The sequence below is a fragment of the Syngnathus acus genome, chromosome 17 (genome assembly GCF_901709675.1).
Source record: "Syngnathus acus chromosome 17, fSynAcu1.2, whole genome shotgun sequence".
NCBI classification, from domain to species: domain Eukaryota; kingdom Metazoa; phylum Chordata; class Actinopteri; order Syngnathiformes; family Syngnathidae; genus Syngnathus; species Syngnathus acus.
Genome location: NC_051102.1, coordinates 10,605,994 through 10,714,594, shown reverse-complemented (window position 1 = coordinate 10,714,594; position 108,601 = coordinate 10,605,994). Strand labels below are relative to the sequence as shown.

Sequence of the window (108,601 nt, the reverse complement as noted above, 5' to 3'; positions counted from 1 at the left end):
TACATGAAGTCATTATATTCAGTACTTTTTTGCTTGGAATTTAGATCGGATCACTCATGTCCACGATACAATTTGGGAAGAAGAAGAGGTTCAAGCTGATGATGACAACAATGTATGATTCATCCACTCAATCAGAATGAGCACTTGTCAATGGCGCCATGCCTTATGTAACTCAATTGGGCTCTTTTTCTATAGACACGGACGGGTTCAATGAAGACAGATTTTCAGCCATGGCGTCATTCTATGACAAGCACGCTCTTCAAAATGCAGATGAATGTGTGCTCATCATGAGGAGGCCCAGCTGCGTCATGCTATCGGTTTGTCCTTTGAGCAGAAAACAGTGCAATGTGCGCGACATGATTCCATATGTGTCTGTGTCTCACGGGTACTTTACGCAGATGAAAAAAAAACAGTGGGGGGTGTGGGGACATTATACTCCAGGCAATGAATGTTTTGAGGTATTAACGGAGAGAGGGCCAAGAAGGCAAGAATAGGACGTTTGTATTCGGGGGAATGATAGCCCCCTCTGGGTTGCATGGGGTTAAAAACTTCAGCAATGTTCAAAGATGCACTTGAAAGGATGAAGCATTATTTATTCATCAGTGCAGCATTTCACAGATGGGAACTGCGATATTCAATAGGCCCTCGATTACATGTCTGTCTATGCGCTAGTATATGGGAATGAATGTGAATAGTGTCAGAGATGAATGTCCTTGCTGCGAGTTCTGCAAGTAAACAATTTGTTTAAAGCAGAAAAAAAAAAAAAAAAAAGTCTTATTGCGACGGGAAAGCCTGCACAAATACATGACACCAAATAGGACAGCAGTTTCTTTCTGGCCCACCCAGAGTCAACGGCTCATTTGCATCTCAATGAAGTTGTGAAAATATTGATGTGAGAATACTTTTCAACCTATATATGCAAATGAATACACGACAAAGACAAGATCATGTTCAAACTGATAAGCTTCACTCATTTTGAAATGCCTGCAACACATTGGGGACTGTTACATCATCCCAATTTTGTTGTACAATGACAAAAAAGGCATTTGATTTGATTTGATCAACTTGTATGTATCTTCCAGCATGAATGGTGCCTGCAGGTTACCTAGCATGGGCAATAGCACACCTTCATACGACAACTGATGCTGGCTTTTGAACTTTGCTTTGATGAAACTCCGGATGGACTTTTTCCTCTTTGGCCCGGAGGACACAAAAGGCCATGGTTTGTGAAACCCATCTGAGAGGAGCCAGTGGCGTTTCCAGGTGTCGCTGAGATATGGCTTGAACTTTGCAAGGTAAAAGTGACAACTTGCATTTAGATATAACCACACATTTTGTAAAATGACGGTGGTTTTCTGAAGTGGTAATATCCCTCACACAATGATTCTGTTTTTGATTTGTTACATTGAATGCAATGCTGCAAAGTCATGAACCTGCCGGTTGAGCAGAAGCACGTGGCTAAAGCCAAAGCGCGGCAGGCTTTTTAATGACTGATCCCGGATTTGTTTGTTACATCTGCCTGGATGACTGACAGACAATATAAACAAATGCATCAGTCCATTGATTGTGTCAAAGCTGGTATATACTGCTCTCTACTGGCTAAACGGAGAAATTATTTGAGTATGTCCCAGAATGACATGTACCTGTCTTGCACTTGACTGGTGACCATAGAAAACAATTATTTCAAAATGTGAAAATTCAGATGGAGAGAAGCAGACACTCCCTTACATTGAATAAATCTTTTTTAGCCACACATAATTTAGGGGTCCCCTGAAAGAAGCTGTGCAAAATCTTAGCTATTGGTGGAGCTTTTATAAACCACTGAACTTTCATTACAATGCTGCATATTATAAGAATTATTGCTATGGAATTATGACAGGGCATTTTTAGCGTTTTTCATCATAGGCTCACAGAAATTTTGCCTAGAGTAGGTAGTGACTTTCAAAGGTTATGTTGTTTTGTCTGATATCTGTGCAACAGACTCCTGCCATGATCTGCCCTCAGGTTGCTCTCATTTTTTTGGGGGGGGGGGCTGGCAGGGCTGTATTTTCTCAGACTGACAGCCAACCCCATCATGGAAAATGTGTTTAGTATCATTTTATTCCTAGTGAGAACATTTAATTAGATCTAAGTGGGAGTTGTCCGATATTTTATCCACTGCTGAAAGTGACATTTTAGCATATGCTGGTTTCATTAAACTTTTATGGATAGCATCAATGATATTGCAAATGCAATGAAATGTTTTATACCAGAAGTGATAGCTGATTTAGAAGTCCATATACGTTTAACACAAACCTTTTTTTTTTTTTTTTTTTAGGGGGGTGGTTTAAAAAAAAAAGTTAAAAGTTATAAAGTTGTATTTTTCTGCAATTAAACACATTGCCATTTGATGTAAAAATAGAATCTGATGGCTTTGTTTTCTCAGAATAAGCAGATGTTTATTACTTTTACGATACTACAAAATACTACTTGATTACATGCAGATTTATTCCAAACATATTCAAATATTCTCATTCACGCATATGTTTGAAAAATTGGAGTTCTTTTGAAGCTTTTGGGGTCCAAATGATTCTCCCTCATTTGTAAGGCAAGATTTTAAATGATGTCAGTTGAGAATGTGAGTCATTGCCCTAATGAGATCGTTAGCTGTGTAATGAACCGCTTCACTGCATAGAATAACGAACAAATCTCAAATATTTGTAACCTTTCAAGCTTGTTTTTCTACTTCGGTATTGAAATTCATCGTGATTTTTTACTGGTTACGAGTTTGGCTCCAAATACTCAATCCCATAAATCTATAGATGGAGGAAGGGTAAACACACTGGTTCAAGACTAGTTTTTTGTATTGAGTTTTTCTTATAAATCCTTCCAAGTCATTTTCATCAATAATTTGCTCCAACAAACTTTTATACTGCTGATCATTACTTTTGGTTGCCCCTTGTTTTTATCCCATTTCCTGCTGATAAATGCAGTTCTTGCTATCACCAGCAGGCGACAGCAGATACACAAATACAGCACAGCACATACATTGAGCAGAGAGATGATTTCGTATCAGCTATTGAAAAGAAACAGAGCGGAACAGTGTCACTGATTGTCCCAGATTACAGAATGACACAGTTTCTCCACATGGATGGATTAAATCATTTGCAGTGAAACTTGAGTAACCTCTTTAAAAATAAAATGGCCATAGTAGAAATGTGAAGTCACATGAACTTCTTGCCATTTGAAGCTGATACATGCTAAATGGTTCTGGAAGACGTTGATGGCATTTTTTAAAATAAATCAGTGCTGAGTAAACGCAAAGCGCACAGCGGCAAAATAAATGAATTGTCCAACTTGCCAAAAATGTGGCTTATCGTTATGCAAGCATTGCTTCGTGAAACCGAAAGGCCTTGTGGATGTCCTCCAAGGTTTAGTCTAGCGACCACAATCTCATTCTTTCGGCCATTACCCCTAGGTCGTAACCAGCAGTATTGGAATGTTAATTGCGTGGTAAATTGAAAGCTCTATCTTCCTCCTCCGCTCTTTCATCTCCACGACAGATTTGTGCAGGAATGTCAATATCATTGACACTGCCCCGACTTGTCTATCTTTTAACTGGGGAAACAAAAAAGGACTGTTGTTGCATCCATGGTTTCTCTAGTCTCCGTCAACTTTTTAGCTCATCTCTCGAAATAAAATTTGGTGTAAATTCGAAGGACATATTTTTCACACACACACACACGCACGATTCCCAAGTCTTCAGCTGCCACAACATTAGCTCAGATATGATCACCCAGCTCGAAGCAATGGACCAGCTTGGCTCCATGGGAGCTACGCAAAGCAGATAAATAAAACTAAGGTCCAGACACTATCTCCTGCCCTCACCCCTTGGCCATTATGTATCTTTCCTCTTTTACTGTGAAGAAAGCGGGAGGTTGACAGCTTAAAAAAATCATGCTCACTATGAGGAAAAAAAACTAATATTTGGGGGGGATTTGTGAACTGCAGGAGCTGAGCTTCTGGGCTCCCGACCTCGTTCCTGATGTGAAGCCTTTGGGATTTGGATGTTTTCTAATCAGAAGAGCAATACCGCTGAAACTACTGGCAGCAATGGCTAAAGAAAAATGAGAAGTAAACGACTGTACTGCTGCTTGTATGTCAGTCATACTAATTTCATACAATTTAATTTGGCATGTGAATCAAAATGATTATTCAAAGAGTAATGGTGCTTTTCAAGTTACTGAAAACTGAACTGAGGCTGTCTCCTTTATCATCAACCGGGTCCACTTCCATGATTGACCTCTTCAATACATTTGTCATACTTGGAAGGTTTAAACAATTTACTCTGAAGTTCCCTTTCACTAATGACCCCTCTAATCCTCCCCCACCAAACCAAAACCAACTCCAGGTTTCCCCCTGTTACCCTATGGATCTCCCTGTCGGCTTTCTACGGAGAGATCGAAGTCTAATTAAGATTGTTAATGAAGATTTAATTTTCCACTTCTAATGAGCCCGTGAACTCTATAAGAGCTAAACGCTTGAGCGAGAGAGTATGGGGAAGCAGGACTAAGTGGAGGTGAGAGAGGATAGAACAGCGGGGATGACCAGGTGACCATCCCTGGAGCAATATTACACCAGAGGTCATTTACTGAAACGCAGTGACTCATTTAGGTCCGTCGTGTTTTGTGACTGTCACTGAAGAAACTTTATTGAGGAATTTGATTGTTCTCAGTTATAATACAAGAAAAAATATATCCATACTATATATATTGTATACCGTATTTTCCGCACTATAAGGCGCACCTAAAAACCTCCAATTTTCTCAAAAGCCGACAGTGCGCCTTATAATCCGGTGCGCCTTATATATGGACAAAGTTTTAAAATGGGCCATTCATTGAAGGTGCGCCTTATAATCCGGTGCGCCTTATAGTGCGGCAAATACTATAAACATATATACATTTCTATTTACATGACATTTATTTGCAAGTGTGCTTCAACGTTCTCTTTTCGAGTACTACCTTGGCTATATTGTGTCTTTATAAAATAAACATTCAACCTTGTACCTGCCAGGTGTTCAGTTCACTGTCAAATGTGTCACTTTGATGGCTTGAAAGCCACCTGGAAAGCTAAGAATGATCAGAGAAATCCCCAAAATGAATGGCTACATCATGTGTACAGGCACACAGGAACACACAAGCACACACACGCGTGCATTTCCCCGGTGTAGAATTGCCAGAGGGATTGAGCGTAAGGTTCAAACAGAATGAAGAATGGCTATGAACTCAGTGCACACACCAACCTGAGACTCCTGTGATGCAATCAAGCAGAACCATGAAAGTGTGCGTGTGTATTTGAGTCACAACTACAGTGTCATTCCCAGCTGTACGCAGAGTACATGCACGTTATCTATCTCCAGTGGTGCCATTATGCTATGCTCAATTATGCATGCAGTAATTATTGACAATGCCATGGATGACAGCATATCTTCACCTCGAATGCTGCATTGCAATGTTGATGCTTGAGGGAGACTGATAGATAAACATACCTATAGGAGTTGTAAATCGATAAGAATGTTGTTTGGGTCCATGTTTTTATCAGTTTGCTTGCAAGGTTTGCTTGCAATGTAGCCAAAAGCCGGGCAGAGAAGGCAAAGCTCTGTTTGGCTTCTAAATGACTTTTTTGGACACGCCGTCTCTCTATTCAGGAGATTTCCCTCTCTCTGTCACAATATAATAATGACTGTTTCTTTTGCCTCATGCAGTATCATTTCAAACCTAATCACCAATACAGTTTCTAGCGATGTGATATTCTTGCATATTAACTGTTAATATGCTTCTGTGTATCTGCCTCTTGTTTCTGACTCGAGGCGGGTATTATCATTGTAATCAAGCGGAGACCCAGCTAACACGATCATTTTCTAAACCATCATGTAGAAATAATCCCCCCTTCAAATGTGATTATTTTAATAAATCTTTTTAACCAGCCATTCAGTCACACAGCGATGGTACACATCCCCCCCCAAGCCATCATTTGGAATGAAAGCTTCCTTTCTACACGTTTGCTGTATTTGCTGCCTGTGGAGTTGAAAAACTTCAACTCTTTTTTTCCCCATTGTGCCATTGAACAAACGAACAACCTCAACCTTGATCCTAACGCCTCAATGATGTGTAGAAGTCTGCCTTCTATCACAGCATTCGCACCCCCTGAATCTGGGTGGATCAAAACAGCTATGTTTCTCGTTTAACTTGCAAAACCACACACACTCCAAATTTAAGCAGCAGAACTTTGATTATCCAGAAATGCATGAGACAGCAGAAGAATCACAAGGTGGGGCTGATTCATCTCTTTGAAATACTTTCTTTTTTATTCAAATTTACAAAAAAGAAAAAGTACAACGGAAATAAATACACTTTGTACAGCACGCAATTGTAGAACTCGATCAACATTGTGTGGGAATCATGACAATAGGGCAACTGGATCTCGATATTAAGGTTGCATTAAAAGGCTCTACTTTAAGACCTTCAAATAGCAACTTCCAAATTAAGATGGAATCCTGACTTTGTTCCGTTTTCAAGACTTTAGGACAATCTAATAAACTGGAGTTGTGGGGAGCTGCAGTGACTGTTCTTTCATTTAATTCAGTGGAACTCAAATCACACCTTTGATGGAATCAATTCATCTTGATCACGAGGTTAAATAATCACTTCTGTCAAGTGGTTTTATTGTTTGTAGTGCTGCATGACTCCAGAGGCTCATTGCTTTGATTCGGACCAATCAGACAGTGGCGACTTTGGAATTAGACCAATTAACATGTGTGGTCTGATTTATGCGTAAAACAGCAATTCAAGTCATTGAGTGCTATACTCAGTTGAGCTAATTGCCTTGTGATTGGTGTTCCTCAATTATTGTTGTTTGTGTCAGTGTCAAATGGAGATCGACTAATTGTGGATGAATGTTTAGAACCTGTATTTATTTATTGTAAATCCATGAGAAATGATAAAACCCAAGTCATTATTCACGATCATGCAGTGTTTGGCTTCACAGTGATTGAAATGATGTTGCTTTTCAGTCCACACTAAAACTTGCTATCGACATGAGGAAGGTGAGGAAGCAGCCTCATGCCAGTAGAAATCCAACGGAAGCCAAGCTCGGCATTGACTCAGCAAGCTGCATGTAGGCGGAATGAGGCCTGGAACAATGCACAAGCCAATTTCACCATGGCAAGAAATGAGCTGTAAATACATACATATGTGTATATATTTCTAATTTGGGGGGATTATTTGGACATTTTTAACCTTGGAGGCTTTCACTCTATCATTCTTGTGCTTGCTCCCTTTTTAAACCAGCATTCCAAATATTAGATACAGCACTCAATTTAAATGACTCATTATGCAAGTAATTATAGTGTGGATACCCATTGATAGATTAAAATGACAACAGATTGTGCAAGTTGTCATAAATATTAGTCCTTTATGACGTTGAAAAGCACTCATGTCCAAATTTAGATTGTCAGGTAGAATCCCAAAGGAGTGTTTACATTTCAGTGTCTCCTTTCAAAATAAATTGCTTTCAATATTACTGCCCTGGTGAACATCAAACTGCATTCAAGATGTGAACTATGAACGATTCCAAACCAATTCTTAATTCCATATCAGAGCGTTATGCACTTTTAGAAAAACTCTTTAAACTGGACTTTTGTTTTAGCATTTTAATAGACTTTCGATCCACTTCACTGCCTTTTCATCAAAAAAGGTTTCTCAGTGGGATCAGACCGTGCTGAAGCATCCAGTGACTAATATTTTGCACAATAAACTTCAGTGGCCACAAGTACCAGCGAGTGGCTCAGAGTTGCCACAAAACAAAATCCAGTCCTGTCCACACATTGCACAAACAAAGAATACACTGTGTTCAGTCCACACGGCTGTTGAATCCAGTTTAGTTGATTCTAATCTACAGTTCCAACAGTGATCCATTTGGACACCAATAATAAGCTAAGATAAAGGTCATCTGTCATTGTCTCTTTCTTCAATAATATCCAGCACTATTTACATTGTTTTTACATACAGTCAAATATGGTATCAATTCTTGAATCCACATCGTATAAAGACAACGGTGATCTTGAACATAAATCATTATCCGACACAATATGAAAGTGCATTGGAGCTGAGAAAAAAAAACAGTTGCATCCTGACCTTTTACAAGAAAATAAAAAAAGAGCCATCATGGTGTTTTTTAAACGACAAGGATGTTTATTTGGGCAGTATGAGATTTAAAGTTGGATTTTTTGACAAGGTGTTTTGTTTGAAATCTTTGATCAAAAAAATCATGCAGTCATTGTAATCGAGCTGTTGGTTAGACATAAAAAATAGTTTTTCTATAAAACATTGACGATATTAGCAATGGGATCATCACTACTCCATACAGTAGATGTGTTTGCTTTTTAGAACTGACTTTCGTACAATCAAAGAGTGTAAATGAGTTCTATTCAGAGATGGGAAATGAAAGGGAGTTGTGGTGATGGTGGGGGGCGAGCACATCCGAAAATCATTTCAATGTTTTCCTTGAGGGCTGAAAGGAGTCTTTCATAGTATGTGAATGATTCATCATTTTCATTTAGAGTCAAGCAGCAAGCTGAAAATTTGACCCTTCTGCCACTGGAAACTGAATATAACGTTTTTTTTGTGTGTGTTTTTTCTTTTCCAGTGGTCTCATTCCCCAACCGCTTCATCTCTTGTTACCTTATCCACTTTATATTTCATGATATATTCAAATATATCTAGTGCTCTGTTCAGCACATCATATCTCATAGTAGCCCAGGAACAAATCGGAAAGAAAAAGAGGATGTAATGCAGGTACATTGTAGTGAATAAAGTATGCACTGCTTTGTTAAAAGCATTTTTGCAAAGTATCGTTCTCACCTCGTGGCGAGGCAGACCAACTTGTTTGATATTTCATCTACCTGCCACAATAGGGATGTTAAATTTACTTTCTTTCATTTTGAGGGCAAAAACTGGATTATTTTGATTCTTATGTCGAAAAGATTGGGGGGAAAAAAAAATCATATTTTGCAATGTATCTACATTACAATATACAGTGATACCTTGACTTACAAGTGCTCCAACTCGAGTTTTTGAATTACAAGACAGCGGTAAGAACAATTTTCTTTCTTTCTTTTATAGACCAGGGAGCATCAGGCACTCCATTTTGAAATGATTGTGGCAAACCTCGTAACAAAATGCCAAAGCTCAGGTAACTGTTTGGTTTGTTGCCACTGTTAGTCGAAGTCTACTGTCAAACTAAATCTAAAACAACAAAGAATTACAAGGCGTATATTTAACCAAAGTATCGCAATCTTGATGTAAAGACATAATGGGAAATGCTGGATCCAAGCTAATGAAATTGGCATCAATCATGGTAGTTAGAAACATTTAAAGAAACGAGCTTTGAACACAAATGGCGCAGCAACACATGCAGACAGGGTATATCACACCAACCACAGACATATATTCTTCATATATATTACTGAAGCGTAGTTACAGCCGTTTTCTTTGCGTTTCATCATCGGTGTTTTAATCATATATTGCGCCTGGCACACACACGCTGGAAGAAACAACACAATGTCCACTGAATTGAAGCATGACATGATGAAAACAAGTTGACTTAGTGTATTTGATTGTATTTATGTAGTACAATACTCTAGTGGAGGGGTGTTTCAGGCACATTGTGATTCTCTAGGACTGTTGTATCATTTGAAAATGCAAATACCAGCAGAGATGTATCAAAATGACGTCATTATCATCTTCCTAATCACTGTGAAAAATCATTAACGTGATCAGTGTGTTCAGAAAAATGTATATAACAGATATAATTGGTGTAGTCCTTCATACTAATCAGGAGCCAAGTGTTAGTTTCCAAAAGATTGGTGACCCCTGCTCTCCAGTACTATTTTTCCAATGGAAATATTTTGATGGAAGTTTCTGGGGTAGCGGAACAAATGATTGGCCTTTCCGTTGATTCGCGGTCACAGAACGTAAACGTTTGAAGTCAAGGTATCACTGTATATTATTTTTCTTTCATCATCATCTTCCAGTTATTTTGTAGAATCACACATAGGTATGCTCAGAAGACCATCACAAGGTTATTCCTACTTTGTCACCGACCTAAACACACATTTAAACGACAATCCGTGTTTCCTCTTGTTTGTCCGGATTCAATTGTGTATTGTTTATCCGGGTTGCTTTTCTTTGTCCTAAATTTGAAGAAATAGTTGGCGCCGCCAGCCCGCCAGCCAGCCAGCCAGCAGAAGCATCCTCTGCATTGTCTGTGCTGGACCATATCAGTGCTTCACAACACTTATTGCTTTAAATTACATCAATCACTCGCTCTCCTTGCCTGGCTTTCTTCACCCTCCCTGGGCTCATTTTTCTCTGTCTCTTTTTATTACTTTGCCTCTTCATCTTTCTCCCCTTTAACTTCTCTTCACATGAGTCTAGTCGTGGTAGTCTTTTCATCATTCTCTTCCCTCCCTTGTACCCCTCTTTTTTATCACTCCTCGGTTTTCCCCTTCATATCGATCCCTCTCTTCTTCCTTTCCCCCTCTCTTTTATCTGGCTCCTCCTTGGGACTGTCTTCAACTCTTTCCTTTTCTTCGCTCTCTTTCTCTCGGTCTCGGAAGAGTTGAGCTAACTTGTGGAACTGGGGCCCCCACTCCTCCATTCCGGCACCCCAGTCCTCCTTATCCGCATCCTTCTCTCCTTCGCTCTCAAGCGAGCTCAGGGATCCAGCTCGGGACCCGGTACCCTCCAGGCCGTAGATCTGCACGGAGTCATACGGTGGTTGCGAAGGGTCGAAGGTGACCTGGGCGAGACGCAGGCGTAAGAATTCACCCACTCTCAGAGCCAAAGGGGGACCTCCAGTCCCTGGTGTTGCTCTGGCCGCCTCAATACCTGGAACCCAACCAGGGCCAATGCCCAGCACTCCTCCATAAGCTCCTCGAGGCTGACCAGGGAAGGGCAATAGCTGCGGGGTCATATCCATTCTTGCCACAACATAGCCACCCAAAGTCACCCGATCTCGCCAGTCTCCAATCAGACCAGGCGATTCTGGGTAGACAGGTGGACTGCCAGTCAGTGATATGCCACCAGCTTCTCTTTCGGGCCTTGCCACGACAAAGTTGCTCCCCATCTCTCGTCCTCCTCGCTCCAGACCGCCGGGGGACTCCTTCTGCCTGCGTACCTCCGCCTGCAAAACGCTGGCGTAATTGCGAACATTGGTAGCTTTCTGTTGTCCGTCAGCGGAGGGTGGACCACTTCCATTTCCGTTCCCTCCGTTGCATTCAAACTCAGGACCTTTTGAAGACAGACCGGCACGGGAAGCCTTGCGCCCCGCCGCGGGGAGGGTGGCCGAATCGCACACCCAGCCTCCTACCCCATGACCCTGGCCAATCATGGAGCCGGATCGTGTCAGGACCAGGTTATGCTCCCTCGGTAGTGTCTCCGACTGCACCTGGATGGGATGTAGGTGAGCACGAGAAGTTTCAGTCCGGGTTTGGAGTAGGGTGAAGAACTACAAGGATGGATGGACCATGGATGGAGGGTCATTTGGTAAGACAAGACAAAAACATGGCCAAAGAAGAGTGATGGCAATATCGATTGAGACCAAATGAGAGGCAGACATTGAGCAAAACAGAAAAAGAAAGTGGATAGATTCATTGATCACTGCCCTGTGAGTTGGAATGATTAAGAGATCAAATATTTGAAAATGAAATGACGACAGAGCATGTGCTTTGGCCTAAGAAATAAATACGGCACACAAAAGAGAATGAATGGCAGGAAATAAATGTGCTGACATGCCTGACTCATCACCAGCTTTGTCCTGAATGTACAAGATTAAATGACAATGAGTTCAACCCCAACCTGATGATTATTTCATATCTCACTCATTATTCAGTAGATTTGATTCATTCATAAAATAAAAATGCAAGTAATTATAGTCCGTGATTGAAATAATGGCAGGTATCGCGACGGAAAGTCTGAGCTCGATGAAAAGATGCTTACCCAGTCCATGTCATGACCGTGGTTGACTTTGTCTTCACTGCTGTCCTCAGTGCAGTTGCTGGATGTTCCCATCCCTCGCCGTTTCTCCTGGCTGTCACTAGTCCGTGGTGTTCCTTCATCCGATGTGCTCACCCCGCTTTGGGTTGCGGTGCCATCGCGGCTGCCCGCATGACTTCCTGTTCGGCTTCCCGTGCTGACATCTGTGGGGGTTATGTACACGGCACCTGACTCTATTGGGCCAACCATGGCACCTTGGTTTTGGATGACCAATGAGTGGTCCGGTTGGCCTCCGGGAAAGCGGTATCCGAGCTCTGCCAGACCCGGTTCAAATGTTTCGCCCGGTGTGCGGCGTAGAACTGGCAAGGTGTGGCTGCTGTAGCAGAGGCGACCGTAAAAGGGTCCTCCCGGACCGGAGTAGTTGTGTTCAACAACTGGATTCTGAGCCCAGCTGCAGGTGCGACTTTTATCCTGGCCACGTTGGCTGTAACGTCTGGAAGACACAAAACTACAGGCTGGAAATGACTTTTTTTTTTTTTAAACCTAGGAGCAATTATGCTAATCATTTGAGGAACAAATACGTTTTTATTTTGTGATAATCCTAGGGACCTGAAGCAAGGGTTTTTCCAAATAATAAACATACAAGGAGGAGGTTGATTGTAGCTAGAACATATTTTCGAATTCTATAGAACAATCATGTATTTGCGTAACTGATGACTTAATTCAGCTCACTTAGTAACAAACAACCAAGTCATCTTTTTTTTTTTTCTCTCTTAAATTTGCACTGCAAACTGATTTTTGTTTCTAGGCACATTTTCAGAACTTCTATTTGGAGGTTTAAGGCAGGCAATTAAGAGCAGGAGAAGTCAAATTAATGACGTCATCTTTTAATCAACATCGACTTGACCATCATCACGTAAGCGGTGACGATAAAAAATGCAACGTTTTTCAAGCCTTACACAGACTAACTGAATACATTTGTTTGGCAAGTGGAATCCATTGCAGGCAATTGCATTCTATTGGCGAGGGCGTTTCATGTACCTGTGTCTACCTCCATAAATTGCAAAAGAATAAATAATTAAAGTTTGATCAACTAAAGCCAGCCAGCCTTCCTTCTTTTTATGGGCTCTCAATAGGACTTGCATGAATTCACTGAAACTCATTATTAGACCAAAGGCAATAAAATGTTTCAAGCAACATCAAAGTGGGTCATTGATGTAGCAGGGCATAAACAAGCTCGAACAAAACAAGAACAACATTGTGGTCCACCAGGACTGCCGGCCGGGCTTGATAGCACTACACATCAGCCGTTTGATGGCGCCTGATTATGACCTGGGAGTTGTGGCTTGATTGCTTCCAAAAGTGGTTCAATTATTGTACCGGCCAAGATTAAAGCTTCCACTCTGAAGCAGTAAATTGTTCCTTTTAGTGTGCGGTAAGCAGCTAGTCACGAGCGAGGGGTGTCGCAATGAACTGAACCCATAAGTGTCACCGCACAAAGGTGTGTTGATGATGCATGAGCATCCGACTGCAGAACAAACAAATAGTTCCACTGACTCATTGCCTTCGATATCCATTTGTCATCATGATAATCAATCCACTGTTGAAATGTAAACTATACTCAGTCTACCTGCAGGCAGAATTTGGCTCCGCCTCTACAATCCTAACACATTTGAAGAAGAACAACATGAACCATATCAACTTACACGTTCCTGCTGTCCAGTGTGCGATAGCCTCGTGAGCGTGAACTGTGGGGGGCGCTCTGGAGCGCGGCAATATCAAAGGCGGCCGTGTCAGCCTCGCCGCCGCCCTCGTCGTCATAGGTGATGATGTTCTCACGGACGTCATCATCCTCCAGTGGTGACAGCGAGTCATGCTTCTGACGCCTCAATGACAATGACAGGGCACTCACTGCTGCGGTGGTGGGAAAATTGAGGGATGAAATTGAAAAGAAGAAGGATGAAAAAGGGTCAAAGGGGGTCACAGGGGAAATAAGGAGGAAGATGGAGGAAAATGAAGGAAGACAAAGGGGTGAGACAAAACAAATTCAGAGGCGGCCTTGGGTTAGAGGGCAGGTGTATCATATCAGCAGGCTGCAAGCCACCACTTTGTAATTGACTTTGAGCTCCAGCCAGGCAAATGGAACCTTGACGGTATTCTCCCATGACTGTGCAGTTCCAAAATGCACAACAGCGTTTGATGGGGAAGAAAACACACTGCGGCAATTTTGATGGATTTTCATTGATGTTAGTACATTTGGCTGGGGAGCTACGGTGGAACACAGCCAGTCGAGATGAGATTTGAAGGAATTGGAAGGAATCGGCCCAAATTCAAAAGCATTTTTATTCCATTTAATCTCAGACTGGATTTTGGATCAGTGCAGAAAGCAGGTGCGAGAGTGAAACGCTCCCTCCGATGCGCCCCCCAAAAAAAGAAATAAATGCCGAGAAAGTCGTGAGCAATCAAGTTTGGTTTCCAAAATCACACCGTAAAAGCGTCAATCCACACTCTGATCAAAAGTCACAAAATCAAAATCATTCTTGCCATTAAATGCGCAATTGCAATCTTTATTTAGATATTGATTGTCCTTGCTAGTGTGGACGAAGTCAGTTGACTTTATTGCTCAAACATTTTCCGTACTTGAATTTGGTCGACTTGTTTATCCGCTCAAAGGCTCTCTGCATCACCTTCACACATTAATGCCTCCCTCCCTCCCTCCCTCCCTCCTTTGTGATTGAACAGGTCCCATCCAGAATGATAATGTCCCTATCAACAAGGAATGAGCAGGGATTCAACGGAGTGAATAGAAACGACAAGCACGCTGGCCATGAACCAACACTTTCTCAGAAGCCAGACATTATTCAATGGAGTAGTTGTGAATTCCTGCTCAGGTGGAAGTGACATTTCATTGTGTGGCTACCCACAACACCAGCCAAGAAAATCAAGGACAATAGTTATTTTACAAGTGATTGGCAAAAAAAACCAAAAACCCTTCTATTCAAGCAGCTATGAAATATTCACACAACCGCTTTGATACTTTCATATGGAGATTTGGCACGTGAGCATGTGGTGAAGGATAAATGGCTGGAAAGTCTTTGTCTTTTGATATGTAGATTTGCGTCAAAGAGCTTTGTGGCATTTCTATAACTAAAGTATAAATTCATTTGTTTAAGAAAGAAAAGCATTCACTCTCTGTGACTTTGATACTTACCCAATAGCGTTGCAACGCATGCCAATATGGCCAGCAGAGCTGCAGTGCTGAGGCCAGGCGAAGGCGACGTGGAGTGCTGGGGGAGACAAACGGTTTCTTTTTCCCAGTCCCATTCACCTTCAGCCTGTTTGTCCTTTTCCCTCTCTCGAGTCTTTGCCCCTCCTCTCAGGCAGGGACAGACAGACACCGTGACAGTGCCGGTGCTGGTGAGACCTGATGTCCCATCTCTTAGAACCAGTGGCACATAAAGTGTTATGGTGGAAGACGGGGAACGGGACAGTGGCTGCAGCTGAGACAGCAGGACCAAACTTGCTGTGGTACCTGCAGAGGAGAAAATAAATAAAATCCCAATTTTCCAAATATTGACAGAATAACATTTGGATTTTTCTTGGTTCAAAAGATCCCAATCCTGATGTATACAGCAAAAAACAATTTGCTCCATTCTTGCAGGTTTGCACCATGTGATTAGGATTTGAGATGTTTTCATAAAAAAAGGCTTCAGAAATGTTAACGGCGCCAAATGAACTGTGCAGCCTGATCATTAGCATAACTATTAATCAAAACAACCCCGAGTCAAAAATGAAAGCAATTAAGTAAATGTCCAAAGAAAAACAAATTGGAATAACTATGCCGTTTTGTTGTTTGTTTTCCCTATTTGTTTTTTCTCCGTCTAGGAAGGGCTAGACATAAAAACGTGTCATTAAGAGAAATGAAGAAAAGAACATGTGAGGAAACAATGAAGGAATTGAGACAAATATCGTGACTTATAATTGAGTGCGTACCACCACTGTCCCTGACACTGAAGTTGAGGGCTGCGCTGGACTCCGGAGGGATGCTGAAATACACAGTGCTGTCATTCCCGCCTTCATCTCTATCAATCGCCCGCAACACCTGCACCACCTGAAACCCAGAGATAGAGGGGCCAGCAGAAATGGGGGGGGTGTGTGCGAGTGTGTAAGGGCAGGGTTGGAAAAGCAGCAAGATGAGAAAGAAAGAGTAATGAGAGAAACACACACACACATTGCTTTTTAGCAAGCAATAAGCCATTAGCCGGCGTCAGCAGAAATCAAAACAAGCCAAACAATTAGTATAGCAATACACGCCAACCGAGTGTAACACACACCAAATGAATAACTGGCTGACATGAATGGCCTTGCACAAATATGCTGCTATATGGCTTTCAATTTGGTAAGAGCATCGCTGCATTTGCACATAGTGGCAGCGGTAAGAAAATGAATGGGAAAGGATGTCTTACATCAGCCAAAGCTGATGGCTAATTTCTTTTTAATGAAAAACACCAGTCATTACTATGCAAGACATCCTTTTAGAGATGATTTGAGCGCACGTTTGGGGAATGCAGAGCCCAAGAGGTTTTGCATGCCTCGTGAGTGACTATGCATGGCCACATTATGGTATCGGTTGCTGTGTGTGAATATTGGATTGTGTTGTGACTAATGACTTGTCACACAGAGATACGTATGTGTACACACTGCAACCCATTTGAGGATACCGTACTTTTTTTTTTAATGTACTGTCGTCTCACTAATACCCAGTCATGTAACTGCTTAAAGACAAAAGTGGAAATTAAGGAGCGAGCACGGAGATGCTATGGATAGTTTTGGTAGGACTTGAATCAATCGGACAAATGCAAAAGAACGTTTTCGAGCAAATTCCTGTTTAACAAAGAGAAGCATTCCTAACAATGCTAATTTTGTGCTCAGTCTTTAGCAAACAAGGAACAGGCGTTTGTGAATTCTATCTTATAATATCGGATTGGTTGTTGTTTTACAATACACTGTGAACATTTGATTATTAATCATTGTAATTGACGACATAGAGCAAGAAAATATGAATACCTTTCCAATGGTCGATGAGTCACACATGGCCGTCGTGTACTGTCTGTCCAGCTCCGGAGCATTGTCATTCAGGTCCAATGTCTCGATTGCAACCGGAACCCGGGACACCTGGCTGGGGTTGTCTGAAAAAGCAATTAAGACACAGATTGTTTACAACACAAAGTCCACACAAAGCGCTCCAAATATAAAATTCGATGAAGAAAATTCCCAGAAGCAATAAACATCCCTTTGAATGCACACAAAGGTGCAATACGCACCCCATTAAATCGGCTCAATTGTACTTGTGGGTAAACGCAAGCATTTTGGTGTTAATCCAAACCTTAGCACTCAGATCCCATTTGTGGCTTTGCTGAATATAAAGTCTGATTTGGCTGCTGCTGCTGCTGCTGCAGCTGCAGCACTCAGGTCCTCAGCTGGAAAATATTGGATGTTTCCACTGCGCAAGACACACAAGCGCTCCATTCTGAGGAAGCACAACAGCCTGAAGTGTGTGAGAGCCACGATGCGGAGAACAGTCAATATGCATGGAGTTGCGCAAGAGTGGGGTTCAAATGGATTAGCGGAGGGTCTTCCGGAGCTCATTGGCTCGGATTGACACACTTGAACGCGCTCGCTCTCACAGCCGTGCTTCAAATGTGCCCATTCAGAGCTCACTGTTGCATTTTAGGCTGCAGTAGTGACACAATTCTGGCTAACCTGCACAAACAGAACCAAAATCAAGGTTTCCCATTGGTGAAAATAGCTCATAAAGCCATAGGGGTGAAGTGTGTGCCTGTGGCCGGCCATCGTGAGACCCGCTGAGCACACTGCCTCAACAATTTCTTTATTAGATGGGGCTCATTATTGGAGACAGAAACTTGCTGTGCTCCTCTGTCAACACAACACGACTCACACAGCAAGTCCGGAATATATTTGGAGCAAAGAGGAACTTTATCCAGGGGGAGACAGTTCTAGAAACTGTAGAAGGAATTTGGTGTGAGAATTTGGTATTTATTCGAGATGAGAAAATGAAGCTTCAAATTGGCCTCATGAACCGGTTGTTGTCTCCTCTAGATGGCACTGTTGGTTTAAATGTCAAGTCAGTGTATACAGTAACTGGTTCATGAAGCAAGTTTAAGGCTTCATTTCTTCACAGTAAATATGAAATTGAGGTCTGCAAACTTTATGCAAGCCGGATGTCTGCTCACAAATGAATTAGTCTGAATAGTTGGTGCAAAATGTACAAGTTATCATATTCCATACACATGTACAGGTTAAGCCAATATTAGAGCTGTATCCAAATTTCGTATGCTTTTAAATATTCAAAACACTCAACTAACCTCTCTGGGTGGCAATGATAGATATGTTGTGCCAGTGCTCACGTTCCCGGTCGAGTTCCATGGCTGTGGTGATGAGGCCGGAGTCTGGGGTGATGCGAAAGAGAGCCTCTGGATCGGACTGAGGATCAATAGAGAACCTGGAGAAAAGCAAAGAAGAAAAATAGCCCGCGAGAGAGAGAGAGTGAGAGAGAGAGGGAAAGTAAGGCACAAAAAAAGCAGGGCATAGAGAGGTAAAGTACAACAAAAGAGTGACGCTGAAGGGAAGAGAAAAAAGCAGGAGAAAACGGGGCTCAGTGTGCAAGGGAGCGATAAGAGGAAGTCTGCATTCAAATGGCCAAAGTATTAATATAGGGAGATTATCAAAGATGATAGGGAGTCTTTTGAAGTGCTACAGATCATTTGAATATCTTTTTTATACATCGTTCCTCCCCACACACTTACTCGTAGCACTTTTGCCCATGCTAATTGGGAGTACATTTGTGTTGCAGACAAATTACCGCCTTGCCATCCTCAAAACTGTTGGAATAACCTTCTGCAACAAAAAAGCTTAGGATCTGCACAAGCTTCTGTGGTTGCTTTCTGGCTCTGGGGAACACTGAGTGGGCTTTTGGTTCGCTTCAATAATTTGTTTAGCAGTAACCGTTGCTAAGCTTCAAGCCAAGGGGCTGAATATCCTCCATTTACAAATGTAGCTGGAAATCAATGGTGATCTTTTTTCCTCAGAGAGATCAAATGAAAAATACAGTAGTGCTGTTATATTATGATAAAAAAAATATTTAAATTGGGAGTTTGGTGAAATGATAGCACTTTGAACTCTCAAACAAACGCAATAGGAAAAAAAATTTTGAAGGCAGCTGTATTTAAAAATGGACGTGTGCGTCAAACAAAATCACAAAATGAATATATACGGATGTTTCTTTTCGGTTTTGCTGTGCGCTCTACACTTCTATGAAATTGGAATATACCTGATGTTATTAGTCAGACCGGTGTCTGGGTCAACAGCACTGACTCGGCCCACAGTGCAGGCTGGAGGGCAGTTTTCCGAAACGTCCATGTGGTAGCGTGACCTGGAGAACCTTGGCGGTTCGTCCGCATCCAGCACCGCGACTCTGATTGAAGCTCTGTCTTTAATAGATCCTCGACGCAAAAAGCGAGGGTCCACGGTGGGATTGAGAACCTCCACAGAGAAAGAGTAGGAACTGCGGCTTTCGTAGTCGACGGCCTGGAGAGAAATTAGGAGAGAAAATGAACCACTTGAGCTTTGAATCCATTGCTGTATGGATTCTGTAATGGTAGCAATTGAAAGAGGATCAATATGCAAATGAGATTTGTTTTCCCCTTTACACGCTATTTTCAGCCTCCAAATACTGCAAGTGTTTGTTTGCATATCAATAGCAGAAATATTTAAAACAAATAATTACACTGGTCAATTGCAAAATTTAATTAGACTTATTAATTAGGCTTTATGTGTCTCTCAATATACATTATTTTTTGACACCTTTTTAGTATAGTAGCTAACGACATTTTTTGTTTAAGTTGGACCTATGAAAGATTGTGCAATACAGATTTCACCATGGGTTGTAATTTATAGCTGTGATGTTTCAGAATAAAAGATCGGTTTCCGAACCGAACCATTAATTCATAAATATTACTACATATTATTTTGATGACACTAAGTATTAGTGGGCAGAGACTCAATTGAAGAGCACGCAAAGTTCACACAGAAGGGCCTGTTGCTGCCTCGGTACAATTTAAATTGAGACATTACCATGACAACTCATCTACTTTGATCATCATGATTGCGTGGAAAGCCTTCTTTACGCCAGAGCAAACATTGTGTTTCAGATTGGACCTTGTTAGCGTAATAGTTGCTTGTTCCAAATGACTTCTTTATTTATTTATACTTATTTGCCTAAGGTGGCCGTGTAATTGTGAGCCTGCTATAAGCAACAAAATATGAGCTCTGATCATCTCTGCAGAGCAGCTTGTTACAGGGAGTGGACAAATAGACACGCGTAGGAGATTGTTTTGGTGTGGAAAACATCCACGAGGGTGGCTGTGTTTAGGAGTTGCTCCGAGTGGCCCTTTTTCAATGTGTACGCTTTTAGATCTTCTGTCACAGCTGTACGTCTGTAAGCGTGTATCATTTCCGAAAAGAAATAGGATCTCTGGCTTTGCAGAATATTTGCTATCAAATTCCAGTCGAAAAAAAAATAAATGTGTGGATTCAGGCTTCAGTGGGAATATTGATATCCTGCTTCCTCCTCTCTTTATTTCTAATCTCTCATTTTCTATTCCACCACATCCCCTTCTCCGTGAGCTGTAAACCTCAGCAAACTGCATCGCAGGAAGTCAGCACTTTTCGGCCAGAAAAGAGAAATGTTATATTGAAAGAGAGAAAACAAAGTCATTGCTGGGATACTCCCACAGAACAAAACAAACGTGTTGGCGAGAGAGGCAAAGACAAAGACAGTGGGCGTGCATTTGTGTATTGTGTCAGGAAGAAAAAAAAAAAAAAAAAAGTTCTCTTAATATGGTTCCTATTACAGGAAGGAGTCGAAAATCAGTCAGGGGAGGAGAGGTGTCGCTTGCACTGTGAGTATACACTCATCCTCATCGCCCTCCTTTTTTCATCCGGCACATGCCAATTTGCCTCCCCCATGCCGTTGTGACACACTCCATCGCCCACCCATCTCTTTTTCCTAATGTGTCGGTGAAAGGGGGGAACGCTCGAACAAACCACACAACACACACTCAAAAGCTTCACCCTCATTCGTCCGAACAATGAGGAAACACTTATCTCCCACTACATCAATTATTTGACTGGCGTTTATTAATATTTTCATTTTCACTGGTTCACATTTTCACATTTTTATATTCCGCACCCTCCAGACGCTCAGTTTTCAATTCAACATGATTGGAGTTAATAATTCTTCAGGGTCTTTTTTGACATTCTCTATAAGATAATCCATTTATTTGAGCCGTAATGAGCAGGCCGACTGGCAAGCGGTTATTTCCCCGGGAGGTGCGCAGCATATACATACGGCTGAGTGTGCGTTAAATTTCCTCATGAGGGATTAAAATGACTGAGGAAACAAATAATACACAAGATTTTATAGAGTGGAATTCATGGCAGGTTGTTATAGAAGATCACACGGGAGGCAATGTACTGCACTAGGCTGGTAAATGTTCAAATGAGGGCTGCGGACGGATGAATATAATCGTGGATGAAAAAATGTGTTCTCTCTCCAGACAAACAACTCGTCCATCCACCCGTCAAGCTCTTGAAGCTTGCACAACACAACAATCATCGAAGACAGCAATGAGTTTGCAAAAAAATACAATCTGGAGTAGAACACACTCAAGGCTGTGGAATTTCCATCTGCCGTGTGTCAACAGTTGAGCCGTTTGATTTCCTGTGGAGTCAAATCTCAGGGACTCAAAATGGCCCAGTTGAGGATGTACTTTGCAGCAACCAAGTAAACACGGGAGCTGTTGGGGCTGCATTTCTACACAGCAGACACTGATTGACTTCACTGATCATCCATCACCGTCTGCTTTGGTCTTGCCACAGAGAAGGACAAAGACATTGTGCAAAGGAGAGTAGAGATGGCAGAAAGAAAACATCACCCTCTTGACGATTGCACTGACGAAGAAGCGGGTCGAGGAGATCTCAGGCTCATCTTAATCATGGGCACAACCTTAATCTCCTTCAGACATCAAAACCACCATGAGTGACCACCTCCAAAGAGTAGGAGAGAACATACGTATCACAATCATATCACTGTACTCTTTGCAAAAGACTTGATGGAACAGGGCACAGCAGAAGAAAACGACAGAAAGGCCAGATTGAAATATAACACAACGTCGAACTCAAAAGTTCATGTATCAGAGTAGACACCCAAGTTGAATCCAAGGCCCTAGCTTGAGCAATTTCCCCTTGTGGGACTATTAATGACTTAAATAGAATCGAATGGGTACACACAGCAGAAAACAATTTTTGAAATGATTTTAAAATTGGGATTATAACAAAAAAAAAAGTTGCAATATCTCACTGTTATTAAAAGGAAAGACAATATAGAGTTTTGCTATCTTAACAAGTAACATCGAGTTGACACATTATTTTGCTTTTGTGGGCCACATACGGTGAAGTGGTGGGCCGGAACCGGCCCCCGGGCCTTGGGTTGACACCCACCCGTGCTGTAACGGAATGCATACCCTGCTAGAGAGAAGACCAATGGGAATTTGTTTTTATATTTTTATGTCTGGGTATTTTTCCCCCCGAACGCTAACACATTCTGAAACATCTAGTTGATCATACTGTGTAATTTCCATTTTTAATGCTTCTGACAATTAGAAAAAATGAATTAGCTAACCAACTAGCTGGAGTCATGATGCAGAAGAAGCTGACCCAGAGGCAGACATGCTCAGTTTACAGCGTGGGTGTGTTTGGCTCAGTCGACGCACAAGACTCGCCGAGCTCGGCAAGATGTTACACGGTGGTTCTCCAGCCTGGCTGTCTCTTCTGTAATTGATGATGTACTGAAAAGTCAATGATCATTTGAACACAGAGAGAATCCTTGTGCTGACCAGATAGCGTGTGCATCACACATTTATTCTTTGTGTGTGTCCTGCTGTCCTTGGTCTCTTTTTTTTTTTTTTTTTTTTTTACTGTACATCCAAAATGAAAAGCATAAATTGCATTTGTGTGATGACAAGCGCTTTGGACATTTCTGACAATCAGCATAACTCCACAAATTGAGAGAACAAAGCATCTTGGTAATCTCCCTTTTGACTTTGTTCTTCCTCTGCTGTCGTCAGTCTTCTTCTCTGATAGACTCATGTTATGCATCACCCTTTTTCCCCCCCACCTGCTCTCAAATGTAGAAAGCTTCCAGTTTTCAACTTTTGACCAGGACATTGCTCACTCTCTTCATTCCCTCCATGGCTTTCTTCCTCTGCGAATAGGAACACAATCTTTCCTCGTGAGAAAACAAACACAGATAATCCTGGGCTCGCTGCTGGCGTGTGACCGTGGATTAGCAAAGCGTTTTAAGTTGGGGCATATGGAAATAATAACCTCAAACTGGCATATGCACATGCTTGCTTGTCCCTCAGGTATATGGTGAGATTCTGAAGGTGCATAAATAATAGGCTGGCAGAGCTCACAGCTGTTCAAATGGAACACACCTCAAATGGGAAGCTCCTGAAAAATCATTAGCTTGATTGATCTCCATGAAGTGGATAGAAAAATGCACATGCTAGCTTTTTGCAATGTAAACAAATCAGACCAAGAGCCTCTTCCACAATAAAATGACCTATAACTTGTAAAAAAAATTGAAATAAAGAATAAATAAATAAAGATAAAGAATAAACAACCAATAATTGCATACATTTGCACACCCCGAAAACATTTTTTGCAATATAAACAAATCAGACCAAGAGCCTCTTCCACATTAATCTGACCTATAACTTGTACAAAATAAAGATAAAGAATAAACAGCCAATAACCTGCTTGCATAAATTTGCACACCTCGAAACAAACAGTTGTACCCTGAGATGAGAATTGAATTAGTTCCACGACCACACTTGTAACTCCAAACACCCATTTGAAATCATCTGTTTCCATTCCAACCAATGTAAATACAATTAACTCGTTCCAAAATGATGAAAATGATTTTATTCAATGCAGAAAATGGCACTGCATGATATCTATCATACTGCATAATATGTCGTTTTTAATCATACTGTTTATTGAAAGATTATTATGAATTGTACTTGTGTAAAGAGATAGCGGATTGTGTTTTTCTCAAACCTTCGATTATTTGAATGAGTAGTGAACACCACCCACTAGATATTTCCCTCAACCACATTAGAAGGCACTACTGAAGTCAAGGAGCAATTACAGCACAGAGGCCTATGCTAATTCTCCAATTACCTTCCACTTCTACTTTTGCCTTGTTCGTATGCTCCATCAAAACTCAATTAGGTGCAATATGTCGAGCATTTTTCGTAAATGAACGGGCTGCGGGCTGCATGCTCGCCAATGAATAGAAAAACACAAGAATTAAAAAGAGACATTTGATCAATCTAGAAATACTGAATTCATTTGAAATGTATATTAATGCGTGTGAGAATAAGTCTTAGTCACAGACAACAATCCTGACTGTGTGCCAAAGATCTTTGTAAGATGTGAGTTTGCATTTCAACTTGTGCGTTTCATGTCGGCACATCGCTCAGAGACTAACTAAATGCATAGAGACAGTGGGCTGATGATGGCAGGAGAGGGCGAGGAGGACAATAGGAGGAGAGATAGATGCTTTCTTATTGCTGTGGGACAGAAAGTAAATAAGCAGTGATAAGCAGCAGGCAGCTTCAGCCGCCAGCTAGACTCGCAGGATTTTAATGACCCGCCTTTTCGCATTTCCATGTCCTCCCCATGTTTGGCTGTCCGGATGCATCTCAGCTTCTTTTGCCTGCAGTCTTCTCATAGTCTTCCAAGCTCATTTGAACTATAGTTTCCATGGGCTCCTTTTCTCTATTTTGGCTTGAACGCACCTGCCATATGACATCTTCCTACTGAAGTCGACAAGCAAGTCGCACTCAGCATCTTTCCTTCCATCCTTCTTTAGCCAGCAATCTCACCTCATATCCTCTCTCCTCATAGTTTGAACAAGGTCAAGTGTGTGGTATTATGTGCCTGTGTGCACTTGTCTCTCGGTGCTTTATCAGTTGTGCGTATCCACTCGTGTCCGGAATTTGTATGCGTGCAATCTTTGATTGTCTGTCGAAGAGATTCAACACACAGCGGCGAGGTGACGAGCAGAGGTCAAGGCCAACTTGGTGGCAACACAAATTGTTCCGCTTGGAAGTCTCTCCTGCTCTCGGGGGGGGGGGGGGGGGGGGGCAAACACATCATCTCATTCAACACATCAACCTGCTGACTGCACATATTGACATGGAGCACACAGCTCATTATTGCCTTAAATGAAATAAAAAAAAAAAATGAATGCAGTTTCAAAAAAAAAAAAAAATCTAATCAGGTTTGTTGTGCTATTTGTTGGATAGATTTGCTCATCGCAGGCATTCGATCCATTTCATGGAGACGTCAGTAAATAGGAGCTCACGTCATTGCGGCAAATGTCTACTTTCAAGGGGGATTCAATTGAAGTCAAATATAAAGTCAATACGGTAACGCAAAACAACATCCCTCCCAAGCACTCTGACAGACTGCGGTTGAATAGCACAAAATAAATCGGATGTGGCTCAGGTCCAATGTTGAAGTGTGATTTTACTTTCATAGGCAATTGATCACTTTTTTGCCTCTTGTTGCTTTCAGACCACCTCATTGTCAAAGGTTTTTTTTTTTCTATTGGACTTGGATGTATAAGTGGTTTGTCCGTGCTTCTCTGTACCTTTTACCTTCTGTCCTAACACGTAGTTTCATCTAACATCCTTGTTCCGGCACTCTGTCCTGTCACTGCTTCACAGGACCTCATTTGAGCTTCCCTCTCATCTTCTCCACTTTTTATTCATCCCTTTTCTTTCTCATCACTCTGCGCCTAACTTTCAATTTCTTTCTTCCAGCATGGTGTACTATAGCTGCCCTCTCCTCAATTCTCTGCTTCACTTCAAAGGAGATTGGTGAAAAACAATCCTGTTCTGCAAAACCTCTTCTAAGTTTGGATTGTTTTTCATGAATCCTGCACATCTGAGCTGAGACAAATCAAAAGAATGGATTTGCTATGCACGTTCTATTTACATTTATACCAACTGAAAATAGCTTGTGTTTGAGGGTGGAACAACATGGATCTCAATAAAAAGATCAATTGATAAATATGTAAGAAATAGCCTTTTTGTTTCACGACCAACTTCATTCATGTTGGCCATTCAGGCAATGTATATGACGTGTTTCAGATTGTACTGATTCTTTTCAGGTCTTCCAGTCATCACAACAAGAAATAGGGGCGTATATGAAAAAGGGGTCTTCCAATTGCAATTCATCATTTACAGATTGCTTCAAACTTGATCATTCAAAATAAAAAATGGCAGTTTTCACTTTCCTGATTAAAACAAAAAAACATAAGGTGATCTTATATTGACTGGAACAGATTGATGGCAATTTCAACTCATTCCAAACGTGAAGATTCATAATTGAAGGTGCCGCTGTCGGCTCAAATGAATACCTCTCTGAAAAATTCAATACTAAGCATTCATATCTTTGTGAAGACAGAATCTTTAATTACTACATGGGGTCTCTCTGAACCAATGCTGCGATTAGTATATTATACTAATAGTCGCGTAGAGGGGCAACTTCTTTCAACTGTATGTCTTGTTTAACGGTAATAATGGAACATGTTATTATGTCACAAAAGAAGACCTGATATATCAGTCAGCCTTTATGCACTTGTGCTTGTGCTCGTTAAAATCACATACCGGGGTGACGGTATAAAGTGAGCATTTCTATTTTTCAAATGTCCGACTTTTGAGCGGCTGCATAATATCTCATATAGTCCATCCCCCACTCACCACTCAGTTACTACATGTATGATTGAGACCTACTTGTCCATCCAGAAACAGATGTGCATGCAGTATGCACTTGACGAAACCGTAATGGTAAGGAGCAGGTGACTACACTCATCACTCGTCTAGCCACACATCTTCATGAAGCTGGAATTATTCCAGATGACAGCCACGTTAGCAAATGACTGCTCAAAATGGTCATAATCTATCTTTGTACTTTGGGGAACTATTAGCCAGCTGAACACAGAACGGAATGGCAGTTTTTCATTCTACACATATAAATATTCTAAATGGAAACTCTGGCTGAAAGACAGCTATAGCTTGTCATAATATAATTCTAACCCATTTGGAATACATTTGATGATTTTTTTTGGTGCTATAGATGGACTGAAAGTGCCGACAGTATTTAGAAACAACTGTTCTGTCAACACAAAGCTCCACTATTATGAAAATGGAGCAATTTCATCTTTGATTTTGATTTGATGAAAGAGGCATTTTAGTAGATCCTTGGCTCACCTTGTTTAGTATGAGGATGGCCTCTTGGTTGACTCCTGTGATGTTGAACGTGTCACCCGTCTCCCCCTCCAAGATCGTATACTCCAACTTGGCGTTTTCGCCAAGGTCAGCGTCGCTTGCTGAGATACGTCCTATTTCAGCACCTGGGATGGCTAGCTCCGAGACAGAGAAGGACCACATACCTAAGGCAGAAAATGGGAGAAATATTATGAGGGAATCTCATGATTAGGGGGAAAAAAAACATCTTAGATAAACACCTCAATTTTCTTGAAAAGCGTTTCAAAATGATGCTTCTCACCTGCTGTGTAGCAATATTTAAACCGATAAAATTCTATTTAGTTAACACAGCATTTGATTTTACATACTTGAGGGTTAGAGAGCGATAAAAGAAAACGAGTCTTGTGCTTGAACACTCCAAAGTGATGTTTTAATAAAAATGTAATTTAGGCCAACTAAATTTACTCTCTCTCTATATATATATATATATATAAAAAAACAAGCAATGACAACTTTATTTGCTTACAAATCTAAATGGAGCTGAAATAAGTGTTGTACATATAAAGATTGAACATGAATTGACGACCCACAGTTTAAATTCATTGGTGAAGGGAGGAACATGGATGGACCTGAAAGTTAATATCAATGCAACACCAAGGCAGAGCACATTATGAGTATTTTCCACTTCTTGTGCTGTGTTTATTAAAGGGAGGTACTGTTCCTTTCTCAGATAATTCCCTCTGATAAAAGTTGATATTATTACATTCGGTGCCAGGCTCACATCAAATGCATATTTTGAACAGGTGTGCAAACAAATGCGTCTGGCATCGACAGCACGGCGTCAACTAGGCGTTGTGGCAATGACAGAACTGAGAAGGAAAAAAAAAAAAGGATCAAAGCAATGTGCTCAAAATCTTCAGATCGGCATTTATGTCCATACAAGTAAATGTAATGTCACACATTCTATTTCAAAATAACAATTGAAATCTTTATTGTGATATCTGAAACAGCCTTTTTCCTTTCTTTTGTTTGGGTTTGCCACTCCATAAATTTCATCTTGTCAGTATGGAACCAAGATGCAATTCGCTTTTGGTGTGGCCATGCAAGCTTTGGACAAAATTGGCTGGGCGGAGAGCAACATGTGCCGACGTCCCTGTTACACACACAAAACAGACAGGATCATTCAAACAGAGTTGTTGTCGATTAGCGCTCAAGATGATCTTTAAATGTGGGACAGAACGCCCGTCTCACAAACATACTGAGCTGACAGCCGCCACTTCAACAAGACCATCATCTGGGCCAACAAACTGTGTAAATCTGACTCCCCAGTGAGATAGATGCTTTACTTTGAAGATCAGGATTTCAGTTTAGATATCAAAACCAGCATGAATTTTTTTTTTTTTTAACTGTTGAATCTGAAAGGCAAGGTTTGCAACTGTGAATGATGTTCAGAAAATGTGTATCGGCAACTGAATTAGGTTTGAAATAGAAAGCCAGTAAAGAAACTGTTCAAATATGATTACATTTATTTTAAAGGGCGACTGTTTAACTCAAACGGCTTGAAATATCTTTACACTTTTCAAAGTGACGACAATTTTCAATTTCAATATTTTAGCAATATTTTTCATATTTCATATTTTGCTTTCACGAGCCACATAAAATGACGTGCCAGGCCCCATTTGAAAATCGGGAATTTGCCTAAAGATGTTTATGATTCATGCTGTTATCAAGTTTCCTGTGAGTAAATATTGGGCTAACAGGAAAACTCCACCAAAAGCATAAGCAGAACTCGATTTCAGGAAGATGCAGTGTTGACATTTTTCTCTGTGCCAATTTTTTTTCTCTTCCCCCTTCTGCATATTGAAACAAGTAGTCAACATAACAAAGAGGAAGCTCATCTGTCAAAGGAGCAATTTAATGGTGTATCGGATTAATTGAAGCAGAAAAAGGAAATGTTGCCTCTTACATGTGAAATGGAAATGAAAACAATGTAATCCAGTTGAATTTATCGCAGCACAAATTAATCGATTTGGGAATTATGTGGTTTGATTATTTTAATTGCTGCTTGGTTGTTTGAAGAAAGTCTCAGTAAAAAAAAAAATAAAAATTTTTTTTTTTTGGTGCTTAATACTAACAAGATTGGGGATTTTAACCAAATGATTCTCAGTTTAGATAGGAGGAAAAAACCAATATCATGATTTATACAGTACTTATTTTTGTATACATACATATTTATAGTGGCTTTGGATGATTAATATTTTTCAATAAAATGTAATCACTGAATACTGGCCCCCATGTACGTGACATGTTTTGATCAGGTTCATGCCGCACTTGTCATAACAATTGATTTATTTGGCAAGATAACGTGAAATAACTGCGCCAAAAAAGGTGGAACAAAGTAATAATCCCCCTCAAGGTAAATGCCAAATATATCAGTTGGATAAAAATGAGTTGCTGAGTGGCAGTTCAAATGAACTTTTGATCACTTTTGATTGATGAGTGATATCTGCAGATATATTTGCTTTTTGTTTCAACTTTTAATTTGATTTATTCGTTGTTCGTCGTTATTAAGTTGAGTCGTTTCTGCTTGACTGACTTACTTTGTTTCTTTTGCACCTGCATAGTGAAATAAATGACTTCTTCATGTGTCTAAACAAGTTGAATCCTTGAAAATATATTTGTGGCATCAATATTCTTTCTCAACAGATGCAGCTGATTTTCTAGGATAGTGTACACATGTCCTTGGATGCAATTATAAAGGCAGATTTCATTTGGTTTCAATCGTTTTGTTTCAGTAGCAAACGTCACATAGTCATGATTGTAATAAATGTTTTTGTACACAGTGTACTTGACAAAAAGGGCAATCAGTGACAATAAATCAGAGCTAAAAGCTATTTTATGTGGCGTGATTACCACCCTCGCCATCTGGGATTGACACGGCGATACGCGGCTAAAAAGCAAGCAACTCAAACAAGCCTTTTGCTAATGAGATAGCAAATTAGGAAACTTATTTGCATGACAGAGACGGTGCTCGCTATTGATGTGTGCAATTGTGGAGACACACAGTGTGAAGAGCCTCTTGTCACTGACGGAGCAGTGCAAAAGCTGATGATGTAAAAAAAAAAAAGCTGGATCGGAGTAATTATCAGCTCCAAAGAGGCAAGCCATTTGAAAAAGAAGCCACACATTGTTTCCACCTGTGACGGTTGGAAGGGAAAGAGTCAGGCTACAAGAGGATAAAAGGTAAGAAGCTGATTGGCAGTGAAGGAGCTCAATCCCATTTGGCACACGCAACAGCAGTACGAGCCTCAGATCAAAATCTCAAAGAAGATAAAAATTGAGAGTGACTGGGTTGTGTCCTCTACCGCTGTTGCGCAGGTAAAGCAGCAAAGAGACTTGACTGGCGTACAGATGCAATGCCTCAAGTTATAGTCCCCATTGAGCTCAGCCATAAGTAAGTTTTGAATGTCATCCTTCACTCTGTATTTGGACACGACATCAGAAACAAGTAGCCGAGATATTCACTCATGGGAGTTACATTGGAAGACAACATCATTAAGACTGGCCTCTTAGATGGCAAAGAAGAAGAAGAATCCATAATGGCTGACGAGACATAAATACACGTGAAATAATTCCCGGAATGAAATATTTTTATCTCAAGTAAAAGAGGGGAGCTTCAAGGAGAAGGCTAATCAGATGGAAGAGCCGATTGTGGCTACAGGGAGTGTCTGATCAGTTGGGCAACAAAATGAGAGATGACAACTCCATTCTCTGCCCAGACATGATTTCATTTCTGGAGCGTGTGGATAAGACTTTGACTTCTATTGCAATGCTATTAGCTTTAATAATGAAGAAGAGTCACTTTTCTTTCTCACTTTCCAAGCAAAGCAATATAAAACATGGCTATTTATCTTGCTTGCCTTGTGTTGCAGAGCATCCGGATGTCATTACGGGGCTCTTTTCCGCCGTCACTTGCAGTCGGATGAAACTGAAAATGGGCCTCTGTGTGTCCTTTCGTCTGTTTATAGCCACTTAATTAAGCACCCATACTAAATTAAATATGACCGTCCCAACCCCTAAACAGAAATTCCTTTGAATCTTGAACAATGAGCGTCAGGCGGTGACATGAAAACAAGATACAGTACCAGGACGACACGATCAGGAACAATAGCAATTCTGTTCTGAGCAATCCTTCATAAAGTCTCAGAAAACTCAAAGCAGTTCATGCTTTGGGAAATATAATTAGGATGTTTCAGGTGGATCCAACGTGCCAGAAACCCTGGAGAGGGCCATCAAATTGTGAAAATGTTATATATCTCTTCTGATCTGCCATAGAGTCTCCCCTGAGGACCAGGAGTAGTGTACGCTGCTTGGATAACTCAAATAACTCTTTCTTCTATAACTCTGTGAAGAAATACAATACATCAGGTCGGGAGTTCCAGTGAACAGGAGAATATTCTCCCGTGTGTTAAGCTCTGAAAAAGTGTGCACCGTTCAGGCTGCGCAGATCCTTCCATGAACTATCCGATCCCTGTCAGAATCTCCTAAAGATGGAAGCAGCTTTTCTTTTTTCCACTCGAGACTAGGAAGTCTCGCACCCCTGTGATGGTGGAACATACATTGCGCATTTGGAATCATTTCAGCTGCCAGTGACAGACGATTACTGTTGTCGTGGACTCAGCTGACTCATGCTGACGTACGGGCACCTATATTCGCTTTGCCCACTGAAGCATTTCTGGATGCTGGTGGTGACTTGGAGTTCGCGCTGATTGCAAACAACTTGGTGTCTTGGAGTTATAAATATTGAATCATTTGTTATCATTTGATTGGTTGTAATCTGAAGCTCAAGCAAGTCTGATCAACAATCACGTGCTTTTCTGATGCATTGGGATCCAAATATGCACTCAGTATCCTGAATAAATGATATTTGGGGGGATTTGGAAAACACATTCTCCAAGAGAAATTTTCTATTGACTCTATTATTTTTTATATTTACTTTTTAATTTTTTATTTTTCTTTAATTAATCTATTTCATTTACTGTATGATTGGCCTGGGATTATGGGATTTTTTTTTTGCAAACCTACCATATTAGGAGTGTTTAGTAAGTATAAGGCGGAAGTAGAAAGTTGCAATATTTCCAGTGGTTAACTTATTTTGGGTCGTGAATGAAAAATATTTGCAGTACACTTCTGGTGACAGTTTGACTCTGCAATTTTTTTCATTTTCATTCCTTCCAATGTGAAAAACCTTGCTCTGAAATCCTCATAAAATGGAGGTCAACCAGGGTCCAGAAACAAATTGCGCTCACGATTATACTTTTCTATATGAGTAATACATGGGCTCTGTTGATATTGATTGTGCTCGAATGTCAACAACCCAGCGACTGATGTAAAATCACTTCATGTCGGAATCGCTTTTCCTTCGTCGCATTGCCATCCTTCACGAGTGTTGATGAATGGATGGCTGGATGAACGCTTGGATGGATGGCTAAAAGGCTTTTAAAAAACTTGACTGGCTCAGAAGGGCCTTGATGCTAAATGACAAAGTGGTAGGATGGCGGACTGAATGAGTGACTGATGTGACCAAGAAGAAGAAAGAACCGTCTGTGACAGGCTTAAACCGTTTCGACTCTCCGCCTCCACCTGAGAGAAGTAAGAAGAGACGTACGCAAGAGAGAGATTTGGCCAGAGCTGAAAGGGAGAAAATACAACACCGGCCTGTGAGTGAGACGGAGAAAATGACAGGAATGAAGAGAGCTAAAATGATGCTAAGAAGCGCTTGAATCATTCGATTAATGGAGCTCATAGTGTATAGAGAAAATGAAAGGATTTGCCCTTATTGGCAAGCTCCATTTTAATTCGTTTTTATTTGCTCAATATCTTAATTTAGCCCTGAAGATGGAAACCTAATTAAAGAATTCTAATTATCGGAAACGAGCGCTTAATAACGAAATGTTTTGATTCGACATCGTTATCATTAGCGAGCGATCATGCAACAGCGCTTCAAGAAATTTGTCAACCGTTCTGAAGATCACAACACTTTCCCTCATTGCGCTGTACTTTACAGAACAAGCGATGGAGAGGTCGAGTTCAATTAACACCATTTTACCTGACGGCAGCTGATTTGAGCAGATTAGGATGCATGGATTCGTTTTGAGACATAGCAATACACATAAAATGGCAATGTTGCTGTCTCAAGGCAACAAAAATCAAATTAGTCTATCAAAGGATTAAATTAAAATTCCAAACAGTAAAAATAGTCTTAATGCTTTGTGAATGGAGACGATGTCATTTTGCACAAATTAAAACAGTTGCTGTTTTGATAGACAGATTATGAATAACGTAGGAAAACATAAGCAATTTTCTGCATTTCTATATGTTTACCATGTTAAATTAGTTTGCCAAACTATTTTCCAAACTATCTACTTTCTGTTGCGTATTTTATCTAAAATTGCATTCTCTGAGCCCGCTGGGAAGTGAAATCTCTAATTGCCAGTGCAGAGCTTTAGAACATGTTATACCACGCGGGAGCCTTGGCACGATTCTGCGGGATAAAAAAAAAAAAAAAAAAATGCAGGTGCAGCGAGATGAACATTTACATGCATACAAGATTGTCTCCTCACACTCGGCATCCTGTTGTTGAATTCATGATTGGTTTGGAACACTAGTAGCAGTTTATTTACTACTCCGAGTGAGGTCATATTCAGGATAGACCGTCCGTCCTTCAGCTTGAAATTTCCATGCCAAAACAACATACATAGTAGTCATCTTCTTGGTCACAGTAAACAGCTGGAAGCCAATAGCCCCCCCCCCCCCACCGGGTTCCAGACTGACATCCCATCCTAAAAGTTCTCTTTACAGCAATGCATTGAATAATCATGTGTTTACACGGTTGAGGTGGATTCATGATTCATGAGAAAGGAGCAAAAGAATATTTATCATTGCACGCTTTTAAATGTTTAAAGGGATGAGGCAGCAAAACGGAGATGGGTCGTTGTGCACCTCTGGAGAGGAGCAGTTTACCCACTGCTGTTTGTCTGACTGAGACCTTGTAATGGATGGAGCCACTTAGCATATCCCAAGGAAGGAGATGTTTGGATGGGTGGGAGAGAAGGGTCAGGAGTGAAAGTGTTTAAAGATGCCCTTTGTGAGTATGTTGGCATAGAGCATCTATATCAAACTCAAGACCCGGGGGCCAGATACGGCCCGCTGCATTATTTTATGAAGACAAATTTGGTCATTACTAAAATTACAAATTGTCTTCACTTTTAAAAAATAGAGACCTTGCGAGCAAGTTTTATGACCAAGTCTTTTTTTTAAAAATATTTTTACTAGAAATGTAACTTGGATTTAGACATATTAATTTTAAACTAATTCATTTTATAAATGTTGCTTGGTCCAAAAGGAACTACATTACCGTAATTTTCGGACTATAAGTCGCGGTTTTTTTTCATAGTTTGGGTGGGGGGGCGACTTATACTCAGGAGCGACTTATATACATATATATGGGTTTTTTTCACTTTTTTGGGCATTTTATAGCTGGTGCGACTTATACTCCGGTGCGACTTATAGTCCGAAAATTACGGTATATAGTCGACATATTATAGTGTTTAAAAAAAAAGTCACAATATTTTTTTCAATTAAACCTTTTCTTGATTTGTACCAAAAACTAAATCATCATCATTTTAATTATTAACCAAAAATAATCGTGATTAATACCCCCCCCCCCATAATCGACCAGCCCTACCCTAAAGGTCGCATGGGTTAGGGGTCAAATGCTTGACTGCATTGCCACATGAGGCAATTGTACAATTTCAGCCAATTCTACTGAAAGCAAAATACAGAAAACTAAAGGCAGGTTCATTGAAAGCAAATACACATGAAGAAAAGTCATACAATGATGGCCAGCAGCTCGCAGTGGACCACAATACCCTGTTGGGATGTGTCGCTCTCAGTCCGGCGACTCCATTCATCAAGCTCCATGGAGGGAAGAGAGTGAAAGTCAGAGAAGAAGTAAACAAGTTGAGGATGAAAGGTAACTTTCCAATAGGAGGAGCCAAAGATGTGAGCGTTCAAGGACCGCTGAACAAGTGGACTTGTGTATGTGTTTAACAGGCAGGAAGTCAGGATGGAAAGATCCCATTAACATGGAAATCGCCTCCGTGGCTCACTGATGCCTCGGCAAAAAGGAAAATGGCTTGAACTCCTATTATTCTGCGTGAGAGGGCACGCTCCCTTGCCAGGTCAGATGAAGCAAGACCAAAAATACAAAATGGGGACATCTACTGTGTTCTTTGAGAGCAAAGGCCAAGTCTGTTGCTGTAAAATATACATGTGATGTATTCACTTCATTTCTACTAAGTGAGCTAATAGATTCTACTCGGAGAAAATTGGCTCCATTTGTTGGGTTTAATGAAGGTTTCCATTTCCCAGCTTTTCCTCAGCGCTGCTAAGTAAAGAAGCAGAGGATCTGGGAAAAGTGTGGAGAATTTAAGACCCTCTTGGACTACCTCAATTGTAGGTCTATTGGAAACAATTTGTTGCATGCGGCGATTACTGCACGATGAATTCTCCCCTCAAAGGCTGTATTGGATTGAGGGAGAAAATCCCATTGAAGAGAAACGCTGTGTTTGGATTGCACACAGCAGTTGCCCATTTAATGGAGCTCGAACGATGCTGCATGCGGATGGATGCGAGGAGGAAGCTCAGGGAGAGAAAGGGGCTAATGAACAAAAAGCTACAACCCATGAGAACAATTGACCTGCTACTTAACGCCCATGCTCTTATAGGACGCAGACAATGCAGCAGCACTCCCACCCAGCCATAGGGGAATGTATCCAAGCAGACGTTTGTAATGCGCCACCATTGACTCCGGGGCAAAGGCTTTGCAATGGAAGGCCCAACTGTGCGTTTTGATACGAGGGAGCAATTTGTGTCGAGAAAAGCTTTTCTTGCCTGAACAATGTCTACCCCCAAGAGGAGGAGGCTTATATAAATGCACATGCGCTATTTGAGAGACTGTTTAACACCGTGCGAGTGTTGTCACGTGGAGTCGGCAAGGAGGCATTTGCATATTCAGAGTGCACTTCTACACACTTATAGCATTTTTATTTATTGTCTTTAGTACGAATACAAACAAATCCCCATCGTTTTGCTTGACACTCAGATAGGCATTTCCAAAATGTCTGTTGTTGTGCTACCTGCTAAAAATGCAATTACATAGAATAAAAATCTTTTTTGACTTATCTCAATGGAACTCTTACTTTATCGCCATGTCTACCGTAATTTTCGGACTATAAGTCGCACCGGAGTATAAGTCGCACCAGCCATAAAATGCCCAAAAATGTGAAAAAAAACATATATAAGTCGCTCCGGAGTATAACTCGCATTTGGGGGGGCAATTTATTCGACAAAATCCAACACCAAGAACAGTCATGAACGAGCAACAACAGGCTAAACGATAGGTATGCTAACGTGACATAAACCCAAACGAAGAGCTGAGAACGGGCCTGTTATTTAAAAAAAACTATTACATAAATAACACGTTTATAAAACCATCTGTGTCACTCCAATTCATTAAATCCATCGATCGTCCTTTGTCAACAATGCCGTGTGCCGCGCCGTAGTTCAAATTATTCCACAGGCCCATACAACGATATATAAACTATATTTTAAATAACTATCACATAAACAACAATATTATCAAACCATTTGTGTCACTCCAAATCATTAAATCCATCGATCAAATTTCTCGTCCTTTATGTCATCCTGGTGACAGAGGACATGTCCAGAGGATATGGCGCTTTAAAGTGTTAATTACTTTATTTGATTTTTTCTCTCTATTTTTCATGTTTTGAATATGTTCAAGATAAAGATATCCAAGCATGTGAAGTGATCAACTATACTAAAAATAACATGTGAAGTGGTCAACTATACTTGTAAGTAAGTGATGTGTTAATGATCAAGTAAAAAGTTGTGAAAAAAAACATATATAAGTCGCTCCTGAGTATAAGTCGCCCCCCCACCCAAACTATGAAAAAAACCGCGACTTATAGTCCGAAAATTACGGTATATGGAATATAGAAAGGTGTATGCGTCAATCTGCACCAAGTTGTAAAAAGCAATGAAAACCTGCTCCGTTCAATTTCCCAGCATCAAGTCAACTCTGTGTGAAATTGACGTGTGTTTCACTACGCCTGATTATCACTGTCAAGCCATTAGCTTTCCCCTTTTCCTTTCTTTCCATTAGCCTTTCCATCCTTCCATCACGTTGTCTCTTTCCTCCTTCACGCTTTGTTGCACTTGCCCTCAGGACTTACTTTCATGCATTTTAACGAGTGGCAGCTTTCCGGCCCTTATCGTGCCATTGCAAACAATGGCAAACGTCAGCACGTGCTCACGGGACGGACGGACGGACGGACGGACGGGAAGACAAGGAACGAGAGTGCCGAGCCACAAGCCTCCCTCTTAACTCAACAAGCGTGTCATCTATTAGTTTTGCCATTTAACTCAAATTCATTACGGCACAGCAATATTCCCTCCTTCAACTAAGACGGTATTTAGCTTAATGACAAAAAGTCTGTTTCGTTAATATTTATGCACAATGTTGCATTGCAAGCAAATGAAAAGGTGAGAAAATGAGTGACACTCAGTCCAGCAGGTGCAAATCTCACTCCATACACATTTATTTTTAATTTAACTACCAAGTGAAACCATTTAATATAGCTCACGTAAGGGTAGAGAATGGAAAGGCTTGACAAGTGGGATTTGTCAACACCGACACTGTCTTGCCACACTGACTAAAACGTTTGTGTGCTGCCGAGGATGTTTAAAGCGGGAACAGATGGGGAGTGCATACGATACGCCACACAAGGGTACAGAGTGTGCACACACTGCGGGAGTCTGTGTGTGCGTGTGCATGTGTGGTGTGGTGTGATTGTGGAACACATTTTAGACCAAAGACCAGTTCATTGGGGACATAATTCGTGACCGCAGCAGCTGTGACAACGATACATGTGGGGTCTAACTGATTTGTGGTGAATAAAATACTGGTTAGGACCAGGGTCGAGTAAAGGTCAAGGTCTGATGACACAATAGATTTATGCATTTATATGTTTGGATTAGGGGTCAAGGGTACGCGACTCGATGTCAATGACTGATATCCTTAGCGTTATTGTATAAAGATAGTAACACAATGATGTCCACTGAGGAGGAATGATGTTCCAGGTAAGCCGAGCATGTTCTGGAAGAAGCATGCTTTCCATTCATTGAGTTGGTAAATTGCCCACAACTGCAATTTAGGTGATCTGCTGTGGTATCAAAAAGTAAGTCAGTAAATAAATAAATAAGTCAAATAAAAACCAATCAATCAATCAATCAATACATCATCAAAATAAATCAACAGAATTGTACCTCCTCAAGACATTATGCTGCGAATACTCTCCACTCACTCTTACAGTAATTCCATTTTGAATCATGACCATGCTGATTCCCACTCCTTTGTTTCCACACTTTGTCTCTGGGTTTTCCCCCGAGTTTTATTTATCACCCGCTTTCCCTTTGTTTTCCTCGATTGTCGTCTTTGACAATTTAACACACGTTTTGCGAGTCTATGAATTTTACACATCAGAATTGACAAAACAAGTGCTTAGCAATGCCTGCCTACTTTTCTCTTATCCAATGAAGTCATTAGACCTATTTATGACTGGGTGCTGATCAGACTACTCACGATGCTCTCTGCACCATGCCCGACTCCTCTGCACATAAAATGACACTGATCTTATCAGAGCTACCTATGTAGTCAACTGCCAGACCATTTATCTTCACCTCCATCACACCCCTGGGAGGGTGACATTCCTTCAATATATTTCTGTGGCAGCGTTGGCAAGTCAAGGCTGTCTGAAAAGCTCATCAAAATTCAAAATGGCACCCATGTCTCTTGTAGAAGAACCCAAGTTTGCAGGGGCGCAAGTTTGCAGGGGGCATCTGGGTATTTGTGCGTGAAGTTATGAAGCGTAAACAAGAGCTCTTTTAACTGTCACCGGGAAATCAATTGAACTTTTACCCTTTGACAGCCCCAATCTCAAGGATTGGTGCAGGGGAGACATCAGATGTTGACATTTCCCCAAGCACACACATTCAAAGAGTGACATTTGACTACCCTGTGGTTCTGAATCATCATTTTATTTTTAATTAAGGGCTTCGGCTTAAAGTCAAGATCTTCCTAAGATGAAGTGAACTTTTCAAATTGAGCTATTCTCTTCAAGCACGTTGCAGATTGGAAATGAAGATCCTACTGTCTCATTATCACTGCTTGTGTTTTTAAAATCTGCATGACATTCATTTCAAACTACCGTAATTTTCGGACTATAAGTCGCACCGGAGTATAAGTCGCACCAGACATAAAATGCCCAAAAAAGTGAAAAAAACCCATATATATGTATATAAATCGCTCCTGAGTATAAGTCGCCCCCCCACCCAAACTATGGGAAAAAAACGCGACTTATAGTCCGAAAATTACGGTAAGTTGATTTGAATCTGGGATTTTCACATACAATTGCAAGGGTTAGTTTGAGAATCGTGTGAAAGGTATCAAATATGGGAAATACGGCAATATCCATGAGCGAAAAATAGCCAAACTACTTTGCCAATTCTAACTTTGAATATGACCGCTTTTGCTTCATTTGTGTTTCCATTGGTTAATATTTGGACTGACACCTGTCTCACTCCACAACCCAAAAGTCATTTGGATGTTATGTAGTCTTTTTTTCTTGTACTTCAATTTTGCTCTGTTAGTGCTATTTCATCAAAGTGCTAACACTACAAGCAAAACTGTCTTTAATTGGGTAAATACTGACGCTTGAGCTTCAGCACACAATGGAGCGCCAGATTTTCTCAAAAGGGATATTAGGATCTTGTTTTCCCATGCACCGGCAAGAACTGGGTCATATTTGTTTTTACATTTTTTCGATGTGAAAAGTCTGCTTGCCCCCATTGTTTTTCTTTCAATGCACTGATGTCTTGCCTAAAGTTCACTTTGGTAATTGCTCAAGAAAATAAGGTTTGCTGACAAGACATAAACAGAGGAACTCAACAAACACGCGATAAGGGAAAAAACATTTGATATCGGCGTTACTTAGTTACTTTCCACTCAAACTGGTTATTTCATATAACCCACTTTCAGAGTTGCTACATAATAAACCAAGGCCATCTATATTGAATTAGGTGAGCTTTTATTCTTAGATACAATGCTAAGAGTATCTTTCAATTCATCCCGTAGGGAATTGAGCAACGCACTAGATGCCGCCATAAATTATTCAGACATCGTAAACATGGGAAAATATATCTGAATAAATGACTTGGTTATTAGATTCCAGCTCTGCCCGTCAACAGTGCCCTCGCTACAAAGCAAGACGACACCGTGAACGTCCCATCATTCTAATTTCCCTACGGATTGCTGGAAGCCACACAAGATCTCATCAATGCCGCGGCTTTGTAACAAGACCATGATAGTCTGAAATGTGATTTGAGACCCAACACGCTTGCTTACATTCTGACAATTATCTAGGCGTGTTGTCCGCAACAGCGCTTTGCCATAATTAAGAAACTAATCAGGCAGTGAGCTGATGTGGAATACAAACTCCCCTTTTTCTAAATTCTTACATCCATCTTGTTAACACACTTTGGATGTCAGTTCAACATTACGGCTTATGAAATGCTAGTGGGAAATATGGCCAACTATTGAAAATACAGTCAATAGAGAATAACACAAATCCCGTGATATTTCTGGGAGAGCGGCGTCAAATAATCTTTGAATAATTTTAAATAATACACTGAAAAACCTTCCTTTGCTCTGCTGAATATTTGTCACACAGAACCTGTTCAAAAGAAGCTTTTAGCTTTTAAAAGCTCATTTGATATGGATGAAGCTGAGATTAAACTTTTATTTCTTTCCGAGTCATTTGAAATCAACATGGAATGAAACTCAGGGCTGATGCATCAAAAACTATTTGGCTGTCCAAACACATTTGCAACATGTATGGCATTTAATAATGAGACCCAAAGGAAGCTTCTGAAAAGATCCCACCGTTTTCCATCTCACTGAAAACAATCTACGCTAGCCTACTTTTCGACCTCCTCTAGGGTATAAGAAGTCCCTTGATCATTTCCAAAAGTGTTCACATAACAAACCCATTTAGTTCCTGGAATCAAGCTTGATGCCCACAAAGCAGGACGCGCTTTTTCATCTTGTTAAAGCGATCATAAAACAGCTGATAGCTCCTTTGTATGCCCCAATGTAATCCTCTCCTTCTTGTAAATGTCACAAGGAATCAGCAATACTGACCTTGGGAGACACGAAGGCGAGATCTGACACGGTCTGTTTTTTATTTGAATTTTTTTATTTATTTTAAGCCTCTGCGTGTAATTGAGCGGAATGGGGATGACTGGCTTTGATGGTGTGTGAACACAGAAAGAAACGAACAGAAGCATTCAACTATGGAGGCAGAGCAAAAGAAATTGGAAAAAAAAATGCACACACCCAAAAAATTGCAAGATGCAAAAATAGAGTTAGTCATCATGGAAGCCGAAGAATTTTTTTGCCAACTTGAGGTCTCATCCACCGCAGTGATCAGAGTAAGCCCGGATTTCCTCCAAGAAACTTTTGCATTCCAAAAGCCAATCTTTGAAGGCGGTTCAATTTGACAAGCACTAGGCCCACCGCAGGACATCATTAGTCCAATTTTGGCACTAAAGCCAGGAGTCGGCTGCACTGGAGACAAGCTGCCGACTTGTCATACTTTGCCAAGCCTCCTCTTGACTCAACATGCACTACATGATGCTGTGGTTGTCCATACAATTTGAAATATTCAACATACTAGTTGTCTCCCTGTTAGTCATGCGGTGCTCATTTTAATCATGGAATTACCGGTAATTAGCATCACAATTTTCTTTTCCTCCACAATCTCCGTGAAGAGAGTGACCAAGATGCAAGTAATGTGGGTGAGGTATTTAGGGAAATGCACATAAAGAATTCAGTTACATACTTTAGCTTTTACATGCTACACTATTGTATATTGTGCATATATTTTGCATATTATATATATATATATATATATTTTTTTTTCTCAAGAGATGTCGAGAATGATTGTCAACTGTGGGCTCCTTGAGACATCTGTGATTACAATGTATATTTGACTTGACATTTTATTCAGGGGGACAACCAAGTTTTTTTGTAGAAAATACTTATTGGCAGTTTATTTCTGCTTAGTCAATATTTTCTGAGGTTCATTTTTTTCCCAATGCATTCATAATGGCCATCAGTTACACATGGATTTTCAATATTTGTGGCTCCCTATCTACAAATAGTCCCACTGTATTCATCAAATGCCTTTATAAAGACAGAACTGTCATTATAAATATTTGACTGAAGATCATTTGAAAATTTGGATGCACAAAATCTACTCGTTAAATAAATGTATTGTTTGCGTTCATGTGCCCCAAATTATGGATATAGTACTATTAGGGTCTTGAGCTCAGAAATATTTTATATTGAAACTTGAAGAAAAAAAAAAAATGATGTAAAAAAAAAGTAGTTATAAGCCTGTGCCAGCGAGAAACCTTAAAGAGAATTCACTAACCAGAATATCAGCCTCCGTCTGGGTATTAACAGAAGCTTAACAGTCTATTCCAACTAGGTCAATCACATTTAACAATCCAAATGTTCAAAAGATTGAAATTGTTTTCCACTCAAACTTGAATAATTCTGCTTCAAAATAATGAGTAGTACACATCATCATATTTCCATCATGCATTATGAAAAACTTCAAAATGAGTCAGCATACAGATAAGACTTATTAGGGAGCTTGATCAATTAGTCTAAAAAGTGGTGCTGGTAATAGCTAATTGATTATTCCATTGAAGAGTAAAATCCCTGACGGAATGTTTGATGAAGCTGCACGCTGCCCTGCAGAAGACTCCTCTGCCTAAGTACGAAAGCTTCAAGAACTTTTCTGGCCGCCAGTGAAAACAAGCAAATTGTTTGTGCCATCACTGAGAGGTTGTTTTTGCAAACTCCTGCACATTATATGTCATGAACATTTAAGTGTAACACAAGCATGACATATTCTTTACATCCCATGGTAATTGCTTTAACAAGGTGAATTCTTATTGTCAGTTTGTGGGAGAGGTGTGAAGCAGGTCATCATTCTGGATTTCTCTATAAACTTGTCCAATATGCTGTTATTCATTGCCTGTGTTACTCACTCTGGGTGAAGCGCGGAGGGTTGTCGTTGACATCAGAGAGGGTAACCGTGATGGTGGTGGTACCAGATAATCCTCCCAAGTGGCCTCCCATGTCTTTGGCTTGGAGAACCACAAGGTACTGGTCCTGGGTTTCCCTGTCCATGTCAGGAACAGCTGTGCGCAGAATACCTGGAGAAGATTTCAAAAAGTCAGTCAAGGTTTGACATTTTATAAATATATATATTTTGGGGGGTTTGGGGTCCAGAATTGTTTGGGGGATTGCATGTTTTTAGGCAGGCGAAGGGGTCTTTTGTTATGTTAGCTTAGGTTGGCCATGTTATTGGGCACCATTAAAACATCCCATTAAAACACCTAAAGTCATTAAAAGTGAGAAGGCCAAGGAATCATTTCAACTATTTGGCCAATCTCCTGGGGAAAAATGTTCTCCTTTCATTTACAGGGAAGGCCCGTTTGTGTTTGATCCCCAATTTTCCTTTTGGGTTAGGCTTGTATCTTCCAGTGAAGGCTGCCTTGAATAAACTCTTCCTTAGTTCTACTGCTTTGGACTGCCAGAGGGCAGCGTGATGGATGTACTGAACCCCATTGCCCGCTCTGCATCTCAAGCCATTCATATATGTATTAAAGCATGATATGAGCACTGTAGTCATTTCCTCATCTTTTGAAGTTTAACATTTTTTTCAGGAACTTTATGAGCTTGGACTGTAATTACAGACATGTTCTCTGACAACCTTTAAAATACTCTCGGAAAACTCTGATGTTGTGTTCAGTTGCATTATTATTATTATTATTATAGCAACCAAATAAATGTTTTCTATTATTAAAATATAGAGAATAGACATATAGACAGAGAGAGAGAGAGAGAGAGAGACTGTTGCAGATGGCCTTGATTCTGAAGAGGAGTGTTATGCTTTTATCACTATCAAATATTTTCAAATTTTTCATCAAATATGGGATACAGTTTTATTTTCACCAAAAGGGTATTTTTTAAAAATTCTGGTTACTAATTATTTTTGTTTACTTGGTATTATTTACTATTGAATTATTATTTAATGTGGATATATTATTATGACTATTCTTCATTTATTTGGTGATGAAATAAAAACAGCTACGCAATATCCTACAAGAAGGATCGATGTCAGTTGTTTTCCAAAGTAAAAGCAGATGTTTGCAGTTGACAAAATGACAACCCATGAAAAACAGGCAGTCAGAGAGCACAGTATATTGTTATGGGTCTCATATGGTAATGGACGAGCGATGCATTACACATTATTCACCGCTACGTAAATGACCTCATTGTGTGGGCATATAGATTGCAGGCTTTGCCATGATCTCCGTGACTGGGCAAATCACATTCAGTCATATTCAAACGAGCTTTTCTCAACAAATAAGAATGTCAACATTTTTAAGCATTTTTCTCAAGTGTGGTCGGCTGAGTGTGTCTCCATTTGCGATATGTCTGCCAATGATTGAGCCATTGAGAATGAGGGTGGGAAAAAAAAAAAAAAGGAGGCAGAGCAGTGAGAAGAGGCAGGACATGTTTGGAATACTAAACATTGACGCATCTTCTCCTGCACATTGAGAGGGAATTGCTTTTTACTTACAATCAATTGCTTTTTAATTACAATCAAAAGAAAGTGTCGAGCTCTTTGGGCTATATGAAATCAGTAATCAATTGGTCGAAATTGACATTGGTAGCAACTTGGCAAAAGAAAGCGTGTCTTCCTAACAAGCGCAGCCTCGTGTTGTCTTGGATCATACGGGCGTTATTCAATCAATGTGATCCACTCCAAATGCTTATGAACAACCATCAAACGGTGATAGCGATCACATTGAAAAACCAAGGTGCCCTCCACCAATGTGAACCTCCGCTTGTCCTTGAGTGACTTCTATGGAGTGGAAGGATATTGAGAACACACACAGCGGCACACAAGTCCTTTGAGCGCTTGCTAATCTGTCCTGTGTACCACTTCACAAACCACTGCTGACACTTTTCTTTTTGATTGACTTCAACCAGAGGTCACAAATTTAGCACCACTGCAAGCATTGGTTGTTGCACTTAACAGCAAGAATAGATTTCTGCTAACTCATACTGGAAATAACCTGTGGGGGTTACGAGCGTGTTTATGGGTGTGTGCCTGGGAGCTAAGCGGTCATGAGTCGGAAAGATGGATGACTGACAAGTGTGGCAATACGTCATTTCGTGTGTGTGTGTAACGAAGAGAAATGGCAGGAGCTGGGCTATGAGAAAGACAAACGCAGGAAATATTGGCTTTTTTTGTGGTGGTCCATCAACAGCATGTTTGTATGCTCACCTGGATTTGTATGTTGCTTTAGTTGTGTTTAGCCACACTTCCGCAAGCTGTGTGCACTTGAGTCATGACTAAATCAATCCACTTGTTTGCATTTTCAATATGTGTTTGCACTCGAGCATCTTGAGCAAACTTGCTTTTGCATTGCGTTTGTCTTCATCTTTTTTTTGGGTGCTGTTCAAGAGCCGCATTGAAAATGTTGTGTATTTTAGAGCCGTCTGTTTAATTGCTTGTAGTTGCTATGATGTATTTCTGAGTCAATATTTGGATTTGATTTTTACCTTCGTTTTAAATAAAACTGTGTGCCTTGTTTATTTTAGTATTTTTATCTGTAGCCATTTGAGATCTTGCAATGGAGAAAGGCAGTGTAAATACAATTTTATATTTATTATTATTTTATGTATGAGAAGTCTAACCTTCACTTGCTCAATGTGTAAAGTACCTTGAGATAACTACTGTTGTGAATTGCTACTATGTACTGTAGATAAAATCGAATTGACCTAACTCATAGGATTTGAAGGATTTGAAGCATTCATTCATCCATCCATCACCTCCAAAAAAAAAAAAAAAACGACAATATTGCATCCTTGCTACTTGGCTTGCATTCAGATGTAGCTTGGCCAATCAGATCGAATCCAGTGCACGTAAACTAGAACTGAAATCAACTGCAAATAGTAACGAGACTAAAATCAGGCCAGTCTGAGTATCATTCCACCTTGTCCGAGGAGATGGAAAGTCACACTTGACACACACACGGAGAGAAACACACTCACCTGTCTGTGGATCAACAGAGAAGTACTGCTGGCCCTGCACCAGTGTGTACACTAGTCTGGCACTGTTCCCATAAGTCGGGTCATCAGCATCTGTCGCTGTCACCTGGATTATGGAAGTGCCTGCAGGGAGCAGAGAAGTGGATGGAAGGAGGAGAGGATGAAGCGGAGAAAAACAGAGGGATTTCAGCTTGAGATACACAGCCAAAATAAGCAATACCTGGAGCAAGATGGAAAATCTACAGCAGCGGTTTAGGTGTATTAGATCGCTTTCTATGTCGCCACGTATCTTCTCTCTCTCTCTCTCTCTCCACCCTCTCCCACACGCATTTGCTATCTTTTTCCACGCAAATGTGTGACAAACTCTTTATTCAGCTAATCGAAACACCCACACAAACACACTTTCTCACTCTGCTAGCGTGAACATCCCCGCACCCTCCGACTGTCTCACTTCATTTCTCTTCATCTCCGTCTACAATTTCTTTTTGCTCCCTCGTTCAGTCGGACCGTCTGCCGCTTTCACGGCCCCCCCCCCCCCCCCCTCTTACTCTCCTAAATCTTCTTTCTACGGCTCATGGAGTGTCAATTTGGAAGGAGCATTTTTGAATTAGTTTGCGGGGGAAAAAAATGGAGGTAAACTCCAGAAAGCATTTCAGATGTTTTGCATTCATACAGTGCAGCACACATAGAAAAATGAATTTTATTATTATACTTTGGAGCATGAGTGTTTTTTTTTTCTGAATCTCAAGCCAAACAATGTGAGAGAAAAAAAAAGGGATTTGTGAGATCGACTGCAACTTTATATCTGATTGAAGGAATGGCGCTATGAGCAACAATAAAAGATGTGTGTGCATATCCAAATTCAGTACTGTTTGATCCTGTAGCTGATTTAATAAAGTTACATTATCAAATATACAAATCTCAGTCCCAATAAAGTTAAAGTCTATAGTACATTGATTTGAAAATCCCTGATTTTGGATTTGACGCTTTTGACACATTCAAAGAAAACTGTGGCAGAGGCATCAAAAGACTGGGAAAGTTGAGAAATACTCAAAAAAAAAAAACATCTGTTTGCAACAACTGCCATCAAACTACTTTTTTTTTTCCAGAGACATCTTGCAGCAAGTTTCCCACTTGAAAATGTGTTGCGCAAAATATAACTGAGACCTTGAAGTGTTGAGAAACTCATGTTGTACATCAAACAAGAATGGGAAAGGAAAATAATAATGTATTCAATGAATTCATCTCTACAATGCTCAAGAGGGTTTGATGCACGCTGATGTCATATTTTAAAAAAAAAAGAAAATAATGTCACACTATTCATAATCGGTCTGCCTGTTTCTGGTTCAGATCTACCAAAATCAATATGCACCACTTGCGCCACAACTTAGAACTGCTTTTAGCTGGTCTAAATAAATAATAATAATAATCTATAAAAATAGGGACAGCTCTTTACGCTAGACTTGCACTGGGCACAAAAATAGAAAAATGTGGATGAAAACCGCTTTTACATGTACGAAAAGATTCAGTCGGTTTGCAAAGGCTAAAGGTGAGATTTAAAAAGAAATAATAATAATCTCACTTAAAATGATGACATTTTAGACTGCAAGATTGTTCCCTCAAAGTAGAACTTCTTTTCAAGCGGCAGAATGGAGTTTAAATGTAGATTACTATACTTTTAGTATATAAAGGTTCTCTGCAGCCACGTTTGGAATTACAATTTCAAAACGGTTCCTGTCACACCAAATGTCTCAGCAATTTCAGTGCAAAATATTTCTCCTATCTCTCACCTGGTCTCTTCATTTCTATGCCAAGCACGTTTGTCATATTTTACATGATCCTTTAGCGGTCAAGGAAATATTAATAGGTCACTTTGGCTTTGACATGTCCGTGTCAGTACATCGCAAGTGAAAACATTTTTTTTTTCCCCTGCCAGGTAGTGAATTTAATTAACATTTCATCAGTCAATCCATCTATTTGCCATTCTGCTTGTCCTCATTAGACTCCTAAGTGAGCTGAAGCCTCACCAAGCAGACTATTTAGGCCATTCACGTTTATATTTACAACTATAAACAAGTTTTCTACGCACCTAACATAAATATGGGTGGAAGTCAGATTCTCCCCCCCAAAAAAACAAGGAAAACGTCAACACCAATCCAACAAGCACCACTTGACTGTGAGAGAGACCACGACATCACCACTCTACCTTGAATGCATTTAAAATACATGGCACAAAAAAAAAAGACGGAGGATGGGTTACTGTATTTTGTAAGATGGAAAATATCTAAGTCAGTATATTGTTGAACAAACTTTGCTCGAGGAGGCTTTAATATCATGTAAAAGGGTAACAGCACAGCTGGGTGAGGCCGTTTTTTTTTTTCTTGGGTTTATATGCAAAAGCACAGCGCCTTGCAACAGGGGATAAACTGGAGCAGAATTATGAGTAGTTTGTGGAATATATTATTTGTAAGCAGGGTCAAGGTAGGTCAGAATTGTGGCCAATGACATTGGCTTATCCTTTCCTTTAAAAAGAGGCTCCATTTCATAATGAGTAGAGAAAGTCCAGAGAGGTTCGGGCTGCTTGGAAACTGCAAAAATGGCAGTGTGACATTATGCAGGACCTGAACACGAAGAACTGTCAATTTAGAAAGAGTTTAGAGGTGTACTGCTCATCTTCAGGAGAAGTTGGGACAGTGAATATTGCATATTTTGTCTTATTGCACAGTTACCTGTACAGGCTCAAGTGATCACTGGAACTTGTACAGCTCAATTTAAGTTAGAAAATGGTTTTGGATGATTGCTCTACGACTGCAAAACATTAAATCTCAGAGCTCAAATGTGCTCATTTGGAACTTTATAGCTTATATTTTCCCATCATAGTATTAAAGTTTTATCTCACGTGTGGGAACCAGACAGAGGCAATGATATCGCAAAGTACAATGACAACGGTAGTTATTGTCAATTTTAATTGGAAGAAGGAAGATTTGTTGGTTATCGTGACTGCCGAAGAGAAGCAAAAAACAAAATAATGAAGGAACCAAGGCGACCGCTCAAAATGTGTTATTTTTTGACAGACTGGATTCAAAAAAGAAAAGAAAGGAGTACCTATATTTGCCATCTCAGGCACAGTGGCGCTGTAGGGCCCTTCGTCAAAGACAGGCGGGTTGTCGTTGATGTCCTGCACCCGAATTATGAATTGCGACGAGGGCTCTAGGGGACGGTCCGTCTGTCTGTCGGTAGCCGTGGCAATGAGACGGTACTCATCCTTCTCCTCGCGGTCCAGTGGCTTGGTGACGTGGATGTTACCTGTCTTCTCATCGATCACAAAGACAGAGCCAGCCCCCTCGCCACGTAGGACATACTTAGTGCGGCCGTCATTCCGGTCCATGTCAGTGTGGAGCTAGGAGGGAGAAGATAGACAAGAAAAAAAAATACAAGAATAAACACTTCTTTACTTGTTATCCAGTACATATATTCAATACATAAATAGATTAAATAAGTAAATCAATAAATCGGAATTTAATAAAGGAATGCACAAGACTTACATTTCTCACAACCACAATTTCTTTGCATGGCCATGCTCCTCTTTTTGTTCGTAAAGTTTCATTTCAGTGTTATTGACAGCACATGCCGTTCCCTCTTAATACCTTTTTTTTTTTCTTTTTTCTTCATCTAAGCAGCTACTGAGTGTAGAAAATTACCAGCAAATGCGTATGGAGTGCCCTGGCATTTTAATGAAAACTCCAAATCAAAGGAATAATGAACAGTCGACCAATCAATTACTCCCTAACTAATAGGAATGTATAGTGATGAGTCCGGGGAGCACGGCAGAGGGACAAGCTGTATCGATCTCAGCCTTCTGTTGAGTTTTATTAGATTAACTCCTCGCGGGATTGGAGCGGAACGGAGCAGCCAGGCCAGGGCGTCTGCTGAAAGCAATCTCAGGGAACACTTTACCCTCCCTCACCAACATCGTACACACATTCAATCACAGTATGGGCACATTAGTGGCACACCTGTGGCCAGAAAGTATCAATGTGCAATTCATGTGGAAAGTCCATCATGTTGCATGGCAACAGTATTTATAAAAAAAAAAGTAAAAATAATAAATGGAGTGGTTGTGTTGAATCACCATTTACATTTTGAAATGTATGGAGGTAGCCTTGGGTATTTTTTGCTATGATACATTGCACAATGAAGATCACTGAACTTGCATTGATGGTTTAATGCATCACATGAGAATTTCACAGAATGTGACTATTCACATCGAAAGAACAAAATAAAGAAAGCTTGCATACTATGTATGACGAAAGAGAATTGGAGGAAAAACAGATAATCCTCTTGGTCAGATTAGGACAAGGCAGCCTCTTGCAGTTGTTCCAGGATGGTATTCATAAGTCAAAACACAAATTTCAAACATAGAACGTCGTGATGAAATCACATCTGCTACATGTACCAGTCTTACGTAGCATTCTGTGCAAAGGACACACGCGCATGATCATTTTTCTGTCCGTACAAGTCTGTCTAGACAAGTACTGTAGACCGCTATCAGAATTAAATTACAAATACTTCATCTCAAGTAGCAATGTAAAATTTATATTACAATTTTGTTTTCATTTTATATATATTGTTTTTATCATGTATATACTATATATATATTGTTTTTTTTAATTCATTGAACAAACGCAAAAGGAGGAAAAGTATTCATTTATAACTAGACTAGTTAGATCAACCGGGGCCCAAGTTTCCAAATCTTCAAATAATTTTTTGTCCCAAACAGTCATCACTGCATTCCAGGCAGCTACTCTGTCAGGTGTGCCAGACATTTGTTCACATTCTGTCACTGCTGACTAATAATCTATTTTCTGAACATGGGTCTCATCATCACCACGGCTCTGTTTTCTGGAACCCACACTCCACCTACATCAACTGAATATTTATGGCACAGATTCTGTTGTAGACAGATTGCAGTGAAACGTGTCATCCCTATGAATGATCATACTCCACGTCAGCACTCACATAAGCATGCGAGCCATTTATAGAAATACAAAAAAGAAGTTTCCTCCAACACGGAATGCAAAATATCTTCCAAAGCCTATGTCTGCAGTAATCGAATGATGTTTTTCAATTAAAGACACTTTTGCTGGCTAATTTGCACTTCCTGTCCCCAGTTCGACTCAACATAGTTGACTGTTGATTGTTTCAATGGATTGTGTGTAGCTGCCTTTTTGTTTTGGATTCGATCTCTCATAATCATCAATTATCACCATTGCCCAATTACTTCCCGGGTCTACAATGGCTATCTCACCTCAACACTCACCAATGGCCCGTGACAGCACCTTGTCAGTAAAAGCTATCGTCCAATCTCTCTTTTCTTCGCCTTGTTCCCCATCAGTGGACACCTACAGAAGTTCTAGTGCAGAATCAATCCCTCACACTATCTTGCAGCAAACTCACTTGCATTCAAGTGAAAACTGATAGCCTGGGATTTGGTTCATTCATTCATTTTCCCAAAAATGTCATTTTATAGTCCATCTCTCACTGTACTTTGGTGGACCCAAACATAGTGATGTTGCTGTTTAGATCAAGGGTCCAACTCAAGGCCCGGGGGCCAGATGCGGCCCGCCACATCATTTTCGGGCCCTCGCTCAAACCCCCAAACTCCACCGCAAAGGTGATGTTTCTTGCTAAGATTGCAAATTGTCTCATCCTCCATCTTAAATACAAGTGCACTGGACCAGCCAGAACCTCCTGGGATGTCTGGTTTCTCTTGCCTCTGAATGAAGAGCCATTACCAATCAAAGCCTTAACAGCCCTGCTGCTTAACGACGGGACTTAATGAGCTTCTTAATGAAGCCCAGCATCATTACCAGAGTGAGTGGTGGCAGTTGTGATCGAAAGGTTTCCTCAAATTCATTCTGCAGCAGGAGAAGCTACTGCATACGGCCCCAAAGATGAATCCAAATCAATTCTCTGGGTTTGAATTCCCGTGCAGGCCTTCCTGTGTGGGCTTTGCAAAACCACCACATTTTAATAGCAAAAAAAAAAAAACATTTCTCAAGAAATTACAGTAATGTCAGTTGGTTGTGAAGGCCAGCACAGAGCTTGGCGAGTGCGCAGGTGATCATATCCCCTGATCTCGTCTGTAAACCTGTAGCTCTCAGGGTACTAATCATCCTATGTTGGATGATTTTAAAAGAAGCCAATGGGACAGCCAACCCAGGCTTCTCCAAATTCTGCCACATAGTAGCTACTTGAAGGATCACAGAGAGCTGGGACTAAGCCAGCTCGAGCCATGCAGTGTGAAGAAGGGCAATAGCGAGAGCCCATCGATTTACAGCAGGTCCGCCAATCGGGAGTGGTGTCTCGAGAAAGCAGCTACATTCATCTGAGAGAAGGCCCATATGAGTCGAGGGAGCCTGAAATGACATCACGCCTTGTGGCCAGATAACCAAATGACATTTCCTTAAAGCAATTAAAGGCGGATTGAGATATTGACTCATATTCTTAAAACAACTCATTAATCTACAAGGTTTTGGGCTAGTTGCATTAGTTCCAGCTGAATCAAGTGCTAGAAGTTATCTCAAGCTTGTCTCACTCCAAAGCGTGCTTGGGTGATACTGATGTGGAAGAATTGGAGATCCCTAACTTCAGTGGTTCATCACTAAAAGTATACCTGGCAGTCACAACAACAATAAAATTCAAAGGTTCGTAATGGCTTCATGTCAGAGACAATCTATTTGAGGGATACATGGAAGATTAAACTCAATTATCAACCTCTTGCAAAAAAAAACAAAAAAAAAACAAGCCCTGGCGTCATTTTGTACCATACTTATGCATCAACTTCTTGCACAGCAGGTGTTATAGTGAGGTGTCCCAATACATTTGCCCATTTGAGGTATCACTTTTAAGGGAAGACACTTTGGGTAAAAATCTATTTAAAAAAAAAAGTGTACTGGTTCAGAGGTATCCATGCCCTATCTACTTGTCATTGAAGAGCGGACAGGGAGCGTGACTAAGAATATAAGCGTCAGCTTGTGTATCTGGTGAGTGTTAAGAACGAGATGCAACCTGGCGAGAGGAAAGAAACAGTGTGGGTTGGCTGATAAAGGAGCACAAAGCTCAGGCCATGATCTAAGCAGCATAATTCAAGCCAACAAGTCTTCTGGCTAGCTGTGATCATTTCTGCCATCGTCGGATTTTCTTCCAAATCGCTCCCATCTGGAGGACTCCGGATTCCCATCTGGCCCCATGAAGAGCTGAGGAGAACTCCACAAATTTCGACACCAGAAAAGCGTCTGAATTCAGGTCGATTGGGAATGGCAGATGAATAGATTTATCGTTTGCAGACTCCGATGAGATGGAGTAGCGTCGCCGCAAGTGCCGTTTTGTTTGCAACTGTTCAGCGCCGTCTTCTGACAGTTATACCAGCAACAATATAAAGTTACATTCTTTCTGGACTCTGTGGCTTCAGAGGCTGGATGCAGCCAACAAAGCACAGCTCGACGGTGTATCAATGTTTTTTGTTTAGAAAGCTTTTTCACTGCTTGCCTGTCACGCAGTTACAACAGCCATCAAAGGGAATGTGATTTTGTTGGATGCCGCCGCCGCCACAGCAAGCGAGGACAAGGCTTTGCATTAACTAGCAAATAGAACTACACAGTAGATGGATTTAAAATTGGACCAAAACAATAACCATGTTCAGGAAAGGGATCAATGTTGAAGAGCATCCTGGGATCTGCTCATTTATGGTGAAGGATCATGGAGATTATTTTAACCTAAAACGAACATGTTAAAGAGGGATTCCTGTCATGTTTGGAGCAACCCAATCCGTGTCAATATTGCTAAAGAATGGAATGAGTTGTAATGAGTAGAGTAAAACACAAGCATTATCAGTTGCAAAGCAGTGTGAGATTCCAGAAAAATAGGGAAAAAATCAAAAAAATCCGCCGTTAGAACAAAATGGCAGCAATGCGTTTTCAAATAAATGAATATCTGGCTTTTAAAAAATGTTCTCGCAGTTACCAAACAAAACAAATAAAAACCCAAATAAAATGTTTTAAGAAATAGGAATTGTTAACCATGCAGTACGGATGAAATATTTATTTTAAATGTTGTTTTACTATGAGTCGTACAGTATTGTATAACTATAGTAGATGACAAGGATAAAATGAAATATAATAGAATAACCTTGAGGTTACTATCAATCATAACAAATACAACCACAGCAATAAATGAAAGCAATACCCCTTCTTTGACACTGTCACTCAAGGCATAAGTTTTCACTTCAGAGTGGATATTAAATCGGGCAAACATTTGTTGGCGGTTACCAAATGTTGCTTTCCATACATTTACATGCTCTAAAAGCAAACAACCTCAGAGAAAATGCAAATCCCAATGTATACGCTAACGTAGGTAAGCAGGATACAAGGTCTTAGTGATCATGTTAAATTGATGCAGACAAACTTTATTCAGGTGATCCAACTTGTGTCGATAACAAACAAACCATCTGTCCGTGTAAAAACAATGCTGGTAAACAAACTAATGGGAGGAAGCCAGTGTAACGTAAAACAAAAACAACCATGAATCATATGCAATTAGTGTCTCACGCAGGCGTGACACGGGAACATCTATCTGCATACATCCTCATCCTACGAAAATATAAACACCTTCAGTCAGAGACAGCAGCGGCACAAAAGAGGAAGACGGCAGCTTCTTGGGAGCACTTTTCGAATCACCTTTGTACTCTGGCGTTTTTTCAAATTCACTCAGATTATGTTTTTCCACTTTTCCTACACTCTCTCAGTAGACATAGTGTTGAAAAGTTTTTTTTTTCTTCCGAGAAATCTCTGTTGCAAAACAGTTTCCCTTTTGATCACTCGGGGTCTGTTTTACAATGAAATAAGACATTTAAGACACAAGTAGTTCAGCAAGTTGCTAAGCATCCATCTATTGAATTTTTATTGAGTCATTAGGTTCGCCGAAGTCTATCCCAGCAGACGTCGGGTCGACGAGACTGGTTGCCAGCCAATCTCAGGAACACATATAGACAATTCACACTTACATTCAGCCCTGTGGACAATTGAGAGTTTTCAAATAACATGTCGGAACGGGGAAGGAAGCCAAACTACCCACGCAAGCACCGAGAGAACATGCAAACCACCAAACGGGAGGATCAGAGCTGAGATTTGAAGCTCAGAACTGGGAGGCATGCAAAATAAGAAATCATTCCGTTGTTGTGTGGACATTGGAACGAACCCATCATTATTGATCATTTTCAGATGGCATCGGAAGACTCTTCCATGCATGGCAATACCGTCCTTTTATCAGACAATGCATTATTCAGGACAAAATGCAAATTGTATTTGTCATTATCATCATAGGCTGAAGTGAGTGGGGCTGAATTTGTTTGCTTGCTGGCTGGTTGATTGTTTGTGCTTTATTGCTTGAGTTCACCGCTCTGGTGAGAAACACTTCACATGGTATTTTTAGCCAAGGGAAACAAGGTTGGAAAAGGCCAGTGGGCGTTTGAACTCTTTGCTGTACATTTAAAGGGCAAGTTGTTGTGAATTTCACAGCGTGCCACTAACAGTTGGCAACAGCAGGTGTTTTTGTTCGGCATGGTATTAAACATATTGGATTTGAGCGATTCCAACCTTGAGCCTTGTATCAGCTTTGTGTTTGCCTAAACTGAGATAAGAGATCAATATTTCCCTATTTTTGTTGGGTGGTGTGTCATGGGATGTGTGCCTTGGTTAAATAAAGGTTGCTATTTTAAATCAGATGCAGTAGTCAGTTTACTACTGGAGCCTTTTTACAGTCCTTTGCCAAAAGCTCCATCTTCACTTGCTGCTATTTTCTCACGACTGATGGAGAAGGTTAAGTTGTCTCACCTGTGGTGCTGAAAGTCAACATGATGCAATATCGTACCAGTTCCTCCTGGTGTGAAAAAGAAATACTGCATCTCGCAACAACTCCGAATCGAGAAAAACTCCATTTTTCTTTTCCATCTTCCCCACCATAACTATTGAATGTTCTTGAAATCTCAGGACAACCTGGTGGTAGTTCAACAGACCACCACACAGGTTCAGAATGGCATAAGCCCAATTATTGATAGACCAGATCCAATCATGGCTCAATTATGACTTGCTGCTACAGCCCAAATGAAATTGATTGCCAAACTTCTCCCGACTGGGATGCAGTGACAAGCAGAATCTGGCAGGATGCCTGTTCACCCCATAATGAACATACAGGACATAATACATCTCGGTGTAAAATGACCACAGTTAATTGTTGCGGCAGTGCAGGCAGAGCTGAGGTTGGCCTTCAGAAATAATAAAGGGTGCCAGCTCCACACATCTTTGTGAGTGCCATTGGAGGTTACAAGTAAGATAGCTGAGAGGGAGCCAGTCATTGTGAAGCATGAATGAAGCAGATGTCAGTTGCTCTGCCTGACCAATAGGTTTTCTTTGCTTGTTTGTTTTCTTTAAAAGAACAGAGAAATACGTGCTATGGCAATTATTCTATTTAAAAACGCAATGTTAATCAGAGCACCGTGTTATTACTAGTGGCAGCACAAACGTTAACGGAGGTGGATGTCACACGGCTCCCAGTGTAAAGAGAAAAATGAAGGCTGGCTCCCATCTTTGGAATTTGTTTTCCAAAATCCTATACAAGGAAAGACTTTACATCGAGAGTAAAGTGCTGTGAATAGAACAGTAGCAATGTCATGCATTATGGTGTGTGACTACAGGCCAGTCAAGCTCCCTCACTGGCACAGGAGGGCAAACACGTCGTCGACATTACAACAAGCTGCACAGATGTGTGCGCTTCGGGTCGCTGGCCTCATTCATGTTGGAAAAATAGGTCTCGCACGAGTGTCCCTTAAAGGTCACGAGGACACGGCTATCAAAGCTCAAGTGATATTTGCTGATCAGAGATTCCTTAGCTAGGGCTTAGTTGGTTTTCTTTTAGGATAGGAACACCGTCAATTAGATTTGTATTATACTTTATGAATGAATTTAGACATGTCTATTTTTGTTCTTATCATAAATTACCGTATTTTCCGGACTATAAGGCGCACCGGACTATAAGGCGCACCTTCAATGAATGGCCCATTTTAAAACTTTGTCCTTATATAAGGCGCACCGGACTATAAGGCGCACCATTAATGCATCATGTCAGATTTTTTATCCAAATCAAATCATTCTCCATTTTATCTTTTATATTTCAACTTCAGACACAACAAATTACTTTATAATCACAAAATAATGATCCATAGTCTTTTTGATTCATGATTCATAGTCTTCAGCGGGCCACTTATGATTGATTTCATGACACAATGCTTCGGGCCAGTTTAAATTTTGGAATTTGGTCCATATATAAGGCGCACCGGACTATAAGGCGCACTGTCGGCTTTTGAGAAAATTTGAGGTTTTTAGGTGCGCCTTATAGTCCGGAAAATACGGTATATTATATATATTAAATATCATCATCATTATTATTATCATCATTATTATTATTATTATTAGAACACAATGCGTTTGGTATGAATCTACAGTCCGTGTAGAGATTGACTTTACTTTTTGTAAATAAAGTTTTCATTCTATACTTATGAATACAACCAAATGGCAGTGTCTCCATTTGTTGTTTAGCTCAGTCCCATCAACATCTCAGTTAAACACACACAAAAATTAGTGTATCCAAATGTATAAGATTGACTCGTAAAAAATCAGAAGCACGAGTTTGGAAGGGGAGACACTTTAAACGATGTAATCATGCACCCACCGCTCAGCATCTGGTTGTAAAAAGAAAGTATTTGGCTGCTTTCCCCTTTTCTCCATCACTTCCATGACTCATGCTTTAAATGAAGCCCATCTCTGTACTGGTGGCCACCATTTGCAGTTTACCTCTTGTCATGAGCTTTTTTCTTCAAGACCTTTGCAAGTTGTAAGCAATTAACCCTTTGTGACCTTGTACATTGGATTTCTCCCCTTCGCCTTTGCTACTACGTACCTTTATGCTTGCCGTTCCACGTTTAACCTCTTTCTGTTCTCTTCCCTCCCCTTTTTCCCATATTAACCCTTCTTCATCCTCTGGTAATGGTTCTCACCTTTGCCTCAAGTTATGACAAGCATTTCTCCCTACCGACAAACTCGGAAAAAAAAAGCCCATATAATCACGCTCTAATTGCTGTCACGCCTCCACTGTGCTCAAACCTGGAGGCCAAATGATTTCTTCGGAGAGTAAAAGTTGAGTTGAATCACAGCTGTGTGCAAATCGAAAACTGATATTCCTATTGAGACGCTGCATCCCAGGAACTTTGTGTTTACACTTTTGTTGCACCCACTTTTTATTTCTTGATCCTATAACAGTTTCTAAATGTTATTCATGGACTTTTTTTAATTTATTTATTGCATTTATTGTCTCGCAGGAGTAAAAGGTGCTTTGTTCATTAATATTCATACATTCAAATGTAATGTTAGACATATTAATTGCCATGGTCTCAATAACATCTCAGCATCGTTACAAAACTCTTTGGCTGCTCTCAACTTTACTCCTTTAATTTTCTCTCCCAGCTCTCATTAGTTACCTACTGCTTTCACCACAGAATTCATTGCACTTGTAATAGTGCTATAAAAGTGAGTGCATTGATTGTGCTTTGATTGTAAACATAAGGCTGGCTGGCTGGCTGGCTGGCTGGCTGGCTGGCGTACATTAGCACCCAGCACGTGATTTAGACTTTCCCTAATTGAGGTGTGTCAATGGCAACTGTGAGTTATTCTTGCTGGTCAATTCAATAAAATTGTGTTACAACAGCTGACCCAAGTTTTTAGCTGCGTATTTATCCACATTATATGTATTGAATTATGCATGTACAAAATGTGTATAGCACTCCCTTTTCATTGCTGCTTCGTCTTTACGAAGAACGAGCATCAGAGGAAAACATACAAGCCCAGCGCTTAACTTTATGTGACAGCCTCTTACATTTTATTGCATCATGTCGCCAACCTCCTGAGTGCTTTCATATTATTATGCAAGTTCACATTGCGCCCAGAGGTGCCAAACACGGAGAACTGTGACAACGGTTAAAAGGGTGACAAGGTATCAGTTTGACAGAGAGCAAAGGGGACATAGGGATCATTTGAAAATTGACATTGGCAGAAAGATTAGATGGATCATGTACTTTGTGACCTTTGACTTAAGCTACCACCACTCTGAACTTGCCAATATTGGCCTGCAGCTACTAAAGAGTTGAACCAAATTTGGCGAGCAACAATTTTTCATGCATGCATGCTTGCGTCATTCTGAATCAGAGCATCCACAGTCAGAGTTTGATGAAATAAAATTCACACATTTCTAGGACAATGACTATTAAACTCATAATCCAAAAAGCAACATTTTGCGAAATAACATTGCTTTTCTTTCAATGTTGTCGTCTACTTTGATCTCATGCACTGATTCCCTACTTTCAAACTAATCAAAGATATCACTGGCGATGAAGACTTATTCATTCAAATCATATCTAAAAAGCATAATGACTCAAAAGTCCCTCAATTTTTTTATATTGCTTTTGACGTAGGTTTGTTGAATGTGGTCCAAGACACTTCAGTATGTTGAAGATAATCATTATTAGCCCAGGTAGTCTTATTGTGGCGTTCAATCATTTGCTATCTCCAATTCACAAACTTGTGTCAAGGTCAAATAGAGGTCAGGTGTGACGCACAAGAGAAGTATTTAGACCGATCACAAATGAATGTTCTTAATCCCATCTCGGCTACGAAAAGAAAACTCTGTAGCCCCCAACTGCTGCAATCACTTGAAAGTCCATTGCAGACCATGTGACAGCATCAATTCATTTCACAATTATCGGGACAGTGTGAGAAAATACAGCATCATCTGTGAATGTACAACTGTGCTAAAGTGTCTGTGCATAAATGCATTTGTTAGCGGTTTTGCGGAGACACAAATTCAGAGTGTTGTTGTAGACTGGAGTAGTCGGTCAGACAATGTCAGTAATTGCTTGTTTGCACAATTCTTGTGAACCTGACCAACTACTCTGAAGCAACATGTCACAGAAAACAAACGTTTGATCCTTGAAGGACATACCAAGGGGCACTTGGAAAGGCATCTTAGGACTTAGCGGCTGCCTCTTCTCATTTTAACATCAATTTTTTATTGTACTTTAAAGCACAGTGAAAGCAGAGGAAGTGCCCTTTAAAATTTATGCTCGGTGCTGTCACTGGTTCCACAAAGGTAGCCCTTAGATCATTTTCGGTTTAGTAGGGAGCATTTGTCCTCTATTGACATCGTAGATTATAGCCTTGGCTCCCGTTTCCAGCTTTAGAGATTTATCCAGACCGAATTTTCTGGGATCACACAAAAACGCCGTAATTCAATGTTCGAGTGCAGATTTTCAAAACGGTCCTCCTCTGCATACACAAACATTCTACTCGTCTATCATCGACATTGTTGTAAATGGAAGAGGTATGTGTTAAGTTTTTAAGGCTTAGCGTCTCTCCATTAAAACCCAACAGGGTTAAAAACAAGGCCAAGGCGTTTACATTTATCTCCTTACCTATAGTGCACGGATGCAGATCAGGAGATTAAAAATTCATAAGCATAATAGGATTTCTAAGAGCATTATTCTCTCTTGTGTGCTGTCACTGTCGAATACAAGTGGGTCTAATCGTATGCATTTCCAGTCCAGAATAGTCCCATAATAGTGATCTGGGCGTTCTCCAAATGTCAGCATCATAATATGGGCATGGGCTGAAATACATTCAGAGAGCCACAAATAGCAGGGTGAGCTGTAAAAGTGTTTTGCTAGTGATTGCATCTTCTTCATAATGTGCAGTTTAGGGCTTCATACTACCAGTCAGAGGTGTTGAATCATTTTTTCCCCTCTTTTTAATCTCAACTGTTGTGCCTCCAAAGTCCATGACACTGGCCCAGGAAAGAAATGTCAGTGTATTTGAAATAGGTCTTTTGGTGACACAATCTAGGGATGCAATATTGTTCTGAAATTTATCTCATCAATCATGTGGAAAACGGCGTCCGTTCCTTCCAGTCAACTCCTCGTTTGGCACTTGGAAATAAAATGCGAATCATGTATTTGTAATGCAATAATACAGTAATTGGTCATTCATTTCAAACGTGGCCCACAAAATCATCACATCCAGAGTGAAATGGGATTTTGTGGCTGTGGTAGCGCCCCTAACTTTGTTCATAAACTTGAACGGATAATCATATTTATTGCAACTTTCTGAAAATGAAAAAGGTAAGTAGGTTGTCCATAAAACAGTGTTGACCTTTTAATGATTCTTAGAAGTACTCATCAACACGGTTGGGTTACTTTGACCCTCATTTCCAGCCAACCATCACATGCAGCTAATTCCTACTGTGAAGTTTAAAAGAGCCTGCGGCAGTTCTACGCAGCTCATGATTATTCATTTGCTCAGTCAAATAGCCACAAAGGCTTACAAATGAGTTCATCTACTGTGCTGTCGAAAGGCAGGAAAATTGCCGTCAATGCAGTTGTCATGACCTGATTCTCATTCTGTGGCTCATTAGGCACACCTGATCAATTAATAAGTAATACCTGACACGGGAGAGTGATATGGTCCGTTGTTTGTTGTGCTGAGAATAAGTCCTGTTCAACGAAGTGTAAATCAGGGCCAACCAAATAGCATTACTGGCACCTGTGGGACTTGAACTGACATGCTGGGAAATGAAGGAACACGCTTGTGTTCTGCCTTGGGCTGTGGATCAATGTTGGAGGAGAGAAGTTAAGGCTATTAATTCCTGTGGATATGTCAATCCCCAAAGGCAGGAGGAGATTGCTGGTGATCATGACCAAACTCTTGGTCAGATGGAATCTTGGGATTTTCTTGCACCTCAGTTAACAATTGATTCATTGAAGGTTTAACAGATTCCTCGAAGGCAATGCATTGCACTGGAGCAATGGAAACCAATTCCAATTGTACGTTTATAACAATACATCAAAAATAAAAAAAATGCGGGTTGGATTATGAGCAACCTGCAAGATAAGTAAGTACCTGAGGGAACCTGGGGTGAAATGTTCCATGTAAGGAGCTTGTAATGGAAACGTGCCGCCTTGTGCATGAATAAAATATTCATCGAAAGATGTCAATTATAAATAAAATACTCATTTGACTTACCCGGCCAATGAGCACAGGTTCAGGTCCAGCGTATTCTTCAATCACAAAGAACTGATTCCAAATCCAACTTCTCCTGCTGCGAGAGCGTGACCTGTTTTCTTCCGAAGGCTCGGCAGCCTCGTCCCCAGACTCCGCTTCTTCAAACACGAGGCCACTGTCGTCCGGATCGGGCGCCTGCTCCCCAGCACCTTTAGCTGAGCGGCTCCATTCCGGAGCTGGGTGAAGCCTCAGGACATGGCTGCTGTTGACAACTTTTCTGTCTTCATCTACTGAGTAGTGAGCTGAGCTGAGCTTTGTTTGAGCAGTATGAACTGACTCTGTTAATAAGTCTCTGTGGGAATCTGCCGTTGCGTTCCCAGGTCGTAGTCCCTGGGGTTGCGTTGTCAGCACAGACGGAGTGGAGCTATTTCTTTCCGAGGGAAAATATTTCCTCAATTGAAGAGGGGATTCCGTTTGGTTGATGGCTACATCTTTGTCCAAGATGGGATTGACTTTTTCAACAAGTGTTGCCGTTAATAGAGCATGTTTTTTCCTGCTATCGCCACCATCTGAAACTTGTAGCTCCAAAATGTCTTGGCCTTTACTTAAACCTGGGGAACTCACTTTGGGATTATTACGAGTGTCAGAACTCTGGTCCCGATTAAGATCTGGAGTGCTGACCGGATTCGGATTGGGAAATGCGGTCTGATTATCAAATCCAGCATGTGACTGAGTGATGGATGTATCTTGTCTTGACATTTTCAACGCCTCAAACTGTCTGTGATTAACGTCAATCAAATCTCTTTTCCTGCTCCGGCTCCCCTTGCTTGGAAAGGTCAGAATGGGAAGATTCTGCATTTGGGAATTGACTATCCTCACAAGGTTCTCTTTGGACAGCACTTTCAAAACCTCATAACTTCCACTGAGGTTGAGTTTTCGGTTTGCTTCAACGTTGAGTCCCTTTACGGGCACACCTGTTGAATAAACACTCAAATCGGCTCTGCTTTTGCCCTTTGAACCTAATCTACTGCGAGTTTTATTCGAATGCAAGTCAAGCTTATGATGCAATGATGCCATTTGTGCTTTTCCTATTTTGGTCTCAACATTCTTGGTATTGTTCTTGATTTTCTTCAAATCCTGACTCAAATCCTTCTTGTTGACAGATTGGACCTCATACTTGGGCTTGAGAGTTAGCCTCTCCTTGATGACAGCAGATGGAGCGCCGTGATTGGCCGGCGCTTTGGCGTGAGAAAGCGCTCCAGTGTCACCTGGCTGTGCATGATTTATCAAATTTCTATGAGTCACCACAGGCATTCCATTTGCATCCATGCTTCCTTCCCAATGATCCGAAGCTCTGTTCTCCTCAATTTTCATCATATGCGAGCCAGCTACTCCTCTGATCCGCAGAACCTTGCTGGCCGAGGCCCATCCCAACAGCCCGTCCCACAGGCAGATGGAAACCAGTAGGAGCAGATTTCTCGTAATCATCTTGTCTCGTAGCGAGATGTCCTAATTGGAGCAAGATTTGCTGTGAGGCAGGACTTGCTTTCCAGCTGTCGTCATTCTTTCTGCAGCTTTGCCTGTTTTCATGCCCCACCTGTCACGCTTTCAATCTATGCCCTTCACTGAGCCGCAGGGCAGGTATCAGTCAACCCTTCTTCCCCGCAATACTTAATATGTCCGTCTATCTCTCGGGGTCTTTCTCTCTCCTCCTTTGTTTTGTTTTATTCCACCCCTCCTGCGGTGATCCTCATTCCGTTTCTAAAAGGGAGTTGAACATCCTAAGAGACAAAGAAACAAGGTGTTCAAACTTGAATCGTCGCAGTAGGTTCATTCAAAGTGGAGCTTCGCAGACACACAAAGACATTAGGGTATGACAGACCCATGAACCGAATAGCAATCAAAATCCACACAGAACACGTCAATTGAAATCAGTGGACTGATCTATAAGCTGCGCGGGAACAAAATGATCCACAGTTCTTCTGTTTTACATGACTGTGCAATAAATGTTACAAAGTGCTCTCAGCCTTTCAGAATAAAAATGCGCAGACACTGCCAAACCCTTTTCATTTCCTTTTCATGCTTAATGAATTAGCTGGATTAACATTGTACTTTGATCAGTCACTTAGTATGTCAATACAGATGAAAGCCATTGATGCTGAGGCACTTTCCTTGTCACTGTCAGACACTTTTGACTCACTCGCTCAGCATGTCGCTTTCATAGGAGCACCGCAGACGAATCAAAATGTCGCGCATCAATCAGTCTGCTTGATTTAGGATAAAATAGAGCAGAGTGGTAGTTCTGTAACATCTGCTCATGAATTTGACAAGTCATAATCTGGTGTTACCTTTCTTTTATGTCAGGATGGTGAAATGAAGTTGTTTTCATGTTGCAGTAGGTTGCCGCCTACTGCACACATCATAACAAACTGAACTATAAATCAGGAGAGTGAGGTGTAAAACTCAGAGGAAACTTCAGTCACTGTTGACATGCGGCTAAACACCCAAGACGAGAGGAGAGACGAGAAAGATTGAAATCAAGATGAATAGACTGATGAGACAACAAGACAGCAGTGAGCAGTGGATGTCATGAATACGTGATGAGAAAGGTAACAGTCACAAGGGAATTGGTTTTCAAAACAAGGTAACTAAATCAATGTATGAATTCAACCAAGTCAAATAAAAGATGGCAAGTGTAAACAAAATTAAAGATCAAGCTATATGGAACAAAGGAGCAAATCTAAGGTCAACTCTGCCGCTCACTTGGAAGGTGAAGAGACACTTTTTTTTTCCCCCGTCTCATGTGTTTTTATTCAGTTTGTGAATGGTTGTTAGTTGTGAGTAAATAAATACATTTTAAAAAAATGCTTTTTTGTTGTTTTGTTTTTATTAAACAACATTTATTGTAGCCATTTTTAATCTCACACCGACAAATAGCCATTATTAAAAAGAAGGAACTAATAAAAACAAAAATGAAACTAAGCATTTAAAAAAACTAATGACTAACTAATGAAAATCTGTTTCAAGAAGTAATTAAAACTAACTGAATTCAAACAACAAATGTTGAAAAACTATTTTAATCCTGCTGGGAACCCAAATTTGATGTCGTGGTTGGTAGCAGCTGCATGTGAGCCACAAGGGCTTCATTTGTGAAATCATTTCAGCAATATTAGTATCAGTGCTTATAGACGTTGGACACGTCAGTGCATTTGCACCATCAGCAATAATATTGGCCTGCGGTCGGTCGCATCCTGCATGGAAAGCAGTGTGAATCAAAGAGGCAGTATAAGCAAGATTTCAACAGATAGCAGATAGGAAAGATTAGATCACTTGGCAAAATCCTTCCCTGACATTGAGAACCCAAACCCTTGCCAAGTCATCTCTAACAGCGTTGGGCATTTCGTTTCACATCAGGAGCACAATTTGCATCCAAGCTGGCGCGTTCTGCTTTTGCTGGTGACACTTCTTTGCTTTTTGGCAATGTCAGATCCTGTCAGCAACTCACAGGGCATGAGTGAAGTCAGGGTGCAGCTGGGAGGACTATTCCGCAGCCTGCATCTTTCTCTTAACTGCTCTCAACATGGTGAATTAACAGGGAAGAAGATTAGCCCTACCGCCCTCCCTCCCTCATCTGGCTTCCCACATCTCCCAACCTCTCAGCCCATGGAGGTCCTTATCTGCCTGCTTTTGTTTTAGCAGCCTACTAGCTTCATCTCTCTCTCTCTCATGTGTGTCAATCAGCCGACTGTCAGCGTGTCCCTCACCCTTTAAGCGCTGACACTTCAATCAATCAGCCAATATCATTGGTGGACCTCGCAACATTGAAAGTGACAGGAGTCTCGGCTCTTGACAACAAGGCTATCGCTACATGATTTTGCATACAAATCTGATGGGAAAACGGCACAAAGAATACAAGTGCTATTGACATCCGAGTAAGCGCAAAATGTCAGACGTATTTGACAGAATGTAATCATGGGTCAAATTTAGATGCGTGTTATCGCCAATGTACAGCATGAGGTGCTGATCAGGGTGAATTCAATGACGAAGGCGTTCGTTCTTCCTCCCTCCCTCCCTCCCTCCCTCCCAGAGGAACTTATCAGCCAGGGATTTTGATGGCCAGGCAATCATCGCTACGGGCACCTTGTTAACAAGCCTGGGGCAGGTGCTGGGATGTAGGGCAGCATATCAACCTGGCTCAGCCGAGCATCCATTTTCGTGGTGATTTCGTCTGACACTGAATCAGTGCTCTGTGATGCTTAAAAAGAAAGAACGCAAGGGATTTGACTTGCATGCAAATAAATGTTATTATTGGGCCACATTGATACACGCTGGGACAAATGACACTGATGCTGTCCATCCATTCAGTCATTCAAGACAAACATAGTACCGCAATAATATTCCGTTTTTGAGCGAGTTTATTTTTCTGGGGAAATGAACTTGCACTTTATATACTTTGTGCTATCCTTGAATTTATGCAGCGGGGGGGAAGAAATCACTATGTGGTTATTTGGTTGTTTCCTTCCAACCATATGGGCTGGGATAGTGGATCCTTTATGTATCATTGTAAAATGTATTATCAAGAAAAAAACTGACTAAGAGCAAGTTTTTACACTTGTTGCAAGTTTGACCCTGGAACAAATGATTGAATAGAAACCTGTGTTATAATCTTTTTTTAAGAGCCTTCTATAGCCCTCATGTGATCTGGTTTCCATCTTTTAATAATAATAAGCGAGGCAAAAGGGGCACTTTTCAGATATTACAGCCTACGTCTGTGGAACAGCCTCTCCCAAGAACCCAGAACATTAACAATAGCAGATTTTTAAAAGCAAACTCGGGATATCCCTTGTGTTTTGCCTGTTAGTTACATTTGAATACATAAATAACACGGTATATGATGTCATTTTCATTTACCAATTGCTCTCCTGCGCATTACAGATGACATTTTCTCTTCACAGTTTGCGATAACTTAGAAATCATGGATATTGTTCTCATAGAAGAGCAAATATCCCAGCAAAGATTTAGCTTGCTACTGCACACCCAGCACCATTAATTCCAGTAAATAAACATGACACAAGAGAGCACTCCTTAAATGAAACTTTTAGAAAATGTATAGCTTAGGTCTTCTTTTTTTTTTCCGCTCTCTTCTCAATCCGTACATTATTGCAGTTGTGCATATCTTTGTAAGGACAGTATATCTGCAGCAGGTCTCTCAGTGAGTTGATTAATTGGTACCATAAATATCTTAATTAAATTTCCACTACCAGTCCCAGCCCACTTAAAACGCAAATGATCTCAGGGTGTGTGAGTATTGGAGGCAGATCCTTACCATTGATTGTTCTTTGTCACCTGAGTAACGAGACTGGAAATTGTAATTACGATTTGCCTCCTTGCTCACTGTCAATCCTCTTTTAGTTTGGCTAAAATGACTGAAAGACACGAAGGAAGCCCAACGATACTTACTTGTCTACTTCCATGCTCAAGAATGCTGTGCTCAAACACTACAATCATCAAATACATTTTTTTTTTGAACAGGCTCAGAATAAACAGAAAATCTCCAAACAAGCCAAAATCCTTCAAGCTGCTTGGGAAGGTAAAGAAAGCCCAGGGGAATGCCTCTATGGACTCAGAAAAGTCCAAGAGAAAACTGGAGTGTGCTTATGCACAAGAAAGGCTGGACCTCAAAAGAATAATGTATGGCTTTACAAGGGCAAGTGTAGGGTTCCGGGAAATAAGTACCTAAGTAAGGATTTGGGGGGGGGTTGAGGCCCTCGTTGGAAGAGCAACGCGGTGCGTTTAAGTGCAAAGCATCTTCGGCCTTGCCTTGAACCTTGTCAGATAAAAAGTAAGCCTGTCAGTAAGCAAGGATGGGGGGGGGGGGGGGGAACTGTGGGAGCTCATTCCTTTCTGAATGCATAAATATCTGATTCCAATACGTCTTAGCCTGTCTGAAGGACTGACAGCAGGTGCGCATGCCCATAGGAAGGTCGGCGTGCACAAATAAGCACAAAAGCCCTTTTCAAATGGGTGGTAAACATCGTGGTCATAGTTTCCCTCAAAGGGCCATTATGATTCTTCTATATACAGTATAGGCTACAAAACAAACTTTGAAATCAGAGACTTGTCAAAACTGTTCAAATATTTTTAAAAGCTGGATGGTAGTAGAAATTGCAAGCAATCTCTTTTTTTTTTTTTTAAAGTGAAGACTATTTGTAATTTTAGTAATGACACAAAGTCGATGCAAAATTTGTCTTCACGGACCACCTAAAAATGATGTGGTGGGCCGTATCTGGCACTATGCTTTAGATCTACAAAATGTTGTTTTCATACTTGCCCGACCAAGAATACATATGTGCTTACTGTACAGAATGTGGATCATTGCCTGTTTCTATAACTAAGATGAAGAAACAAAATAGAAAACTCATTGAATTATTCAATTTAAAAAAATGAGCAAGATATGCAAGGTCAGAAAATATATTTTTGAAACATACATTTCAGTTTCTCATTTTTCTCGAGTATTAATTCCGATCCGCTTATGCAAGACAAAAGTTCTACTTTGGCTTCTGCTGCTGCTGAGCTTGTTTGAAATTGATGTAGCCGTCTCTTTGCATCAAATACAAGCTCCTCTCCTACCTCTCTATCTTAGGTTACACTGTATAAAAGTGAGAGACGCAATAAAAATCGAATAAATCTTGACAGGAGACAGTTGAGAGAACCACGATGCCAGTGGGTCGTGACAGGGACAACATTTGTGGCCCATATTTTATTGCCTTGGCGCCAGTTCAAGACGTTCTCCGTCTGCTTTGTGTGCTTGTAACAATTCAATGCAGACACGCTGTGTGGATACACCAACTATGACCCAGTGATTGCTTGTAATTTAAAGCTTCATTTGCCTCATAAATTGCATTTACATAATGAAAATAATCAGACCGCATGGAGAATATTAAACATAATGGGGATTATGAAACCTTTTGCCCGCTTTTTTTCAATTGAGCACAACCTGACATGCATGACTTGGAATGTATAAGGTAGCAAGAAGAAGAAAACTTTGATTCCGAACATGATGCCAACATTCTTGTTAGGACCCAACACTCAATCTGCCACTGTAAGGGCAAAAATTTGAAAATCATTTTCCATTACGATTGACACTTAAATGTACTGATGTAACAATATTTGTATTATTGTGGAGCACAATTTAGCATCATATTGAGAGGTGTTTAACATTTGCTTCTCTAATATTATGAACAATTTTATGAGTGCAATTACCATCATGATTGCTTTTTTTCCAGAGCACATAAAAAGCCTTACTGATATTCAAGCAATATTATACCCAGTACAACAATGCCACAATCGATTTGAACCTTGCTGTGCCTCATTAAAATGTTTCTCAACTTTATTTACATTTCAGTTTCTTTTTCCTGCACAGTCTGTATCATCCATCGTTCCATCTGTCTTAGAGTTGTTGCATCATTGAATGGAATCACTGTCAATCATGACAGCAATGCTGCTATGAATGCTTGCGATGTCAGTTATTGGCGTGTTTAAATGTTCATTATTATTACCCTTCAAGCCAGTTTACGTGTTTACAGTAGCACATAAAGGCTTGCAAATAAATCACGTTCATTGTCGTTTAGCTTTTAGGGCCAGCCGTTGAAGGAGGGTGCAAAGTGGCATGTTTAGTTTTACCTTCTGGCTTTTTATTTCAATCTGTGGCTATAAACATGGCTATTTTCATTTTGTGGATTAAGGAAAAATAATAATTCTGCCTCACATATTCTTACTCTACTCAACATTATTTCTAAAGCGGGTCGTATTTCTAATAAATAAATAAATAAATGCGAGAAATATACTAATCGTACAGATAAATCTAAAGGTTGCTAGAAGCTGCATTTGAATGCAAATAAACAACTGCAGTTTTCTAACAGTTGTTAGTTGGTCCACTGGCGAGTAACACACATCCAGAAGAAGTGTTTCACTTCTTCTGGCCCATTTAGTCCTCTTTCTCGCATCACTTTACTTTGTTGCCTGTCAGCTCTCTTCATATCTCGCTTTGCTGGGAGGACATGGGCCATCAAGCTGGTTCAAAGTTGGGGCAAAGCTCTTGGCAGTTGTATCATCATAGACAAACTGCAGAGGTCCAGTCGTGCTGATAATCACCGCACTATAAAATAGCACGGCCCAAATGCTACAAAAATTCAAATGGTCCAGCAAGTCGCAAAAATAAAACTAGGGGAGACGCAGCGGGGCTGTTGTAAACAGGTTGTCGGTGAAGGTGCACGCAGACCCAAGTGCCAAGAATCTCCACTAAAGAATGTCAAGGCCAAAATGTCCAAAACTGGTTTACACCAAACAAAACAAACATTGAAGAAGAAAAAAACATCATCGGTTTAAAGTCCGCTTTCCAGGCGCCGCTGGGTTGGACTTCCGATAAAAATATTTTCATCATAAAATGAGATTTTTCCCTACAGGTATATTTGAAAGCAAATGTTTTGAATAAAGCCCTTTCTACCATTCCCGAAAGAGAAGCTTGGACTGAATCATTGAATAGAGCATCAAAATAGATGTAAACAAACCTTACATGGCTCAATTATAACAAAAAAAAAACCAACATCTGACATGTCTTCACCTTCGGGCCTTCCTAATGAGAAACGAGCCTCATCAGCATCAATGATCTTCACGCACAAAGGTCAGTGGATGTTTTAGTGTCGGGCACACGCTCTGACGGTTGCCAAGGTCTTTCTTGGTAGGACATCAGGCTCTTTTTCTTTCTTCCCTAAATGTTGAGTCATGTGCTGCCAAAGCCCTTAGTGCAATTACACCTGATGCCTAACAAGCTTGTCTCGCATCCTTTTCTGCCTGGCTGCCTGTGCAGCTTCAAAAAGCGAAGGGATCCTTTCAACACGCTGGCTGCCATTCAGCTCAAGTCCTTGGGACTGCTGCGGACTTGACCTCACAATCTCACATGTACTCGGCAGTAGATAGACTCAACCACCATGTTGACCTAAGCTACGGGTACAGAACGACACGTCCTCACATGGGTATAATAAAAAAAATAAAGTTGCACGACCTCGCTCATGTCTCCTTTGGGCTTTTCTGATCATAGAATTCTTTTCATCATCCTAACGTAAAAAAAAAAAATCTTTATATATAGTTGTACTAAGTTCATTTTGTTTTTACTTGTTAATCACTTCACTGGTTCTTTTATATATATTTATTATTTCACCTGGTTTTACAGCACAAAAATACTCCCTCACTCTTTACAAAGCACTTCAACTCGCCCTCTGTGTAGAACAAGTTGTTTATCTCTTTTTGCTCTTACCTAAAAGCCCGCTTGTATGTAATTGGTAAACATGCCTGGGAGCAATGGGCCTGTACTTCACGGCCTCTCGGTGTCTATATTCACACAGATAGATCCGACAACAGTTCAATACAAAAATAAAAGAGGTCAAAGGGGAAAAAAAAGATAGTATATCGTGGACCTCTGCACAGAGAACGAACCACAATGAGTTAAAATCTTTTCACCAACGAAGCCACTGTAAATTATTTAAGACTTTCATGTGTATATCAATAAGCAGCCCCACCGTCTTTGACATCGCCAACACATCTAATTATACTACCTGTCGGCTGTTAAAAAGAAATGCATTCCTGGCTGTGGAGGGAAGAAAAAAAAAAAATCACTCTTCGATCCACAACAAGAGAGTCTGCCTAACAGTCAAGAGGTTCTGGGTTAAAATCTCATCGAGTTTCTTACCAAGAGCTCACCTGTGACCCTAATGAGAACAAGTGGCATGTGAGTAGAAAATAGCTAGGACTTTCTAGGGCCCCTGTCTGTCATAGGTCCTTGCAGTCGTCATCACTTTTCAAGCCCGGAAGGTCTGCAGAATTGCAACTAATGTTGAGCATACTAGAGAGACAGGACGGTCACAATTTGCAAAGCTGGACCACCATCTCATCTTCATGCAAATAGGAAAGCAAAATTGCCCGCCTTCTGTTGCTTCCCTTATTTGGACAGCAACAGGTTGGTTGTATACTGCTGAATTCTGTGTGGATACGTGGCCGAGAGCTTGTTTTGTCACACCGGTCAGTCAGTCACAGACTTCCAGAAGTACACACCCCGTCACCCTTCTCCTCTAATTTTTGTCATCTTAATTACATGACCTAGAATGGGTGTTGATTTATTATCCGTCAACAATGACGATTTGTCTACCTCCAGAAGGTCGCCATGCAAGTAGTTTTACTTGAGATGAGCGTTGGATAGATAGGGGGGGAAGCATTGGAAGATTTTTGCAGAGGCAGTCATCAACTGAAAGCCTCCGCGACGTGGGCAAAATGTTTATTTTAGCCTTTTTCCACTATTTTTCGCGGAAGCATTGTTTATATTTGTCTCCTATTCCTTGCTGGTTGAAAGCAGCCCAAGATGGCTGTGGGGGTGTTTGGAGGGAAGATTTCTTAACAACATTTGCCTAACTCAGTGGTGTGTTGCTATTTGAGATGAAAGTTTGGCAGTGTCAGACTTTTTTTTTTTCCTGCAGGGTGCATTTCCAATGTTCTGGATCCAGTGCAAGTGAAAATGTGGCTTAACTCATTCCTTGCCAAGCCCGTTAATATCTTTGACATCCATAACCATCAACGGCACTGAACACAGAAGACGACGAAGAACAAAATTGCCCTGGAAAAAAGAGCTGCACGCGGGACAAGCAGTAAGTGTGATGACCTCCTCCTCAGTGGCGGCGCGGTAATGAGCCCGCCTCCACTACACAGGTGTAAGTTAAAGTCACCCTCAAAGTTGTACCCTGGAAGACCTTGATTCCGAGGCTTTGGGGATTTGGATGGCAGACATCACAAAGTGACGACGGCAGGAGAAGAACCCCACTGCTTCTTCGTCCACCCTTTTGTCTGTAATACGGTGCTGGGATAACAAGGCCACTGTGTGCAGAGAAGCCATGTGTGTTTCTTGCATCAAATCCACATGGAGGGGCCGTGGAGAAGCTTACACTATAATCCTGCATGACGGATTGAGACTACCACTGCAGAAGTCTACCTCTCTATTTCCCATAGATAGTTCCTTCCATGTTTTTTTTTTGGTGGGTATATGTTGTGTACGTTAACACACTTGGTTCTTATATCTTTATCAAGTGCTTGCACCCCCCGACCTCTCCTTGAACATTTTCTGCTGCCTATAGCTACTGACATTTTTGCAGCTCCACTCCTAAGTGTGAATAAATAGATGTCAGTGGCAGGGAATGGAAAATAGGTTTCCCCCTAACCCCCCCTACCCATTTTTCTTTTTTTACAAGCTAAAAAAGTGAATGTAAACGAGACCGTCACACAGACTTGGTCTCTACAAGAGGATAAATCCCAAAGGAGATACGGAGATGACCTGGATTTTGCAGCCGCTCTTCTGTGGCATGAATCTCAACACTAACAGAAATGGTCTCTGAGCTAAAAGACGTGCAGATCAGTGCTTTTAGGACCCCCCTCTGTGCCTGATTGATTTGTGATCTTATCCGTCCATTTATGAGCAAGTCACCTGTGTTCTTAAGTCTATCCCAGTTCTGTATTTTCATTTCATTCCATCCCACTGTGGACATTCAAAGTTCTTTGTATTGCATGCAGCGGTAGTTATCAGTCCATCTCTCCTTTCCTCACTCGATCTCTCTAATCTTCCTTAATCTTCCTGCCCAGAGTGAAGTGAGAATTAGTTTCTCACTCTCCCTCATCAATCTCTTCCATCTACCTCCTGTCTCCTCTCTTAGCTGGCCTCTGTCTCACTCCCCTCACCGGCTGCTTTCTTAATAAGTTTGTCTGTGGGCTCGCTCGCGTCACTTCAAACTACAGAGGTCAATTGTGCCTTGCTCCTGTGTCTTTCCAAATTGTTTCCAACTTCTCACACGTCTCACCCACGATTGGCGATCTATCCAGTGGGCACCATACTTCTTGCATGACATCAGCCGTAATGGGCTCCAGTTGACCCTGCACAGGATAAGAGGTGCCGATAGTGGGAAGATAAATTGGTTTCTCTGGGTTTCTTTCAAAAAGACTCAACCGAGTCCTTTGAATGCCCTTCATTAGCATGTACATGTGACTGAAGATGCTATTCAGCATACACTGAATGGTTAGCGTTACATACGTTGACTTGCCACCTTGCATTATCCAAATTGAACCAAAATATCAAAACCGAAGCGACGCTTGTCCATGCAAGAGCACAGCCATATTGGTCTAACATGCACAATAGAAATGATCAAGACTCGGAGGAGGCATCAAGGACTCCGATAATGTCAAGTTTGTATAATGAAGTGATGAAATATGAAGCACCAAAGTGGGGTAGAATTGTAACAAGTGCACCCAAAGATTCAAGCCAGCCTGATAACACAAAGCTGGACAAGCTCATTTCCGCAACTATTCCTTCGAACCAATATCCAGTAGCAGAAATGTGCAATTTTGTGTTCAAACTCCCGAACATGCACCAGTCTCGCTGTCAAAGCGGGTGCGCGTAAATGAAAACTCTTATTCTACTTAAAGCACACCTGACGTTATTTTCCACTTCAAATCCTCAGTGGAGCGTTGAGAGAAGCTTTGCAGCAAATGCAATGCATTAGAAAGTAAAAGTATAATCAAGTTCTTTCAATTGAGCTCCAGCTACAAAAGAAAATACAAAACGTGGGGAATAACCTTGGCCAATTCCATCGAGAAAGAAAACGTTTTGAAGGATGCAGCAGTCCAAAGTTTACCAACACAAAGAGGCAGTATGGTGTATGGTTAGTTACATCTTTGAATTACTCAAAGTAACACAGCAGTTCCAAATGAAATCAAACTTTGACTGGAATAATGTATAAGCCACCTTTTTCCATTTGACTATTTAGTGTATATTTGGAGAAAGTCCCAGGGGATGGCAAACAACTAATGAATATTCATTCCACTGTTTGTCATTATCATAGTGCCATGTAAGCCTAATCATGACAAATGGGCTGCGCCAGTCAGCATTGGGAATTAAAGAAAACAAAACTTAAGGAGATTATTTACCTTGATACTACCAAATCAAAACTGAAGAGCATGAACAGCTCACGATGAAAGGACATGGAAGGTGACAAAATTAGGTACACGTGCGTACAGCAATTCCTACTAAATGATTATTTATTGATTTATTTGTAATTACTTTTATTATCATCATCATCATTCTCGTAATGTTGCAATAGATACGCTATCTGCAAAATGCAGATGTGAAATAGAAGCGCAGTGAAAACATTGCAGTTTTTTTTATTACATTGAAATATAGACTCTATGTGAAAGGCAAATTCTACATATTGACTGTTGTCACATCTAAAACAAATACCGTCAAACCTTCCATTTCCTTGTCATTTACAGATGATAATCTGCACCAAACAGAAAATAGCGTCTTTGAAAAGGAGATATTGCAAATCCTGTGCGTTGTTTTATTAAATTGTCCCTATTGATTTCATATCTGATGCCAGAGCTTGTATCCAACCAACATTCTGCCAACATCCCAGAAGTCCCCTTGCACTCATTTTGTTCTTTTAAGTACACGGTTAATGTGCATCTGAAGGGAAACGTTAAGCAAAGCCTAGAGACACATGAGAAAGGAGACGATGAAGGGAACAATAGGGAGTAATGCAAACAGGAAGTATTGGGAGGCCACTGTTGGTGTGCAAAAATGGGAAGTAACACATTGAACACAAATTGGAGAAAAAGGGGAAAGACTGATGTTTGCCAATCCAAATTGTTTTCCTCTTTGAGAAACATAAGGAAAAGGTGAGGGGGGTGAAATGGATTCAGGGCAAAGCAAGAAAAAGAAGCAGCAACTCACATGGCTGATTAGGCTGCTGGATTGTTGTTCATCAAGATCAGTGTTTATGAATACTGTATCGTGATGAGATGAGTTGATTCCGTGTCAGAGGTTTCAAGTAATAGCGAGATGTACTTTGGACCGAGCGAAATCAACCTACAGCTGAGTGCTAGTCATTAGCGTGCGTGTAAGAACGCATGAGAAATAACATTCATGGCGAGGCATGCTAATGAAAGTGATTGGCGTCATCACACAAACGGGAGCGGAAGGAGAAAGACAACAGGCAGTATCACATCACTTATGACTGCGATTCACTTTTAAAGGAGACATATGATTCCTCCCCCCGGAATTAAAAACAGTTCCCAAGTATCTTAATAACCATGCCTCAATGGTGTAAAAAAAAAAACATAAGCCTCTTTTCATGCCCGATTGAAATCAACCTGTTTTGAAAGGACGCTCTTGTCTATGATTGGAAAAACACAACAGCAAAAAATAAAATAACACCCTTAGCAAAGTTAATATTTTTATAGACTCTTGGCTGGTTCTTTTCTCCACTTTCTACTGGCATGGGAACATTTGTTTTGTGTTCTGCACACACTAGTGCAGCATTTTGAACTAGCAAAGCAGCTTAACAGATTGCAACAATTCAAAAAGGATTTCCCTTCCGACTCTTTCGATTTTAGTTTGACAAATTGCCATCAATAAAGATAATCATGATAAACAGTGCACTTTAGTCGTTAGTTGACAATCTGTGCATGTACAGCTATGAAAACAATATGACGTTTTCATTTTCATGGCAAAAAGCAGAAGTGGTCGAACTCTATCTTTATATATGAAGTGAGTGAGTGATATCAACTCCCCTGATAACAAATGAAGCACATATTGCATTCTTGCCGGGATCCTGGAGGAACACCATCCATAATCAAGCCAATTAACCTGTGAATGTCTATTGAGACTTCTCGCTCTGGGGGATGACTAGTTAAACACTGTAACATACTAAAGTCAAGCTTGCAGAGGGCATCTGTTCGACAAATCAGCAAAGCTAGTGAATGTAATCACATTTCACACCACACTAATCACTTCAGCCCAATTCATCACCCCTATGAAAACATCCTTATGTGCTATTAAGGGATTGAGGAGGAGGAGGAGGAGGAGGGGGGAGGTGAAGAGAAAGAAAAGCATCGTAGCATCATTTACGTATCTGAAGCTCAAAAATTCCATCTTGGAAGTCCAGTGAATGAGCAAAACCCGAGCAAAGCCTCTCCTTCTCGCCAGCAGTTTGAAAATGATATTCTCAAAGATCCGTCTCCCAACAGCACCAGCCCACAAGGAGGGAGACATTGACACCATTTGGGCTGATGAGAAATAGCGATGGAACCGCAGAGGGGAATTTTGTCGGAAAATGAATCCAGCCTGTTGCTCACATCAAATTCCTCTTTAATTAAAAGTCTAAATCCCCCTCACTTAAAACCTTGCCCTTTATAATTAAGACGATGATCCCCCTCCACACACACTCAAAAAGGAAAACAATTAAAAACTTTGGCAATTTTGACTTAAAAAGTCATTCATTAAAAAAATACCAATGAAGAGCAGTGCGCTATTAAGACAGAACCCCACTTTGCTCATTAGCCGCTGGTTAATTGATCCTAACGGCAATGTTTACCAAAGGGACGCTAAAGATGAAAAACATGATCATTTTACCTCGTCTAATTGCAGTCGTTATAAGAAGGAGGCCAAAAGGGATTTTGTGGAAAGCTGAGATCACAGGCAAAGTGGATTTCAGATCATCCGCTGTGGTTGTGTCTCCAAGGCTTCGCAGTCATTTTATAGCACTTATGAAACTTTATGTGATATTCAATATGACATACCTAAACAATTTAGCTAGGGAATAACACATGGCGGGGAAAGTACAATCAGGAGAGGCTATCATTTCCAAACGAGCTTCATAAACAATCTGTAAACCGTTACAAGATGATGAAATGTACAGTACAGCAACCCATTAATTGTACACAACGTTAACGAAAGACATATTAAGCAATGAAAGATGATTTATAGCCACTTTCTAGCAGAAGGCATCCTGTTGATGCTTTTCCTTGCCTCGCCCTCCCCACTTGGGTTATAAATAGAAACGTGCCATTTGTTTCATGATTGACATGGATGCTGCTTTGCTATTTGACATGTTCGACAACAAAGCCAGAGTTTGCTCTCATATCTGCACGTTTGTCTTGCCTCGACTTAACGAGCTCATGAGCACTCTGCCGTAGTGTTAAAATATTACCACCTACAAGGTTTTCCAATGTTTATAAAAAGAACATTTGCCATTAGGAGCATTTATTTATTCCGATTTATGAAGGAGTGGCTCAGTACTGCAAAATGTGTGCAAGTCCATTAAATGGAGTACGTGGGGTCATGGGAATAGGCAGCCAAATTCAATTTAGTTGGACACATTTCTACGATGTGAATCCGTTCGGCAAAATCCATCAGCAGCAATGTTAACTTTCTTATGCCCCTCCTTTCCCCAAACAATTTGGACTTTTATTTCCTCCTGACTTCATCTCATCAGGTGGGCAGGACGGCTGATGAAGGGCTGCTCTCAGAGGACCAGATGGGGAGCGTATCAAGGTGTCTTTTGGTCATCTCACCGTGAAGCCTGCTATGAAAAATTCAGGGAATGGGCCGCTCTGCCTCCAGAGAGCTTCCCTCTGTCATTAAAACACAGCGGAACACTTCCATCTCGTCTCCCCCATTCTCCACTTCGAGATATTGAGCGTATTAATATCCTACTCTGTATTTTATTCTCAACTTCATCCATTTCTTCTCTTGTTTATTCGCCTCATCTTTCCGGCAGACTGAAATTTGACCCCGATGAATGTATTTCTTCTGAAATGATCAAGATGCAAATATTGTGTTCGGCTATGAATATGTGGCTTTTTTCTTTTTTAATACCCACAGAGGAAAAATAGGAGGAATCGGGAAAGCATGCTGTGTTATTAACATGAGTGATATCATTAGCGTGTTCTCCAAACTTGTCGCACGGTGAGCGTGTTCACAGTATGCTGCGACAATTTGATCACTAGCTTTCCATTAGAGCCATGGCACTGCTAAATCAAGACTGTCAGAAAAGAGCAAAGGGACAAAGCGAGCGGAATCACGTGCCGACTCACAAAATACAAAGCGACAGTATGAAGAAATGCAAACATGCTCAAACGACAAACAGTCATTACGCTCCGACAAGGTGCTTAGCGTTGGTCCATTTGCAATCGGCTGTTTTGTTGACAATAAAAAGGAGCGTCGTATTTGTGCTGCCTTGTTTGTCTGACACAATTGTAAGAATCAACAATCAATGGCCACAAACTAATTCTAATTATTCCGGCAACCTAAATCAACAAAGGGCAACAAGCCCAACAAAAGCATCATGTGTTGGGGATGGTAGTCGAATAAAAGAAAGAAATCCAGAAGGGATTTCATTTGACACAAAAATCAAATGAGGTTTGAGGTCACTGCCCTACAACAAAGTTTGATGTCTGTCAGTGACAGTTTGGCCAACAAAACAACATCCCTGTTTAGAATTGGCAAAATATTAAAAACATATATATACGTTTTGTCCAAAAATGAAAATGTCTGTAACGTCAACCCCAATTGCACCTTTGTTTGGGATCTCATATATGTACCTTAGCTGCTCATTGATGATAGTCCAAGTCCTGCTTGACTCAATAATGATTGATTAGACGAGTGCAACTCTCTTTTCGAGTCTGAATCAAACAGAAGCTGGAATGGAAAATTGGCGTTTCAAGCCACTCCACCTCCCCGTGGACAACAGCTGTTCTACCCAAAGCCAAGACACAGATCAGAGGAGACGGGGCGCAACTTCTTTCAAAGATAACAACATGCTTCCTCACTCTTACGCTGATGATGACAATTCTAATAGCCAGTTTGCCATTCATCATCATCAAGTCGATTGCAACCAGGTCAGCTAGAAAATTCAAAATGTGAAATCCCGCTTCGCCTAATCTATTTGAATTCTCCCTTCAGCTCACCTGTTAGCGAAAGTGGTGCAATCTGCCTCATTTGTGCTCAGCGCCTCCGAAGGTGGTGTGAGAAATTCTTTCAGCACCGCATAAATGTGGCTATGTGAGAACACTGTCCAAGTCATTAGATTAGAAACCAATGTCAAACGTTTCCCCTCTCCATTATTTTCCTTCCTCTCATAACTCCAAAAAGTCATTTAAACCCTTTCATAGCACTCTAACATGAATATTTATTCATCTGCGCTCAATAAAGTGTTTGCTTCCTTAACGGCGCTCTCCGGGCCTTTCACACTTTCCACTTCACATCTCCCTCTTTCTATTTTCCATTCTCCTCTGTCATCATGTCTCAGCCTCGCCGTCACTCAAAGCCCCAAGTCCAGTAGCCCACCTCTCCAATTCTCAGATCAGCCTGCCAGTGGCCTCTATCATTTCATTAAGGGATCAGGGTGTTGCTGTTATTGTTACCACTAATAATGAAGCCCCCCTAAAGCTAGTGTGCTGCCACAGTCATGATCATCAATAGATGCCATTCCTCATCTTGCTCTTCCCCGGCAATCACCCGCCTTACTTATTACCATCGTCGGAGCTCACACACGTATCCCAATCCGTGCAAGGAGCGAGAACGACACAAGCAAGCAAGGATGGATGGAAAGCCCGAGGAGGAAAGAGTGAGAAGAATAGAATGGGAAGACAGTGGAGAGGAGTGACAGAAAAGATTTGTGGGTGTGGGGGGGGGGGGGGGGGTGTTTAGTGGCTTGGTTGGTGAGTGGGTAATAAAGAGAGACAAAGCTGGAGGGAGTGATGAGATTAAAATGTGAGAGCCTTATATGCACACACTGCGTCTGTGTGTAGATGTGAGTGTGTATCCAAGAATACGAGAGTGGCAGGCAGGCGAGATGAAGTAGTGGAGGTGGTGGCGGGGTTCAAGTGTGTACCAGCAGAGTGAAGCCCCTCGAGGCCATTGTTACGTTCCGAATCCAGGATGTACATGGGCATGAATGTAATTGGTGGAAACTAGCTGGGCTTGTGGTTCAGCAGAAACGGAGGCTCAGTAGTCCTCTTAATCTCTGTCTCTCCAACTTTGTTCAGCTTTATCTGGCCAAAGCGACTTCCCTTCCTTTTACCCTCTATGCTTCTCCGCTCACAGTTTCTCGCTCTGTATGTAGACCAGAGCTACTCTTGTGTGACAAATTTGCTTTTTGGGTGAATGGTTTGTGGGCCACAAATGAGGAAAGAGCTTCTCAACTCTGTTTGAGGACCAGCGAAGGAAGGAATGACCACTAAAATGCAGCGTAATGACGAGAGTCAACATTTCATGGGCATTCGCTGCCATTTTTGTCTGTGATACAACATTGATCATTTGAATTAGACTGGAAGTACTTTCATAGTGTCATAAAACATATGGTGTCACGGAACAAATCATAAATCATATTTTACATATAATAGTAATAAATAAACCATCATTTTAGCCAGGAGCCAGATTGATACTTTTTACACTATTTATTAGTAGCTAATGTAATTTTATAAGATTTTTTTCTCCCTCATTCACAGACCACCTCCTCATTTTTATTCCCTCTACTTTCTTTTCTATTTTTTTGGCCTTGACATTGTTGCTTCACAATCGCCTGTGTTAGCTCCAACTCGTGTCTTTTTTTTTTTTCTAACTTTAAAAAGAGACTTGTTCAAACATGCTTGTTCAGGCAGAAGTTATCAAAAGTAAGTTCTGGAGAAAGTAGAAAACAAGAATTAAAAATTACACATACTCAGCTATGCAAATGGAATTGACATGTGCAATTCAGCAGCTTGCTGATGAAATGCTGGCTTTACTGGAATAAAAATCGACTTCATTCATTTTGCCTTACCCTTCTTTTTTGTTTTTTTAGGCTCATCCACTGGTTGCGCTATTTCCGCAATGGCTACAGCAGCCCTGTTTCATATCCATACATTTTTTAAACTGTCAATAAATATGCCACGGCAGTCAAACTTAATGAGCCCAAGTAAAGCAGGGTTGACTCGACGACTCAGACGAGCAGTACGTGATAGGGCCTATCAAAATGTGGAGGTGGTCGCTAGTGAGACAGGAAGCATATGAATTTCCCGTCAGCTCATATTCACTGGCTACAACTCCTCTAAAACGAGATAAATAACAGGCTCATTTGCATTTTTTGTTTTTGGTGTACAACAGACAGATTAGCGAATTAGTCTGTGACATTCAACTAATATCGCCAAACATTTATTGAGTGGCGGGCGCCATGCTGTTTACCGAGTATGATTTTCTCTCGGGGGTCCAGACACTTATTAATTTGCCAACGTTGAATATGCGCCGCCAGCAAGACTTTTGTCAAAAGTATGCTCGATCACTCAAGCACTTCATTCCGATTACATGTCAATTAGCGGATTTTCTTGAATCGTAATTCCTTCCCAAGAAAGGTACTATTGCATTGAATTGTATTTATAAAAATGTATTCAATAAAATGTGTGTATTTTTATTTGATTAGCCCATTGATGATGCAATTACACAGTGATAGCCAGAGTTGAATCATCCAAAAACATGCATTTCATTTCTCTAAGATTATTGTATGGCTCTGTACTTCCTCCACCATAACTAAAATCTCCCTACTAGAGTGAAATATGTCTCGAAAAAATGTAAATTGTGTTGGCTTTTATATTTTGTTTGCAGTACAGAACTCCCGTAAGCATCCACATCGTCTCATTTCTGTCAATAAATAAGACAAGCCCATTGCTCATAGAAGAAGGTGTTGATTTGTTTTCCCCCATGATGAATAGCAATGAACTCAGTTGAACTGTGAATGTAGCCTATCTGGCATCTGAGCAAAAATAAATAAAAGATCGGTTCTGCACAATTTCCTATTAGCAAACCTCCCTCGCCTCAATGTCAGACCTCAATTGAGAAACATGCTCAGGTTAATTTCAACACCAAACTGTTCTCCGGTGCTTTTAGAGTCAATTACCTTTGGTTAATACACTTTTTCAACCTTCTCTGTCAGTGCTGGCAAAAAAAATGATTTCCTCTTAATTCTATTTGAAAGAGCATGTCTCCCGCGAGAAGTATGAAATAAAACGCTCAACATAGTATATCTTGACGCACTGATGCACTTTGGATTCATACTGACTGGTGTCAAGCGTATTGATGGAGTGAGGGGGAGGCAAGTCAATATGAGATGCCCCCAAGAAGCTGTGCCATGCACATGGAGAGGAAAAATATGCAGCCATTTGAATTACAGGCTCTTGAGGGCACAAACGATTGTCTTGAAATAAATATGTGGACTCTTTGCAAGTGCAACTATAAAGTAGAATACGTCAACTCAGTGGAATACAAGCTAACGCACCAGCATATAGGTCTCTATCAACAGTGCATTTATGTAATCCTAGTAAAGTGAGAGATGGAATGAGACCAAAGCTATAAATGTACACTGGGAAATATATCACTGAGATAACGCACCAATATAGAAGCAAGTTTCATTTATTGTTAAAATGCCACTCCCTGTTTATGGCGGCAAGTGCTAGGATGCCCAAAATAAATAAATAAACGCTGTAAAATCAGACAGAAATAACTCATGTCATGAACTGTCGGTTGGCTCACTGAATGACCAACACGGTAAATCTAACTGTGTCACTGTGATTAAATTTAGTTGAATATCTGGATCAACTTATATGTAACAACAATAATATTAGGAAAAAATCCATTTGCTAATTAAATGGACTTCTGATCATGCCAAATTTAACCACCATATCTAGTAACTCTTGATGTCTCTGAGAGATATCGTATTTATTGCGTTACTCCACTTGTCCTAATTTGACAGGATGAATAGTTCAGTGAGCATTTTACGATTGACTCCAACGGTGTTGTTTGTATACAAAGATATTTCTCGACGTCAATAAATGGTGCATTTTACCATTTTGAACAGGACAATCAATCTGAATTATACCAATTCTAGCTTTTTGTGCAGACATTTGAGACGTCTCACTTGTTTTGTTGGCTATTATTTCAATGATATGACTGTTTTAGCATAAATGAAAAAAGTGTCTACATGATGAAGCATTAAACAACCCAGAATTAAAAAAGGTTTGGGTAATTACCAGTTCTACATCGTATAACCTAAAATTGGCTTACTCTGTGGCACATTTAATAATGTATTTGTTCACGGTTGTTTTACTTTTGGCCAGCTAGCAGAGGATCAATTGCACAAAATTTTGCATTCACAACACTTCACGTCAGTGGAGTTGGCCTTGGAATAGGCACCCCAGCCGGGATCCTGAAAAGGTTGAGCGCTCCACAAAATGAATTGGAATAAATCCGCATCGGAATCTGAGGATATAGTATTCCCCCCAAAAATCTTTCATCTGTTTATGTTACCGTGACGCAAATCCGTACTGTGCAACATTGAAGAAGGAGAAAAAAAAAATCTGAATTGGGTCACCAAATACAGGCATCGATCTCCTGGATATCACTGCAGACACTTGACATTCCATCCCACTTGACTTGCACTGATTTTTCTTTCTCAAACTTCAGTTCAGATTGAAACTTGCAAATCTTCTTGAGCCCCATCGAAGTTATTATACAATCACAGTGCATAACAAACAGCAGTCCCATTAATTGGAAATGTGTCTTTTATTCAGGGCATGATTAAAACTGCTAGCTGTGTTTTTGCGATAAAGGGAGATGGAGAGATATGAACTGTGAGCAGAAGAGAGATGAGGCACAGAGGACCCGCATGATGGGTCATAATCCAGTGCCTACGGGAGGTCACTAGTGGGAGGCGGAGCTAAGAGGGGGGGGGGGGGGCTGAAAAGCCTGGGGAGAACAACAGCCTCCTACTTTGCGCAATACTAGTACCAACTCGAGAAAAGCAGCAGAGGATATCAAAAAGAACATTCTGCGCTGGCCTTAGAGATCTTTGACTGCCTCCACAGACATGAATATTTATGCTGTTCACACTTGAACTGACCTCAGACCTGCTATTTTACCCTGCGACTGTGAGGCGCATCTCTAGCTACTATCATTTTCATGTCAACTGTATCGGGTTTTGTTTTGTTTTTGTCTGTGTTGTTTGTCACTCTTCAGCCTTCGTAAGAGCTGACGTCCAATGCGTACGATTATCGTTTCATTTCCAAGGTTTGATCCGGTCGGTGTCAGGCCCACACGAGTGTGTGGGGCTGATGTGGGAAAAGACTTGGCTGGCTTTTTTCCTTTGTTGCTGTTCCCCCATGCTACTTATTGTCCCTAAAGGTATCCTGTACCCCTGGATAATTATCCATGTATATACGGCGCAGCTCTTAGCTCCCTGGAGGCGAGATTGGATGCATACAGGCAGCCAAGCCCAGGTTTCTGGGAGGGAGGGAAGCGGTAGAGCCAGACTAAAGGTCTCAGAAGGCTCAGCAAGTGTTGAACCGATGCCAGGTGGTGCGGATAGATCACAGTTAACCACAGGCTGAGGGAAAAAGTCAGACTTCACTGCATGCCCTACCTGCAGCGTCAACACTGCCAAATCAGCTGCACACCTCAGCAGTCATTGTGAAACCAAAAATGCTTTCCATAACTCTCTTCGGAAGCAGTGCGCCCGCCTATACGTACATTTGAGCAGAATCATGTTGTGGACAATGCTAGAAACAATGAAAACAGCAAATTCAACAACTGTCTCAATGCAACCTTCATATTGGTGCTGAATGTGACAGTAAATTCATCATGTATTGAGCAATTATTCTATTAGGCAAACGATAACTTTGGTGCGAGTAGAAGAATTGATTGTGAAATAAGACTAGACAGAAAGTCCAAATTTGAAAGAGGAACTTATTAAATGGAAAATCTCTGCAATGCATATTTATTGGCAACTGGCTAAGTCATCAAAAATGGAGCTCCAAATCTTCAAGAACTGCACTCAAAGGGCAGGAAGTCCAGCTCTGGATCAACCAAAGTAGCAGAGACACGCTCAATAACATCTTACTTGTACAAAATATCCAAAGGCGCTAACAACTATATGGCAAGACAATAGAGAAGCACAAAAGTTTGGGCTTTGGGCTTTTTTTTTTTTCTTTCAGCACAGTTCTGAAGGAAATATATTGGCCGAATTCTCAGGCGCACTTAAAGCTCACAGAGATTTAAACGTAATGGTCCTGCCGTTAAAGGCTGCAAACACAGAGCAATCTCCCTTAAATGCAACGGAACCAATTTAGCAAATTCTCCTCACATTCGAGTATGTTTAAATAATGCCTCAAGCATTCCTTGAGTTCCAAGTTTCTTGAGGCAGCAGATGGTTGCAAGCAATGAGGCTTAAAGGTCACGTTTAAGAGGGTTTGGTTTGTTCTTCCAGCAACATCATCAAATCAACACAACTATTAGCATTTATCTGAAAGGGACATCCAAAGACAAGTTTACAATGGCACAAAATAATGAAATCCGTATTTTTCAATCTCCTATTTTTTATCGTCTTGATGTTCATTTGAATCCACAATGAAAGCTATTTAACAACATGTTTCAAATTCAGCTAGTGGTAGAGGACTAGGAGAAAGTTAAAAAAAAGTGTTGCGACAAAAACAATTATATACTGCGTTATATCAATTAAAACTTGTTTTTTTCATTGTATACGCTTTTCGTATAGGTCTTCGAATCCGAGCCAATTTTGCTCAAAGAATAAAAGTGTCACTTTATTTAGGGCTGTCTCTATCGAATGTTTTTAGAATCGATTACTCTATCAATTATTTATTAGATTAATTGAACAATCGGATAAAATGTTGTTTTGCATGAAATTTGATTAGAAAATCTTTTTTTCTTAGTTATTCAGTATTGTTTAATGATAGAAACAACTAAATATTTTTTTTTTTAAATGTCACAAGAGGGATTATATTGTACTCACCAAACTGATTCAGTTACTGGTGTGGTTATCGTTTTCAAAGTCAAAGCAGGTGTTTGCAAATGTTTTTAAAATGGGTTAAATTTGATAATCAACTGGATTCATTCTGACAGCTCTAACCGGAAAAAAAGGAGACAACTGATGCAAATGTAAATTCATGTGTGCATGTGGGTGTACACACCATAGCGGACAATAGACGAGGACAATAAGCACATTTGTTAAGTTGCAAGTCTATTGAGCAAAAGCCCGAGTTGAAGTATTGTGAGGAAAGTCGGCTCCATGGTCATGAGAAGCCACAGAATACCCTCCAAGCCAAAAACAAACACACATAGCAACAAAAGCATCACTCCAGCCTCTCAGACATTGTCCCACACATTCACTCACGCATGGCCACAAGCGACTAGGACTGTAGTGCACGAACACACACAAATGATATATCTCTCGAGGTAAAACAAAAATCCGGAGACCCGACAAGACAAGTCAAAAGGGATCTAATGCCTTGAGGCAGAGGAAGAGTGGATGAAGCGAGGGGGCAGAGGATGACAGTTGAGGAGCTGGGGGGTGCGGGGGCATTTTGTTGGGATGGAGCGAGTGACAGGAGATGAAAAGGGAAGGGAGGGGTGGAAAGTAACCAAGGCGGGATGTGCGGAAAGTGTGGGAGGACGCAGAGACGCGAGATGAGGGAAGAGATGCTAAAGAATGAACAAGTGTGGGAGGAGTGGGAATAGCATTGAGGACAAGTGCTGGGAAGAAGAAAAAATAAAAAGCAGCAGCGGAGGAGATGCATTTGGAGGTTTTAAGCGAGATGCAGACGAGAGCAAAAGAGACAAGGTGATAAAGCGTCAAAAGAAAGGATGAAAGCACGAGATGTTTGCCTTGAATGTGCCACTGGCCTAAAACATGGTGAGGTGGGCTGAGGGAAAAAAAAAAAAGGCTAAGTGAGTCGGGGGAGATGGTGGCGCTGATGCATCGATGCTATCTAGGCACAGGGAGATGTGTGTGTGACACAATCTCAAATTGGAAATCGCTGTTTCAATCTCGCCTCACTCGCTGCATGGCTAGCCGCTCCGCTGATAACAAGCGGCCTAATTCTATTAAAAACATCCCTTGAGTGAGAAGATATGTATGTATGAGGAATGCGGGCGGGTGATGGGAGGCGACTGAGGGCAGGCGAGAAGGCCTGAGGTCCGAGAAGAAACTTTGGCTGTCTGTCACCAAATCTTCCCCTTCTTAAAGTGTATGGAACTACCCATCTGTCTATTTATGGCTGCATCCAGCTCTTCCCCGCCTGCAGGTGACTCACTCATAGTTTAACATCTCAATTCATTGTTTTCAAATCCATTAACTCTATTTCGGTTTTGAGTGGCAAATTAGTCTCACAGTCGGGTGCACTTTCAATGGAATTGTAGTGCTGGAAATAGTTAAGTCGTAGCACAGAATGGTCTATGATTTTTAAAATTGGTTTGTCCAGTAAAAAAAAGATTGCGAGTTGATTATTTTTATACTTCTATTTGTGCTTGACTGGTGTTCTGGAACTGATGTTGTTGAATTTTAGTTTGACTGGATTTGTTTCATATTTTTAATTTGAGCACCTTAAGTTTAAGAACCTTAAACGGCCATGAGCATATTTCTCCATTTATACATGCAAAATTTGACTTTTCTTGTTTTTTTGCTTGAGAAAAGAGCACAGGCCGTTTTACTTATACAAGCTCAGAGTCAAAGTTAAAAGAAAAAAAGAAAACAGCAAAAGAGACCGATTTTAAAGAGCAAAGTTAGCCGATGAAAGAAAAAAAAACCCATCTATGACTCCAGAAGCCAGGCAATAAAGTGTTAAACTAATGAATTAATCAAACAGTCATTAGTTCCTATCTGCTCTTGTATGAGCTGGCCACTCACTCTCTTTAGAGAAAGGGAAAACAGATCATGCATGAAGTAAATGCTCATTCAGCTGTGAAAGAGACAGTGTGCACGCGTGTGTGTGTGTGCACGTGTGTGTGTGTGTGTGTGTCCACCCACTGCCAGGCTGCCTCTGTGCTGAACTATTGAAGCTAGCATGCATGTGTGGATGCGTGCTTGCACCCATTACGCTTAGTAGTTCCCTCCTGATGATGGCCTGTCATACCAATAAACTCCCTCGGGAAACCTAAGGGACGGGGGGGGGGGCGTCTGGGTAATGTAGATGGCACAAAGGCAAGGTCAAGAAGGCGTGGAGAAGCGGTGGGGGTGAGTTCACCAAAGGCCAGACAGGATAGGAAAGGATGGAAGAATTAGGTGCACAGTTGGGGCAGAGTCAAAACTGAGCGGTAAAATACTTGGATTAGTGAGGGGAGAGATGAAGAGATTGAGAAGAAGCCGCTTGTGTAATCTTGGCCTCGAAAAACGAGTCGGCTACTTCTGTGGTCACATGAGGAGATTATATCCAAGGGATTGACGGCGGAGAAATCGAGATATGGCGCCACTAATAAAGACAGAGAACTGGGGGCTTAAGACAATAGCTGTTTGTAAAATCCGATGACAAATAATACTTAATCCCTTTGAAAGATCTCTTCATTTGGTCTGAGGAAAACCAATTGCACACAAGAAATACATTGCGAGCAATACACAGTTCAACCCATTTTGTTTTGTCTCACCGTTTCCCTTTAGCTGTCCTTCACTTGCAACGTACACCACAAAGCTCACGCAAACAGACGGCTTCAATGATGGATGCAAAATGAGCTACAGAAATAGCAGACGGAATAATGAGTTGCAATTGGTGTTTAAAGTACCTTACATTATTTAGAAAACAGACGGAGCAAAATCTATGAACATGCCTGTATGTGAATTTTTTTGGGGACAATTTGTAATTTTAGCATTGACACAAAGTTAATGCACATTTTGTCTTTGCGGGCCACATAAAATGATGTGGTGGGCCGTATCTGGCCCCCGGGCCTGGAGTTTGACACCAATGGCATAGAGTCACATGAGATTAGATTTGACACCATTTGTATACACATAAATACGTATTCATTATTTGTATCCACCAAAATAACAACACTTTAGCACTTCTCCAAACAGATACAATCAACAGTTAGATGCAGAGATACATTATGACATTTATTATCAAGGCTTCTTTCCGTGCAAAACTGTCTCTAATCTCGACTCTTTTTGAATACATTTAATAGGATTTGACACAAACTTCAAACGGATGTTTTTGAAATTCTATATTTTTCTTCATGGGATAATGGATGATGCTAGTTCGCTCACCAATTTGAAATGATGGCAAAACATTGCAATGTTTTTTGTGTTTTGATGTTTTCTTGCAGCACGGCAGAGTGTTTTCAATGCAGTAGGTCTTCTGTGAATGAACAGTGTCTTATTTCATTTCTCTATTGATTGACAATAAAGAGCGTAATTAGATTTCAGCTGCGAGAAAACTAAACGTCGTAACAATTCTCTTATTTTTCTACTAATTTGAACAGCGTCACACAAACATTAGTTAATTATCCGTAACAGATGGAGAATGAAGTAAAAATAAATACCTTTATGTGTATTTTGGGATTAAGTTTCATTATTTTAATGAAGGATGTTTTCAGGAAATTAAATTAAGCAGAAAATAAATAGAATTCCAATGAATGGGGAAAACAGTGGCATCAATTGTTGCATAGGAACGATTTCCGACTTACAATAAATGGTTTAAATAAAACACTGAAGAAAAGAAAACAAGATCAGCTCTTTTTTCAATTCACTGAGGCATTGCTGGTTTTGCAAAGCAAGCAAGAACAAGCATTAATTATTACTTAAATCAATAAGATTGAAAAAAAAATCCATCCACTAAGGTAGTTTTCCGACCAAAATATAAGTTTTCCTCCTTAGGCTCTAAACCACATTCGACTCTTGATTTATCCTGATCAATGCAATCTTGATGTGTGGTGTTATTTCTTCAAATGTGTGCCTCAATTCATTTTCACAGCGGATGTCAAATTCAACGCCTTCACACCATATGTAGTCATCAAAATGCCTGACAAGTCAACACACAAGTTAATCACACAATCCACAGTCAGAGTTTCATCAAATCAAATGCATACATTTCCAGAATCACGCTCAACACATTATTAATACAAGCAGGAACAAGCCTAAAGCCGTGTTTAGAATTATGAATATTTTTGGTGTATTTTTAGCCATGAATGAGCCACTAATCACAGAACGGTCTGTGACAATCACTGTGATTGGCTAGCTAATGCAAATCAGTTCATGAGATAGAAGCGAAGGAACGGCAAAGAAAAAGGCATCGTCTAGTTATTTAAGTTCAGCAAAACCTTCATCCTGATTCTCTTGACTATAAGATCAACACAAACCTTTCATGAAGATGGAATACGTTTCACGCAGTTAACTTGTCAATACTATGTGTTAGCATCCGGCCGCACACATTACTTTGACACGAGAATTTTAGCACTAAAAGAAATCATTGGCAAGATCACCGACATTTTCTTTTCAAAAGTGAGGGCTAGGCTCTTTTTCATAGAGTGTTATGTCTTAGCTGTAGAATTGCCACCCTTATCCACGTAACAGCGGAGCAATCAAAGGAACCATTGATTTAATAAGCCATTCGCAGTTTCACTGTATTGCTCCGTGTGTGGCTTAATCATGAAGATTAAGGAGAGGAGAGGAGAGGAGAGGAAAGGAAAGGAAAGAGGGCTGCCTGCCCAGCCCAATCTCCTCCATTATGGCTTCTTGAAAGCAGAATGGCTGAGCAGCGCCTAGCCGAGTGGACGACGAGGCTCGAAAAATCTTGCCGGATATGTCACGGGGTCGTCGTCATTTATTTTGCACTGAGCTATTTCAATTTGTGCATTTACCTTGAAGAATCTCCACACGGCCAACACGGAGTAGAGTATTGACACCGATACTCGCATTTCTTTCCGTATTGTGCATTTGGTAACGCCGAAATGACCAAATGGAGCAATCGAGTTGGTTTGAATTGAACTAAACCTGACTACGGAGACTTAAAAACTTGAACAATTATACAAGACCTCTTTATCTTTTCAATCAATGTTGCGCAGTTAATAGGAATGACAAGTGCCATTTTGTCATGGATTAGCTCTATCTGCACATCTACACACCTGTTCCCTTGTCGCTTAAAGCAGGAAAAAAAAAAACCTCATCAATAGCTCGGATCGATGGCCTCAAAGATTTGGCCTAAGCGCTCCTCCATCTTTACGAGGCTGTCATTCATTATTGGCTGCACCGACACATCTTATTTAACAGGAGACTTACTGGCTTCTGACGACGCGAGGAAAAGTAAAGCGCTCCCTGAAAAGAGATGTGCTTCTTTTATGGGGATGCTTTGAGCAAGATTCTGAGCTCTCAATTGGTGAGGAGGCGAAGCTGTGCTGTACTGTAAAAAAGAAAGAAATAAAAACACCCACTCTCAGAGAATGCAAGCAGCAAATCATCAACACAGCAGTTGGTTAAGGGTGTCTCTTGTTATAAGTAGTAAAAGATGATGCCGTGACACCAGACGGAGCTGAGAAACGTGACTTTTGGCTGGAGTCCTAGTTTGTTCGACACCGTCCGCCTTTTCTTCACCGGCAGCACAATGAATGGGGGTTTGGCATTTGAAAGGAAGCCGAGACTGGCTTGCGGATTAATCCCTTCATTAGGGAAAGTGAGGAGTTAATTGCGGCAGCAGCTGCATGGCTCATGTTTACACCAGTGACAGTTTTACACCAAGCCTTCAAAGACACAAAAAGCAATTATCCCCCCAAAAAATGCAAGGCAATCTTGGCGTGATGAATTGAAGTCAAATTAGCCTTTCTTTCTTCGTCACAACAGATTTGTCCTCGACAGCTGTGTTGACTGGCAGCGTGTGGTCTTTTCCGGGTGACTCGTCACCCAACTGAGATAAAACACTTGACGTGCACTGAAGAGTTCCTTGCCAAAGCGATCAAAGGTGAGCCAGAGTCACGATTTCAAGCTCTTCATGAGCGCAGGGGAAAAAGGAGGATTGTCAGGTGTGTTGTGATCCTCTGGAACAACAACTTCAACAGAAATAGGAGTTACCAGAGCACTGACAGGAAACTAGACGTCAAGATTTTGCTGACAAATTAGCTACATTGTCGTGCGTGTTCCAAGTCAAACAATATCTGGAATCATATTCAAATGGAATTGGTTCTTTGTTGTGTTGTCGCTCTTTTGATTAATAACACAAATGCAATCAGCAACCAACGCAGTCCGCATTTGGGGGAGGTACACAAAATTAGCTCAAGCAAGCAATTCCAATTTGGATCAGGACCAAACAATCCATCCATCCATCTAGAGTACTGCTTATGCAGTTCTAGGCCGTGGGACACCAGACTACTTCCTGGATTTGACGCTAGTCAGTCACAAAGCACCTAGTGGAAAGAGAACCATACCCGCAAATCAACTGAACCCACGCTGCCTTTGTTTAATCGTCTGTGAACTATTCTAGAAGTCATATGACATTTTCCTTTAATACTCATGCACTGAAAAATGAGCACTGCCCTGTGTCACGCTGTTGGCAAATGCGGGGAAGTCCTAGGCTTGCTTTAGATTGCAATAGATTACTCATCATGGGTCTTTTATTCACTGCCTTAGAGATTTCCGGAGTCGTTTTTGCGTAATTTTACTCAATAGCAAATGAACACAGTTGGAGTCTATCACAGCTGATGACTTTGGGCGAGGTGGCAGGTTACGTACATACTGGACTGGCTCATGTAGCCAAAGAACCATTCACACTCATATTCAGACCAATTCGAGTCTTCAATAAACAGAACATACGTGCTTTTGGAATGCGGTAGGAAACCACAATACCGATGCAAACATGGTGAGAACAGGCATGCCAAATCAGAAGTGTGAAGCGGATGTGCAAACCAGCCAACCTGGTGCCACATCAAAATATTCAAGTGACAGACTACAAGATTAAATATGTAGTTTCACATTTTAACTCCAGAAATGTAGTCTGGGACTTTTTACCTTGGCTACTCTTTAAATGTGTGATCGATATTATTGCGCAATATTTTATTCATCATTATTATTCTCATTATTATCATCACTATTATCATCATTATATCATCACTATTATATCATTACGATTATATCATCCTTATTATTCTCATCATTATCATATTCTTATCATTATTCTCATCATTATTGTTCTCATCATTGTTACTATGCTCATCATTATTATTCTCATGCTCATCATCATGATTGCAAAATCACTCTTGCTTCTTAGTGAACGACATTCATTGTATCAGCACTTTGCTGAGACCAGGAAGTTGACACCCTGAAGGCAAAACAAAAATTGTGAAAAGCTTGGTGGCTGGAAGCAGAAAGTAAGGGCACGGACATACGTATGTGTGGTGGACACACAACACACCGGCGGTGAGAAGACAAAGAGACGCACGCTAACACTCGCTGTTAGAGCTGATCAATTTCTCATCCCCTCAATAATAGATGTGACCAGCGCTGAGCACTATCTGTCAGGCTTGGCTGACCGAAATACAATCCCCAGTGGGCGCAGCACACACGCATAGGAACACACCTGCAAGCTTCTGTGCAATCACAAAATATTACATTTCAACACACTCCGCTTACTTGTTTGATTACTTCTAAGCTAACCTTGGAGAGCTTGACAGCACAAGAAATACAGAATGAAATTGAATACAAGATCGTGCAGGCTCGACGCCGGCGATGTCATCTCCGTGGTCACACACTGATGCACTCTCAATCATCAAATAAACGTGATCCATTTCAAATGCAATGAACAAAAAAAGCGCCGCATCTTCTTCTCTCCCTTGTGCCACGTGCTGGTAATCTGTCAGTCTCCCACGAATAATTAAAACAAAAAATCTCATACACACCTTTCCAAGCAATAAACGGTACACGTGCTAGTACCATCAGATTTCCAGATAGCTAGCGGGAGCATGGAGCGACGGCAGGAGGTGAACATGTTGCAGAAGTCTCAGTGAGTTAGAGCACAACATGAGCAGGCAGCCCATATCTGTCAAGACCCCCTTGTGTCGCTTTACCCAGATGTGTCACACCGCAACTCTCGCATATGCGTCGCATATTTCTTTTATCGCCAGCTGTTCCCCTGCAAATTAGTTTTCGCCCAAAGATCCGAAAAAAAGGAGCTGCTCCTACGCAGACTTTTATCATTGTGACATTTGCCATAATGGTTGGCACGATTCTATATCATTCAAAGAGAGTGTGACGAATGAAGAACGTGGGGATTTTGCTCATGTTGATGGTGTCGGGACAACAACTGAAAACATGTCAGCCCTAACTAAATCAAAGGCAGTGAAAGAATTCCAAAAAGAGTCAACGCGTACGTCAAATCCAATATTAAGGCCGCGCCGTGCGACAGTTCAAAAATCTGCGATATTGTCAGCCTTGAAAGTGTTGGAATATTAAAAAGCACGACATGTACGAGCCACTTTGTAGGAGGAAGCTTTGTCGTCGTCACAGCCTGTGCGCTACTGAACAGAAGGCGACCGACTGCATCACGTTGAAGCGTCTCATCATGACAACTCGGCCAGCAAATGCACAAAAGCGTGAAGTTCTAATGCCCGTTATTCACAGCCCTTCCACTGAAATTAATTGTTCATTAAATATTGCTTCATCTGATGAAGCCACTAAATACAAGTATTAATGACCGGGTGCAATTTTGGCCTCTCGCACACGTTTCAAGGTAAACAATCTCTCGCTAATGTAACATTCCAATAAAGAAGGAATTAGTCTCACGCTAGCTGGCAGAGCGGCAGTAACCGGAAAGATCTAAACGATATTAAAAATAAAGACTACCTCATCTGTCCATTTTCAGTTGCACAGGATTCAAATGTGGTCAACAGATGCAAATGTTCTGTTTTGTTGACAAATAAAAATAAATTAATACTCCTCAATAAATTAACACATCATTCGTTCATTTATTTTTGACTCAAATAAATTACAAATAAAAATTCATTCATATAAATGTATTTATTTTTGAGTAAAACTGAAAAATTGCATCTGCATTTTAGTCACGATGCGCATGTTCAAATGAAGTAAAGACTTTTCTTTCACAATATCTATATATTCATCCCTCTTGTTTGCTGGCTAACTAGCAACCCATCTACCTCTTAGTTGAAAAAAAGTCATGGTTTTTCGGTTTCTTGTATTTGTTGGTACTATATATACCCACGCCAGAGTGAAGGTCAGAAACTCACTTTTTAAAATGGTAAAGATGATAGGAATACACAAGAGTGCATCATTTGACCAACTCAACAGAAGGCCATCATTTCTGACAGCACTCGTGCCTTTTACATGAAATGTCAGCTTTTGCCTTTCTGGCTAGAAGTAGGCTTTTCAAATCAAATTGGAAAGCAAGGTCTTCCAAGTTCTGATTGGTTGACTTATTGGAAACAGTCGCCATTATCATTGACCACAATGTCAAACTCAAGTCTGAGTGTTTATTCTGCGGTCTCATTTCATCCCATCTACACATGGGATGATGATCAACACTGATGTTGGCTCATCGGCTAATTCAGTGAAACAGCAGAACGTCCACTGGGATTTGAAGTTCCGAGAAGGCTTTGACCGTGTGCGTAATGTTTTTTTGTATACGACATCCTGATGATTTATTTCCCTGTATTTGAAAATAATTGACTCGGGCCATGAGACCAAAATGTGTTTTTGAAAACGTCCACGATGTCGTCGGAGTTCAAATCCAACCTACAGTATTTGTTAATTCGAGTGTGTGCGCGCATGATTGCGTGTCAACGTTTCAGTTGAATAAAACTGGCAGCTTGCCCAGAATGTTCCACGCTTTTTTTCCTCAGTACTTGTGTACTTCTTTAGTCATCATTTACTGAGAAGTGCATTTTGAAAATGTGTTGATATGTCAATTGGTCTTTTATCATATGTCAATGTTAGAGATGGGGAAACAGGAATTGGATAAGAAATAGGTAAGTTGCATCAGGAAAGGCTTCCGATGTGAAAACTGTGCCATACGAATAAAGTGAAGTCACTCACTGATGGGATGCTTCGAAAGTCGCAAAAACGTCCCTACTCTTTCAAGAATGACAGATACTGCTACTTGCATGTCCTACATACACTGTTATGATGTTTAAATGGCCTTCCAAGATAGAGCCAAGAAGAAAAACTAGCATGTGCAAAGCTTGACAACCCAGACACAAAAGTAAGTTGGTGTGCCGCCACTCGCCAAGCGAGCGAGCGGCTTTATAACAAACACACACAAAAAGATCTAAAGAACGCACCGTCGGGTTTAAGACCCGATTGGCGCCCTGTTCTGCCGTACTGTGTTCACCATGTAGGCCAAGTCAAAACAAATGGGATGCTAGTGCAATAATGAACAAGTTGGTGTTTGAGTGCGACTGTGATAATTAGTCTCAAGATGGTGCATTTGTCGAGAGAAGGTTCATAAAATATAGAGGCCATTTGGCAAGCACTCAAGAACAAATTTGTATTCAGAGCGGGTGGGGCCTTACACAAATGTTGCTTGGGCTGTTTAAATCTGGCAGTGGCAACAAAGAACCTGGCCATTCCAGGTATAAAGGAAGCAACCTTGGTGAAATCCATATCAAAGCAGACACTTCTTCATTTGTTGACTTGGTTTCCCATGTGCCAAGGGGACCCTGTACATCATCATTAAAGGTTTCAGACAAAAATTGGGGCCACGCAGGGGAGCGCCGACCCAAGGTCAGAAAAATGATAATGATGTTTATGAAGTCTGAATCCACAAAATGAGATGCATCTCTCCTAGTGCCTATATCTAACAAAGCCAGTCTCTCATGATTTAAGATGTGCGCTAGCAGGTTTTATAATGTGCAGTGTACTCCAGATGATTCAAGAGGATGTCAACCCCAAACTTTTCTTCGCAATGTTATTATATGTCGAAACGTGGCATTCTGATTGATATTGCTTTTGTGGAAGAGGAGTTAAGCAGCCAAATTAACGTGTTTTTAATCGATCTCAGGAGGCGGCCATTTTGCCACTTCATTTCTTTGTTCCTCAGTTTGCAGGTTTGTAGGGTATTTCTAGGTTCTGCGATTAGAATGAACACATCATTCAAAAACTCAAAAGACTGTGCATGTGGAGGACAAAACTAACTGTCAGACTGTTTGACATTGAAGTTCAAGAAACAATGAGTCAAAACAAAACGGGACAAGATGACATGACAAAATGGCTCGACCGCTGCTGATCCCACTTCAGATTGTTCCTTGCGTTTTGTTTTGGTGCGAGTTGTATATGCTTTCACGGTGTCAACGATACCACCAAAGAGACTTCATCATTCCTCACGAGAGTGTGTTCAACAAGGATAAAAGAATGTGTCTGCGTGTGCTTTTCTGTTGTTTTTTCGAGCCACTTCAAAAGGAGCAGCCTCAACAAGGGGGCTTTAGAAGGAAATATCAGTCTTGGAAAGTAACCGAGTACAAATATTTTGTAACTCAGCAGAATTTTCCGATACTTTATTTATGGCAAGCCTCACTATGTATTTTGACGGAGGAATGTGGGAAAGCTTTTATTAAGACCCCTTTGCAAAAGCATTCAACTGCAGGGTGAAAAATGCATGTTCCCTCTCTGTCAAAATCCAAAATGTATCCATTGCACACAAGCAGACACATTTTCCTGCAATGTCATATTAGGAGATTATTGTCCCAGGCTGCCAGCCCTCCAAGCTCATCTGCTCAGATATCATGACACTAATCACCTCATTTCAAACCTGCTCTCTTTGCTTATTGCAGCGATGCAGTAAGTGACCTTCGGTGACAAATATAAATTCAAAGGTGGATACAAATGTGATGCCACTTAGCTCCAGGTGGGCTCAACTGTACTGCACATCCGTCCTCCCACCAAACGGGAGATGTATCCACCAGAGAGAGAAAAAATAAAACACTTTGAGCATTTCATCTGGTCTTTTTATTCTAGAGGCATTAATGATTCATAAAAACAAGACTTTTTGATTAAAGTATCAAAAGGAAATAAGGGAAGTTTTAAGAGTGGATTTCAGAGGGGAGACTTGCCACATCTAATTGGACCGTCATTTGACAGCATCAAACACTCGGAGGGATTAAATACAATGAGACGCAGCTGGAGTTTGAAGCTACGACACAAGGAAGCATTTACTCCATCAATGTTTATGATCTACGTCGATTTATAATCATCAACGCACACCCTGGGGGATTAGACGCTGTATAAAGCTTAGACAAAGTAAACATGGGCATCCAACTGTGGTTGACCACAATTATCACAAAAAGTTGTCTTTTCAAACCCAAATTGCAATTATATTCTCGGGGTTGCATGCTCCCGCAGGGCTTGGAGTATCGATGATTCATTTTGTGTTTTATCAAAGAAAGAAGAGTCCCATTAAAAAGAGATCAGTCAGCCACCAGGCATGAGGACTGGGCGACTAATTGCCCATTCATCAAAAAGCTTCTTCGAGTGGATCGCGGGGCTGAAATATCGCACGTGACAAGTGAACCACAACACATTCATTTCAATATTGATGAACTTCACGCTCTGAAGCGTGACCCCCCGTGAAGAGCCTCGGAAGAGGCTGGAAAAGAAACAGATGCGCACACCTGGCCGCGCGCATAGATATGCTACGTTGTCTTAACATGCTAGAGTGATTGGAAGAATTATTCAGGCTAGAGAGTTTGGCAAAGGGATGGAACAAATATTCCCTTCTCTGCTCTGCTCTCTGGGGGTTATCAGCTCTGCAGCCATATCAGCAAATCTGTTTTAAAATAGGCCTTTTAACTGTTTCAGTTCACAACATGGCCAGCAGGCTTTTACAGGAATGGAATATTGTTTTCAAATGATAGCAGACTTGATGTCTTGCCGCTATCGGGACTCACACAGATGAAGCATTTATCTTATGATGCACCCTGACTCAGATACTTTTTAGAATTATACATGCTGCTTCAAACACGTCTGTGAACATCTGTATCTGTGCTGGGAATTCATCCATCCATCCATCCATCCATCTCTGCATTTCTCTTTTTTGAGCTTGGGCAGTTTTGCCCCTTTTTTTCTCCTTTTCTGAACTGCTGCATCAGCTGGAGCTCAACACTAAACCTCTGGCCCTGAGGCAGGGGGGAAAGAGGCAACTATTGCGTGTGGCGGCTACTCTGCAGCTTTAACGTCAGGCATTAAAAGAGTCATATGTGGCTTTGATTGCAAGTGCACATTTATCGCCGCTATTTCTTTCCAAACAGACTGATGGAGAAGGAGCGGTCATAAGGCTATGCGCTACCTCTTCCCTCTTCATGGAAGCATGAAACTGCTGTGTCAACTTGAGCATGAGAGCTTTACAATGAAAAACATTCCCATTGTGTGTCTCACTATGAGGCAACTACGACTAAATTGCTGTGACGTAACAATGGTTGTCAGTCTTTGCGCTACGCCCTGCTCATGGACCTGAAGCATGACTTGGGAGCTCCATTCCGTAGAAGCAAGCCAAAGTCTCGGCCCTTACTTGGTGCAGCATATGCTACTTTTTGGCACGTATACTCTTCATATGGCTGACGGTAACTTGCACCGACAGCCACAATAGCTGTTAAATGATGTAACGGACATGGGGCATTAGCTGTAGCATCCAATTTCATTTGTGCTTTTGTTAATGAAAAGCGAGAAGGAAGACAAGCAACACTGTCAGAGCAGCAATAACAAAAAACAAATGATGACCGTGAGCACTTGCACTACTAAATCATTCCGTCTCCATCTATCTATAATGTATCTCTGGTATTGATTTTTTTTTGTACATATTTAGATTTGCTCTGTCCTTCTGCGGTAGGTAAACAAACCGTTTTTGTAATGCTTTGCAGTCATAGCCAGAACTGTCCTTCAAAATATGTACTTCCTGTGTAAAGCAGATATTTATAATGAGGAGTTTGTTTCGACTTTTTTTTTTCTCTCTAAGCTAACTACTTGCGGAATCCAAAGTGCTTTACAAAGCCTCGCATTCATTGATTTGAAAAATAATTGAAACAGAGTAAATGATAGGAGCTGCTTCTACTTATGGAATAGTTTTCGTTCCGAGCTTAAAATGGCTTATTTTGTTCCTGTCAGTTGTGACTTGCCCCCACAACTTGGGCCACTGGCATGAAGTCTCCCAGACTTTACATGTCCATCTCTACAAAGAAGCTCTCCGTGCTGTAAGTGCTACCAGAATCCGTTCATCACTGTCATGCAGTAATTCACTACGTAATGTGCTTTCAAGTCCCTGAGAAGCACAGCGACAGACATGTTCTTCTGGAAACAATTCCAGCCAAGTCAGTGTCCTGTAGGAGCAGCTATTTAACACAGGCATGAGCTAATTACCCTGGTGTAATGCGCAAATTTACAAAAGGATGGAGAGAATTCTTAAGGTATTTGTATGTCAGAGGTGACAGATTATACTGGAGGCGTCTTTACAAAATCCTAAACACATATCTGTGGCTGATATGATAACATGCAGCAGTGCAGATGCACATTACCACCGGCCCACACATTACACCTACGGAGGAAATGCTACCTCAGGCGCATATAGTGTCTCACAAAATTACTGGCAACATTGATAAATGTCAAGCAAAACAAATGAACACTGCAATTAACACCAGAAACTGCAACTAAAAGCCACGCAAGGAAGTCATGTGTTCAAAAAAATCTGTTTTACTCTTTGTTGTGCCTGAAGCACTGTTAAACTGTGACTAGAAAAATGTAGAATGAATCCAATTTGAATTCAAATAGATCTGTTTTGAATCAGAATAGGCAAGATTAAGAATTGAAAAGTGCGCTTCAGTTTTTGACACTAAAATGTACTTTTCAAATACTAGAAATGAAGTTTCATTGTGTACAGCACAGTGACATTCATCATTAGAAATGGGAATATTTGAAGCTTACGTGAACATCACTTGCAAATCTCTGTCCCCTTCCATGATGACTCTCCGAGGACTGTTCTCCTGTAAATATAGGATAAGGTATATCAAAAGTAATGCAATGTTATTAGGAGAAAAAGAAGCCTTACCCTGAAATGACTTGTGAAAATATTAGCCGCTTAAAATCTTGTTTTAACGGCCTAACTAGCAAATCATTCATGCTTTTTGTGTCAGGGCTGTGGGGATTTGAGCATTTTCTTTCCTTATCCTAAGTGAAAATTTGATGCCCTCAAATGTTTTGGTTCACCTAAAATGCATAACTCAGTCAAATCAAACCAGTGACTAATAACATAAGCTAATTTCAGATTTTGAATCATTTCAGAATATTTGCATGAATAAAATGTTTTCAATTTCTGTGCGTCATGTGATATGGTGGGGTCCAGTTGATTTTGGGGATGCAGAGTCAGTTTAAAGTTGACTGCATCTTTAAAGTCACTCCAAACACTAACACAGAGCTTACAGAAAATAATGAATCCCCGAAAATAACTAAACAAGTTCAATGCATTCGAGGTCTGCACTGCAATTACTGAAATTCACCTTTTGATAAAAATGCAATCAGCTCACTCAGTGATTTCATACAAGTGAGTTTGACCCTCGCACATAATTAGATATTTCCAGTAAGGTTCTCAAACGTGTTAGGAGCAGCAATCACTCAATTCCTGGCGAATATTTAACATTTCATCCAAAATAATTCCAGAATATCGTTCTAAACTTTGCGGGCCGTACATTGTGTGACTTTCTAGTCGATTTGTTTTCAGCGCAGGAGGAAGCATTTCTAAATACACATTCACACATTTGGCCCTGGGCATCCTGCTGTCTTGCTCAATAGCGGTGTCTCCTGTGAAGAGAGATGTTGAACTTTTCTCGCTGGAGTCCACCTTCATCTCGCCCATCTAAACGACCGCCCGACTCGGAACCGAACGCACCCGCACCGATCCGATGATATTTGCAACACGGACCACCGACAGGTATCAAAATACAAAATGTGCTTCCAGATAAGCCTTTGATTAGGTCTGACTTTTCAAGCATGGACAAGGCGCATTAGACTGAAAACAATCAGACTGTGACCGAGCGACACCATCTGAGGACGGCCCCCCCGCAGATAAAAAACATTCCTCCGTTCAAGCATATCCTCTAAATGACTCCCCCCTCGCTGCCTTTCTCCAAGCATCCATGTCTCGACACAACTCAGGAGGAGGTCGCCATGTCCCGCTCTCACCCCAATCTGGGGAGAACATTGCATCATGAAAGTAAAAGAGAAGGTTTGATCCTTTGTAACAGAACCGAGGCCGACCTTTGATGAATCGCAAGCTCTCTCAAGGGAGCATCGGCAATCACGCGTCTTCACCTCCCTTGATTGATCACGGTCAAAAGGGATGCCGAGGAAACGTGTCCCTCGTCATTTTTTTGCATCTATGAGAATTTTAAAATGAGCAGCACATACTGGCTGGAGGGGGGAAGAAAAAAGAAAAACACGCTCGTCAGTCACTCTTCTTGAGTAGGTAATTGGAGAAGATAAAGCGGAGAACCCGCTCGGTGCAAAGTCGGTGCCAAGTCACAAGTATTTTCCCTCCCCCCTTCAAAAGACCGACACCGGCGGAGACGCACTTTGCCGAAGCTTTTCTAATTTCCGCTGTTTCTGAGATTTAAGAAGGAACTGAAGGGTTCTGAAGATCTCCGAAATTCCTTATTTCCTATCCTATATGAATCAATTGCAAAGCTATCATGATGTTCTCACTGGTCCTTGAGGAGTGTTCATGTCTTGATCACTAAGAATTTGTTTTCTCATTTCTACGAGGCGGCGCTGTCTGATTCATTGCAAAGCATTGTCATCTAATGAATGGTGCACGTCCGTCGTCTGGTCCCCCGTGGGTGCTCATCTTGGGGGTTCTCCCGCTCTCATTTGGAAGGAATCAAAGGCTCGCTGATCATTTAGCACATTTCCTGTGTGCTTGTGCCACTATTTGGAGAGGAGCGCTTTTCCAAACAACAAATGATGAGAAGCAAACTTCATAAAGGCTGACTAATTGAGAAGAAGCATCTACTTGTCTTTAGTAGCTATTTCTGCAGTCCTGGCAAAACATTACAACCAAGCCGGCAACTTTTTGAAGCATACTTTAACATCTCTCACTTTCTTCTTTATCGCACAGATATGTTCTGATCTTTTTCTATTTTTTTTTCCCCCAGGAGATGGACTTCCATCCATGGCCCATTGCCTGGCTATAGTGTTTTGTGCTTTATGTGCATATTTGTGCGACATCAAGTCCACTCATTAAAGCCAAAATGTAATTATTTCCATGTAATCAGCAGAATTATTGATGATTAATAATAATTCATCACTGGTAATTATAAAGTGTCTAAATGTGTCAAACCTGTAGATGACGACTCAAATATGGCCGTGATCTGGTTTACATTTAAATGAAGTTTTGTTTCTATTGTTACAACACTTTGCTAGCATGAACCTAGACATTTGTTTTCATTGAATGATATCAAATCTATGTTGGCTTTGTGAAATTGAAACAATGACATGCTTCACGCTTGCTGTAATTGAAATGACTTTTCTCGCAGCGTGGTGGTATCAATGTATTTGGGAGAGCCACCGTGCGCTCTTTTCTAATTCGATGTAGCCATGAAAAATTGGTTGTTGCCCAGCATGGCCCCTAATGGAGATCTGAATAAAAAACAAATTATTAGATTACTATGCCCTAGTGGCAAGCTGGATTTTAACTGCAGAGCCAAGATAAAAGCAGATGATGAAGCGCATGTCACAGCCATTTCGCTAGTGAGTCGCAAACTTTGATGGCACGAACGATATAAATATCGTCTCGGGGGTTTCAGACTGGTCACTTTGTAGCAAGGCTCCAGACTCTGTTTAAAATGCAGCCTGTTTCCATCTTTTAACTATATCTTCAACCTTGGTAGAAGTTTAGTTGAAACTAGCTTTTGGATTGTCCATGTCATCTGTTTCTACGCAGGTTCTTTTTTGCAGTTTCCTTCCAATTACTGTATACCCTCATATTTCGCCTTGGAATAAATCATTTGTAAAATTCACCAGAAGCTTTTGAAAAATTGCATCGAATATCTCTTTTCAACAAAACACTGAGCAAGGCAAAATGAAAAATCATGCATTCATACATCCTCCAGTTAAAACAAGCAAGCAGAGCCCTGACATTGACACAACTGCAGCCAGATGCAACGGCGATGTATAATCCATGAGCTTTCCACATACCTAAACATGTCAGAGTCATTCGACTCGTTTAAAGCCCCCTTCCTACGCATGTTGTATGTGATAGCATCCATTTCCCACATGAGTTTGTACGTATGTACTCAACAAGCGACTTTCAGTGCACAGCTTTCCCTCTTGAGAATGGAGCCAGCTTTCAGAGTCGAGTGTATCAAAACCACTCTGTGCCCCCTGCAACATCAACAAATTATATATAGATGTGGCACAACCACTTTTCTTGCTCTTACAAAGGCAAGGTACACGGCGGGCTGTAATAATCGATAGAACCTGAGAAAATAGGTCATAAATTCAAGCAGATGTATTTCCCAGAGGCTCAATAGAGTTCCTACGGTGCCACAAACACAAACAGGTACTCTTGTGGAGAGCGTACAAATGAGTCTTTTGCACAAGCATAAATGACTTCAATCCTCCCGGATATGAGGCCAAGTACTTATTATAGGCGACTTCTAGGGTCACATAATAAATGGATGCAATCCGGCGGGGCTTTTGGAGCCGATCAAGCTCATTAGAGACGCGATGAACCGAATGGAAATAGCGCATATGGGCGGTGAGCAGGTAAAAATGTTCTGGCCCCCCGGGGGCGACGGGGGGGTCGCTGCTCAATGTGTGACAGTCAGTCCGTGGGCTGCTGTTTCTCGGTCTCTGGTGACGGTGGCTTGTAGACAAGCGCGGGGGGGGGGGCCGACTCCGTCTGTCCTCTTTGCGCGTAAAATCTGCACCATGAAAGTGGCAGCGCTCTTGTTCGTTATTTCTTTATCATCAATAAATACTTAATACAGCAACCATATAGTACGATTTAGAACAGGCTGCACATCGCCAAATGGTTTTGGACAGAACCTAAAAAGATTACCCACGGTGCGCCAGCGGACAGGTCCAGTGGATTCCATTTATTTGGATCGGATTGACTTTCGTTCAAATGTAACAATCACGCCGATGTTGAGTCATTTGAAAAGTCAAATCCAGCTGGGGCAATCTGGATCTTGCAAATGCGCAAAGAGGCAGCGTCAAAAACACACATGACTTCCAAAAAAAAATCATTCTACGTTTGCGTTCCGCAAAGTGTCTGCGCCGCATCTTAATTTAAAAGGATTCATTTGCTACGGAGTGATGAGAGGAGCAGACAGAATTGTTAACGAGAGGAAACTGAGTCTGACCTCTGCTAAATATTGCCAAGAGGACGTGCAATTAGTTGGACAAAGTGGTCGTTGATTTACCTTAGACGGGAGATCTTGGCGTAATAGTCTCAAGTTGTCGCGCTCGCGTCGCGTGGCGTCGCGTCGCGTCAGTATGCCCCGCTCTTCTCCTCTCCTCTCCTCTCCTCTCCTCTCCTCTTTTCTGTCGGGTCCAACCAAGAGGGACGCGCACACAGACTCGCTTGCTCTATCTTGATCTCACTCTCTTTTCCCCCCTTCCTCTCTACCAGCACGTCTGATCATTGAGCGTTGTCGTTATTTTAATATAATAAAAGGAATAAGTCGTAATCGTGTCAAACGGAGGGGACTCTAAGATGTGGATTTATTCAAACGTCAGAATATTACGCATGTGATGGCAGACCTTTTAGTTTGGGCTTTATTAAACAACGCTGGTGAGATTTTCTTATTCTGCTTCTAGACATAAAGTTTAACCTCAGACATTTTTTACTTTGCTTTAAGTCCCTACATGGTGAATGTCGGTATTTTGTTGCAAAGAAATTTGGAATAAGTTTTCCCCTAGGCAAGACGATGAGTAGCCAGCATGTCAAGAAAGTTTCATGCACAAAAAAACTGAGCGCTGTGACAGGAAAAGTTATGCACAGTGCGGTGAGCATCTGACAGTTCCTGGCCATGGCCAAGACAACAGAATTGAAGGGGATCATAGAAAAATCCCTAATAACTTAAAACGTCAACTGGTACACACTCCAGCTCATTGGCGACCCAAACGATGAATAACAAACATTTGAAAAGATGTTTCATTCACAATCTGTCCCGATCTGGTATCGGAAACTTGTGTCACTTACATCATGCATAATTAACTCTGCATCTACTTACAGTATTTATAGATCAGCTAGAAAAAAAAAATCAATAAGAACGACTTTGTGTTGCTTACATGATGTGTTTGCATTGAAGGAACTGTTAAGATTTTAGTCTTGAAGAAATGACATCCTTCAGACTGTCTTTCCATTGTCAAAACATGGATGCTATCCAATTGAGGGCAGATGAAGTAGCCAAGGTCTAATCTGTGGATTTTATTTTTGGGATGTTTTGCCAGGTGCCATTTTCAATCAATCACTTATCTGGGTTTTTTTAATACCCAAAGCACAGAGACAAAAACAAGTGAGTATACTCACTCAGAGAGCACAATTACTCTTGCTTTTTCACTTGCATATGTGGAAAAAAAATGTATTTTTAACCTTGGGTACTGGGAACCAAATTGGAAACAAACAAAACCAAAATGTGGGCATAAAAGTGAAAAGTGCCTGCTCTTTCCATGAAATGAGACGATTTTTTTCATGGCAGTTTTAGAAGCAGATTATTGTTGATGCCTCCTGTTTAAAGGTGGCCTTTAATAGTGTGACACCAGGTAACATGACAATCACAGGAAACACTGGGGAGGATGCTAAATACTGGTGCAAGGGGCCTTACTGGTGGACTGAGGGGAAGCTGAGCAAGGGCGTGCAGACTGACATTGAGTGCTTCCCGCTGGGCCCAAATCTTCTCTGGTCATTCTGTCAAGTGGGGGGGGCCAAGTGGAGGCAAAAAGACAGGTGCCCAGGGAAGGAGGCAAGGCAGGAGTGCAGGAGTTT

General features: G+C 40.9%; 1 protein-coding gene across 3 annotated transcripts; it reads right to left on the bottom strand.

Annotated features, from left to right (window-relative positions):
* Window positions 1-9,811: 9,811 nt before the first annotated feature.
* LOC119136751 lies at window positions 9,812-107,141 on the bottom strand. 3 transcript variants are annotated; one of them, XM_037275464.1, is made up of 15 exons: window positions 107,034-107,141; window positions 102,541-102,599; window positions 62,981-64,740; window positions 49,905-50,199; window positions 46,803-46,922; window positions 43,721-43,888; window positions 27,461-27,642; window positions 19,387-19,643; window positions 18,422-18,558; window positions 17,103-17,224; window positions 16,029-16,146; window positions 15,247-15,567; window positions 13,742-13,949; window positions 12,039-12,528; window positions 9,812-11,487 (listed from the first exon to the last, which is right to left on the bottom strand). In XM_037275464.1, exons 3-15 carry the CDS (start codon window positions 64,445-64,447, stop codon window positions 10,528-10,530), a joined length of 4,845 nt encoding a protein of 1,614 aa, XP_037131359.1. In that variant the 5' UTR covers window positions 64,448-64,740; window positions 102,541-102,599; window positions 107,034-107,141; the 3' UTR covers window positions 9,812-10,527. The 3 variants fall into 3 exon arrangements, with proteins under 3 accessions (XP_037131359.1, XP_037131361.1, XP_037131360.1); XM_037275466.1 differs by having other exon boundaries at window positions 13,742-13,946; XM_037275465.1 differs by lacking the exons at window positions 102,541-102,599; window positions 107,034-107,141 and adding exons at window positions 74,857-74,929; window positions 75,484-76,069.
* Between the last annotated feature and the right edge of the window lie 1,460 nt (window positions 107,142-108,601).

Coding starts and splice junctions, on each gene's coding strand:
- LOC119136751 (XM_037275464.1), bottom strand. CDS start 64,447: ATGATTACGAGAAATCTGCTCCTACTGGTTTCCATCTGCCTGTGGGAC. Junction 27,643..43,720: donor CCCTCCGCGCTTCACCCAGA/GTGAGTAACACA, acceptor TTTCTGCCTTAG/GTATGTGGTCCTTCTCTGTC. Junction 11,488..12,038: donor ACGGTCATGACATGGACTGG/GTAAGCATCTTT, acceptor CATCCCATCCAG/GTGCAGTCGGAGACACTACC.